Genomic DNA, 144,179 nt, shown 5'->3' on the forward strand with positions numbered 1-144,179 from the left:
TTTTATCTGTCTGCACTTGTAGCTTTCACATTCAAAGCAATTCTAAGTATATTGACCAATATCTTTTTTTAGCCCTTATTTCAAATTTTCAAAGAGAAAGAGAAAAAGTCATCAACATTCAGTTGGACATTATCTCTTCTTTCTTAAATTCCATCATTCATTACAAACAAATATAAGCATCTGAATGTATCATGATGCTTTCTAGCACACTTATGACCAAACATATGAACACTGAAATACATATTATTACAAATCCTTTCATTTATCCATTAAATTACAGTGAAAATGATATACTGATTTTTAAATTATGCAAATAAGTGTAATGTATTCTCTGTGACTTAATTTCAGGATGACAAAGGAGTCATTCAAAACATTTGAGTTACAAAGGGGCCTTTGGATCTGATTGGATTGAGAACAACTGGTGTGGTCTGACTTGTCCCCAGGAAGATCAGCTCCATGAAGCCAGGGCCTGGTCTGACTGAAGCCCCACTCTGGTCCCCATCACCCAGACCACTTGAGTAAAGGAATGATAGAGACATTTCCGGCATTGTAAAAAAAAAAAAAAAAAATTGAGTTGAGGAGAGATCTATGGGCAGAGTTCAGCCTTCAACAAGTTGATTAGGTAACATTTCTGAAATTCCTTTTCTCCAAGTACCACTAAAGTAGGAACACTGATTTGTCTGGATACTAAGAAGACTCAAAGATCTGAAGACTCCTGGCACAGTGCCGGGCACAGAGGAGGGCTGAGTAATTGACTGCTGTTACCGTTTTGGTTGTTGTTAAATTTCTCAGGCAGTAAACCATAACTCTCTATTTTCAGCTAGCCGGCCCCCTTCTCTGTTCAAATCTGGCAGCTGTTATTAATACATATCCTAAGAAGCTCCTATTCCCTTTTATTTCCTCCCACCTCCCCCACCCCAGGCCTGAGCTACCTTCAATAATCTCACTCTAATTGGAATTGGGACTGTCAGGACGACTTTCCTCTCCCCTCCCTAATTCTCACCTTGGTCCCGTCTCTGGCAGATGCAAATGTCCCCATGGCTCCAAGCAGAAGCCACGGACCAGGAGGGTGCTGGGCTGGCCAGACTCCCCGTGGGCACCATGCCAGGGCAGGTCCAACACCCCGGACTTCAGCTGCCACTCGGGCAGTGGGCCTGGCACCCCTGCCGATTCTCCGTGATGAAACGCCGCTGCCCCGGGGGAGCCATCTCCAGCCTTCCACGGTGGCTCGGCGGCAGGTTTATCACACTCGCTGAGAGAAGACATAATCAATTCCCCAGCTGGCACTTTGCGCTGAATACCCACTTTTTCAGCTTGATAGCAGGACTAAATTAGTTATTTAGCAACTAGGCCCTAATTTAGAGCGAGCGAGAGCCTTGACAAGGATCATTGTTCAAGGCCATCCCCCCTTTGCCTTCAGATAGGAGGCCCACACATCCCCAGAAGGTGATAAATAGACAATTAGAAAATAGATATATTTGGTTAGATCTACAAGCCTCCCCGGCGCTGTCAGGCTCACAATGAAGGGGGCCAGGGTAAATTGGTGGCCAATGAACGCCAGCTGCACGGCCATCCGTCCTGCAGACACTCGGCCATATGTGGCCATTTACAGGCCGTCCTGAAGAATAGATCGGACCAATAAGACCAGAGGGAACTAAAAATACTTGACAAAGTTGGCTGCTCTTCATTTAACAAGAATAAAATATCTAATGGGGTGTAATGGAGGCCATCAATCACCTACTGCCAGACCCGGCGTAATACCACACTTTTAACTATTAATGCAACTTTTTTTTTTTTCTCTAATAAGTGGGACAGGCACATCCGTGTTGTACACAGGGTGGATGTTTGGGGACTGGACATGAATGGGAGATGCTGGAGAGCCATGGCAGAAGATGAACTGTGGCTTAAAAATAAAAAAAAAAGATGATGGGAATGTAAAAATGGGGCAGCCACTGTGGAAACAGTATGGCGGTTCCTCAAAAAGTTAAATAGAATTACCACATGATCCAACAATTCCACTCCCAGACATATACCCTAAAGAACTGAAAGGGACTTGTACACATGTTCACAGCAGCATTTTTCACAAGAGCCGAAAGATAAAAGCAACCCAGTATCCATCAATGGATGAATGGATAAACAAAATGTGGTGTACACATACCATGGAATATTATTCAGCCTTAAAAAGGAAGATTATACTGATACATCCTACAACATGGATCAACCTTGAGAACATTATGCTGAGTGAAAAAAGCCAGAAACAAAAAGATAAATATTATATGATTCCTCTTATATGAGATATCAAGGATAGGCAAACTCATGGAGAAAGAAAGTAGAATGACAGTTGTCAGGGGCTGGGAGGAAGGGAGGTTGGGGAGTTAATGTTTAATGTACAGGGTTTCTGTGTGGGATGATGAAAAAGCTCTGGAATTAGAAGTGATGGATGTACAACATGGTGAATGTACTTAATGCTATTGAATCATATACTTAAAAGTGGTTAAGATGACAAATTTTGCTATGTATACTTCACCACAAGTTTTAAAAACATTAAATAGGAATGGGAAAGCTGGCAAAGCATTCCAATTTGCCTTAAGAACAGAAAAATACTGTAAATTCGGTTAATCTAGGAACATTTAAAAAAATAAGTCACCCCAGAAGATTGATCTTCTCTTGGGCAAGTCATGCTTTCTTGGGGTCTCAGTTCCCTCTCAATAGATGATAAGCAAACAACCCTTGACCCCTCTAACTCCCAGAGCATTTGTGAGGCCCAGATGAAATAAACGGGAGGGACATGAACATCCTTTGCAAACCGTTAAGCACTGCTGTCTAATTTGTCAGTCCATACCTGCTTCCAGCACAGCTAATAAACATTCCAGGAAACCTACTAAAGGAACCTCATCCATATGGACTGAGCCATCAATCTGAAAAACCCCACGGATAGGAAAGTCGGGTCTCCACAGATGGAGACCAGACCCTGTCCTCAACCCACCACCCACTTCGGGAGGCTCCCCCTTGGCCACTGCTGGTTTCATGCATTATTCAGTCACCAGAGTCACCCTACAGTGGCCCTGATGGCGTCCTTCACACAGTCTGAGTGTCTCCAGGTAGGGCAGACAAGGAATAAGAAGCAGAATGACTTTGAACACACTTGCAGAGTGCAGATGAGCCAGGTGCTGTGGCAGCGTGGGGCTGAGTGCTCTTTGCAAAGAAGGCAGGAGAGGTCTGGGCATTCAAGGGGATGATGACGGCTGCAGAATGATGGCCATCAGGTTTCACGGTAATGCCTGTGGTTGGGGCTCTTTGTAGTCTTTTACTTCCACCTGGCCTCGCCTGCGTATTCGGGGTTTATTGAAAAGATTCCTTCTACTTCAGTTGTTAAAGCACATTTACGCCTCTTAACTCAATTTATCCTCAAAACCACCTTGTACATAAATAGATCGAATGTTTCCTTATCCTGAATTTGGCATGCTCTGCTTGTGTCCTCGTTCAACAAGTTTGAATTCAACTCAGTCCCTCTGCTGACTGTTTTATATACGCTCATGAAGCCAAACGTCCTTTCTTTTTCAATCTCCCTTCTTTTTCCCCATGCTCAATATTTAATTCATTTGGCAAATCATACTCGTTAGGATTCCCAATAAGAGAAAAACCAACTCAAATAAGCTTAAGCAAAAAAGGGGAACAATTAAAGAAGATCTCATGAAACCCAAGAATGGGAATGCGGCAGGGTCCCAGGTGTAAAACCTAGCAGCTCAGTCTTGCTCAGCACTGTCTTCATCTCCCTTCTCTGGCTGTGTATCTATGACTTCTCTCTCTTTGTCCCTCTCACTGTACTATCTATCTATCTATCTATCTATCTATCTATCTATCTATCTATCCATCCATCCATCCATCCATCCATCCATCCATCCATCCATCCATCGATTATCTCTCTTGCTCTCTGTCTTCCCCAATCAGTCTTCTCCAGTTCTCTGGTTCAAACAGAAGGAAATACGGTGGTTAACAGTTCCTGAGTTTTACAACCTATGTTTTCAACCACTGGGAAGAAATAAATCTGGCCCTTCATCTATACCAAATTTTATAAGCCCTAAGAGAGGGCTTACTGGTCCAGGTGCCCACCTCCTGGGCCAATCACCAGTGGGAAAAACCATACGGATGGAGTGGAGTGGGAGGTGGCAATCCTAAAAGAGAATGGTTGGGCATCAGTGCTGGGAAACAAATATCTCCATAGTCCACCGTATGTGAAACATTCATTCGAAAATATATATTGAGGGGCACCTGGGGGCTGTCCGACTTCGGCTCAGGTCATGATCTCGCGGTTTGTGGGTTTGAGCCCTGCATTGGGTTCTGTGCTGGCAGCTCAGAGCCTGGAGCCTGTTTCAGATTCTATGTCTCCCTCTCTCTCTGCCCCTCCTCCACTCATGTCTGTCTCTCTCTGTCTCCAAAAATAAATAAACTATAAAAAAATTAAAACTTAAAAAAATATATTGAGCACCTATGTGATAGCCACTGCAGTAGGCAGTGGAGACAAGGCAGTAAACAATAGAGTACCCCTGCTCTCAGGGAGCTTACAGTTCGCTGGCAAGACAGATTGTATATAACCACAATAACAAATTTCCAGTTTTTGCAATTGAGGTGTCATAAAGGAGGAGGACAGGATATATTTATACAGGACACATGCCAGTATAGGTTAGGATATATACTAACTTAGTTTGGATGGATGAGTGGTCTTCCCTGAGGAAGTGAGGATAAAGCCTTGACTGAGAGATGAGCAGTATATCTGGAAACTGCTTAGTACTCTGGGACATTTAGAGATGAAGACCCTATCTTTAAGAAACTTCTGTCTAACAGGGCAGTGTTTCCTGAAGAGTTCCATATAATACTGGATGCACAAGTTCCTGGTTTATGTAAAAGGTTCTACGGTCAGGGGCGCCTGGGTGGCTCAGTTGGTTAAGCATCTGACTTCAGCTCAGGTCATGATCTCATGGTTCATGGGTTCAAACCCCACGTCAGGCTCTGTGCTGACAGCTCTAAGCTTGGAACTTGCTTCGAATTCTGTGTCTCCCTCTCTCTCTCTCTATGCCCCACCTCCCACTTGTACTCTGTCTCTCTCTGTCTCTCTCTCAAAAGTAAATAAGTAAAGATTAAAGAAAAAGGTTCTACAGTCAAATCGATTTTAGGAACACTGGGTTGGACAGTTAAACTGTTCTCTTTGCTGCAGAACTTGTTAGCAACTTTTATATGCTATGGTGTCCTGACAATCTCCAAAGAGATTCTCTTTCCCAATCAAGACAAACCTTTATAAGTAATGTCTTAAAATACAAGCAGAAGTGTTCTGTCAGAAAACCCTGTCAATTTATGGAGGGTAAGAGACCTGCCCAAGGACACACAGCTCATTAATGATAGAATTCAGACTCTATTGACCTTCCCACTGGCCTTTCCTCACCCCACCTTCCCCATGACAGAGGTTGTAGATGCAAGATAACCATATTCCCAGCCTCCTTTAGATCTATGGATGACCACATAATTCGTTTCTGCTAATGAGATGTTAGAATTCTGCTTCAAGGCTTGTGAGAAGGACTTTGCTCCTGATTTGGAGACAGACTGAATAATAAGATGAGTTCTCTCACTGCCCTCCCTTCCTACTCTGCTGACAGAAGGCATGGTATCTGGGCTGCGGCAGCCATCTTGTGACCTTGAGAGGAGACATCACCAACACCCTGAATTGAGTAAAGCATCAAGCAGGTGGGAGTAGCCATAGCTCTTGATTACAACATTAAGATGCTAGACTAACTCTGTGACCTTCCATCACTGGACTTCTTGCCATGATTCCCACTTTACTGAGGGAGGGTGTTATGTTACTTGCAGCCAAGAAAGATCCTTACTAATTCAATTCTCAACCCTGGTTAACCAGGTTGGACTTTTTACATACAGTTTTTTAATGTTTATTTATTTTTGAGAGAGAAAGAGAGTGGGGGAGGGGCAGAGAGGGAGGGAGATAGAGGATCTGAAGCAGGCTCTGTTCTGACAGCGGAGAACTTGTGGCGGAGCTCAAACTCACCACAAGATCATGACCCGAGTCAAAGCCAGGTGCTCAACTGACTGAATCACCCTGGTGCCCCTTAAATACATTTCTAATTAGAATTCTCCCTGTTTAGCATTTTCCTGGTAGAATGCCTCTTGGAATAGAAATGCCCAAATATCATAGAATACATATAACTTTCAATATAATATGTAAGCTAATATTCATAAAGGAAAAAAATTTTAACTCATTGAAAACTTTATCACAAAAACTCATTGTGACCTTATGCTTGAGAAAAGCCTCAAGTTTCTTCCAACTACAATCGGTAGACCATCAGAATTTCACAAAATTTCGCACGGCACATCAGGAAACAATAAAAAGGAGGTGTGTCTCAGATGGAGCTGGCCGGAAAAGCTTTATCACCATGCACAAATGTCACCCCAAAACCTTATTTATCATTTCACGACAGGATGGAATGTTGTAAGCCTCTTCATATCCTAATGTCATAATTTGTAACTCAAATTTATAAAGGCATTTGATTGTTTTAGTAAATTTAGTGGAGGGATTTCGGTTGCATAGAGCACATTGAATTTTTTTCCTCTTTAATAAAAATTGGCTCTTAGCTAGCATGTGTGTGCAAAATGTCTGGTTTTCAGGACTGGATTATTCAAAGTACAGATGCCTGTAATTTTATGTGTCAGGAAAACTAAATTTGAATTGTTTTAGAGGTGCCTTCACTGAACTACAAATCAATACTCCTCTTGTATTAAGAATCAATATGATAATTGGTTGTATTAAGAGTTTCTGCATCTTCTGCTGAACAGCAATTACTCATTTGTTCTCCATAAGGTTCTACACCACTAACCCACAAGCCTGGATGTGCATCAAACCCACCTGAGGCGCTTTAAAAAAAAATATTGATGCACATGTCCCATCCTAGACAAATTAAACAATCTCTAGAGGCCAGATAATTCTTCAGTGTACTCAAGTTTGAGAACCACTGCTCTAACCAACAGATTCCTCCAAGAACTTAGGAACAGGAAGACATTGATATGACGACAAGAGTTATGAAACCCATCAATTTCCTTTGTATTCCGGCTACCCGGAAGCTCAACCAAACTTAGTTATAGTAACTCTCTTGCACCTAGTTCTTACTTCTGTTAACTCTCTACATTATCCAGATGCCACTTCTTTCATGTATCATTCACTATATTGCAGTAATCCCAAATCTTCTGGGTCCTATCGCCAGACCTTCCACCCACCGTGACCAACCATTCTAGCACACATGAGCACACATGAGCACACATGAGCACACACACACACCCACAAATGCCAGGATTCAGCTTACTCCAGGAAGCCACATCTGCTTTTGACTTTAGTCTTTTTTTTTTTCCCCTCCAGAAGTTTTTGATTGCCTTAAACATGTTCTACAGTGGTTAAAACCTTGACTAATCCAATTTTCTAGGAATCAGGGCTATCAAATATTAATATCAACCTACTTTCTGTGGCTAAAAAAATATTTTACTCAGGGAACAAAATATATGGCCTCATTTATGCCTGAGTTCATCAACCAGTTAAAATTTTTTGTGTTGTTCTTTTCATCAGCTCTGACAAAGTGATATGGAATTAGACACCCTGTGAACTGTTTCTTTGCTCTAATGTGTGAGCTGCGCTTCACTAGAGGGAATAAAATAATCCACTGTCATTTCTGTTTTTATCATATTCATTTTTGGCAGAGAATTTATTCACTCTTCACTATATAGTTATTTATGTGCTACAATCTCACATTTTTGCATTCCCCAGAGAACGCACCATTAAAACTCTTAATATGACACCTCATATTTTTAGTAGACTAGAAAATAGTTACAATTTTAATTTAAATTGAAATGACTATGTAATAGCTGGACAAATCAGTTTGAGATCCCCAGAGCTCTTAATTGTAATTCTCCATTGTTTTCTATGCATAAATTTCTTTTCCAAAGTGCTCATTCTGAAATACTCACTCATTTTTTTTTCAGCTGTTCCATGCTCATTCCAAACTCACTTATTTAATAATTTTCTATGGTTAACAACTTCATGATTAAACTTTAATGTTAAATATAAATGGTTGAAATAATAAGCGTGTTAGAGTGTTTTATAAAGAAAGAAGACTGGACATTTAAGGAATGATGGATTTAAGTATCAAGTATAAGAGGAGGGGAGAGATTCAGTCTGGCCAAGAATGAAACAGAGACATAGATTTTGATAGATTAAATATACATATATTAGAGATATATGCGGTGGATACAAATGCCTAAGTCGGCTCCAAGCAATGGGCAGAGGAACCTTAACATGATGGAACTCAGGGCTAGACGCAGCTATTGGAGTATCTAGTCTAACCTACTCATTTACAAATAAGGAACACAAAGTGCAGAAAAGGAGATAATTTTTTCAAAATCAAGTTATATATTCACCAAGACCAGGCTAAGAGAAGAACTGGAGGCGAACTAAAAGAAGAGGGAAAGACTTCACTGAAGGTGGGCAGATAGCCTCTTTCCCAGAATCCCCACGTCCACCAACAAAGTGTCAGATTGACCAGTAAATGATATGATAGCCTCCCATTACTCGCCTTACTAGAATGTGTTTCACAGCATCTGATTCCGAGTTTAAAAACAAAAACAAAAGACACCACCTGAGCTACTGTCAGATCAGATTTTATTTTAACCTGGTCTGGCAATGTTGAGAAGGTGAAAATGTCTCCAGCAGAAACGCAGTGTAGCGCCTCTCAAATAAACTCTGACGGGTCTCCTCAGTTCCTTTGAACATTGTTGGAAGTAAGAATATCTATTCTCCCCCCAGCATGCCACATCTCTCAACCCTCAGGACACACACACACACACACACACACACACACACACACACACACACACAAAGGGTCTAATGAAGGCAGACTGCTGAACTGTCCCTCTACATAATGAAGAAGATTTAAGCCACCTAGAAAAGAACCTTAGATAGGTTCTGAAAGGCCTGGAGTCCAATACTGGCCCTGCCACTGACAGGTCATATGATTTTGGTCAAGTCCATTTGCCACACTACGCTTTAATTTCCTTACCTATAAAATGAGAAGACAGGCCTAACGGGCCCACTCTTTCTAGCTCTAACAATCTACGGCTTCTAATTCCATCTCTTACCTCCATCTTCATGTGCTTTACTTGACGTTTACTGAGCATCTTCTATAGGCCAGTTTCTGTGCCTGGCACTGGACTATCCAAGTCCATAAGACACTGTCCCCATTGTCCGGTGGACCCTGCCCAAAGTTTACTGGAATGAGACAAACTATATGCAGCATGGGAGTTGAGGACAAGGAGATTGAGGATAAGCATGAAATTTCCGGCCTGGGCATTTAAATGACTGGTCGTGCTGTCGTCCAAAATGGAAAAAGTGACCTTATAATGTATCATTCAAACCAGAACATTTCTGAGAGGAAAAGGGGAATTATTAATAATTATGCTGGGACAACAGGCTTCAGCTGAGACTATTTCAGCAACCTGAGATGTAATGGTCACCCTAAGGATGAGGGCTATGGGGAAAAATAGAGTCTGTGGGGTGTAATAAGTTTGGGACTAGAATTGTTGCCTTTTAAGTGTCCATGGAAGATTCAAATGGAGCTATGTGGTGAAGGTGGACTAAGGAGAAGAATGGAGCTGAGGGGAGAGGTCTGGGCCCAAGATGCAGATTTGGGAGCCATCATGAGCCACAGGGAAATGAGAAATGTGAAGAACAAGAAGAGAAGTGGGTCAAAGCCAGAAGCCTGGAATTAACATCTAAAGGACAGACCAAGGATGAGGCTGAGGAGTGACTGGAAAACCAGAAGGGAATAAAATCAAAAACAGAGAGTTCCAAATGGAGGAAATGGTCAACAGTGTCAGGGGCCAGGAACAGTCAGTGCAGTCACTGAGTTCAGCAACAAGCATGGCAATAGTGCCCTTGGACACTACCTCTGGGCAGTTCCCTCCACAGTGACACTCCAATATCCTCTTTATTTATTTTAAGTTTATTTATTTATTTTGAGGGGGCGAGGGGCAGAGAGAGAAGGAAGGGGAATCCTGAGCAGACTCCATGCTGTCAGCGCAGAGCCTGATGCAGGGCTTGAACTCACAAACCGTGAGATCATGACCTGAGCCAAAATCAAGAGTGGGATGCTTAACTGACTGAGCCACCCAGGTGCTCTTTCAATATTGTCTTTAGACCAAGGATTTTTAAAAAATATTTATTTATTTTGAGAGTGCAAGCAGGAGAGGGGCAGAGAGGGAGACACAGAATCTGAAGCAGGCTCCAGGCTCTGAGCTGTCAGCACAGAGCCTAATGTGGGACTCAAACCCATGAACCACAAGATCATGACCTGAGCTAAAGTCAGATACTCAGCCAACTAAGCCACCCAGATGCTCCTAGACCAAAGGATTTTTCACCTTCCCTTCATGGAGTCTATTTGTGGACCTGAGAAACAAAAATGATCTCTCACTCTCTCTCTATCCCTCTCCCTTACCCAACATCCCTTCTGCCTCCAACATCAGTGATTCTCTTCATTTTCATTCTCCTTCCCTTCTGCTTTCAGTCTTCATCTGCATAGGTCTTACCTGTCTAGCCTCCATCCAATCACTCTTGAAGCCAAATCCATGAACATGTGATCTGAACTTTTTGCCTCTACTTCTCAGCAATTCTCTTGTGTTCCTGAGGTCAAGCTTCTGTCCCAGGACACTCTTGAACCTACCCCTGGCTCCTGCTTGACAAATCCAAGGCCCGCTTCTCATTCCTTAGCCTCCTTGTCCTCTCAGCAGCCTCCGGGACTGCTGTCTATCCCTCCTTCAAAGGCCTCCTCTCTGAACTTGGATGACTTATGGTTTCCTCTCCTGTGTCTCTTCAATTCCTTCCACTTTCTTCAGACATATAGTTGACAATGGCTGCAGTTTGCCCGGGGCTTAGATCTACTCATATAACCCTGGGGCCCGGGGAGATGCTGGGCCATTGGAAAGGGCCATTTTCCCCTTCCTAAGGCCAGATCCCAGACTTGAACTTTCTACCAAGTAACCCTGGGGCCGCCTCTCCACAATGTAGAAATCAGATCCTGGATTCTCATAGCAAGAACCTCACAGAATTATTGCCCCTCAGAGTTAGAAGGGAACCTCTAGTGACTTATTTCAAACATCACCTAGTCCTTATAACCCTCAACAGTCCGGTTGGGAGGCTGCTGCTAGAGCAGGGATAGGGCACCGGCCACTTCCTGGGCAAGCATGCTTCCTTCTTAGACAACTAAGAAGAAAGGCCTACCTCGAATCAAACCAAATCCAGCTTATTATACCCATACCTTTGGTCTTCTTTATACCCAATTGGTCCACCCGGAAAGTCCAAATGCCTCTTCCACATATCTTCACATATCATCTTGAAGATGCCTGTCACATCTCCTCCTCAGTCTCGTCTCCGTAAAGTCTGGCTACCTCCATTCCTTCTACCATTCCTCATATCACACACCTTCAGATCTCCTCATGACCCTGACTCACTTATCTGAGTATAACCATTTCCAATAGTGAAGTGTGTGTGTGTGTGTGTGTGTGCGCACATGTGCGTGTGTGTGTGAACAAAGGGAATTTCTTCTGGTTTTCCTTTAAGTAGTTCATTTTTGCAAACATCAGGGAACAATTTCCGAGAGGCAGCATGACATATGATGACATAGGAACAAGGTTATCCAGAGCCCAGCACATCAGACAGTCTGGAAAACTCTTAAGTGAAGAATGCTTTGTCTCCATGAAACCTTGATAATTTAAAAGGGACAATGACTATCTGAAGCAGTCAAGGTCTCCGTTAAATCCAGCAAAGCTAGGAGACTGGAAAGGGGGGCTTCTCATGCAAGGGGACCCTTTGGTCTTTAGCGACATCATTATCTGCGGGTTATTATCATTACTACAAATACTAATACACTTTTATTAAGCACTGGCAATGACCCAGGGCAAGTGAGTTTAAGTTCATATTATATCCATTTTCATTATCGAGAGAAAAGAGGAGAATGAACAAAGGACTATAATGTGAAATTCTAAAGTAGGAAAAATGAAAAAAGGTTAATTAAAAAAAAAAAAACCACAGAGTAAAGAGAAAGGCTCCAACTGTTTGTGGTCAGGAGCCATGATGGATGGTGGATCTTGTCACCCTGGACTTGTCCCTTATGATTTCTTTCCATCTCTCTCTCTCTAAAAAAAAGATCCTCCTCTCAGCTAAGGACATGGCAGGGACAGGGTGGGGCGGGGAGAAGGGCAGGTGGCTTTTATTTCAAGGGCCCCTTTCAGCTCTGAAATTGAATAAATCAGTGTTTCTTCTTTCTAATATCTAGCCCAAAACAATACAATTTAACATTAAAAATACACTAAAATATAAAATTAAAAATATCAAATCCTGAGATATCCCCTTCCCCGAAGGCCTTTTTTGCACCTATGACACTAAAATATCAAACTGTATCATTCACCTCTGAGCATACCCTGAGTACATAAGCCTTCTGGATGATTTATGTCTTTTAGAACAAATGCAGAAAATCTCCCATCAACCACCAAACTTTGTGGAGTCTCCCTTGGAATTAAATCTTTCTGCTCTATAACTCTGTGCTTGGTAATTCTAAATATTTTTCCATGCAAGTTATTTCTCTCCATCAAGTGAATGCCTGAGGCTTCTCAGTGTATAAACCAGACTGGGAATTCAGAACACCAATCAGATGAGCAGAATGAACACCTAAATATAGAGGATGCGTGTTGTCTGGGCCAGAGTATCCTTTGTAAGGAGTGTTGTATTTTGAGTACACACTTATGTCACATGGTGGGGTGTTTGTAGCTGCTCTGTGGGAGCTACTAATTGTAGCTGAAACTTAAACATTTTTAAATGTTTATTTATTACTGAGAGACAGAGAGAGACAGAGCATGAGCATGGGAGGGGCAGAGAGAGAAGGAGACATAGAATCTGAAGTAAGCTCCAGGCTCTGAGCTATCAAGCACAGAGCCCAACATGGGGCTCAAACTCAGACAAACACAAGATCATGACCTGAGCCGAAGTCAGATGCTTAACCTACTGAGGCACCCAGGCGCCCCTCATAGCTGAAACTTTAAGCCATCACTCCTAATTATACATTAAGCGTCAATGTCAATTGTGGTACTAGCTAGGAGAGACCCTAAGAGATTTGTATGTGTTTGCGTGTGTGTCATGTTTATAAAAACAAACCTAGACGTGGCTAGTAACTTACCTAACGTCATAAGCAGAATCAGCTCTGGAGTCCACCTACCTGAGTCCCAGAATCTAGGGCTCTTCCTGCTAAAGTGCACAGTCTCACTGACTATGATACAAAAAGCCAGAGCTGGTCTTAGAGAAGCCTTCAAAATGCTTAAAGTAGGAATAAGAGGTCACACTCTAGACCCTTCTTATATGCTATGAGAAACAGGTGCCTCTTGGGAAGCTGGCTTAGAGGATCCCGTGGAAAGGAGACCCCAAAACCCCATGTGTGAACTCCAGTGCATCTTGATGCTGCCCAACAGGTTTCCCACGGACACCCTAAGCACCCTGATGACAATATAATACATGTATTCTTTCCCCTGTCTCACCTAGCACCAACTGTGGAGTTCAAATTCAACAAATGTCAACTGAATAACTGAACTAAATGAAGTTAAAAGTGAGTCAGGAATGAATACATATTCAACAAACGGCCTTGAGTCAACCGGCTAATCATTTGGAAAGCATTAAGATCAGCAGCGGAGGACAGGGAGTGGGCATACATATCAGATTTATGTCTTGACAAGACCACTCCCCATAGACTGCCATCAGATGCTGTGAAGCTCATCTTCTGCTCTTACTTTGGACAGACCCTGTATTACGAGTTACTGTGGGTGGGTTTTTTGTTTTTGTTTTTTTCTGTTTAACAGCTGAGAACCTGAAAGCTTCCTGATGCCAAGCAACAGCCCAAAGTCTCTCTGCTCAGACATAACCGAGCTTTCACAATAACTGTCATTTCCAAAATCTTACATTTTTAAAAACCTGCCAACAACTCCAAGTTCTCTCCGCATAATGACACATTCCCATTAAGGCGAGTGTTGCTGTTACCAGCACTTCCTTACTTTCTGGCACTATGTTTCAGACTCGGCTTGCAGATTTCCCGCCCCAGTCCTAGAATCAGCCATTTCTCCAAGGAGTCCTGGTACCTTTTACTGGAGAATGGTATTAGAAACCAAGATCTGGGCAGTAGGTACAGAGTGCCTTTCAGACCTTCACAGCTAACAGAACAAAGAAACACAGGTGCTAATACTAAGTTGTATACACACACACACACACACACACACACACACACACACACACGTATCTGTATTTCAAAATGTAACCATCTGTATCTATATTATGGTAAATGAGTTCTTACTGATGTCTCCTTGCCTAATCCATCACCACATGGACACTATTCATTCCAGCCTCCTTCCTTTGCTTATCCGTAAATTCCCAAACCAACAGTGAGAAATCTAGCTTCAACCATCTACCATCCATCTACTTCAATTCCAGTATACAAGTATCAGAATTGTTAACCCGTCTTCTCATGGGAAACGATTTTATCATCTCGAGTACAATGTTTACATGTGGCTTCTTTTGTCTTGAGTCTTACACACTCTCATTTCCAAAGCTACTCAGGTCCGTACCTTTCCCCACCCCTACCCCCACATCAGTGAAGTTATTTCATACATTTTTTTTTAATAGCTAGATTCTCTTGTCACAGTACACATTTCTTCCTGAGATAACTACCTTAAGTGATTTAATTCACATACAGTAATACTATAGACTGAATGTTTGTGTCTGCCCTCCTTTCCCAATTCATATATTGAAACTTAATCCCCAATGTGATGGTATCCGGAGGTAGGACTTTGGGAGGTGATTAGGTCATGAGGATGGAGCCCGTATGAATGGGATGTGTGCCCTTACAGAAGAGACCCCAGAGAGCTCCCTCATGTCCTCCAGCATGTTAAGTCACAGTGAGAAGATAACTGCCTGAACCAGGCAGCAGGCATCTGCCAGCACCTTGATCTTGGGGGAATTCTTGGTATCCAGAACTGTGAAAAATAAGTGCTGTTTAAGTCATCCAGTCTATGGTAGTTTGCCATAGACTTTACTCTTTGTGAGGTAAAGTTCCATAGGTTTCCACAAATGCGTAAGAGTACTTACCCACCATTACAGTATCATACAGATATCTGTTTATCCATTCGCATACTGAAGAATATTTTTGTGGCTTCCACTTTTTGACAATCATGAATGAATATTCCCATTCAAGTTTTTGTGGACCTAAGTTTTTAAATCCATTGGACAAAGACCTAGGAGCACAGTTACTGAATTATATAGTGAGGCGATGTTTAGCTTTATAAGACACTATCAAACTATCTTCCAAAGTGGATGTGCTACTTCACATTTCTATCAGCAACGAGTGAGAGATCCTGTTGCTCCACATCCTTCTCAGCATTTGGTATTGCCCATTTCTTGGATTTTAGCCATTGTTATAGGTATGTAGTGGTATCTTGTTTTAATTTGAAATTCTCTAAAGATCAATGATTTTGAGCATCTTGTCATACATTTACTCGCCATCTGCGTATCTTCTTTGGTGAAGTATGTGTTCAGATCTTTTGCCCATTTTCACTTATTTATTTTGAATTTATTTTTTTAATTTACATCCAAGTTAGTTAGCACATAGTACAACAATGATTTCAGGAGTAGATTCTTTTGCCCTTTAAAATTGTGCTGTTAAGGAGGCTGTCTTTTTTCCATTGGATACTCTTTCCTGCTTTGTCGAAGATTAGTTGGCTATACACTTTTGGGTCCAATTCTGAGTTCTCAATTCTATTCCATTGGTCTATGTGTCTGTTTTTGTGCCAATACCACACTGTCTTGATGATGACAGCTTTGTAGTAGAGGCTAACGTCTGGGACAGTGATGCCTCCCGTTTTGGTTTTCTTCTTCAATATTACTTTGGCTATATGGGGTCTTCTGTGGTTGCATACAAATTTTAGGATAGTTTGTTCTAATTGGGAGAACTGGACAGCAACATGCAGAAGAATGAAACTAGATCATTTTCTCACACCATACACAAAAATAAACTCAAAATGGATAAAGGACCTGAACATGAGACAGGAAACCATCAAAACCCTAGAGAAGAAAGCAGGAAATAACCTCCTTGACCTCAACCACAGCAATTTCTTACTTGACACATCTCCAAAGGCAAGGGAATCAAAAGCAAAAATGAACTATTGGGACCTCATCAAGATTAAAAGCTTCTGCACGGCAAAGGAAACAATCCATAAAATTAACAGGCAACCGACAGAATGGGAAAAGATAGTTGCAAATGACATATCAGATAAAAGGCTAGTATTCAAAATCTATAAGGAACTCACCAAACTCCACACCCGAAAAACAAACAATCCAGTGAAGAAATGGGCAGAAGATATGAACAGACACTTCTCCAAAAGGACATCCAGATGGCCAACAGACACATGAAACGATGCTCAGCATCCCTCATCAGGGAAATACAAATCAAAACCACACTGAGATACCACCTCATGCCAGTCAGAGGGGCTAAAATGAGCAAATCAGAGGACTCTAGATGCTGGCGAGGATGTGGAGAAACGGGCACCCTCCTACACTGTTGGTGGGAATGTAAACTGGTACAGCCCCTCTGGAAAACAGTGTGGAGGTTCCTCAAAAAATTAACAATAGAACTCCCTTATGACCCAGCAATAGCACTGCTAGGAATTTACCCAAGGGATACAGGAGTGCTGGTGCATAGGGGCGCATGTACCCCAATGTTCACAGCAGCACTCTCAACCATAGCCAAAACATGGAAAGAGCCTAACTGTCCATCAACTGACGAATGGATCTAGAAGATGTGGTTTATCTATACGATGGAATACTCCAAGGCAATGAGAAAGAATGAAATCTGGCCATGTGTAGCAACATGGATGGACCTTGAGGGTGTTATGCTGAGCGAAATAAGTCAGGCAGAGAAGGACAACTACCATATGTTTGCATGTATAGGAGGATTAGGAGGAACTTAACAGAGGACCATGGGAGAGAAAAGGAGGGGAAAATAGTGGGGGAGAGGGAGGGAGGCAAACCATGAGAGACTCCTGAATGCTGAGAACAAACTGAGGGCTGATGAGGATCGGGGGAGGGAAGGGGGGTGATGGGCATGGAGGAGGGTGCTTGTGGGGATGGGCACTGGGTGTTATGTGGAAACCAACTTGACAATAAACTATTTTCAAAAGTAAAATACTTAAAAAAACACAAAAAAATAAAATAAAATTGTGCTGTTCTCTTACAGTTGAGTTTTAAGATTTTTTTTTTTTTTTACTTTATTTATTTATTTTGGGGACGGGGGCATGTGGGAGGAGCATAGAGGAGAGAGATCCCTATGCAGGGCTCGAACTCACAAACTGTGAGATTATGACCTGAGCTGAAATCAAGAGTCTGACACTTAACCGACTGAGCTACCCAGACGCCCCAAGAATTCTTTTATATTTTGTACAAGTCATTTATCAGATGTATTTGGCAAATATTTTCTCCCATTCTGTAGGCTGTCTTTTCATTTTTTTGATGGTATCCTCTGAAGCACAAAAGTTTTTTATTTTGATGAAGTCCAACGTGTCTATTTTTCCACTTGTTGCTTCTGCTTTTCATATTTTATCTATATATCCATTGCCGAATCCAAGGTTGCATTTACTTCCACATTTTTTCATAGAATTTTCTCATTTTAGCTTTTACATTTAGGTTCTGATCTATTTAATATGGTGTGAGCGGTCCGTCCAACTTCATTTTTTGCATGTGGATATCCAATTACCTAAACACCATGTTGTTGTTGCTTTTTTAAGATTTTATTTTTAAGTAATCTCCACACCCACGAACTCAAAACCCTGAGTTCAAAAGTTGCATGTTCTACCAATTGAGCCAGCCAGGCATCCCATTTGTTGAAAAGACTGTTCTTTTCCCCACTGAATTGTCCTGGTATCTTTGTCAAAACTCGGCTGACCATTGTGATGGGCAGAAGAATGCCCCTGCATCATAGACAATGCATTCTAATTCTTGGGATCCAGGAATATGATGTTATGTGTCAAAGGAGAATTCAGCCTACAGATGGAATTAAGGTTGCCAAACAGCTAACCTTATGACAGAGGAATACTTCTGCATTACGTGAGTGGGCCCAATGTAATCATTATGGTCTTTGGAAGTAGAAGACGGAGGGAGAAGAGTTCACAGTCAGAGGGAAACATGACTGTGGATGTGATGTGATGTGAAAAGGACCCACCTTGCCTTTGTGTGAAGAGGGAGGAAGAGGGCCATGAGCTGAGAAATGTGGTCAGCCTCCAGAAATTAGAAAATGTAAGGAAATGGATACTCACTCAGAACCTACAAAACGGCTTTTAAATATATAATTCTATGGGCCTATATTACAGAATAATCATAATCATAAAAATAAGCTCCTTAAAAATGCATAAAATCCCTGTGGAACCAAGAAGCTGAAAGTCCCTCAGTTCTTATCTATCTTCTTACTTATTACTTTCATCAAAAAGAAGTAGCCTAACATACTCAGCTGTAGTAAGTTACACTGTAATAAGGTCTGAATTAGCAAAATTTTCCTACATCTACATCCTAACCAGTTTGTGTAAGATTGCTGCTATAAAAAAGCAATCTTTTGATAAGCATCATATATAATGCTTTCCTATATGGTACAAGTTCAGGAGAGAGGTATTACATCTATTTCTAGTATAGGAAAGAACATGGACGTTAGAGGCTGTCATGCCTGACTCAAATCCAATACACTTACAAGTCTTATGACTTTGAGGAAGTTATTACTTTGCCTCTCTAAGACTCAGCTTTCTCCTCTGTAAAAAGGGATACCACCAACCTTGCAGAGTTAGTGTAAAGACTAAATGAGTTTGTATGTTTAGATTTGAAAACATTTATCTAAATCAGGGGTCAACAAACATTTTCTGTAAATACTTTATGACAGCAAATACTTTATAATTGTAAATATGCTTTGCAGGACATACAGGCTGTCAAATTTACTCAACTCTGCCACTGTAGCACAGGAACAGTCATAGATAGGATGAGTTGCAATAAAACTATCAAAAAAGACTATAGGCGTGGCCCACAGGCCATAGTCTGCTAACGCCTGATATAAATCATCCAGGGCAGTGGTTGGCACATAGTGGGTGTTCAATACTAAGTAGGTATTATGATCATTACTCTCTTTTTCCCTATCACAGCCAATAAACACAATCTTTGATTGCTCATACAATGCATTCACCATCCTATCATTCCCAATTTGCAAAATATTCAATATTACCTAAACTGCTGCTGCCAAAATTTCCACGGTCACTGTACTCCCAATATGCAAACAAGTGATTCATTATTTTCCACACTGTTATCTGGATCACAGGTAGATGACAGATGGGAGGTTCAGGACTACTGGTTCAGTTCAATACTTAAATCCCTCCTATGTATGACCTGTCCTACGAATGGCTGTCCAACATGTCTGAACACCTCCGGTGACAGGGAAACCACCAAATTCCTAAGCGCCCTTTCTCTTGTCAGGTAGCTTGGACTTTTTCTGAAAGCTCTTTTATTGTGGACTTCAATATGGTTCAACTTCATCAGTATATACTGAGTCCCCGCTGTATTCCCTACTAAATGCTGGGAACACAAAGATGAATAAGATATTCATCCAACTTCTCACTAGACTTTACTTCTGTCACACAAACAAGTCTCGTGTACTCCCTTCATGACAGACCTTCAGGTATTCAGGGGTTAGTGCCCTAAGTTCTTCTCTAGGTTCCAAATTCCCAACTCCTTCAACCATTCCTCAAAGGCTCCCTCCCTACTACTTCACACAGCCTTCCTCTGGACATAAAATGCACACAAACCCTCCGAAGAAGTCCAGGTGTGGGTGGACAATGGAAAGTGAAGCAAACCTAAAACTATGCATTTAGCTTAGTGCCAAAAATCTAAACCATATTTGCCTCTTAGGAATGAAGCCAACCTCATTTCCTCAACTCACAACTATACTCCTTTAATTTTCCAAGTGGCTCTATAAAATTTGAGCTAAGTGATAGATTTTAGATGATATGGCAAACATTAACATTTCTTTTCCTTAAAGAAAAGCAAGACTTATGCTAAATAGCAGTCAGGGTATCTATTTTTACTTGATCCAGTCTGAAGGGTAGTAGGGCCAATAACAGCATTCCTAGGCTGAATTAACACCAAAAAAAGTTTTAATTTTAATTTTTAAAGCAAATGTACTAAAAGACTCCAATGTAAAGATTGCAAATGTCAGATAGATGTTTACAAAAGAAAAAAGAATAGAAAATAGTATCACACTTGTAGTAAGGCTAAACAGTGTTTTATAAATATATTTATGTGTAATGCATCCCAAAGTAAAACTTCTTACTGTGGTTCATGGTGAAAAGTATTTGAAAACCACTGTTCCAAAACATGCCATCTGTCACAGGGATAGAAGAGTGATTCTTCTCTTAGGTTTTATAAAAAAAATGGATTGGACTTTAGAAAATTTAAAACTTTTGTTTTTCAAAAGACATCAGTAAGAAATTAAAAAGACTACCTACAGAATGAGAGAAAAAATCTGCAAATCATATATTTGACAAGAGACTTAGAGCTGGAACTATAGAATTCTTGCAATGCAACAATAAAAAGACAACAACCCAATTAAAAATGGGCAAAGGATCTAAATATTTCTCCAAAAAGATGTATGACCAATAAACACATGAAAAGATGCTCAACATCATTAGTCATTAGGGAAAAGCAAATCAAAACCATAATGAGATATCACTTCACAGAGCTAAAATAAAATGAGCAGACAATAACAAATGTTACAGAGAATGGAGAAAAATTAGTAAGATCCTCAAAATGTTAAATGAATCAGCAATTCCACTCCTAGGTATATATACTCACAAGAGAACTGGAAACATGATCACACAAAAATCTGTACACAAATGTTCACAGCAATATTATTCATAGTAGCCAAGAAGTGTAAAAAACCCAAATGTCTACCAATTCATAAATGGATTAAAAAAAAACAACCATGATATATCCACACAATGGAATATTATTAAGCTGTAAAATGGAATGAAGTACTGATACGTGATACAACATAATGAATCTTGAAAAAGAAGCCAGACCCAACAGGCACATACTGTATGAGTCCATTCATGTGAAATGTCCAGAATACTCAAATGCAGAGATGGAAGTATATTAGAGGATGCCAGGGGCTGTGAGGTGAGGGAACTGGAAGTGACCACTACTGGATACAGAGTTCCTCTTTGAGGTGATGGAAATGTTCTAAAATTAGATCGTGGGAATAGCTGCACAAATGTGAATATAATTAAGCCCACTGAATTGTACGCTTTAAAGAGGTGAATTTCGGGGCGCCTGGATGGCTCAGTCAGTTGAGTGTCCCACTTCGGCCCAGGTCATGATCTCATAGTTCATGGGTTCGAGCCCCATGTCGGGCTCTGTGCTGACAGCTCAGAGCCTGGAGCCTGCTTTCAATTCTGTGTGTCCCTCTCTCTCTGCCCCTCCTCTGCTCATGATCTGTCTCTCAAAAATAAATAAATGTTAAAAAAAACTTTTTTAATTAAAAAATAAAGAGGTGAATTTCATAATATGTGAATTATATTTCAATAGAGCTGCTAGAAAACATGTAAAACCTCTGAACAGCTTCCCTTTGCCAAAACAGTTTATTGGAGCATTCAGGTTCCTTCAAGTTCTTTTGTCACGTATTTCCAAGTCAATGTTTAACCCTCATCTCCTATTTGTCCCTTGTACCACCTTCTGCCTCCACCCTCAACACGGCATGTGCCATTTTATAATTCCATGCCTTTGCACATACACTTCTTTCTGTCAAGAATGTTATATTCCCTCTTCCCTTTCTAATGAATGCCTATATATCCTCCAAGGCAAATACTGTTTCCTCCAATAAGTCACCCCTTAGTCCTCCAGACAAAGTTGGCCATCCCCTCTATGCTATAAATACTAGCTTATGCATCTGCCCCTAATAGACTCTGAACTCCCTGGGTTTAGTAAACAGGGAATGTTTAGACGACAGTATCATCTTCGGCCCCAGGACCTAAAGCACTTAGTAAATGCTTACTGAATAAATGAGTGACGGAATACTCCCTCACTACTGACTAGAAGTAGTGCTATTTTTTTTCTCCAACTAGTTTAATTGGTAAAATCCATACAAACATAACTCGAGTGCTAGCCTTTAGAGACCAATAAAATGAAATAAAAATACAAATTTGGGGCCAACATTGAGACTTAAGGAAAATTACCATAAAGTAACATTTCATGGGGGCTCATAGTTCAGATACTTATCATTGTTGACCGAACACACTTACTGAAGTCAATACCCTTTTATTCAACATATTAAATGTGTTGTTTAACTCTGGTAACCACAGCTGTGACTTAGTTAACGATCTCAATAAATCCTACTTAAATCAGAGACAGGAAAAAATTATGCAAATGAATTCTTATCTGTTTTTTCTGCCCAAGGCATATTTGATAACAGATAAAACATCTCCAAATAGTCTCTACTTAATAGTCAGGAAGCCATTTGAGGTTTTATTTGTATCAAAATCAAATACAAAGAAGAGGAGAAGCCTGATATATTCACAAATGATTTTATTCAGAAAGAAATTACACATTAAAAGGGGACATAGTTGAGAGCTTACTTTCACATATGGAAGTGAACTAGGAAAGTCAACAGTTATTAATATACAAAACCATATGATTAAAAAAGACAGTAATAGATAATGACAGATGGGCTTGCCTTACAGTCATCTGCAAAATATCTTTTGTTTAAAAACAAAAAGGTGTTTGTCTTTAAGACAGCTCTTTAGAAACAAGTCTAGAGTTCCAATGGACTTTAAAAATCAAACCAATGATACCATTCTCCACATAGGCTGTAACACACCCATATTCATCCAGCAGGGGTGAACCATCCAACAATTATACCTTGCAGCTAGACAGGATGTCTTCCACTAATCTCTTGTAAACCCAGGCATCACCCTTAAGCCGCTGCCTCTTGATACCCACCACGTCGGGTTTCTGAAGCTGGCACACTTCTAGTTCAAACTGCATTGTCACTTTACCAAAATCTGACTGTGTCTGACACTTCAGTGTATAGCTATGAAAACAAGATAAGAAGCCAGTTAGTAGCAGAACCATGAATATTCTGTACAAGAGATTTCTAAGCCTGTAGGAGGCCAGTGGAGAAAATGAACCATTATTTCATTAAGCAATATCTTACTGCTTACAGTTTCCAAATGACTTAGCTATACCTTAATCATGGAGCATGACAGGTGTTTTTGCAGACACTGAACTAGGATCTTAAGAAAGAATAAAGATGAAAGGCTTTACTAGAACTTTCCCTTATCCAAATAAAAGCCTTCCTTTCATAGCTACCTATGCCATTCATGCTCAAGAAATCTTCTGGCCTCCTTTATGCAACTCTTTCAACAGTATAATCCGGGGACAGTAGGCCATTTCCACAATGTTCACAACAAAAGAAAGTACAGGGAAGATTAAGAATATTTTTTTGTGTGCACCTCATCAGAAAATTGTTTTTCATATAAATAAAGCTGAAGCCACCAACCTGTCAGAAAGGTGTGTGTTTTTGAGGTTTTTCTAATAGTAGTAAGAGGTTATGATCGTTACACTTTATGGCAGAGTTGTAACAGAAAGCCCATGGAGATGGTCTATTCCCATGCTTGAAACACATGGTGTGTGTGTGTGTGTGTGTGTGTGTGTATGTGTGTCTGTGTGTCTGTGTATAATTAGAACTGTCGTATACCAACTCTGAAAATGGATAGCCCAGGCCAAATGAAGCCTTAAACACATCTTAAGAATCAGGCATGTTCCTGCAAAGTTACATAACTTGAATTCATGTAAAACAATTTCTTAATTCATGTGCAAGATATTTTTGTTCTATTTGTCTCACTAATCTCCAATAAATAATAGATAATACGATCAATTTTAAATTTCAGTTCCCTAAATATGGGGAACACATGATTAGGTACCATCCACAGAAGCATGGAAAAATTACTTGTATCTGTTATGTACTATGAGGTTTTACAAAATATCATCCTCTCTCTTATTTAGCTATGTGTTTGGGGTCTTCATCTCTTAAAAATGAGCAGTCACTATCAGAAATGTTGAAAGGAGTACTCTGTAGTTAAGGTTCCTGACGGGAAGATGAGCATAGAGCAATTCAGTCATATGGAAGAGAAAAGCCAATTCTTCATGAATGAAAAAAGATCATAATGGAATATACCTGAGATTAGCAACATCACATCCCTGAAAACCTTAGCTCTTGATATTCTGCTTTGTCACAAAGAAGTTAAAAACAAACAGAAGAGATAAAAAGGAAAAAAAAGGATCAAGGCAGAGACTTTGTGGTTGATGAGGAAGTTAGATGGATAAATTATTGGCTAACAGCCAGTTGGTGATCTGATAGAGAGACCACATGCTGAAGGAAAGATTATTGACAGTTTTCTGATATAGATTTGGCTAGAGGTTCTGGAACCACTGCTAAACCGCAAGCATGAAGACGGATCAGAGCGAGTTATATGTGTTCTGACGATGCCTAAAGAAGAAAGCCAGGGTTCAGGTAAGGAATGCTGGCCAACAATGTACAGATAATGAAAAGTAAAATTACTTTTGCAAAAGATTGTTTCCAAAAAATCTTACTCTATATCGAACATTCTAGTTAAATGTTTCTTATATCAATTAGTGGCTTTTTATCTGCTACAATAATGAAATGTGAAAGAGACATAACTGGAAATACTTAGAAATATGAACATCTTATTTCATGGTGGAGCCTCATAGAAGTAATTGGCTTAAGATGAAGAATCAGAGTTTTTCTTAAAAAAAAAAAAAAAAAAAAAGAAGAAGAAGAAAATATGAACATCTTAGATAAGGAGAAGAGGTCTGGCCATTCAGACCAGGAGATCACAGCCGCAGAGGCTTTGCCAGCAGCAGCTCACTCAACAGTGGGAAAGAGTTAAGGTGAAATAATTTCTTAAAGTGCAGAAACCTAGTCCTGCCCAACAGCAAGTCATACACAAAAGGATTCTATAAATCCCTGGTTTGAAGTTGTCTCATATATTTAGATTACAATTTAGAAACATTATTGAAAAGCAGAACATCAAAGGAAAATAGCGGATTGGGAAAAAAAAAAACTGGAAGAAGTTCAGATTTTTCCTAGTTTGAAAGTCTAACTTTGAAAGTGGTGACAATATGGCACTAGCTCAAAGAAAACCAAACAGGCTAAATTATGAACAATGACACTACCATAAAACTTTTTTTGATGAAAATGAGGTGGGGAAAATCTTTTTTAAAAAAAGAAGAATCATACATGTCTTCTTAAAGCTCAAAAGACATCAAGTAAAATGCAACAGCCTCTAAGCGTGCTTCTTACCCCTTTTGTACAAAGTCAACGTGCTTCTTTGGAAGAACAGACATTATTTCATTCAAGAGTTGATCTGGATTCACTAATTTGGTTGTAGTCACATTATAGTGGAGCTTAAAAAAGAAAAAGAAGGGGTAAGAAGTAAATCTTTACATCAACATAAACACCACCCTACCTAACTTAGAGATCCCAAACTCATTATAGTACAGGTTTAGACAGAAACATTTCCAGAAAAATACTGAAAGGATTTACAACCAATTCTTGGTAAGCTGGAGTAAAATGGCACTGGAGAGCTTGGAGAAATTATGTTCACTAGTAAGTACATCCAGATCATCCTTTTTAACTTTTCATCCTCTTCTCCTATCAATCTTTTTAGTGAAATACATAAATATTAATTCACATCTATCTGAGTTTTACTTGTTTCTCCATTCCTAGGGACACTGCATGTCTCCTATGTCAGAGACATTAACTGTCCTAAGATGTAAACTGTGAGAGATGAAACGAATACTCCAGGAAACAGGGTTTGAATATATAGCTGACCCTTGAATAATGCAGTGGCTAGGGGTACTGGGCCCTCATGCAGTCAAAAATCCACATATAACTTTGGACTCCCACAAAACTAGAGACATGAAAAGCAGCCTTCTGACTGAAAGCCTTAGAGATATCATACCAATCAATTAACACATATTCTGTATGTTATATGTATTATATTCTATATTCTTACAATAAAATAACATAGAGAAAAGAAAATGTTATTAAGAAAATAGAAAGGAAGGGAAAATACATTTACAGTACTGCACTGTATTTATCAATACTGTAAGTTTACATTATCTGTTTACAAGATGAATCCTCTATCTTCTATTAGTACCTACATCAATACTGTCTTACACGATACAAAACATGACAGATGTTACATGTATTACTAACACTAGATATAAAAATGAAAAGATAATGTGAAAAAGAAATTCATATTTATGTACAGGTATAATGATTCACTCATTGGTAACAAAAAGCCAGCAATATGACTGCTTCATGGTAGTCTAGTATAATCAATATGATTGTATCATAGTAGCTGAGCCTACACATTAATGAATAAATGGTTATAAAATTTTATGGGATGAAGTAATACAGTCATATTCATAATACAGTATTAGAAACACGTATATATATTTTTAAAAACACCTACTGATGATGATAGGCTGATAAGCGGTTTCTCCAAAGACAGGAGAAGCATACTGTAATATAATTCTTCGAAAGCAAAATTATAAAACAGTAAGAAAACTAACACATTATAATTTTATATTCAATACCACTCACCTTGTGTCTAAGTAATGATAGGCTATCCACTTCCATATGAGTCTTACACACAAGATTCTACATGAGGCACACTTAGGTAACAATGATGATGGCACAAAAACGTCTCTTAAGACTGTTTTCACACAGTTATTACATGTTCACATGAAGACACTCACACACATACACAACAGATAAGTTTATTAACTGTATGTTATGATGATTATTTACTGCTCATTAGAAGTGGATCATCATAAAGTCCTTCATGCTCTTCTTATTCATGTTGAGTAGGCTGAGGAGGAGGAGGAAAAGGAGAGGTTGTTCTTTCTTTCTCAGAGGTGGCAGAGGTGGAAGAGGTAGAAGGGGATGAGAAGGGGCAGACACACTCGGTGGAACTTTCTGGAAATATATTGCCAATTTCTGTCTGGCTTTATGCTTTTTCATGTCTCTAAAAAACGTTTCTGCCTGGTACCAATCCTCCTCCTCTCATTTGCTTTAGTTTCAGTGCCCATATCATAAAAGGATCCATGTCATAAACGAAGTCAAAAGTAGTCCTGAATAATCGAAACCCTTTTGCGAGATTGTCTAATGTCAATTTGTTTCCTAGCACTGCTTTTTCTACATGTTCTTCCTCATCACCTGTCACTGGTTCAGAGCACTTATCTCCATCAACTCATCTTCTGTTAATTCTTCCGGTGTGATGTCTATCAGCTCTTGAATTTCTACCCGTATCTTGAAACCCCCCCAAACATCTTTTTTGCCATATCCACAAACTCGTTCATAATTTCTCTGCTTGGCTCTGTTATAAATCCTATGAAGTTATGCACAACACGTGGACAGTTTTCTCCAGCAGAAATGTATTTCAGACTTAGGCTTTCATGACTTTTTTTTCTGCTATAACAATGGCATTTTCAATGATGTAATCCTTCTAGACTTCCATGACACTCTCTTCCATAATGCTGACAACCCTTTCCATAGTACTGCATGTAATCAGCCTGAAAGATCCTTATGACCCCCTTTTCTAGAGGATGAATTAGAAACACCATGCTTGGGGACAAGCAGACCACTTCAACACCTTCAGTGTTGAACTCACAGGGTTCTGGGTAGTCAGCGGCATTGTCCAACGTCAAAAGAACTTTAAAAGGCAGTCCCTGGGGAGCCTAGGTGGTTCAGTCAGTTAAGCATCTGGTTCTAATTCTTGATTTCAGCTTAGGTCATGATCTCACGGTGGTGAGATCGAGAGCCCCACGTTCAGCTCTGCACTGAGCATGGAGCGTACTTAAGATGCATCCATCTATCCTTTCTTCTATCCTTCCTTCCTTCTGTCTGTCTGTCCATTCTTCCTTCCTCTCTCTCTCTCCTTCTGCCCCTCTCCCCTGCTCTCTCTCTAAAAATAAATAAAATTTTTTAAAAATTTTATGGCAGTCCATTACTGGCAAGGTACTTCTTGATTTCACTGATGAAATCTATCCAGAAAAAGTATTCTCATTGTCTAGACCTTCTTGTACAACCAAAAGACTGGCAGTTGATGGTCATATTTTCCCTTCAAGACTCAGGGGTTAGCAGCTTTACAAATAAGGGCAGTGTTGATCATAAACCCAAGTGCATTTGCATAGAATAGTAGACCTAGCCTATCCCCTCCTGCCTTAAAGGCTGGTGCTCATTTTTCTTCCTTACTAGTGAATGCCTTTTGTGGCATTTCTTTTTCCAGAATAGGGTAATTTTGTCTGCATTAAAAACGTGTTCAGGAAGATATTCTTTCTCTTCAATGATTTTCTTAATGGCATCTGGGAACCAGTATCTACCGTCTCTTAGTCAGCGGAAGTTGCTTCTTTTGTTACCTTAACATTTTTTAAGCCAAATATCTTTCTAAAATTATCAAACCATCCCTTGCTGACATTAAATTCTCCAGCTTTAGATACCTCACCTTCCTTTTGCTTTAACTTGTCATAACATGACTTCACCTTTTTTCAAATCATATTAAAGCTTATAGGTATGCCTTCCTTACAGCAACCCTATACCTATATAAAAGCTGCATTCGCAATACGAGATTTAAAAAAAGTATTTTGCAAAAAATGCAAGGTTCTTTGCCTGTTAGCATAGCTGCCACAATGGCTTCATGAGTTTCCCTTTTAAAAAAAAAAAAAAAAAAAAAACAATGTTCCCTTCCACTGAATTCATTTATCTGGAAATGGTAGGCAACCACAGCCACAGACATCAATCTATGGTACATATCAAGCAATTCAAGTTTTTCTTGAAAAGTCATGACTTCTCCCTGCCTTTTTAAAAATGTTTTATTTATTTATTTGAGAGAGAGAGAGAGAGAGAGAGAGAGACAGTGTGAGCAGGGGAAGGCCAGAGAGAGGGGGGAAAACATACAGAATCCGAAGATAGGTTCCAGGCTCTGAGCTGTTAGCACAAAGCCAACATGGGGCTCGAACCCACAAACCATGAGATCATGATCTTAGCCAAAGTTGGACGCTTAACCGACTGAGCCACCCAGGAGTCCCGACTTCGAGTCTCTGCTTCTTGGGAGCACGTCCAGCATCGCTACTGGCACTTCATACAGGTCCGCTGGTGTTATTCAAGGTGTACGGCAAGGCGCTAAATGTGATTTATGTTTAAAATGTATTTAAATGTGAAAAATATGCAAGAACCACAAGAGATCATTTTTTACTGTGATATGCAATTTACTGAAGAGACGAATTTCTCACGTGGAGATGATTAGTGTCACACGGTGTTTTTAAGCAGACGCTCACTATACAAGCTCACCGCAAGAGCAAGAGAAGACAGCTACGGAATTATTACAGGAGTACGACATGGATTACAGTTGATTTTATGCAGTTATGATTTAATACTGCATCTTTAAGTGTGTTTACATTTCTCTCAACTGTGAATGGCACCACGTACAGTATGTGTTTGTGTGCATAAATTCTGATAAATTTTAACTTTTTATATTTGTTTATATCTTATGGTAGTAAATGATAAAATAGACTAATATCTACATACCTTTTTCTTAACTTTTTTGATATTTCTAGGCTATGCCTTTTTTGAGTTTTTTCCAAATTGTCACAAGTCTCCCCCAAAATTTTCCTAATATATTTGTTGAAAAAAATATACATGTAAGTGACCCACGCAGTTCAAACCCATGTCATTCAAGGGGCAACTGTATTCTTATTTTAGTATTTATATATTTGTTCCAATCTGACTTAGAAAAACATAATTAGCAAAAACTAATAACATACAGTTTCTTTAAAAATAAATTTCAGATCAGGGCACCTGGGTGGCTCAGTCAGTTAAGAGTCCGACTTTGGATGGGGCGCCTGGGTGGCTTAGTCGGTTAAGTGTCCGACTTTCACTTAGGTCATGATCTCGTGGTTTGTGGGTTCGAGCCCCGCGTCGGGCTCTGTGCTGACTGCCAGCTCAGAGCCTGCAACCTGTTTCAGAGTCTGTGACTCNCACTTAGGTCATGATCTCGTGGTTTGTGGGTTCGAGCCCCGCGTCGGGCTCTGTGCTGACTGCCAGCTCAGAGCCTGGAGCCTGTTTCAGAGTCTGTGACTCCCTCTCTCTCTGACCCTCCCCTGCTCACACTGTCTCTCTCTCTGCTAGAAATAAATAAAACATTAAAAAAAAAAAAAAAAAAAGAGTCCAACTTTGGTTCAGGTCATGACCTAACAGTCTGTGAGTTTGAACCATGCATTGGGCTCTCTGCTGTTAGCACAGAGCCCACTTCAGGTCCTCTGTTCCCGTCTCTCTCTGCCCCTCCCTTGCTTGCACTCACTCACTTGCTCTCTCTCAAAATAAACTTTTAAATAATAAATAAATTTAAGATTTTAAAAAGCTAGTCCTCCTGATTGTGATGATAGTTTCGCAGGTGTCTATATAATGTCAAAGCATACTAACCAAACATTTTTAAGTATAGTTTATTTAGGTCAATTATACCTCTATAAATCTTTTTTTTTTTTTTTTTTAAGAGTCAATATGGGAATGCAAACTGGTATAGCCACTCTGGAAAACAGTATGGAGGATCCTCAAAAAATTAAAAATAGAACTATCCTAGGCACTACTAGATATTTAACCAGGGGATACAGATGTGCTGTTTCAAAGGGGCACACGCACCCCAATGTTTATAGCAGCACTATCAACAATAGCCAAAGTATGGAAAGAGCCCAAATGTCCATCGATGGATGAATGGATAAAGAAGATGTGGTGAGTGTGTGTGTGTGTGTGTATATATATATATATATATATATATATATGAAAAAAAAATATATAAAAATATATATATAAAATGGTGTATTACTCAGCAAACAAAAAGGATGAAATCTTACCATTTGCAACTAGGTGGATGGAACTAGAAGGTATTATACCAAGCGAAATTAACCAGAGGAAGACAAATATATATGACTTCACTACTCATGTGAGGACTTTAAGTTACAAAACAGATGAACATAAAGGAAGGGAAGCAAAAATAATATAAAACAGGGAGAGGGACAAAACATAAGAGACTCTTAAATATAGAGAATAAACAGGGTTGCTGGAGGGGGTGTGGGAGGGGGGATGGGCTAAATGGGTGAGGGGCATTAGGGAATCTATTCCTGAAATCACTGCTGCACCATATGCTAACTAACTTGGATATAAATTAAAAAATAAACTATTAAAAAGAGTCAATATAAAGAAAATACCAGATAAATTCTAGTGCAGATGATACACCACCTGTAGATGAGTGTTCAACGACCAGAGTTTAGAGACCCAGCTTCAAGTTATAAAAGGAATAAGTGGCACAGCTATGGCAAGGACACTCTGTCTTCTGGGTCCCCATCCAGGGCTGTTTCACCAAACTAAATTGGCTTTGTCTAGATGATAAGCAGAATACTTCCAAATACAATTTAAGTGATTCCTTGTATAAAATAAAGAATTAACCTGGGGCACCTGGGTGGTTCAGTTAGTTAAGCAGCCAGCTCTTGATTTCCTCTCAGATCATGACCTCATGGTTTGTGAGATGGAGCCCTATTTCGGGCTCTGCGCTGATAGCACAGAGCCTGCTTGGGATTCTCTCTCTCCTCCTTTCTCTGCCCCTCCCTTGTTTGTGTACATGCTCTCTCTTAAAATAAATAAATACACATTAAAAAAATTAATCCTAATTTACCTGTTTAAACTTCAGATTTTTTACAGATTGTTTCCTACCAGAGGCTTAACTATGTATGATCTGCATCTTAACAAATTAAGGTGTTCTTTATGCCATCTTTTTTAAAGTTTTCTAAGTTTATAATTTTTTAATGTAAACAATAGGTAAAGGGGCACCTCGGTGGCTCAGTCAGTTAAGAGTTCAACTTTGGCTCAGGCCATTATCTCACAGTTTGTGGGTCGGAGGCCCGTGTTGGGCTCTGTGTTGACAGCTCAGAGCCTGGAGACTGCTTCAGATTCTGTATCTACTTCTCTCTCTGATCCTCTCCCACTTGTGTCTCCCCTTCTCTCAAAAATGAATAAATAAATATTAAAAAACAAAAAGAAGTAGGTAGAAGAAATGAAACTAATTTCCTAAAGTGAGCCCTGCAGTTCTGCAAAAGCTTAAAGAATTTAAAAGGGTTACAGATCCAAAGTTACATCAAGTTTCTGATGTTATGTGTGTGTTAATGAGGACTATAGTTCTGCTATATCAGGGTTAAAAATGTTCAACATGGATGATAATTTCACTCAATACTGGAACACCTTTGGGACGCCTGGGCAGCTCAATTGGTTGAGCATCCGACTCTTGATTTAGGTTTAGGTAATGATCCCAGGGATAGAGCCCCGTGTCAGACTCTGCACTGAGCATGAAGCCTACTTAAGATTCTCCCTCCCTTCCTCTCTCTCCCTGTGCCCCTCTTCCCCACTTGTGCGTGCGCCCTCTCTCTCAAAAGTACAGCATAGGGAATACAGTCAATAACATTCTTTTTTTTTTTTCAGTGACAGTATTTTATTTTTTTTTATTTTTTATTTTTTTACAAATAGTTTATTGTCAAATTAGTTTCCACATAACACTCAGTGCTCATCCCCACAAGTGTCCTCCTCCATGCCCATCCTTCCTCCCCCCGACATCCATCAGTCCTCAGTTTTTGTCAGCATTCACGAGTCTCTCATGGTTTGCCTCTCTCCCTTTCCCCCACCATTTCCACCCTTCTTCTCCCCCTTGTTCCTCCGTCAAGTTCCTCCTAATCCTCCTATACGTGCAAACATATGATATTTGTCCTTCTCTGCCCAGTCAGTAACATTCTAATGACACAGTATGGTGCTAGATGGTAACCACACTCACCATGGTGAGCACTGCATAATGTACAGAATCATGAAACTAATATAACATGGTATATCAATTACACTTCAGTAATAAAAATTTTTTAAAAACATTGGAAAATCTTATACAAGAGTTTCTTTTTTTTTCTAAATTTTTTAATGTTTTATTTATTTCTGAGAGAGACAGACAGACAGACAATGTGAGCAGGGGAGGGTCAGAGAGAGAGGGAGACACAGAATCTGAAGCAGGCTCCAGGCTCTGAGCTAGCTGTCGATGCGGGGCTCGAACCCACGAATTGTGAGATTATGACCTGAGCCAAAGCTGGATGTTTAACCGACTGAGCCACCCAGGCACCCCTATAAGACAGTGCTTCATGTACATTTCACAGAGGTAGCTTTGTTTAGGTATCTCAGCTCTATGAAGGTGCTGGGGTAGAAATTATCTCCAGTTTTTACAAATAAGGAAATTGAGGAGGCAGGGATAAAATGACTTATCCAAGCTACAAAGTACAAAGTCGAAGCTGGAACTTGGGTCTTCTCATTCCCAATCTATGGTTTTTCTCCTACATCCTGGAAGTAGTAGATAATCCTTGGAAACTGAACTAATATCATAGTAGTTTCTACTGGAAAATGCATTCAGTGTCCAAACAAGTTACACAGGTACACACTTTTAGGGTATTATCCATTAGTATTTGACAACTGCTTAGCTTCTCAATAATGTATATGATTGGACATGTTTCCTTAATTTTTTTTTTATCTAATATTTTTCAGGAAAATGGCACTATGGTTTTCTTAAAATTTTTTTAACATTTATTCATTTTGGAGAAAGAGACAGAGCACAATCAGGGGAGGGGCAGAGAGAGAGAGGGAGACATGGAATCTGAGCTGTCAGCACAGAGCCTAATGTGGGGCTCAAGCCCACAAACCACAAATCAAACAACTCATGAGATCATGACCTGAGCCAAAGTCTGATGCTTAACTGACTGAGCCACCCCGTTGCCCCAGCGCTATGAGTTTGATCCCAATGTCAGTGTTTGAAATATTTCATAACTGTCTCAATCTAGAGAAATCTTAGAACGAAAGGACAAAATATACCTAATAAACAGCCATATGCAAAACTTCTCAGTACATTAATTAAGTTCAACAGGGAACAAATATTAATGGATAAATTCTATCTTCTTCCACTTTAAAACAGGACACACCTGAATATTCTCCCCTGAAGCACACTTTTGTCCAACAGCTCATCATTTTCCTTCCCCAAACAAGCCCAAATTTGCCCCAAATGGGAGTCTCAGTGCAAAAACTAAACAGAGACCCAATCCCCAAATCACAGGGAACACTACCATCTTCTCTTCCCCCCTCTGGAACTTACACCTCTTGGAATATGTTTTTACTGCAGCACGAGCAACATCCCTGTCTTCACTGCTACTCTGAGATTCTCAATGCTGTGGGCTGTGTCATTTCCGAGTGGAGTCTTATTTATACCTTTACCTCTTACTTCCCTGAACAAAAATGTCATTAATTAGATGTTTAAAGGAATCCTCAGAGCGAATTCAAGAGAGTAAGAAGTATTTTATATCTACTAATAACTTCTTTTTTCCTTTCCTTTCCCCAACAAACATATTGCCCATACCACGGACACATTAAGCCTTTTTAAAGCATGATAGGACTATCAAAAGTCCAAACCTCTTAGGCCTGTGAGGCCCTGTCAGTCTACCTTCCCAGTGTGCTACTCACTATTTTCTTCACATACACCACAAAGTTCAAGTTCACTTCCCATGCATTCAAACATGTTGTGAGGGCCTACAAGGTATCCATGTGCCACAGATATGACAATTAAGCTCAAGTCTCCATCCTTAAGGCAGCTCTAAGTTCCTCCATACGCCCCACCTTTCCCCGCCTCCATGCTGTCTCTGTGATTAATCTACCTGAATATTTGAATTATAGTTATTTGCTCCTAGAAAGGATCAAGTATACATAATTTACCTCTGCATTCTCAAAACCCATTGCATTAAAATGCATAAAATAAAAAATAATCCAGTCATTCATTACTTCTCTTGGAAAAAAAATGATAAGTCCAGTTAGCAGCTAGCTCCTGAGATCCATACTAAAGAATCCCAGTGCACTTACCTTTAGTCTTCTTGGCCCATCTCTGGCAGAGCCCTTCCTTCTGCTCCTGGTAAGCACAGTGATAACCTTATCCAACCCCCTTTCAAGACTCCCAAACACTTTGGTTCCTTTTCTTTTTGGAGTATCCTCTACATGTGCTTGGTTGAGATCTAGTTCCACTGAGCGACATCTTAAAAAGAAAAAAATCCATGAGTAAAACTGGGCCTCCTGCCAGTCGGGGCCATCACAGACTGTTCGAGTATGCCAAGGCCAGACCAGCTCACTCCTCAAAGAGTACAAAAGCCATCTCCCACTGGAATGTAGCCATCACCCCTCCCCTCAGCCAACTGCCTCTTGGCAAAACTATTTTTTCCCTAGCTTCTTAAAATACATATATACAGAAAGCAAAACTAAAAGGCACCTGATGGAATGGGAGAAGATATTTGCAAACAATATATCAGATAAAGGGTTAGTATCCAAACTCTATAGAAAACTTATGTGTCTGTTAACCATCTGCATGTCTTCTTTGGAAAAGTGTCTACACATGAAAAAATGCTCAACATCACTCATCATCAGGGAAACACAAATCAAAACCACAATGAGATACCACCTCACACCTGTCAGAATAGCTAACATTAACAACTCAGGCAACAACAGATGTTGGCAAGGATGTGGAGAAAAAGGAACTCTTTTATACTGCTGGTGGGAATGCAAACTGGTGCAGCCACTCTGGAAAACTGTATGGAGGTTCTTAAAAAAATTAAAAATAGAACTACCCTATGACCCAGCAATTGCACTACTAGGTATTTATCCAAAGGATACAGGTATGCTGTTTTGAAGGGACACATGCCCCCCAATGTTTATAGCAGCACTTTCAACAATAGCCTAAGTATGGAAGGAGCCCAAATGTCCATTTACAGATGAATGGATAAAAAAATGTGGTATGTACATATATATGTATATAATGGAGTATTACTTGGCAATCAAAAAGAACGAAATTTTGCCATTTGCAACTACATGGATCCAACTACATGGATTTGTCAGAGAAAGACAAATATATGACTTCACTCATATGAGGACTTTAAGATACAAAACAGATGAAGCAAAAATAATATAAAAACAGGGAGGGGGGACAAAACACAAGAGATTCTTAAATGTAGAGAATAAATAGAGGGTTGCTGGAGGGGTTTAGGGAGGGGGGATGGGCTAAACAGGTAAGTGGCATTAAGGAATCTACTCCTGATATTGTTGCACCATATGCTAATTAACTTGGATATAAACTAACAAATAAACTATTAATAAAAAATCATATAGAATAGTTGAGTGAATAGTACAATGAATCCCATATACCCTTTTATATTCAACAGTTGTTAATATTTCACATTTGCTTTCTCTACATATATAGATAAATGAATACATTAAATATATGTACATCTTTGCTGAACCATCTGAAGGTAACCCGCCTGAAGATACCATGAGACTTCACTCTGAAACACTTCAGCACACATACCCAACAAATAAGGAGATTTTCTGTATAACCATAATACCAACATGATATCAAGAAAATTAATAATAATGCCACAGTACTGTCTAATATCTAGTTCATGGTCTAATTTCCCCAACTGTCTTCAAAATGGATCCTGCTTTTAAAAACAGCTATTTCAGGGGTGCCTGGGTGGCTCAGTTGGTTAAGTCTGATCATGCCCCACGTCGGGCTCTGTGCTGACAGAGTAGAACCTACTTGGGATTCTCTATCCCTCTCTCTCTTCCCCTCCCCTGTTCCCACCCACATACCTACTCTATCTTTCTCTCTTTCTCTCAAAATAAATAAATAAACTTTACAAAAATTAAAAAATAAAAATAAAAAATAGCTATTATAGACACTGAGGGCACCTGGTTGGCTCAGTCAGAGGAGCATGAAACTCCTGATTTCAGGGTCGTGAGTTTGAGCTCCAAACTGGACGTAGAGATTACTTAAAATAAATAAATAATTTAAAAAATAAAAATAAATAAAAAATAAAAAAAGACAATAAAGGGTCACCAATGCTGTAGAACTGCCCATGTCCATATAAGAAGAATGAGTTTTCTTTAACACACTGGTTGGTATTTTTACTATATGAACAACTGCTATCTGTTAGTGGACGTCTATACTCCACCGGAAGTGTAGGAAAAGATGGGCCTCAGAACGGGGACTATGTGGCTGAGGCCAGGGCCACTGTCTTCCCAGTGTGTTAAGGTGCCAGTCCTACTGCTGAAGAGTTTCAGATTTCTTGCCCATGAGGAAGGCAGCAACAACAGCTATAGTAATGGCCATAGACCATCCTCATTCAGCTAGACATTTCTACAGGCTAGACATTTCTACAGTCTCTGACATGATTTACACAATGGTTTGTTACCTTAATCAGGCTGATCATACATGAAAAAAGGAAATCTCATTCATACACTAAAGATCAAAGAATCTAAACAACAGAACACTTACCGCCTCTCAGGGCTAATGACACCTGTCATTAACTTCTCTGTTCCTGCTGCATTTATCGGCATTTTAATTGGAGTTTCTTTCAAGCACTGGTTTCTGGCTATTAGAAAAACAACAAACACAAACCATATGTAGCTGGCATATTATGGTTTCAAAATTTCTGTCAATAATGCATACACTACTTACTCATTGACTCAGAAATATTGTGATCGCTTGGCCAGTGGTGTTAAGGCTCTAATTATTTAAAGAATTATGTCCATGTGATTTATAATAAAAACAAAATCATTTTGGCTTTGCGTGTGTGGCTCTTCTTTTCCTTCACTGCAAAACTGAGGCCACGATTAAAATTTTACTATAAATATTATACGACAAATTTAAATAGATCATATAAATACAGATTTTTATGACTACTGATTCTCCTTTCTATAAACAGAAGTCAATCTGTATTTATACAAGGATCCAATTTATGCTTTTAATTGAAAATAGTACTGAGAGGTATTCAATTCCTTGCCCTACTCAAAGCCTGTTAGGCAAAGGGAACAGTCCCTGTGAAGGCTTGACAAAAGTTATTAAACAGTGTGAGCTTTTGTTACTTTTATATTTAGAATATAAATTCTATTCTAGAATTCTGTGTTTCATTCTAGTAGGCTATTTGTATCCAGATAATTTGTGACAAATTCAGAATAACAAATCTGGTTATCACTAGTCAACTTTTTGTTTATGATCTAAAGTTGCACACCCTTTAGAGGGAATAACACTTTATAATAAACATATGATAGCAAGTTTTTAAGAAGACATAAGAGGGGTTTTTTTTGTTTATGATTACTCAGGATCATTTTCACTGGTTCCACAAGAACAAGAAAACAATATCTCTGAAAGCAGTTTTCATCTTTGTATAAAGGAGTATCCACTATTATGCATAGTTACTTGTTGATGAATTTTCACTGACTGGATTGTACCAGATTAAGAAAAGTGATTAATGCTTATGTGAGAAATGACTCAGAGTGAAAGAAAGTGAAGTGCATACATTGCACTAATGGAAGCTATCAATCGGGGCTTTAGCCAGTAGCTTCTATAGGTGGATCTTATGTTTAAGAAAAATAGCCAATTAACAGCTTTAGACCAACACAATCTTTCTCACAAGAGAAAGTTTCTATGCAATATGATGATACTTTAAGATTATAAATTCCAGGGGCGCCTGGGTGGCTCAGTCAGTTAAGTGTCCGACTTTCGCTTAGGTCATGATTTCATGGTTCGTGGGTTCGAGCCCCGCGTCGGGCTCTGTGCTGACTGCCAGCTCAGAGCCTGGAGCCTGTTTCAGAATCTGGGACTCCCTCTCTCTCTAACCCTCCCCTGCTCACGCTGTCTCTCTCTCTCTTAGAAATAAATAAAACTTTAAAAAAAAAAGATAAATTCCAAACTTTCCATGTTTCAAAACTTTCAGAATTACGTGAAAAATTAAAACACACAGGGGCACATGTGGCTCAGTTGGTTAAGCATCAAACTTCAGCCCAGGTCATAATCTCATGGTTTGTGTCTTCGAGCCCTGCGTTGGGCTCTGTACTGCCAGCTCACAGCCTGGAGCCTGCTTCAGATTCTGTGTCTTCCTCTCTGTTCCTCCCCCGCTCATGCTCTGTCTCTCTCTCTCTCTCTTTCTCTCTCTCAAAAATTTAAAAAAAAACATTAAAAAATATTTTTTAAAGTTAAAATATACATACTCAGTAATAGAAAGGACTATAAGTATCAAAGTCTTAAAAAAAAAGCTCTCAATGAGTTAAAGTTCATCTTATCTCCTTACCCAACCTCCTGACTCACAAAAGATAATCTAGCTATATTAACATGTAACAGAAGAGAAATACTCCATTAGGAAAAAATATAATAGCAGCTACTACTACTAATGTCCGACCTTAGTATCCAGATATTTCCTCACTGAACCCTCATAACAGCCCCAGGCAGTCACACATGCTTATCACACCAAACTAGCTAGCATCACAATTCTAGGGAAGATGTCGCTTGAGTTGATGAACCAGAGAATGCCATTAACAGAATAACAAAACTTCCAGGAAATATTCTGACAAAGTTGATCCTAATATCTTTACAAGAAGCAGAGCTCTGAAACTGGCTATCAGCCCCATCAGCAAGCTGCAAGCACAATGGCAGGACGCAATTTAGCAGCAGTTCACATGGCAATGTCTTGGGGAGTTTGGGTTCATGAGGCTCTTAACATAAAACAAGAGTAGGTTACAATTGCTAGAAAAAAGGCCAAAAACAGTTTAGGAGTCATTTTAAAAAGTGACTTGCGGGCACTTAGGTGGCTCAGTCAGTTGAGCATCCGACTCTTGATTTGGGCTCAGGTCACAATCCCAAGGTCATGGGATCAAGCCCTGTGTCAGGCTCCATGCTGAGCGTGGAGTCTGTTTAAGATTCTCCCCCTCTCCCTCTCTTTCTTTCTTCTCTCTCTCCCTCTGCCCCTCTCCCCCACTTGTGCTCACTCTCTCTAAAAATAAAAACTTTTTAAAAAATGACATAGACCAGATCACAATAAATAAAACTCATTCAGGCTCTCTCTTAATTCATTCCTTCATTTAACAGATATGGCCCCACTATATACCAGGCATTGGGCACCTACTAAGTACCAGACAATAAAGATGGCCCCTACCATATACTATGCCATGCTGCTAACATGGCAGACAGAATCTCTACTCTCATGACACTTACTGTCTTATCCTAATGAGACCCAGTAGTAGAAAATTGGGTTCAGTTCTAGGCACTGACAAAATAGAATGTGCCCAAATGAGGCCAGCAAGAAAACAATGAGTTGTCATAAAGGAAATCGCTTAAATAATTGGTGATGACTGAGTTGATGAGGAAACCAAGGGCAATGAGAAAGTTGTAATATCCGGATGCAGATCTAGATCTCTAGAAGGACATCACAGGGCTATGAGTGCTTCTGAAATCTGAGCAAGAGCAGGATCAGATACCAGAACCGGAGATCCAAATGAGTGAGAAGGGCTCAGCAGAGACTTCAGTTTTAGTCATGATAAGTGGGGGCAAAGGAGAAAGCAAAAGTCTAACATGACCTGGGGCAAATCACTTGTCTGAGCCTTGTGTTCTTCAGCTGTGAAAAAAGCAGGTGGATGAAATGAGCTCTAACTTGCCTGCTGGCTTTTATATTCTATGATGCTATACTTCAACTTTATATATGTGAAAAAGAGAAAAAATATCACTTAAGAAAAATGCGAAGTTGACTAATATGATTTCATTTCGACCAATGCAAATAACACAGGGTAAAAAAAAAAAGCAGAAATTCCTGAAAGCAATGCTAACCATTTCTGACCTGTTATGTGTTTATTTAGATGAATAGAATTTGAAGGTATTGTACTACTGATTAGTCCATATAGCAAATACCTTTTGAGGGTGTAGTGTAACGATTTGGTGTAGAGAGTATTTCTCTCTTATGCTGGTTCTTATTAACTGGAGTCTTTGGCTCAGGAAATACAAAACACTCATCATTCTTTACAGCAGACTTAGGCGTATATACATTCTCTTTGTTCTTTAATTTATTGGCAGATGCTCTGCATAATACTGGAGTTAATGATTTAGATTCCAGACCATTTGATTCTGTCCAATGCTTGGCAAACTGGAAAAAAAAAAGTTACTGGATAAAGCACAATGAAGAAGAAAAGTCAATTTCTCTACAACATGCCTTAATCATTTGCAAATTACCATGCACCATTTTTATTAAAATGAAATACTCTCAAAAGGATATTATTGGCAATACCAGGAAATTTGAAAATGTATATTCAATTCTCTTTAGTACATGTAGATCACTTTAGTCTGTTCTATTGACAGATCATTTTCAACATGTTTTAGGCTGAGTGTTAAATCACACATATCCAGATCCCAGGCAATACTGAGAAGAGCCACAAATAAATCCCTGAGAATTGTTTTCCATGCCTAGATTCCCATGGTTTGTCTCTAATATGTACCAAAAAATAAAAGTTTAGTCAATGATGACAGTAGAAAAACCGTGTTAAAATACTCTAACAGAAATGTTGGATACAAAATACTTTTTAATCATTTTGAATTTATGGTTGAGCTTGCCAAAAAATAAGGAAAATCCTCAGAGGCTAAGAAGAGGAGCATGAATCCAGAGATATAATAAAGGCTGAAGCTGTCTACTGCTCTAAGGCCACCTACCTACCGTCTTGGACAGCCGGCAGCCTGGCTCTAACAGCCTGGAGGCCTTACGCCTATGCCAGGTGGTGAGTTAGAACTGAAGTGCTCATGAAAAGCCAGAGGAGGCTATAACTAAAATGAAAGGCAGGTACCTGGGTGGCTCAGTCAGTAAAGCATTCGACTTCAGTGCAGGTCTTGCTTGATCTCATGTTTGCCCCACAACCATGACGAGCCCTGTGTTAGGCTCCTCGCGGACAGTACAGAACCTGCTTGGGATTCTCTCTCTCTCCTTCTCTCTGCCCCTCCCCTACTCGTGCTCTCTTTCTCTCAAAAACAAAACACAAAAAAAACTAGGGGTACCTGGGTGGTTCAGTTGGTTAAGCATCAGACTTTGGCTCAGGTCATGATCTCATGGTTTGTGCTGACAGCTCAGAGCCTGGAGCCTGCTTTGTATTCTGTGTCGTCGCCCCGCCCCTCCCCCACTCCCTCTGTCTCTCTCTCTCTCTCTCAAAAATAAACATTAAAAAATTATTTAAAAAACTAAATGAAATGGTAAATTAAATATAAATCTGCCCTATAAAGAAGTCGGCACAAAAATGTGTCTGCCCTGGACTTGGCTCTGGAGAAGCCAAAGTCTCCTTTAATAATTTGTAATTTCACACAGGTTTGGGGGCCAAATTCATACTATTTGAATGCACTATGGTCCTATGTGCATTCAAGGAAAATATAATCCCTAGCTCTTAAAAAACACTCCAGAGAATAAAAGGAACACATCTCAATTCATTTTAGAAGACTACTATAATCACCATCAGGTAAGATTAATACAAAATGGGGTAGAATGCAAAGAAAGAAAAAGAAAGCATTATTTGACATTGTTCTACATTGTCTAAAGTTTTACAAAATGATTGTATCTGTGTATAAATTCTGTAATAATAAAACTAAAATTTTCAAAACAAAAAAGATTATATGAAACAGAAAATTATAGGACATTTTCATTTAAGAACAAAGAAGCAAAAATTCCAAACAAAACATTAGCAAACTAACCCCAGAAATGTATTAAAAAGATAGCAAACCAGGCTTATATAAAGAATACAAGACTGCTTTAACATCAAAAATATTGATATAACATATAACTACATTATTTAATGTAGCTAATTATATTAACTAGTGAAAGGAACAAAAATAGATGATTTTCTCAATAGGTAAATTTTATCTAATTTGTTTCCTGCAATACAGATTTGTGACTTTTACTACACTTGATCTTAGCCAAAAGGCCGAGAAGCGATAAGATTTGTGACTTTTAGAAATATCTTAGCAATGCGCGCCTGAGTGGCTCAGTCGGTTAAGCATCTGACTTCGGCTCAGGTCATGATCTCACGGTTCTTGGGTTCGAGCCCCACATCGGGCTCTCTGCTGACAGCCAGCTCAGAGCCTGTTTCGGATTCTGTGTCTCCCTCTCTCTCTGACCCTCCCCTGCTCCTGCTCTCTCTCTCAGAAATAAATAAAACATTTAAAATAAAAAAAAAGATCTTAGCAAAACAGGACTAAATGAAAAACAGGTCTTAACCTGAAAAATACATGGTGGGAGGTGCAGTGGGGAGAGAGGAAGAATGACAAGGAAAAGGAGAAAGAGAATGAGGGAGAGGGAAAGGAGAGGTTTAAAAGGGACAGAGAGAACAAACATCTTATTTAATGATAAAAGAAGTATTCTTTTTTACAATTGGGAAAAACAGTGTCTCCTATATTGCTAGGTCTACTAAGTGCAGTAATTTAAAAAAAAAGATATTAAAGGTTTAAGAATTAGAAAGGAAGAGGAGTGCCTGGGTGTCTCAGTTGATGAAGTGTCTGACTTCAGTTCAGGTCATGATCTCACGGTTCATGAGTTCGAGCCCAATGTTAGGCTCTGTGCTAACAGCTCAGAGCCTGGAGCCTGCTTGGATTCTTTGTCTCCCTCCCTCTCTGCCCTTCTCCTGCTCACACTCTCTCTCTCTTTCTCTCAAAAATAAAACATTTTTTAAAATGTTAAAAAAAACAATTAGAAAGGAAGAAACAAAATTGCCATCCATAAATGATATACTTTCGTACACAGAAAACTCAAAAAAATATGCAGACACATCATAAGAATTTACGAGTTTAGGAAAGTTGTTGACTGTAAGATCATTGCACAAAAATCAATTTCACATCTACACACCAGTAACAGGAAAATGTGATTTTAAAAAACCTACCATTCCCAACAGCAATAAAAAAAATAGGAGTACCTAGGAATAAATCTAGTAAAAAATATATAAGACCCCTTTGGGGAAATTTATAAAACTATTGAAAGCCATTAACTAAAGCCTAATAAATAAAGAGACATACTCTTTGGATAGGGGGATTTGAGGGTCTAGATTTCAACTTTTCCCAAGTTGAATCTTAAATTCAATGTTTTTTCAATTTTTGAGTGGACGTGAAATTTGTCAAAACAATTCTAAAACATATATGGAAATACAAAGGGGCAAGAATAGCCAAGACATTCCTAAAAAAGAAGATGGGAGGAAATTGGCCAACTATTATAAAATGAAAGTAATTAAGATGTGAGTAGTGGTGAAAATAAACCAATAAAATATAGCCCAGAAACAGATACACTCCTATGATAACTTGATATATGATCGAAGTACCATTGTAGATCTGGTGGTGAAAGAATGGACTTTCCAATGCTGGAGATATAACTTTATACTCACCAGATTAGAAAATGTTTAAATATTAAATATTAAAATATTAAATAGCTAAAAATATCAAGTATTAATAAATGTGTTGGCCAATGGGAACACTCTTCTACTGCTAGCTGAAGTATACTTAATACAACCACTTTGGGGAGAAAAACTGGCATTATCTGGTAAAGCTGAAGATAATTCGTTCCACTCCTAAGTATACATGTGGTAGGACTCTTACACATATGTAACAGGCGCCCTGCTGCACACAAGGGCTAGCACAGCAGGTCCTGGATGGAAGCTGGGAACTCGGCTTTTAGAAAGTTGCCAACACTGTTGGGATGAGTCTGCTGGTATGGGTGGAGCACCGAACCCTGCTGTACCAGGCTGTACAGACTAGAGGCAGTGTGATTTATGACAAACACCAGCTTTTCTTCTAGAAGTCTAGAATTTTTGTGATTGTGACCGACTCCACCAACAAAGAGAGCCCGTGTAACCAGCCCCCACTAAAAACTTGGGATTCTAAGTCTCTAGTGAGCTTCCCTAGGTAGAAACATGCACACTTGCCTCTGCATGCTGCTGCTGTTGAAAGGAGTGCACTCTGTGTGGCCCCTCAGAGAGAGTGGAAGAATAACATTCACTGTACATCCAGTAAGCTCAACAAACGCCAAATAAAATTAAAAAAAAAAAAAAAAGATTATCAAAAGGAGAAGAAAACAGATCAGTTGCTGCTCTGAGTTGGAGGGAATGGGGAGGTGGCTACAAGGAGGGACTCTAGGAGAGGGGGCAACAGAACTGTTCTTGATTTTTATGGTGGCGACAGGACCATGTGCATTTGTCAAAACACACAAAATGGCACACTAAAACAGTGAATAATTAACCACATGTAAGCTGCACTTCAGTTTTGGAAAGGTGGAGGGGAAAGGAGGGCAGGGGGAAAACGACAAGCAAAAAGAGGAACAGCAAAGTGCTCTAAAATGGAATCTTGGCTTTGTTCAACTGGGAAATAATTGGCTTCCCTTTTGTTCATATTCCAACAAATCTCTCATTAACGTCTTCAATGGCTTAAGAATTCATTAAATTTGCAAGCACATACAAAATATTGTATATTACACAGACCTACTATACATACATTAGAGTCTAGATGCTTTTATAATTAAGACAACATACACTTCTTTAAATAGTAATACAAATGACCAACCTGTGGTGTTTGTGGGGTGGCCACACCTGTTGATGAACTGTCTTCACACCAGTCATAGTCTATCAATCCAGCCACATAATTTTCATCACTTGTTGTCATATCTTCTAGACTCAGATTCTTTGGCTATTCAAAAATAGAAGAACTTAAAGACAATGCCATCATGATTCAATTTTTAAAAGAGTATGTTTGAGGCACAGGGCAAGGCCCTGGAAGCAGAAACAAATCAGAGATAGTATACTGAAGGAGCTCACCATCCAGGAGAGAAAACAGGAAGTCAAAAAATGCTAATACAAATTACAAGGAGACCCTCAGACTCTCAGATGTGTCCTGGAACATGTTTATATTCTATGGTATATTCTTTAGCCAAAGATAAATTGGCTTTATTATCAGATAATCACTCGAACACCAGACAAATAACTCCACTGCAAATCTACAAATAAAAAGCTCTAGGGCACCTGGGTGGCTCAGTCAGTTAAGCATCCAACTTCTGCTCAGGTCACTATCTCACAGTTCGTGAGTTTAATTAAGCCCCACATTGGACTCTGGGCTAAGAGCTCAGAGCCTGGAACCTGCTTTGGAATCTGTGAATCCCTCTCTCTCTCTGTGCCCCCCTCCCCCCACCTCTTGCTCACTCTCTGTCTGAGAAAATGTAGCAATTTCTCCTACAAATAAACTAGCTTTAAGACAGATCTCCCGGGGTGCCCGAGTGGCTCAGTCAGTTAAGTGTCTGACTTTGGCTCAGGTCATGATCTCACGGTTTGTGGGTTCAAGCCCCATGTCGGGCTCTGTGCTGACTGCCAGCTCAGAGTCTGAAGCCTGTTTCAGATTCTGTGTCTCCTTCTCTCTCTGACCCTCCCCTGCTCACGGTGTCTCTCTCTCTCTCTCAGAAATAAATTAAAAAAAAAAAATTAAAAAAAAAATTTAAAAACAAGATCTCCTGAGGACAGAGTATTTGAGGTCCTGCACTAACAATACGACCACAGTCATTTATCTCCCTCATTCTTCCCCCTCCATAAACCAAGGGTATACTAGACACATCCTAAATTCTAAGACTATGGAGTATCACTGGATCTTTTCTTTCTCCCTCTTCCCTTTCCGAAATTCAACATCTAGTTACGATGGCCTGACAATTTCATTTGAATTTCTCATGACACCATTTACTTTCCAGTCCCACTGCCACTGTTCTAATTCAAGGACACATCTTTGCAGACCTGAACTATTCAAACAGACAGTATGGTCTGTGCCACCAACATTTCTACCATTTCAGCCAGGGATGACAGAGTTCTCCAATTATCATCAACTAGAACGGGCTACATGGAGCACGAGGCAGAGAAAAATACTAAAGCTAAATCTAGGCTCCATGGGGAAAAGTATAGGGCTGTAGGAAAGACAGCTGTCCCGGGCACTGCCGTAGAGAGTAACAGCACACACACATCCCTAAGTGAACAAGTCTATATACCCCTGAATACATTTTGCAAAATTACAGTCATGTCAAGTGACCCATTCTATCTTGCTCAAAAATCAATGGTTCCCATTACCCAGAGCATAATGTCTAACCCTTCTGACATGGCATTTCAAGGTTCTCTACAATCTAGCTCCCGCCTACCCTCCCAGCCCACTCCCTCCTCCTTTTCCTCCTACTTTTCCCCTACTTGACCTCTCAGTCTTTTTTTTTTTTTTTTAATGTTTTATTTATTTCTAGGAGAGAGAGAGAGAGAGACAGCGTGAACAGGGGAGGGTCAGCGAGAGAGGGAGTCACAGACCGAAACAGGCTCCAGGCTCCGAGCTGGCAGTCAGCACAGAGCCCGACGCGGGGCTCGAACCCACAAACCGCGAGATCATGACCTAAGCGAAAGTCGGACGCTTAACCGACTAAGCCACCCAGGCGCCCCTTGACCTCTCAGTCTTTAGCCAAACTAAATCTTTAACCCATCTGATTCCTGGATCAGACTGTATCATTGTTCTGCTGAAAATGCCATCTATTGATTAGCAGTTCAGGATCACTTACTTTCTTATAAACAACACCCTGGAGAAAAAGGGTGATTCTATCAAGGGGGGAGAACAATACAAAGAAACTATGTTTCAAGTTTTAATGATTTGCATAAAAAGCAGAAAGTAACCCCAAATTTTATTTCTACACTATTTGTTATGAAAATATCTACCTACCATAAAAACGGATTCAATAACATAAATGCCCAAATAATTACATGATCAGTATCAATGCTCATTAGTTGAAAGAGAAGAGTATCTTCCCAGGTACTTGAATACCTCATAAATCTTATACCAGGTGAATTGAGATTGGGCCAATCCAGATGTAAGAAAATTCAGTGACTTAGGAAAACATCTCAGAACTGTTAAAAATGTAAAAATTTAGCTGAATTTATTCTAAGTACAGACTCATCTAATACTATTCTCAAATTACCTTGATCAGAAACAGCATTCATGGTTTTGTGTCCTCTTTGACCCAAAGACCTTCACTTCAATCTGAGAGTTTAAAGGGTCCGGTGACATGGGCAGGATGAGTGACAGGACAACGCATGGAGTCCAGAGGTAAAGGTATGTCTAGGGATGGCGTATCCACAAATCCAACAAAACTCTCTAAGAACAGACTAAGAAACCATCCCGGGAAGGACATAATCTGACTTCAGAGATCCCTTTAGAGAACAGTTACTGGCACTTTTAGTGCTTAGTTTGGTCAAAAGACCAACTAGGAAGGAAAGAGGGAGGCAGGGGCTGACAGGGTCTGGAAGAGACATAAGATCCCCTATACCTGCAGCACATGATTGACAAGTGACAATTTCCTACTGCTAGCATAATTTGAATTGCAACCTAAATTAATTGAAGAAAGACTGATTATATTCCAAAGTTCCACACCCATCCAGCAAAGGATTTGGAAGGCAGAGTTTTAAACCATGGGAGATAACAAAGAATCAGACAGAAGACAGAGACTGTGAGCTCTTAGGAATGACACAGAATGTAAAACAATGACACATTCCAAGAATGTAAAGCTTCTCCGCCATTCTAAACACTCATGACCAAAAAAAATGAGATAAAGACGACAAAAATAGAAAAAATATGGTCACAACAAACTCATACAAGGTATTTGAGTTACACGCACTGTAACTATTGCTCAAAACAAAAACCTAAGCCATCAACATATATTAGTAACAAAATATTCATTAAACTATTTCATGTCATACAAAATATAATACATCCTATATTCAGAAATCTTACTCCCAAAAATTTTTTAAATTTTTATCCACAACCCAATAATACAGTGTCCTATAAAAGCACTTGTATAAATTATATACCAAAAAGGAGTAGAAAGTCACAATCAAATAAAACTATATTATCTACAGGTAGATTTATACATATGTTCCGTTTTCCTTTCTGTGGCTCAAAATTTTTCTCCAACAATCAAAAATTCTTTTTGTGAAAAACAAAGGGGAGGAGAGGATTATCTCAATGCCATGCCAACTTTGAAATTTTTAGAGTTCAAGTTCAGAATTCCCCATCTCCCTCACCAAAAATATTTAAATCATAAAATGTCTTGCTTCTGGCTCCTTGACACCAGTGGTGGACCCACTCACGAATGGAGCAGCCATAAGGCCAGAGCTGTAGGAGTCCACACGAAAGGTTCTAACATTTACCTTGACATTTGTGAATGGGGTAACACTGGCTTGTCCACAGGAAAAAGGAAGCCTTAAACGAACTGGTTTTCCCCGAGCCTTCTTGGCTAGCAGCAGAAGATAGGTAGCTGTGAGGTGATCATACTGCCACTGGAAAAAAGAAAATCAAGTTGCTTAGAAGACTAAAGTTGTCTTCTGAAATCATGTTCTATTTTACATTAACTTTATTCATTCAGAAAAAATAACCATCCCTTCTCTCTCTCTCTCTCATACACATATAGACATAGACAGACACCCACACCCACACCCACTCACACACACGCAGTTTCCACTCCCCAGAGGAAACCACTTTTAGACACTTTATTTCTTCTATGTTTCTATGTTGCTTATAATTTTTTTAATTTAAATTGCTTTAAAATTTTTTTCAGCTTCAGATATTATCTATGAATTTCCTAGTATGGAAATGAAAACTCTCCTTCCTGCCCCATATATTCTTCATCCCTGTATCTTCCCACTATAATTTTATCACAATTTTTAGTTAAATCAATATTTATACTACTATGATTGTGTAAATAGTATTCACAATTAAGTAAGGGTAATGTTCGAAATATTTAATTGGTACCTTGACTCTAAGCAATTAGAACAGAGACTGAGAGTGAGTTGGGTCCTGGGAGACCCCTGCCATGACAATTATTAACCTTTTAATCACTGGGTTCCAGGGGAGACTGGAGGGAGGTGCCCAGGGGACCTGAGGGAGGTAATGGGCTACGGCGAGGGCACTTGTAGCAGTTCTTTACCAGTGAGTATATAAATATTCTAATACCTTAACAACCAATATGGAACCACACCTAAACCATGCAAGGTGCTATCTTTGCAATTTCCTTCTTTTATATCTTGGTTTTTCCTGAAGTTAAATAAAAAAGAGGCAGTTACTCATCTTACTACTTCAACTGCACGCTCTCCAGCACTCTTCACCTCCCCTCAACATGTCCACACACACCAGCTGATCCGGTCCCCGCTCTGCTGCCCTTCAGAGACATTCCACCCGAGGACTACATTCCATGCTCCACTCTGGCCTGGCTTCTTTCTCAACCTGCAACTCCACCATCAGTCTAGGGATTCTCTTCACCTCTATTCTACAATGTGTCCCCAGTTTCCTAGATCGTAAGGATTCCACTTTCTTGGTCACTTTCTTGTTTGGTTCACTATATCCTCCAGTAATTTGAGATCTTGCATGTCTGATAAATGACTGCATTCCATCCTCACACTTGAGTCTGGTTTGACTGAGTACAGAAATTAAGGGTGGTAATAATTTTCAGTTTTGAAAACACTGTTCCATGGTCTTCTAGCTTCTTATATAGCTACTGAAAAATCCAAAGTCTTTCTGATTCCAAGCGTTTGTTTATGATCTTTTGGGGATTGTTTTTGGCTCTAGAAACTTTCTGCATATTCTCTTTTACCGCAGTTTTCTGAAATTCCACTTTGTGTAGATTTATTTTCATCCACATTTCCAAACCCTGGCTAAGAGCCTTCATTCTTAAAAACTCAGTTCTACTACCTTAGAAACCTTCAGTTCTAGAATATTTCTTTTTGCATTATTTCTTTGATGCTTTCTTCCCTTCTGTTTTGTCTTCCTGCAACTTCTATTATTTGTATGTTGGACCTTTCTTACCCATTCTCTTCTATTTATGCAGCTGTTTTTGTTTTTGTTTTTTTTATGCATCTGTTTTTAGGCTCTACTTTTGAAAGATTTCCCTTTAATTTCATTTTCAATCATTTCTACTAAGCTTTTCATTTCTGTCATCATATCTTAAACTTTCAAGAGCTATCTCTTGAAATGTTCCCTTTTAGACATCTTATTCCTATTTCGAAAAAGAAATAGCTTCTCTTATCTCTGAGAATATTAATTATCATTTCTTAGCCATTTTCTTCCACTCCCTGCATTATCTTTTATTTCTAAGTATCTTTACTTTTCTTCCTCCTCCCCACCCCCAGCCCTCACCAGTTGTTTTGATCTCTGATTTTCACGTCTAGTAATCTTTGGCTGCCTGTCTCTACTTAAAGGTGGGGAATTATAAAGCACAGCTAATTAAAGGCTCTGTGTGTAATTTGAGGCTGCCTATCAGCTTGGGCGGGGGGGGGGGGGGACTTCCCTCTATGATGTACAGACAGGAATCTAAACTCCAACCATTAGGTATAGTAGGTCCTCTCTCTCAGCTTTTTTCTAGAAATGAATCTTCCAATATTTTCCCTACCCCCACTGCAAGCAGGATAAAATCCTGGTTCCAGCATTCTCAGAGCTGATCAGGGAAGGGGGTTAAAAGTAGTGGTTCACCGTTAAATAGGAGGACTGCATGCGTCCATTTCAAAATGCATAAGCTGTGTGTGGTTCAAGAGTGCCTCTCATTCAATGTCTCCCATCTTCTGTTTGGCTGAGGAAGACATGGCCGTCAGGGGGCACAAGGCAGAGAAAGGGACTTAGGGGTCCAATTGTTTCTAACACAGAGTTTCAACCAATCTTCCTGTTCCACTCTACTTACTTCCCTAACTGCAGAGGTTCCGAGTATCTCTGATTCCTAAGCCTTTCTGGAGCCTAAGGCTCTAATCAATTTGCTTATTTTCTTTTCCCAATGCAGACATTTAGCTTTCAGCTTTCTCTAAAATGCTATGTCAGCTGCCACTTACCTATTTTATAACTCCCAAAAATTTTATTGACATTACTTTTTGTCTCCTCTTTTATTCCAATCATCCTTGTGAAAAATTTTACCTTTCTGCCCCTTTATTATGATTTTAGTGAAGTTTTAGGAAGTGCTGGATGTAAACATATCTGTTCAATACATTATGTATAACTGAAAGCTTCTAAATAATGCGCTCATAAGACTAGGAGACTCTACCCTGTAAGAGTGTTAAATTTAAATAATATTGAATAAGAATGAATGTATCTCCTCAAAAGGCACATGATCCAAAGAGGTCTACTATGAAAAAGGTCTAAATAAAAGCCCTGTTTTAATTAATAAATTTTGTCAGTTAATATTTTAGATGGCCACAATCATCAAGTATGCTTTGAAATCTATAACAGACCTATCAGTCTAGTGGAAGAGGTATAAAATACCGTGATATTACTGCCTTTAATAAATGTTGCCTTTAATCCAGACAGGAATGGGGAAAGGTGAGAAAATGTTTCATGGAGAAGGTACTTGGAAACTGAGTAAAAACTATGTAGTTACTAACAACTACTCTCCACTTTCCAAAAACTATATTCAAGATTTTTTTTACCACCTGCCACATCTATGAACCCATGTACGATAGCCCTACCTTTTTGAAAGAGAGGCCATAAGCTGATTACAGACAAAGGCTCAGAAACAAGTTGCCATTTGCTTATCAGCAATGATATGGCACAATGCAGGCACTGTAAACAACACCTGGACAGTTTTACAGTTTTACAGTTTTACAGTTTTACATTTTCTACACCTGCCTCAGAGTTTTATAACGATCGCCTAACCCCTTTTTATACCTAAGAAAAAAGCATCCTTTTGATAACTTTTGCTACAGCCACTGCATACAACTCATTATAGTCAGATGCGCAGGGGAGTTCTGTTTTCAATAACAGATGAATCAGCACATTAGTTACTATCAGCTGATATCAAGCCACAAGTCTAACACAACCAACCTATCTTTTAGGCAGCTCCCAGGTTTACCTATCATAAAGAAGGTTGCTTTTCTTAAAAAAAAAAAAAAAAAAAAACACTAAAAACATTTTTGAAAAAAGAAAAAACATTTAAAAATCCCCAGTTGTTGGGGCGCCTGGGTGGCTTAGTCGGTTAAGCATCCGACTTTTGCTTGGGTCATGATCTCACGGTTCGTGGGTTCGAGCCCCGCGTCGGGCTCTGTGCTGACTGCTAGCTCAGAGCCTGGAGCCTGTTTCAGAGTCTGTGACTCCCTCTCTCTCTGACCCTCCCCTGCTCTCGCTGTCTCTCTCTCTCTCCTAGAAATAAATAAAAAACATTTAAAAAAAATTGTTTAAAAAAAATCCCCAGTTGTTGTTCACACAGGCTAAATGTTAAGAACTGCCCAGGCACCTGAGCTGAGGACAGGCAGTTACTAGTACAGTGTTCTGAGAAACTGAGGAGTAAACTATCATTCCCCTGACCTTGGTCTTTTGAGGCATTTAAACTTCTGCCACCAGAATATAGGGAGATTTGCATGAGGGGATGGGGGAAGGGAACTGTCATGGTCTGAATAGGTTCTTATATGTATGCACTTGTGACCTCAGTGAAGTCCCCCTATCAGATGACTGGCTGCCCAAACAAATCGTGGCCACTCACAGCTGGAAGAAGAGGGGGACAGTAAGGAAAGCAATCAGGTGGAAGTTAACACTGGCACCACTCCTGGGAGGTCACAGACAGGCCACGGTGAGATAGCCCGAAATCATGTCACAGTGAAATGCTAACTGCTGCATATAAAAAGCAGATTAAGAGTGCTCATGTATATAATATAAAAGCAGGAGTTCTAGGAGTCACATGTTTGAGAATAATAGTGTTTCCCTCTCTGCACAAAGATCAACATCACCATCCCAGCACGGATCACACTAAACTGCTCTCTGTCCTGTCTCACCAGACCCCAAAGTAAAGACAAAGCTCCCAAGGTGCAAAAAAAAAAAAGAAAAAGAAAAAAGGGTAACAGACCACAGCTGATCTCAAGCCTGCTGTTCCTGAGGCTTTTTAAACAGGAAAATTCCTAAGACCAATGTGAATTCCCTGAGACTACCTAAACCAAGAATTCTCCACCCCACACTACTGATGTTTGACCTGGATAATTCTTCTTGTGAGGGGCTGTTCTGTGCATTGTGGGATATTTAGCAGCATCCTGGCCTCTAACCACTAGATTCCATTATCATGCACACACACCCCAGTTGTGACAACCAAAAGTGTCTCCTGAGGGGCAAAATCACTCCCAGTTGAAAACCACTGACGCTGACCGATGCTTCTCAAGCTTTAATGTACATATGTATCACTTAGGGTTTTTATTAAGGTACGGATTCTGATTCAGTACATCCAAAGTAGGCTCTGAGAGTCTGCATTTCTAACAAGCACCACGTGATGTGAATGTTGCTGGTCAGACCACACTTTGAATAGCAAGAATTTAGAGACGTACTTCTCAACTCCTGGCTGAATACTGCAATCCTTGGAAAAGCTTTTAAAAATTCTGATGTTCAGGCCACACATGATTAAATCGTAACCTCTGGGGGTGGGACCTAGGCATCAGGATTAGTTTAGACTCCCAGGGGATTCAGACAAGGTTGAGAATCTCACAATTAGAATGAATAGCCTGTATTCTACTCATCCCAAGGACTGGAAAATAAGTATAAGCAGACATTTAAGAATGAGAGAAGAGTCCAAAGAAAGAAAAACTATTCCTTTTTTCACAGCATTCTTGATGTTGTTCATGCTTAGCTTTCAGAAACACTGAGATCTTTAGAGATGTAACACCAGAAAACAATCTCTATCCTGCTTCATCACCTACTTTTCCTATATTAGAAGTAAAGAAAATAATTCCTAATTCACTCTTAAGTTTGAAAATTATGTAAACATCAGGGATACTATTTTAAAGATTTTTTTTCAATAGTTCTTGAATTTCTAAGTATTATTACTTTTGGGAGTCAGAGTTTAAAAGTCTGTGATCTGCAGCACCTGGGTGGCTCAGTCGGTTAAGCATCCGACTCTTAATTTCAGTTCAGGTCATGATCTCACAGTTCATGCATTCGAGCCTCGCGTCGGGCTCTGTGCTGACCGCTCAGAGCCTGGAGCCTGCTTCAGATTCTGTGTCTCCCTCTCTCTCTGTCCTTCCCCTGCTCGTGCTCTCTCTCTCCCAAAAATAAACGTTTAAAAATAAATAAATAGATAAATAAATAAATATCTGTGATTGCATCAAATCTTTTCTCAGTAAAATGACAGGATGTCTGGCCCAAGCTTCAAAATATCCTAGTTAGAAAAGGCAAATGGGAGACGGGGCTTGGGATATAGATAAAACAAGCAAAATGTCATTAACTGTTGATCCTGGATGATGAAAACATGGAAAGTTATTGTGAAACTATTCTACTTTTGTAGACATTTACAAACTCTAAAATGAAATTTTTAAAAGAAATCTTATGTACCTGAAAGACAGTCTTCTATGAAAGATCATCCTAAAGAAAAAGTCATACTTTTAAGTTGCTTAAATGGAAACTTCAAATTTTCATTATAAAAGACTAAGGACCTTTCAGCAATTCCCAATCCTTGTCATTCCTTTAAAGGCACTTTCTATGCAAAACAAATTATCATTCTGTTTTGCATTCACATTCCAGAACCTTTGCTTATTATGTCATCCAAAAGAAATCTTTTATATCTCCTCCTCACCAAAAAGAATTGTGGCTTAGCAAAGCTTTGTTTAGTAAAAAAAATTTTGCTTTAGGCCTTTACCTTGCAAATTAGAAAAGAAAAAAAAAAAAGCAAAACACAAATCAGAGGCAATGAAAGACACAGTACTGAACCAGGAGCAAAGTTGGGCTCAAACCCTGCCTATCATGTTAGATTATAGTCAGAGTCAACTATGATTGGTTTTTCTCTAGGAAAAAAACATGTGTGATCTAGAGATTAAGCATCTGAAAGAACTAAAATGATCCAACACAGAAATCATGATAATGATTTCATGGTATTTGGATCATAAGCTTAGGGGTGATGCGATGCTATGGGGTTGCTTTCAGGTAAGAAGAAAACTGCTTTGGGGCGCTTGAGTGGCTCAGTCGGTTGGGCGTCCGACTTCGGCTCAGGTCGTGATCTCACGGTTTGTCGGTTCGAGCCCCGCATCAGGTTCTGTGCTGGCAGCTCAGAGCCTGGAGCCTGTTTCGGATTCTGTGTCTCCCTCTCTCTCTGCCCCTCCCCCGCTCATGTTCTGTTTCTGTCTCAAAAATAAATAAACTATAAAAAAAACAACTTGCTTTGTGTTAACCTATTCCTACAGCAGAATTCTAGTTCCACGTACAGAATTTCTAGTAGTAAAATCTGAACTCTGTCAATTCTCTGTGGACTAGTTTCTTCTATTTATTTTTTTCCCACTGTAATTCTTTTTAATCAATGTCCTATTTTTTTTATTTTACATTTTATTTGAGAGAGAGTGCATGGGGGAGCGGGGGGCAGAGGGAGAGGAGGAAAGGAGGGAGGGAGAGAAAAAGAGAAAGAGAGAGGGAGAGAGAGAATCCCAAGAAGGCTGCATGCTCAGCACAGAGCCTGATGTAGGGCTCAGTCCCACGACCCTGGGATGACAACCCAAGCCAAAATCAAGAGTCAGACGCCCAACCAAGTGAGCCACCCAGGCACCCAAATCAATGTCATTTTTAAAGAGGATATCCTGCAGACATGAGAAAAGAACTGAGTGGAAATCATACATAAATATAGTATTTACCTCCATGATAAAATCAAAGGTCTGAAAAATGCTATACTATTTTTCATGTACTTTATTAGCACATTTATTTTATCAATAAAAAGCACTAAAACAAGAGATATTACTCTCAAGTTCATGTCATATTTCTTACCAATGATATTAAATCCTCCATTGTTTGCCTGTTATTTCTGTGATGTACAGAAAGTTCTGTTATACAATCTTCATCAAGGTGAATAAGCTAAAAAAAAATTATAAATTTTATTAACAGGAAGTCATAAATATATTTGTCTTTCAATTTTCAAGTTTACATAATTGCCTTGTAAAATCAATGCCGATATGTAAAAAAAAACAGGAGTTCATCAAATTCTTCAGTAAGAATAAACAATCTCCAGAATTTTTCAAGATATCAGCAGATGACAATAAGCAGTCCAAGAAGAATAGTTCCTTCCCAGCCTTTCTTTCCCAGCCTTTCACATCCCATCATCATGTGATCGACTGTTAAAAGTATGTTATACGGGGGCGCCTGGGTGGCTTGGTCGGTTAAGAGTCCGACTTTCACTTAGGTCATGATCTCGCGGTTCGTGGGTTCGAGCCCCGCGTCGGGCTCTGTGCTGACTGCCAGCTCAGAGCCTGGAGCTGTTTTAGTCTGTGACTCCCTCTCTCTCTGACCGTCCCCTGTTCACACTGTCTCTCTCTCTCTCTCCTAGAAATAAATAAAACATTTAAAAAAAAAAAAAAAAGTATGTTATACGGCCGCGGCCCTACATGTTCCTTCCCCGCTGAGGCCAGCCTTGCCACCTCAGCAAAGAGCAGTCAGCTAGGCACTAAAGTCAGTGGCTACACATCACACTGGTCAGAGCGGCTCAGACTCGCAGCACAGCGACCCCCCAGCTGTGTGTGCTCGGGCTCCACACCAATCCTGGCGCCACAGGTGACGCACAATCACCATTACGTTGAAGGTACTAGCAAAGCTTGATTTTAAGAAGAGAGCCGAGGTACAAGCTTTATTTTGTTTCAGGATAGAAATTACCCAAGTATGCTGACCCATGTACGAGGGAACAGAAGTAGCTTCTGAGCACCAAATGAGAATCACTGAGAACCAAAAGGCCAAAGGGGCCTACCCTGGACCTGGAGCAAGAATTCAGAAGATCACAGTGGAAGAGATTCTAAGGAATAGAAAGTCATCTTCTCCATGTATGAATTCTCTGCACAACAGCCCCAATAAGGGATCTCTCACTTTCTGCCCTAGTCCTCCCCTCCAGGGAACAGGGGTGGCTAGCTTCTCACGCCTGTCCCCTAAGGTCTGTCTCCCTATCATCTGTATTCGCTGTGAGTCAGTACAATCTTACAGCTAACAGCCTTTGGAATCAGAAAGACCCTTGTCTGAACTGTGAAATCATTAAATAACTGTGTGGCCTTCAGCAGCTTACTATACGTCTCGGAGCATCAGTCCCATCTTCTATAAAATAGAAATGGAACCCTGCCTTGCAATACATATAACATACGCGGAGTGCCTAGTATAATATCTAAATGGAGGAGACTCTCAAAAATGGTTAACTAATTTTACTAACAATCATAATCTTACTTCCTCTTTGGTGTAAGAGCTTATCAGAAATTTGAATATTCCTATTACAGACAACATTTCCTTTCCAAGTTCTCTCTTTTCCATTTCCTTTAACTACCATTTCAATGATTAACACCCCTTACCATCCTGGCTCTTTCTTTAGATCACACACTCCAGGTTGTCACTGACCCTCAATGTGAAGTGCTAAGAACCAGACATAATATGCCAAGAGAGGTTCACCCAGCACAAAATGGAGCAATATCACAAACCTTCCCTTGTTCTGGATACCACACTTGTAATAACGGATTCAAGAGAAAGTCATGCTGCCATCACGAAAACAGAGGAACACTAGAAACAACAACTTGCATGACTGGCTTGTAGAAGCACAATGTCATCGGCAGAGGGTGTGGAGACACGGAGGCTTTTACTAATGCTACTATAAAAGTCCAAAATGCTAAGGTAAGTTTTCACTGTGTTGCTTTGACCTTAGCAGTTCCCCCTACTATAGAATCTCCCTTCAGGAAGGTCCCAACCTCAGAAGCCCGGGCACTTTACCACCAGTTGGGCATCTTCTTTGACACCAGCTGATGCCACCACTGCTCAAGTGAGAAGGAAAAGACTTCTGGGGTTCCTTCCGTAATCTTAAGTTACTGTCCTAAAAACAAACAAACAAGAAACCTTTCTCTCTCTCTCCCACAGCCTCCTACTTTGTGCCTTTACCACAGGTGTGTGTAGGAAAGGAGGAAAGGGTAGGAAGAAGGTGCTAGCTCCTTTGCCGGACTTTCGAACTAGAACAAATGAAGAGTGGGGTGGACAAGACACCAAAGTCTTAAAACTACGACTTATCTAGGGACACCTGGGTGGCTCCACCAGTTAACCATCTGACTGCAGCTCAGGTCATGATCTCATGGTTTGTGAGTTCAAGCCCCGTGTTCGGTTCTATGGAGCCTGGAGCCTGCTTCAAAGTCTATGTCTCCCCTTCTCTCTGCCCCTCCCCAGCTCGCACCCTCTCTCTCTCTCAAATATCAACAAACATTAAAATGTGTGTGTGTGTGTGTGTGTGTGTATTTATGGCTTAACTCCAGCTGGGTTTTCTAAAGAGGCTCAATACTTTCAGATGGTGTCAGACTTACAATGGTTCAACTTATAATTTCTCAACTTTACAGTGGTGCGAAAGTGATACACATTCAGTAAAAACCGTACTTCAAATTTTGAATATTGATGTCTGGCCAGGCTAATGATATACAGTATGATCCTCTCTGGTGATGCAGGGCAGCAACAAGCTGTAGCTCCCAGGCAGCCAGGCGCCACGCGGGTAAAAAGCCAACCATTCTGTACCCATACAATCATTCTGTTTTTCACTTTCAGTACAGTAATCAATAAATTACAAGAGATATTTAACTCTGTATTTAGGTTTTGTGTTGTATGATTTTGCCCGACTACAGGCTAATATAAGGGCTCTGAGCACAGTTAAGGTAGGCCAGGCTAAACTACGCTGCTCTGCAGGTTAGGTGTAGTAAATGCATTTTCAGCTTAAGATATTTTCAACTTATGATGGGTTTATCGGGGTGTAACCCCTTAAGTCAAGGAAGATCTGTACTCTAAATTCTCAGCCACACAGACTCAAGTTAAATTAAGTACAAAAATGAATACCAAAAGCTAGCCAATTATTTTGGATTATCCGTGCCTACTACATTTCCTGTTCAGTAGGGCAGAAAATGGAACTGAATATAACTTCTATTTGATACAATACTTGAGTACTAGAGTTATGTATGAAAATGACAGAAGGAGATCATGCATAGAGTTATAGAATAGCACCTATACATTAAATATCCAAGTAAATCTGAATTATTTTTTATGATTCACTCTTGACAAAACATAATAATGAGGAAGAAAAAGCAAATACTTTGAAAAGCAACAATAAACCCTTATAGTTCTTCTGTATATAACTCATTTGATCCCTGAAGCAATACTGTAAGGCAGGCAAGACAGATGAGTGACATAACATGTAAAGACACTCTATAAAGGGCAAAACATAACCCAAATATACACAAGAGACTGACGTTAGAATACCCATATTAGAGGTGAGAAAATACTCAGAAACATCCCTGTGACATGCGTTAAGACTGGCATTTTCATTCCTAGCCCAGAGTTTATTCTGACACACCACAGTGCTACCTCTCCATGACACTGCTCCAATAGCTATTTCAACAGAAACAAGAGGCATGGTCTGGTCCTCGTCACAAAGGCCACAGCTATGTGGGACGCAGGACTTAAATTTGAATTATCTGACGTACCAGATCCATTTCATTCTGGAGCCCTTATGTCTAGGTTCAAATCATGGTTCTACACTTACTAGTTGTCTGATTTTGGGGAAGTTACTTTATGATTCTATGTCTCAGTTGCTTCATCTGCAAAATGGGGACAATAATAGTATCTACATCGGAGGGTTGGTATGCGGATTAAATGAGTTAAGAGTTAAAAACACAAAGCCATAGAATATCACCTGACTCTTAAAAGGTAATACCCTAAGGGCTCTGTATTACACTGTGGTATAAAACACAGAGAGCTCTTACTATAATATAGCACACTATTTGATTACAGTAAGTATTCAGTAAATAACAATTATTATGCTAAGATATAATGAAATGTACATACTTTTTTTGAACACTCAAAACTATATATTTTACTTTATATGGCACCCAAATTTAAGAATAATTTTTGTGTTGGTGAAATCAGAGACCCTCTTCATTTAGGCATCTGTTCTACTGCAAGCATAGTAGATCATCTATTAGGATCATGGCTGAGAAGACATGCAAAGCCCTCCCACACACGGAGAAACAATGACCCCCAATGGCTGAACACAGGCATTTGCACCACCCACTCCCTCCACCTCGCAAGGGGCACATCCCAGCTTCCCGGCCGTGCCACTGCACTGTTCACACACCTACACACTTTGCCTTCCTTAGGCTCTCAGTGTTGATAGTTGTTAGAATAAAGTTCTTGCTCAACAACCTAACCTTACACCAAATGGGGCTAGAAAAAGATCAACAAATGAAGACTAAAGCCAGCAACAGGAAGGACATAATACATTTTAGAGCAGAAATAAATGATATAGAAATGAAAAAAACACTAGAACAGAGCAATGAAACCAGGAGTTGGTGCTCTGAAAAAAATTAATAAAATTGTTAAACCTCTAGCCATACTGATCAAAAAGAGAAAGAACCCAAATAAAATCACAAATGAGAGAGGAGAATAACAACACCACAGAAATACAAAAATTAACAAAGAATATTATGAAAAACTATATGCCAACAAATTGGACAGCCTAGAAGAAGTGGATAAATTCCTAGAAACCTATAAACTACCAAAACTGGAACAGGAAGAAATAGAAAACTTCAACAGACCAATAACCAGCAAAGAAACTGAATCAGTAATCAAAAACTCCCAACAAACAAAAAAGCTTGACCAGATAGCTTCACAGAATTCTACTAAACACTTAAAGAGTTAATACCAATACCTTTCAAACTATTCCAAAACATAGAAAAGGAAGGAAAACTTCCAAATTCATTCCATGAGGCCAGCATTACCCTGATACCAAAACCAGATAAAGACACCACTGAAAAAGATAACTATAGGCCAATATCCCTGATGAACACAGATGTAAATATTCTCAATAAAATGCTAGCAAACGAAATCCAACAATACATTAAAGAAATCATTTACCACAATCAAATGGGATTTATTCGTCGGTTGCAAGGCTGGCCCAATATTCAAAAATCAATCAACATGACACAATACATCAATAAGAGAAAGGATAAAAACCATATGATCATTTCAATAGACACAGAAAAAGCATTTGACAAGGTACAACGTCCATTCATGATAAAAACCCTCAACAAAGTAGGTTTAGAGGGACTATACCTCAATATAATATAAGGCCATATATGAAAAACCCACAGCTACTACCATCCGAAAGAGGGAAAAATTGAGAACTTTTTCTCTACCGTCACGGAAAAGACAAGGATGTTCACTCTCATCACTTTTATTCAACATGCTACTAGAAGTCCTACCCACAGCAATCAGACAACAAGAAAAGAAAAGGCATCCAAATTGACAAGGATGCCTTTTTACTATCTGCAAATGACATGATATTCTATAATGGAAAATCCAAAAGACTCCCCCAAAAAACTGCTGGAATTAATCCATGAATTCAGTAAAGTCACAGGATACAAAACCAATGTACAGAAATATGCTGCATTTTCATATACCAGTAATGAAGCAGCAGAAAAAGAAATTAAGACTCAATCCCATTTACAATTGCACCAAAAAACAATAAGATACCTAAGACTAAACCTAACCAAAGTAGTGAAAGATTTGTACTCTGAAAACTATAAAACACTGATGATTAAATATGACACAAAGAAATGGAAAGACATTCCGTGGTCATGGATTGGATGAACAAATATTGTTAAAATGTCTATATTACCCAAAGCAATCTACACATTAATGCAATCTCTATCAAAATACCAAAGTATTTTTCACAGAGCTAGAGCCAACAATCCCAAAATATGTACAGAACCACAAAAGACCCTGAATAGCCAAAACAACTTTGAAAAGGAAAAACAAAGCTGGAGGCATCACAATTCCAGACTTCAAGCAATATTACAAATCTATAGTAACAAAAACAGACACATAGATTAACAGAACAGAACAGAAAACCCAGAAATGAATCCACAATTATATTTTCAACAAAGGAGTTGGGAAAAAGAATGTCTCTTCAACAAATGATATTGAGAAAGCTGGATGGCGACATGCAAAAGGATGCAAAAGTCCTAAATATAAGACCTAAAACCATAAAAACCTTAAAAGAGATCACAGACAGTAACTTCTTTGACATGAGCCGTAGCAACTTCTTTCTAGATAGGTCTCCTAAGGCAAGGGAAACAAAATCAAAAATAAACTATGGGAACTACATCAAAATAAAAAGCTTCTGCACAGCAAAAGAAACCGTCAACAGAACTAAAAGACAACCTATGGAATGGGAGAAGATATTTACAAATGATGTATCTGATAAAGGGTTAGTATCCAAATTATATAAAGAACTTATCAAACTCAACACCCAAAAAATGAATAATCCAATTAAAAAATGGGCAAAAGACATGAAAAGACATTTTTACAAGGAAGACATACAGAGGGCCAACAGACACACGAAAAGACGCTGAACACTGTGCACCATCAAGGAAATGCAAATCAAAACTACAATGAGCTATCACCTCACACCTTTCAGAATGGCTAAAATCAACAACACAAGAAACAACAGGTGTTGTTAAGGATGTGGAGAAAGGCGAACACTGGTGCACTGTTGGCAGAAATGCAAACTGGTGCAGCCACTGTGGAAAATATGGAGGTTCCTCAAAAAGTTAAAAATAGAACTACTCTATGATCCAGCAATCACCCAAAGAATACAAAAGGACTAATTCAAAGGGATACATGCACCTCAATATGTTTATAGCAGCATATAGCCAAATTACGGAAAGAGCCCAAGTATCCATCAGTTGAAGATGTGGTGTACACACACATGCACATAAACATACATATATATGTGTGTGTATATATATATATATATATAATAGAATATTACTCAACTATAAAAAAGAATGAAATCTTGCCATTTGCAACAACATAGTAAGTCAGAGAAAGACAAATACCACAAGATTTCGCTCATATGTGGAATCTAAAAAACAAAACAAATGAGCAAAGGGTGGGGGGAGAGAGAGAGAAAGAGGCAAACCAAGAAACAGACTCTTAACCATGAAGAACAAACTACTGGTGACCAGAAGGGAGGTGGGTGGGGGGATGGGTAAAATAGTGATGGGGATTAAGTGCAATTGTTGTGATGAGCACCGGGTGATGTATGGAAGTCTTGAATCACTATGTTGTACACCTGAAACTAATATTGCACTGTATGTTAACTAACTGGAATGTGACTACAAACTTAAAAGAAAAAAAAAAGTTAACTTGCCTCTCTAACTGCATTTGCTCAATAAATACTAAAGATATCCTGGAGGACTGAAGGGAATATGGAGAAGAAAAATGTTAGGAACTGACAGTCATAGGAGAATCAAAAGGGATTTCATAACAGTGGGCAAACTAGTAAGAAGGAGCTAAAAACAAGCTCGCTTATCTTTCCAAGACCAGGTGGCCACTGGGAAGAGTATCTGTATGTATTACTGTGATTACTCCAGAAAGCAAATGCCTCACAGCTATACCAAGTGAATACTGTGGCATGTCTGAGAAACCTCCATGCTATTCTCTTGACCAATGCACACACCCCACTACAGGGCATTAAGTTTTAGTTGATTATCAGAGAACATGCCAAATTACCTGAAAAGGCCGTTAAAATATTTCTCCTTTAAAGTATTAAAATACTTTTGCAACCACATATCTATGTGAGGCTACATTTTCTTCATATGCTTCAATCAAAACAACAGGATGCAAAACAGACTGAATGCAAAAGCAGATATGAATCCAAGTGTCTTCTGTTAAGTTAGACTTAAGGTAATCTGCAAAGATGTAAAACAATGCCACTCTTTCAAATTTATTTTTTAAGTCGTTATGTTTCATTTATTGATTTCCTTATCTATATATAGGGGATAAGAATTGTTTTGACTTAGAAGGGTACACCTTTCATATTGGCTCCGGGCTTTGCCATGTGGCTCACTTTGATAACTGAGATATTAGTAAACATGATGCAAGCAGAGACTGGAAAAATGCTTGAAAAATTAAGTATTAAAGCTTTCCCACTTTCTTGCCTCTTTTGGAATCCAGCCACTATTTCAAGAAGTCCCAACTAGCCTGCTGCACACAATGTGGCCCCACAAACAGCCAGCACAAACAGCTGATCTTCTGAGTACGGCTTGGACCATACAGCCACAATTAAGTCATAGGTGACTGCAGTCACGAGTGGCCTCAGGTAAAATGGGCACGAGAACTGCCCCGTTGAGCCAACCCAAATTGCTGATCCACAGAATTGTAAGTTATTATTGTTTTAAGTCACTAAATTTTGAGATTTTATTTTACAAAGTAATAGTTAACTAACATCAAAGCACATATCCTTTTGTAACAGTCTCATTTTTGCCAAGTTCAAGTTGCTGTTGGTTTAAAAAGATTGAAACATTAATATAAGAGTAATTATTTAAATAATTCGCATAGCACTCTGTGTTAAAGTCCTTTCATATATATATATATTAGACCAGTTCTCAGGGTGTAGTCCACAGGCCCCTTAGGATCTCCAAGGTCAAAACTATGTTTTAAAAAATTTTTTAATGTTTTTTATTTATTTCTGAGAGAGGGAGAAAGACAGTGTAAGCATGGGAGGGTCAGAGAGAGAGGGAGATACAGACTCTGAAACAGGCTCCAGGCTCTGAACTAGCTGTCAGCACAGAGCCCGATGCAGGGCTCAAACTCCCAAGTTGTAAGATCATGACCTGAGCCGAAGTCAGACGCTTAACCCACTGAGCCACCCAGGCGCCCCAAAACTATTTTTTATAATAACACTGTTTTTCATTTGTCACCATGTTACCATTTGCAGTGATGGTGCAAAAGCAATGATAAGTAACACTGCTGGTGCCTTAGTATGAATCAATGCAGCGGCACCAAAATATACTAAGACACCATATTCTTTGTCATGCACTTACAGTTCAAAAAAAAATTTAAGTTAGTTTCAATCAAGAAGATTGTTAATGTGGGACGTCTGAGTGGCTCAGTCAGTGACGCATTCAACTATCGGTTTCGGCTCAGGTCATGATCTCACAATTCGTGGGATCAAGCCCCGCTATGGACTCTGCACTGCCAGCTCAGAGCCTGCTTGGGATTCTCTTTCTCTTAGCTTCTCCCCAGCTTATGCACATTCTCTCTCAAAATGAATAAACAATCAAAAAAAAAAAAAAACCATCATTGATGAAGCAGTAAAAAGTATTAATTTTATTAAATCTTGGGCACTGAGTACACGTGTTTTTGATATTCTGTGTGACAAAATGGGGAGTGTGCATAAAGCGCTTATGTATACCAAAATAAGATGGCTGCTTAGAGGAAAAAAGTGTCTGTGCACCTGAGTTAGGAGTTGAATTACTTGTTTTCTTCATAGAACACCATTTTTACTTGAAAGAACACTGGCAAACTATAATTATTTAGACTTGGGTATTTGGCATTTTCTCAAAAATGAACAAACTTGTCACTCCATGGAAAACAAACTGATAGCTATTTGTTGCCAATGATTTAATTTGACCTTTCAAGCAAAAATTAAGATTTTGGAAAATTTATACCTGCCACCATTAGTTTAACAACTTTCCAATTCTTAAAGACTTTTCTGATGAGATCAACAGTGATTTTAAGGAATGTGATTCTGGGGTGCCTGGGTAACTCAATCGGTTAAGCATCTGACTCTTGATCTCAGCTCAGATCATGATCTCACAGTTTGTGTCATCGAGCCCTGTGTCCAGGCTCTGCACTGACAGCACAGAACCTGCTTGGGATTCTCTCTCTCCCCTCTCTCTGCCCCTCCCCCACTAGCACTCACACACTCGCATGCTCGCTCTCTCTCACTCTCTCAAAATACTTAAAAAAAGGAATGTGATTTTTTTTCTAGTATACAATTGAAAGTTGTTAACATTTGGAAGATCTGCATAACTCAGCGAACCAACAGTTTCCAAATGACCAATGCATAATATTACATGAAGAAGGGACCCAATGGACAGACTGATGGATTTGAATGGAACAGAGTACAATAGCGTCATTGATGTGCTTTCATTTTCCACAATCAACTAACCTTTCAGAAACTACCAGTTGTCAAGTTTTAACGGATTATCACAGAATATAACTAATTATCTGAAAAAGCTTTTAAAGTGTTTATCTCTTTTCCTAGTACATATCTGTGTGAGGCTGCTTCTTCTTCATATGCTTCAATCAAAACAACATATCAAAAAAGACTGAATACAGATGATGAGATCCAAATGTCTTCTATCAAGCTAGACTTCAAAGAAATTTGCAAAGATGTTACTCTTTTCACTAAACTGATTTTTTAAAGTTATTTTTCAGAAAATATTAATTTGAGATAAAATATAATAGGTTTACTACTGTTACATTTAAATGAGTCAATCAATAAATATTAAGAGTATAAAGGAGTCCTCCAACTTAAAAGTTTGAGAACTGCTATAACCTCATAACTACTCTGGGAAACAGACAGAACTGGTTTAATCTACTTTTTATAGACAAATAAATAGATTTGGCAGAGTTAAGTAACTTGCCTTGGTTTCCGGAGCACTGTTCACAATCCTGACTATAGGTTAAGAAACACCTGGACGCTTTTAAGAATATCCACTAATTGTTGTGGGATGGGGCACAGGAATTTTTTTTTTTTTATATTTATTTTTTTGAGAGAGACAGGGAGACAGTACAAACTGGAGAGGGGCAGAGAGAGGGGAGACACAGAATCCAAAGCAGGCTCCAGGCTCTCCAAGCTGTCAGCACAGCCCAATGCGGGGCTCGAACCCACAAATCGTGAGATCATGACCTGAGTTGAAGTTGGACACCCAAACAACTGAGCCACCCAGGCGCCCTGCTTTTTTTTTTTTTTTAATAAGGTCCCAATGATTCTCATGTGCAGCCCGAGTTAAGAGCCACTGTCCTAGAGATTAACAGGCAAATACATAACTAGGTTACAAGCCTCACAAACACAAATCTGATGAACAAGTCTACAAATACATTTTCTTTTCTATTTAAACCACATCAACGTAAGTCCTGAATCCACAGAAAGATCAAAGTTTTTTGCAAAATGCTACTCGACTTCATTTTACTTACAGAATTCTTGCTTTGCCACTCAACAGGACAGTTGTAATCATGCATGATCCAGGGATGGCTCAAGAGATTTTTCACAGAAATCCGTTTCTTTGGGTCCACCTAGTGGCCATTGAGAAGAAGCTAGAGATTAACATTTCAAATAGGGAACACGGAACTCCTTTACTCCTGAGAACTCAAAATTCATCAGAACAGATGTAAACTTTATCATCACAAAAATGCTGTCAAAGACCTTAAAATGGCCTTGGAATAAATTCTTTAAAAAAGGCAATAGAGGCAAGAAAACTATAGCAACCAACACAGGCTTAGAAGATAAATGTTTAACAAACATGAACTTCATTGGTATGGACATTATTCATGAAGTTCAGTCAATCTATTGTATGATGTAATAGTCTTTGCTGGAAAACCTATTCACAGGAAATATTCACCAATTTAATATTCAAGCAGCCACAATGCAGGGCATTCATAGTGAATATGCAATCTCTACCTCTGATGAGCTTACAATCACATAGAACAAGTTGAAAAGCACACCTTTCTTTTCCATTTGTAATTTTCAAATGTGAGGAGAGGAAAATTAATCAACAAAGATTAAGTTTTTTGGAGTCCAGAAGAAAGATGAGGCGTTTCCAATCTCATTATGGAGATTTGGTGGTCTGGCCCTACTTAATCAAGGTGGGTGAGCCTGAGGTAAATTTTGAATAAATAGTGGAGATGGCTTAATATATGGAAAAACTGGATATTCTGAATACATAATAATGAAAAAAATACTGCATTAATAAGTGCAATACTCATATTCATATTTTCAAAGTGTTTCCTATTTATCTCATTTTACCCTCATAACACTACATAGCAAGAAGGCCAGTGTCAGAATCCCCATTTGACAGATCAGAACCAGGTTAGTAGCATGCCTATTGATTGCCAGGGTAGATCCCTAGACTTCAGCACTCCTATCTAGCCCTCAGAAGCCATTCCCCTAAATCGGTGGTTCTCAAAGTATAGTCCCAAGACCACCAGCATCAGCAGCATCTAGAAGCTTGTTGGAAAGGCTAATTCCTAGTCCTACCCCAGATCTACTTAATCAGACACTCTTAGGGTGGCACCTAGCAGTCTATGTTTTAACAAGCCCATTTGGCAATTCTGATACGTGCTAAAGTTTGAGAACCATCCCACTAGGTCACAGGGTCCACCTCGATTATATATCAGCTCATTCAAGCATTTCTTCCCTATCTACTATATACTTAATGTGCAAGACTGGGAGCAAGAAAATGGATCATGGTAGAGCACGAGTTGGTCAGAGAAAACAGACAATGTTCAAGAAAAAGGAAGGAAAACCACTTCGGCAAAGACATGTGGTAGAGGTCTAAAAGAAAATGCATTTCGCAACATAATTAAGAAAACATCTAACTTAAAAAATAATAACAAAAATACATTTTCAAAAAGAGGCACCTGGCTGTCTCAGATGGAAGAGCGTATGACTAGATCTCAGGTCATGAGAGTTCGAGCCCCATGCTGGGTATAGAGATTACTTAAATAAATAAAACTTTAAAATAAATGAAAAGAAAGCATCTAGTGGAGGGCAGTAGATATCCTGAATGGAATTTTTTAAGCTAATAGGAAAATGGTATTGTTCTCCAAATACAGCAGTGCCACAGACGTCTTAAAGTTGGATCAAACAACTACAGTAGACTTCTATTATTTAAATATAAATAACAAAGTTTACCTGTAGCATCTGTTGAAGAAGCAGAACACTACTAGAAGAGAGCCACTTAGGAACCTCGTATTTCCCTCGCTACAAAAAAAACAAAGAAAGAGTTAAGAGATTTAGGTTCAATCAGCCTTGAAATAAATATCTAAGGAAACAAAATGCTGGAGGTGTACTTCCAAGCTTGAAGACCTAACCCAACTATAATATTTGGTAAACATTATCAGTAACAGAGGAAATATTTCTTGCTCTAAATAAGAAAATCCGGTAAATTAAATATCATCCCCTTTAAATTATCCACATATCAGAGAAGGACTGGAGCAGAGAGAATGTAACTGGAATACATAAATGTGGAGGGCTTTGGGATCTGTAGTGTGATTAAATGGACAAGTATACATTGTAGTCAACATCTGTATTGCGAAAGCAAATTTTAGTTTATAATCTCAGAACAATTAACAGTTGACAAAAAATGAAGTAGTAGAAAAGCATATTTGGTGGCAAGTCGTAGGCTGTAGTTAAAAACAGGTTATATTTCATCCACAGGACAGAATTCACAATCACTGAGGGAAACTGATAAAAGCCATTTTCTAAGTCAAGTACCTTCTCTGGGGATCAAAGAGACTCAGGAGACAAATGTTTACGATGTAGGATAATCAGAAATTATAGTCACCAAGTTATCAAAGACAAGGGGCTTGCCAAACACTAATATGTAATAGAATATCTTTTTACACAACTTGCCACATACCCCTCTTTCCCAATTGGGAGGAAATGATACAATTATTTCTCTTAGCAAAGAACAAATTGTTTAATGATGCTAGGATAAAAAGGTAATTATTTGAAAAAAATTAAGATTTTAATTAAGTTTATACCAAAATTAACTCCATCCAGATTAAAGAGTGAACGCAAATACAAAACCATAGAGGACTGAAGTCAAGAATGGGTGATTATTTTTAGAATCTTTCTAAACATGACAGCAAAACCAAAAACTGTAAAGACCAACAGCTGACATTTCTGAAAAGCAAAATAGCACTAACAAAGTTAACTAACAACAAATAGAGAAAACTTTTTCTACCCAAATGATTAAATATTATTAATAAACTTCATCAGATGAATAGCTCTTACAAATCACTAAGATTTTACCACCAGCCAACCTGTTCTGCCCACATTTCCCCCCATCTCCTAAAAAGGCCAAAAACCAGAGTCATCTTTAGGTCTTCTTTCTCTCACGCTTCACAGCTGATCCATCAGCAAAATCCATTGGTTCTATGTTGAAAAACCAATGGTCACTTCTTCCAGCAGGCCACTAGTGTCCCCCGTCTGGCATACTGCAAGAGGCTCCTGATCTTCCAGATTCCACTACTGCCCACCTCCTAGTCTAGTCTCTACTTAGCACCACTGATGTTCTCTTAAAACATCAGGTCAAGTCATGCCACTTCACCACTCGAAACTCTCCAATGCTTCCCCAGATCACTCAGGATAAAATCCAGCACCTTACTCTGGTTCCAAGGCCCTGCATGCGTGCCCTGTAACCCCCACATCTACCCAGCCCCTTGCTACCTCTCACACTCACCTCCTACCTCTCCCCTTCATTCACCAAGCTATGGTCACATGTCAAACACAGTCCAGCCTCAGGGCCTTTGCACTGTTTGTCTCCTCTGCCTTATAATGCTTTCCCCAAAAATCAGCAGAGCTTTCTCCTTAATCTTCAGGTCTCCACTTACAGACTAGTGGTATTAGTGAGGCCTCCCATGACCCTTTTCATAACACAACATTCCCCACAACCATTCTCTACCTCTCTTTCATGCTGACTTTTCCTTCAGTCCTTACCCCACTCGTCATACTACATGTTTGTTTATTTTCTGTCTCACTACAACAGAATATAAGTTCCTTGATCACAGGGATCTTGTGAGTACTGCTCACAAAGAACAGTAGTACCTGGCCCTAGTATAGAAAAGGTACTCATTCATCTTTGTTTACTAAATGAAGGAATGGGATGAAAAGCACACACTCCAAAGGAAAATGAGCAAAGAATATTCACAGGTAATTTCTAAAACAAGAACTTTTAAATGGCCAATAAACATGAAAGTATGTCCAAATAATCTAATAATTAAAAAGTAATTAATTTAAACAAGAATATGATACCATCTGTTGTCCCTCAAACTGACAAGCTTAAGAAAAACATCTAGTGTTAAGAAGAGTTTAGAGACAAGAATGTTTATACATACAACTAGAGAATATAAACTTTTCCAGAGAATAATTTAGAAATACATATAAAAAAAATTCAAAATTGCATATCCTTTCCAGCAATTTCACTTCTAGCAATTTACCCTAAGCAAATAATTTGGTATATAAAATATATGAACAGTAACATTCATCACAGAATTGTTTATGGTAACTTTGGGAAATAAGGAATATAGACTGCTGGCAAATTCCAGAGGGTCACCAAAACTAACAACAGAAGACAAAGTACCGAATAAGGATCCTGAGTTAGAGGGGGCCTGGATGGCCCAGTCAGTTGAGCAACCAACTTCAGCTCAGGTCATGATCTTATGGTTCATGTGTTCGAGCCCCACATCAGGCTCTGTGCTGACAGCTCGGAGCCTGGAGCCTGCTTTGGATTCTGTGTTTCCCTCTCTTTCTGCCCCACCCCCACCCCCACTCACGCTCTCTCTCTCTCTCTCAAAAAATAAACGTTAAAAAAAATTTTTAATAAAAAAAAGGATCCTGAGTTAGAAATATAATATACAGGGGCACCTGGGTGGCACAGTCATTAAGCATCGGACTTTGACTCAGATCATGACCTCATGGTTCGCAAACTCAAGTCCCACATTCGGTGAGCTTGAGCCCCAGTTTGGGTGAATACAAGCCTCCCTTAAGATGAACCCCACTTCTTCTCCCTCTCTTTCTCTCTCTCTGCCCCTCACTCACTTGCACCCTCTCTCTCTCTCAAAATTAAAACAAAATAAATATAATATACAACCAGGGAGACAAAGGCAAGCACATAAGAACACGCGCGTGTGTGCATAAAGCCTACAGCAATTAAATAAGGCTAGAAGGCAAGAGGCAGGTGGACGGAGAAGCCAGCGACTAGCACAAGCACTGGGGCTCTCTGTTCTTATAAGCTGTCTAGGACACAATCCTCACAGAAATCAGCCAAGCTCCAAGGTGAGGGGAGAAACAGACACGTATGAGTGTCTGTTCTAGCTCAGAGTCCTAGAGCTACATGGCAAGTTGGATTTTAATTATATTAAAGAAATAATCAAAGTTCCAAAGAAGCATTATCAAGCAATAAATTTTAAAAGAAAAGGTGTCGATGGGGCACCTGAGTGGCTCAGCCAGTTAGGCATCCAACATCGGTTCAGGTCATGATCTCACAGTTCATGAGTTTGAGCCCCACGCAGGGATCTGTGCTGACAGCTCAGAGCCTGGAGCCTGCTTCAAATTCTGTGTCTCCCTCTCTCTCTGTTCCTCCCCCGCTCTCACGCTGTATCCCTCTCTCTCAAAAATAAAGATTAAGAAAAATTAAAAATTAAATAAGATAAAAAATTTTTTAAGTTTTTTTTTAAAAATGTTTTTTATTTATTTTTAGGAGAGAGAGAGAGACAGTGTGAGCAGGGGAGGGTCAGAGAGAGAGGGAGTCACAGACTGAAACAGGCTCCAGGCTCTGAGCTGGCAGTCAGCACAGAGCCCGACGCGGGGCTCGAACCCACGAACCGCGAGATCATGACCCAAGCGAAAGTCGGACGCTTAACCGACTAAGCCACCCAGGCACCCCTAAATAAGATAAAAATTTAACAGAAAGAAAAGAAAAGGTGTCAATGTCAAAACAACTCAATCTCTGACTCAGCCTCTCTGATGAGAGCAGAAAGGCTAACCTTACAAAGTGTTTCCCAGGAAGGACAAGAGCTTTCTTTCATTTTACAAATGACATTTAATAGTATTAAAATTTTCAAGCTCCTTTACCCAGCACACTCAGTATCATCCAGAGAGCCCACTGTTACTCACACCTTACCAGGGCACCTTAACACTAGCCAGTGTTGAAAACTGACAATCTGTTTCCGAATTACATTGATAAAGCCTTTCTCCATGCCTGGGCTCCAGGCCTATCCCTAGGAAGTGGAGATTTTTACACGCTTCAGCCAACTCTCTAGGACTGAGCAGTAAGTCAGTTCCTGTGGGACTGGCCCTGACCTAGTTGGCCCCACTGTCATATCTGAGCTTTTCCTTATTCCTGAGACCAAGGCCCCTCATGATTCGAATCCTGGGTGTCTTAACTTGTTCTCTTTCTTAACAACCTGCTCATTTGCCCGCTCTCTCAAACAGCTGGGCTTCCTCTTGCCATTGTCCCAAAGAAACTAGAGACGGGCCTAGGGCGAAGACTCGCCTACCTGTTTACACCGATCAAATGGTTATGACCTCGCTGATCTCTGACCACAGCTGTTCCTAGAATGTATTCTGGTAGGTCTCCCCTCAAGCTGATTGTGGCACCTTTTCCTCCTTATTCCCTGGACACCAATTGCACTTGGTTAAATGGTGATTCTCAAAACACATGTCCATTCAGATTCCGTGGCTGCATTTTCATTTGAAAGTAGAGTCTTTTGCAGATGTAATCAAGTTAATATGAGGTCATACTGGGTAGGAGTAGGCCCTAAATTCAGTACGACTGGTGTCTTTATAAAGAGGAAAATCTGGACACAGAGACCCAAACATACAGGGAAGTAGGCCATGTGAAGACAGAGGCAGAGACTAGAGTGATGTGCCTACAATTCAAGGACTTCCAAGGATTGCCAACAAACACCAGAAGCTAGAAAGAGGCCAAGAAGGATTCTCCCCGGAGCCTTCAAAGAGAACATGGCCCTACCGACACCTTGATTTGGACTTCTAGCCTCCAGAACTGTGAGAGAATAAATTTTTGTTGTTTTAAGGCAATGCCTTGCAGTGGTTTGTTACAACAACCCTAGGAAACGAATACGCCATCTATAAGGGTTTAACTCCTCATATACCTCTCTCCCACCAGCACCTCCCCAACCCAAGGATAAGTCTGGTTCTAGGTTCTAGCCCTTTCTGGTCTACTCCAATACAGGTAATAGGCCCATCACCAGATGTATTAAAATAAAAGAAATGTTATGCCTTTAAATTCAGAAAGCACCTTCCAAAGCAAAAGTAGTCTTCGCTAAAAGCAGCAGTGCTCTACAGAAACCAGATGTAAAAAGGAATATTCAGATCAAAGTACTGAATAAGAAAAGCTCCGCCAGGCTGACTCCAAGTGTCTCTATGCCTCTTTTTATCACCCTTTTATCATCCCATCTTGAATTCATGATCTATCTTCTAATAGATCCCCTTATTGTGCTATAAGTTAGGACCACAGAAGCTATCCTACTCAGAAAGAGGCAAGAACAGGTGAGGAAGAAGTGTGGTGCTTGGCACACTGGAAACAGCAATGGACTGGAGTCAACATGTGAATCCCAGCCTACTTCGTAGTAGCTCCATGAACTTGTACAAGTTACTTAATCTCTCTTACACTGTTTCCTAAGAAAGTAGGCTCTGGAGACAAACTGCCTAGATTCAAATCCAAAATCTACCTCTTACGAGCCGTGTGGATGAACCTTTGAATCTCACTGTGCCTCGGTTTTCTCACCTGTAAAAAGAAGCAAAATAATAGTCCCTACCCAAGAAAATGTTGCTAAGATTCAGTGATGTAATTAATACATGTAAAGCACTGAGCACAGTGCCAGGCATACAGTGAGAACTCCATATATGTTAGTTTCTACTACTGCTGCGTCTATTACTAATGCTACTATTACTAGTACTGTTGTTACTACCTGTGAAACAAGTAATTCCACCTGTAGGATTTTAGAAGGAGTAAAAGAAAATACGTGAAAGCACTCAACACCATGCCTTGCACGTAAGACAATACATGTTTGTTGAATGTGAAATAAATAGGAAGGAGATGCGGATGGCCAAAATAGTAATGGACCAGAGATGACTATGCTGGTCAAAAACCATGCACGCCAGAGTGCTAAATACTCAGTATCGTAAGAAAGGCTGCAGTCATGCTGAGGAATGCCACGTGTCCTCCCAACGGAGCCCTGCCCCACTGCAGCTGCCGCCAGACTACCTGGGAAGGAACACGTCATCCGGTCAAGCCCTGCTCCTTTTACTTCCCGAATGCACCCACCCACCTTCCCTGTGTGGACAGAAAAGCTCTGCAGAGTACCATCTGCAGGCAGTCATGAGGTCTGTGACCTGTCACCAAGACCTGGCACTCACAGCTTCATTCTCTGCCCTGGGATACTGACAGAAACAGAATGTGGAGCCGAGTTCTGCTGCCAGGCGTACCCCAACCTCTGATTTGTACCTTAAAATACATTTTTATTGTATTTTAACCTGTGCAGTAAGCAAGGCTTATAAACCACATTGCGCAGATGAGGAATCTAAGTCTCAGCCAGGGAATTCAAGCACTTGTTCAATGTTATAAGGCACTGGGTCTCAGCTGGGGCTGATGTGTTCCCCACCGCTAGGAGACGTCTAGCACCGTGTGGAGACTTTTTGTGTGTGCAACATAATGATTTGATACATGTATATATTATGAAATGATTACCACAATAAGTTCACGCACGGTTACAAATTGTGTTTGCTTGGTGTTTTTATGATGAAAACGTTTAAGATCTACTCTCTTAGCACTTGGCAACATTTCTCCCATGACTTGGGAGCTACTCCTGGCATCTAGTGGGTAAAGGACAGGGGTCCTGACAAACATCCTGCAATGCATATGACAGCCCCCACAGCAAAGAATCATCTAGTCCAAAATTCAATAGTGCCAAAGTTGAAAACATAACTGTAGAGCAAAAAAGGGGTGGAGATGGGGTTGGAAGAGACATACAGTGCTTTTTCTATTGTACTGTGCTGGAAAGTCTAAGGAAGCCTAGAGGTAAACAGGGAGAAAAGGCTCCTTATTTAAATACTGGAAGTACACGCAAAGATCAAGTAGAAAAGACCTTGAGACAAGCAATTCTGTTGGGGAAGAACATTTCCACAAAAGGCCCTGTCAGCCAGGGCTGTGCAGCTTAACCCTGGTTTCTGCTTAGTCTTTAGAGAATTCTTGTTTATTTAAGGGACGATTACCTTGCAAATGAGAGCAAGAAATGGGTAATAGAGAGAGAAACCAAGAAGGGGGGGAAACCCTGTGGGCCAAGCAACATAATCCTGGGAATTCTAGACAGCTTGAAATTGTTCATTTTTCACATGGTTCTATGAAAGAAAGGCCATCTCTCCAACACATAATTACAGTATAGAGTCAACTCAATAATTATAAAATATAATCTCATAAAAAGATAATGTGCCCATTTTCTTTAAAATTATAAATTATACTTCCTAGAAAGCAATTTTACTTGCAAGCTATTCAACTTTCATTTACTAAATTATTTATTCTTCTGTAATATTTGTGTACCCCAAACTGGAGTACGGTCATGTTTGTCTTTGAACGCAGTGATGGTAAATGAATTTAGGTGACATTAATAAGATTAATACCAAACCTGTCGGTAATCATGCTAGAGACTGCAACTGAGCATTTTGGCTAAAATAATCAACAAATGCAAAAGATAAAGTCTGCCTCTTAAACAACAGTTACATACAGTGTATCAAATATTGCTGGGTTTTTCAATCAGACCAAGAACTGAAAAAGTGTTATTCCCAAGTGAGGAATTTTAGAACATTCTAGGCAAAGATACATACTGCATGCAAGTGATACGACACCTTAATTAGATTCAACCAGCAGACTGTATTACACTGCGCCTCGGAACAATAGTTCTGAGCCAAGATTACAATAAATTTCAAAATCTATAATGTGTGAAATTAAATTCCACAATAATGCATAAAAGTCCTAATTTGAATCAATTTTCAACTTGCAAATACATGAAAAACCAAAAGATGAAATTCAGAGTAGGAGAAACAAAGAATATACAGTATTAGTAAATAATATTAATTAGGAAGGTTAAATCTCTACTGAACAAGAATTAGACATTTTCTATCATATTCATTCCACCGCAGAAATATTTGATTTACCAAAAACATCAAAATACCACCCCCAAAGGATTAAAACAAACAAACAAATAAAATAAATGTAGAGAACACTGAGGATTATATGTTGACACATTCATCTTGTAGTGGTGGAACAATCTATTAATAACCAAAGGTACTGATTCTATGACTGCCAAATAAATGTGAAGTTGAAAGAAGAGCAAGTGAAGGCAAACAAACAGTATGGAAACTTAGGTCCAGACAGTTTTTTAAAAAAGCAAAGTTTAGAGTTAATTCAGTAAACGAGGAACATCATAATAATAAGTTCAATTTCAGTAAGGCTTTAACAGTCAGTTTATCATTGTGGATAAGACCATAAAACCTTGGTTAAGTGTACCTTATACAAACCAAAACCCAATTCTCAAAACACTTATTCTATTCAGGTTTTTAATCGACAACTTGGATTAGAGATATTTAAGAAACATGCAAAGTAGCACAAACAGTACACCAAGGAAAAATAATCATAGCAGAATGTTCTAGAGAAAAAATAGAATAAGAAAAAGTTAGTTCTACCAGACATTAAAGAAATGATATTATAAAGATACAGCAACTAAAACAATTATGTATCAGACAATAATAGACAAAAAGATAAATGGAGTAAAATAAAAAGCCACCCAAAATATGTAAATGTGGAAATTCAATATATAATAAAACTATCCTTTCAAAGCAATAGGAAAGTGATGGATTACTGAGTAAGTAGTCCTAGGACAACCAATTACTTATTTTAAAATAAATAAGTAGTTAGTTACTTAAAAATAAAAGGTCCCTAGAAACTATCACAGATCAGAAAGGGCTAAGAAGATATGACAACTAAATATAATACAATATCCTAAAAGAATCCTAGAATAGAGAAAGGACAGAGAGGAAGACTAGTAAAACAGGATATTGTAAACAGTTTAGTTAATAGTCATGTACCAGCATTGGTTCCTTACTTGTAACAAAGTACCACAGTAAAGTAAGATGTTAATAATAGGAAAACCTGGGTGAGGAATATATGGGAACTCTGTTCAAATGCTCTAATTATTAAAGACCTGAATAAAACATCAGATGCCATAAATTTTTAAAAAATCATATCCCATTTTCAGATGCCATTTTCACCCTTTCAATTGACCAAGATCCAAAAGTCCTATAAATATCCAAAATTTTTATAAATAATAATGTTAAAAACAGCATGGGGAAACATTAACTCTCATCCACTGCTGGTGGGAGTAAAATGTGGGGGGGAAAAACGCTGGAGTACACTTTGACAGTATCTGTTCACTTTTAAAATGTCATATTCTAAGACCCAGGAATTCTACTACTCAGTACATATGTCCAAGAAGATATGCAGAGGGATGCTCACTGAGCATCACTTATATTAGAGAAAAAATTGGAAAATAACCTAAAATGCTCAACAAGAAAATGGCTAGATAAACTATTTGTAAAAATGAGTTAGTATTATATGTACAATGGCACATACAATGTTGAGTAAAGAAAGATATAGAATAATATCAGTATGATACAATTTATTTTAAGAAAAAAGTATAAATGACTACAAATACATATAAAAGATCTGGAAGAAGCAAAGTGATAATTGTAATTTACCTATGTGAGAAGTCAAGACAACTTCAGTTATCTGTAATGTTTTAATTCTTTATACGGAGAATGTGTTCAGGCACTACTTGTGTAATTAAAAATTAATTTTTAAAAATTATGTACACAAACTTAGAATAAAGGAAATTTCACAATAAATACTATGTAGCCATTTAAAAAATAATGAAACCTACACATGCGCTAAGTACCAATATGAGACAATCTTCAAATAATATATCCTTGCCTCAACCCTCGGTCTACCTACCTCTTCTATTTAACTTGCCCCTAATGGCTGGATATTACCTGGAAGAGCTGAATGCATGCCCTCCTGCCAAGTAGTGTCCTTATATGTGGATTACATCATTTCAACACTGCAAATCAAAGATGACAGCCTGTATAATCATCATTATAAAGAAGAGAAAATTATTCTAAAATCAAAGTTTATAGATGGTAAATCCATACAGTACCTCATTTGGTTTTACTAAGTGTATTTCTACAGGGTATACAGAAATAAGAATTTTCAAAGTCAGATATCTTTATTGAGACTTTGTATGGCCACGGTGAGAATTCAAAACTTTTCCTGGATAAAATCATTGTAGTGATCCTTTATGGCATAATGTCTCACTGAAATTTCCAAACAGCCATTATCAAGAAGTATCCTTAGAAGACTCCCTGTCCACAAAAGACTGTCAATCCTAGCCCCAGTTATACTGACAGTCACTTTTGCCCTTAGCATAGCCGTAACTTCAGGAAATTTCCAGGGACAATCATCCCCAATTTCCTGACACTCAATAACTTGCCTAAGAGGGATTACCTTAATTGAGGGCCTACCTAAAGAATAGATAGGGTCAGGGTGCCTGGGTTGCTTAGTTGATTAAGCGTCCAACTCTTGATTTCAGCTCAGGCCATGATCTCATGGTTCGTGAATTCAAGCTCTGCATCAGACTCTGGGCAGACAGTGCAGAACCTGCTTAGGATTCTCTGTCTCTCCCCGTCTCTTTGCCTCTCTCTCTCTCTCTCTCTAACTTAAAAAAAATAGAGAGAGTCAACCATCCATTCTCCTTGAATGGTGGTCTTCAAAGGTGGGGCAGGTGCACCCCAGAAGGAATGTAAGAAGATACACTAGGTAAAGAGGTCAATCCCGGTAAGAGGATATAAGAATTGAACTATTTATGCATCTAACACAGAAGCACCTAAATATATAAAGCAAATATTAATGGACATGAAGGGATAAATGGACAGAAATACGGGGCGCCTGGGTGGCTTAGTCGGTTAAGCGTCTGACTTTCGCTTAGGTCATGATCTCGCGGTTCGTGGGTTCGAGCCCCACGTCGGGCTCTGTGCTGACTGCCAGCTCAGAGCCTGTAGCCTGCTTCAGTCTGTGACTCTCTCTCTCTCTGACCCTCCCATGCTCACGCGGTCTCTCTCTCTCTCTCTCTCCTAGAAATAAATAAAACATTAAAAAAAAATTTATAAAAAAAATTTAAAAAAATGGAGAGAAATACAATAGTAGTGGATTTTAATATCCCAAATCTCATCAATGGGTAGATCAATAAGGAAACTGTAGATCTGAACAACAGACATTTGTTGTTAGGTACATTTGAATATACCTAACACACAAACATAGAACATTCTATCCAACAACAGCAGAATACACACCCATCTCGAATCACATGAACCATAATGAAATATCACCTCATACCTGTCAAAATGGCTATTATCTAAAAGGCAAGAAATTACACTTTTTGGTAAGGATGTAGAGAAAACTGCAGTGTTGGTGGGAATGTAAATTGGTGCAACCACCATAGTAAACAATAGGGAGGCTCCTCAAAACATGAAAAACAGAACTACTACATGATCCAATAATTCCACTTCTGGGTGTCTAGCCAAAGAAAACAAAAACACTAATTACAAAAGATATATGTACCCCTAAGTTCACTGCAGCATTATTTGCAATAGCAGGGATATGGAAACAACTTAAGTAACCGTGAACAGATGAATAAAGAATGAGTACACACATGCATGTGCAATGGAATATTACTCAGCAATAAAAGAGCATGAAATCCGGCCATTTGTGACAGCATTAACCTTGAGGTTATTACATTAAGCGAAATAAGTCAGACAGAGAAAGACATCACATGATTTCACTTAAATATGTAATCTAAAAAACAAAACAAACACAACAAAACCCCAACTCATCATACAATGAATAGATGGACGGTTGCCTGAGGGGAGAGGGGCTTTGGGGGGAGTGCAAAATGGGTGAAGGAGATCAAGAAGTAAAAACTTGCAATTTTAAAATAAGTCATGTAATTGTACATGTAACAAGTACTTGTAAGGTACAAAATGGGCAATATAGTCAATAATACTGTATTAACTTTGTATGTCATGGATGATAAGAATTATTGATGTGATCATTTTGCAATGTATACAAAGGTCAAATCATGTTGTACACCTGAAACTAATAATATTGTACAACAATTATAACTCAACAAAAATAACTAAATAAATAATGGTATGGGAAAAAGTCAAGACAAAATACTATTTGTAAGCAATGAAAATAAAAATTAAAATTAAAAAAATAAAAGATACATGGGACGTCTAGGTGACTCAGTTGGGAGTCCAACTTCAGCTCAGGTCATGATCTCACGGTTCGTGAGTTAGAGCCCCGCGTTAGACTCTGTGCGGACAGCTCAGAGCCTGGAGCCTGCCTCGGGTTCTGTGTCTTCCTCTCTCTCTCTGTCCCTCCCTCACTCATGCTCGCTCGCGCTCTCTCTCTCTCTCTTTCTCTGTCTCTCTTTTCTCTCTCAAGAATAAACATTAAAAAAATTTTTTTTAAGATAAAGATATGGGAAGAGTATATTAGAACTTCTATTTATGTTCATATTCTACCTAAAAACAAAAATTACTCTTTATTAATATTTAGTATATCGATTGGCACTGGCACCCTCATTAGTCCCTATATAACCTATAGTACATGATAATTCTTCCTTGACTGTGACAGTGACATCAGACAAAGTGGCTCCACCTTGCACCACTCTCTACATACTGCAAAGTACTGTGCTTTACCTGAGCCCAGTTAATTTACAGATCATAGTACTTAATTTAAACTAAATCCTCACAAAATAGCCAGGTAGCTTAAAAAGAATCTTGTAAAAAAAAAACAAAACCCACAGATTAAAGACTAGGAATATAAGCACATGTGAACAATAAGAGTTAACACCTCAATGGTTACTGTGAACCCATTAGCCAAAACACAAAGTTAAAAAAAAGACCTAATCAGATCTAACAAGTTGTCTCAAACCTCAAAATTACCAAGAGTATTTGAAATACAGACTTATACACATTATTGTTAAAAATGAACCTCAGTGGCACTTGGGTGGTTCACTCGGTTAAGCATCTGACTCTGGCTCAGGTCATGATCTCAGCTCATAGCTCATGGTTCGAGCCCTGCATCGGGCTCTGTGCTGACAGCTCAGAGCCTGGAGTCTGCTTCAGATTCTGTCTCCCCCTCTCTCTGCACCTCCCCTACTCACACTCTGTCTCTCTCAAAAATAAACATTTAAAAAAATTTTTAATAATAAAAATATTAATTAAAAAAATAAAAACAAAAATGAACCTCAAATCTAAGTATATATGGCTTGGCTGCCATCACAATTAGAAGCCTTTCGAAAACCAGAATCCAGAATATGAAATCAAACCTGAACAATTTTTTTTAGTAATACGAAATTCATGAAACCACATCAAAGCCAATTCCAGATGAATCAAACATTCAAACATAAAAAATGAAACCATAAAAATACTAGAAGATAAGTATCTAGATGGCTCAATCAGTTGAGCATCCGACTTTGGCTCAGGTCATTATCTCACAGTTCATAGGTCTGAGCCCCATGTCAGGCTTTGCACTGACAGCATGGAGCCTGCCTCAGAGTCTGTCTTTCTCTCTCTGCCCCTCCTACTCACTCTTTCAAAAATAAACATTTAAACAAAATAGTAGAAGAGGGATGCCTGGGTGGTTCAGTGTGTTAAGCGTCCGACTTAGGCTCAGGTCATGATCTCGTGGTATGTAAGTTCAAGACCCACATTAGGCTTTGTATCACATCTCAGAGCCTGGAGGCTCTTTGGATTCTCTCTCTCTCTCTCTCTCTTTCTCTCTCTCTCTCTGTCTGCCCCTCCCTTGCTTGCCCTCTGTCTCTCTCATGTGCAGTCGCTCTCAAAAATAAATAAAATGTTAAAAAAAATTTTTAACAGAAGAAAACATGGGAATTTTTAAAAACAATCTGAATAGGAAAGCCTTTCCAAATACAACAATCAGGGGTGCCCAGGTGGCTCAGTCAGTTAAGTGTCCAACTTCAGCTCAGGTCATGATCTCATGGTTCATGGGTTCGAACCCTGCATCGGGCTCTGTGCTCATTTGCTCGGAGCCTGGAGCCTGCTTCAGATTCTGTGTCTCCTTCTCTCTCTGCCCCTCCTCCACTTGCACTGTCTCACTCTGTCTCTCAAAAATAAATAAATGTAAAAACAAATTAATAGAAAACATTAAAAAAACAAATACGACAAAGACTGGTGTGATTAAATAAAAACTACAAATTCCAGCATAGCAAAAACAACTTAAACAAAAAGACTGAAAAAAAAAAAAAAACAGGTACATTTGGGGCACCTGGTGGCTCAGTCAGTTAAGCACTCGACTCTTGGTTTTGGCTCAGGTCATGATCTCACAGCTGTGAGACTGAGCCCTGTGTTGGGCTCTACACTGACAGCACAGAGCCGACTTGGTATTCTCTCTCTCCCTCTCTCTGCCCCTCCCCCACTTGTGAATGTGCTCACTCTCCCCCTCTCTCAAAATAAAGAAACTTTAGAAGAAAAAAAAAGGTATACTTTATTGATGTGGATATAGAGAAACATGCACTTTCATGCTATTGCTGAAACTGATAGAACTTCATCAGGAAGCAATTTAGAAAGATCTATCAAAATTACTAACCCAGAAATTCTTCAAGGGATTTTCTTACAGATCTATTCACAATGTACAAAAAGACTACTTGGAAATTACTTAAATGTCCATTAACCTAGGATGGTTAAAAAAACTGAGGTACATGTATATACCTCGATTCTATTCTGGGCTGCTCTGAAGGGGTGTGGTTTCCGAGACCCACTGTGAAGGGAAGAAAACAAGATGTGGAGCAGTGTTTGTGATAAGCTCCCACCTGTGTGAGAAACCTGGAAAAGGAAAAGCACCAAGAGAGAAAATACAAAATTCCGTACACATGTATAATCTGAAAAAAGTACATAAAAATCTGATACTTTGTCACAGGTAAATAATTTTATATCAATAACTTTGAGAAATTAGACAAATTGGGCACATTTTTTGGCGTCCAAAACTGAACTCCTGATTGTCCCTGCTCCACCAAGGGTCTTCCCCATCTCAGTTCATAGCGGTGCCAACTTTCTAATTGCTCATGCTATTCCCCCATCCCGTCCATCAACAAATCACATTAGCTATACCTTCAAAAGACTATGGACTAGTCTAAACATGTATCATGACTGTGGTGGTGGTTACATGAAGTGAGATACGTGTTAAAATTTGTAGACCTGTACTCATACACAAAAATTTTACTCTGTTAATTTAAAAATAATTTTTGGGGGGCGCCTGGGTGGCTTAGCCGGTTAAGCGTCCGACTTTTGCTTAGGTCATGATCTTGCGGTTCGTGGGTTCGAGCCCCGCGTCGGGCTCTGTGCTGACGCTCAGAGCCTGGAGCCTGTTTCAGTCTGTGACTCCCTCTCTCTCTGACCCTCCCCTGCTCACGCTGTCTCTCTCTCTCCTAGAAATAAATAAAAATATTAAAATAAATAAATAAATAAAAATAATTTTTGGTTGCACCTGGGTGGCTCAGTGCTTGATTTTGGCTCAGGTCATGATCTCACAGTCGTGGGATTGAGTCCGTGTTGTGCTCTGTGCTGAGCATGGAGCCTGTTTGGGATTCTCTCTCCTTCAAAGTAAATAAACTCAAAAAAAATTTTTTTAATTGAATTTTAAGTTTAAAAAAATTTTTAGGGGCGCCTGGGTGGCTCAGTTGGTTGGGCGGCCAACTTCAGCTCAGGTCATGATCTCATGGTTCGTGAGTCCGAGCCCCGCATCAGACTCTGTGCTAACAGCTAGCTCAGAGCCTGGAGCTTGTTTCAGATTCTGTGTCTCCCTCTCTCTCTGACCCTCCCCTGCTCACACTGTCTCTCTCTCTCAGAAATATTAAAATATTTTTTTTTAAATTAATGAAATCCAGAATCTAACCACTTCTCACCACCTCAACGGCCACCATCTCTTATCTGTAGGATATTACTACAATACCCTAACTGGTTTCCCCAGTTCTCTTTTGTTCCTTATAGTAGCCAGGATGATCCTGTTAAAACCTATACCAGGTAATGACACCCTTCTGCTCAAAATCCTCCAACGGGTCCCTATTTCACTTCGAGAAAAAGCTGAAGCCCTTACGACAGCCCAGAAAGCCCAATGACAACTGGATCTCCTATTTCCTGAGACTTCATTTCCTACGACTCTCCTGATTTTCTCAGTCCACTGCACCAGCCCTCTCGCTCTCCCCAGACTACAGTAGGTGTTTCTAGCTTCTAGCTAGTGGTCTTTGCCATTTCCTCTGCCTGAAACATTCTCCTCCTTGATATCCACTAACACTCTCACCTCCTTCAAGTCTTGCTCAAATCTCACTTCTGTGAAGTTTATTCTGACCAGCAACTTGCCCCCCTCTTCCTCCCAAATCTGATTCTGATTACTCTTTACCCTGCTCAATTTTTTTTCCCAAAGCAAGTATCATCTTTTAATATAACTTAATATCTAGTCTGTTTATTACCTTTTTCTATATCCCTACCACCAGAATATAAATTCCATGAGGACAGGGTTGTCCATCTGTTTTACTCACTGATATATCCCAAGTCTCTAGAAAAATGCCTGCACATATTAGGTTTTCAACAAGTATTTAACTATTTCAAAAGCTGAAAGAATGCTGAATGAATAAAAAAAAATAAACTAACAAAAGTACAAACACACAAGGCAACATAAATGGTCGCCTCTCTATTTTATTTATTTATTTATTTATTTAAATTCAAGTTAGTTAACATACAGTGTAGGGTTGCCTTTCTAATTCAGAGACCTGAAGGAAAGGAGAGCACAAAGCAGCTATATGGGAGAAAACCATTTCAGGTGAAAGAAAGAGCAAGTGCAAATGCCCCAAGGCAGATGCATGCTCTGCACATTGAAGTACCCAATGAGGGAAGAAAAGAAATAAGGAGTACAGGTGCATGGAGCACGTGAGGAGGGGAACAGTAGGTGATGATGGCACCAAAGTTAATATAGGCCAGTTCACAAGGGATGAAGCCTACTGCCCACAGCGCAAACTGTGGCTTATACTTGAGTGAGATGAAAAAGCAGCCACTGGAGAGTTTCTGATTAGACTTACACGCTATTTCAAAATCTTCCCATAAAGAAGACCCTGGTGGAGATGGCCTTACAAGCATATTCCATAAGACACCCAAAGAACTAAAAGTTCTAATCTTAAACTCTCCTCCAGAAAACAAAAACAGTAAAAGGGAGAAAAAGCCTCAATTAACTTTATGTGGCTAGTGAAATCTTGAAACCAAAAACAAGTACAATAGTTTAAGAAAGAAAAGTACATCTTAATCTCTGAACAAATTTTAAGTCCTGAACAAAATACTGGCAAACCAAATTTACACAGATATGTTAATAATACTAACGTTTACTGAGCATTACTCTAAATATTGTGCATGGCTTAACTCATTTAATCCTAACAACCCTACTGTCAAAACTATCATTCCACCCATTTTATGGAAGAAGAAACTAAGACTCGAAAGGCAAAGTAATTTGCCAAATTCTGGCCACAGACAGAAAGTAAAGATCCTGGATTTTAATAATACCAATGAGATTCTGATTTCATTGCTCTGGAGACTGGACCCAATATATTTCAAAGCACCCCAAGTGAGGCTAATATGCAGCCAGGGTTGTGAACCACTGTTCCACAGCTTCCCCCACCCTGAGAAAAATTACACGGACATAGCTAAGGCAGATGTTCTAGTCAAGATTTAAATACGAACCAAGAAGGAGAGGTGAGAAAACATAATTTGTAAGATCTTTTCCAATGGTGAAATTCTATGATTATGTGTCCCCACACTGTCTTCTAGAATTCTCAAAGGTGTAAGATTTCATGCTAACAGATCCAATTCCAGTTCATCTTTGGAGAAATTTGTCTGTCAGTTTATTTCGCTGCCATGGAATTCCCCAAAAAAGAGCGTGGTAAAATATACTAGTAGCTTATAATACTAAAATTATTTTCAGAACGAGAAACACAGCTCTACTTTACAGAAAAGAGTAGCAAAGAGTAGCAAAAAGAATGAACGCTTGAAGAGGCCAACCTAGTATCTTTTTTAAAAAAGCCTAACTGGAAAACTTGCTGAGCTGCCCAAAGACCTGCCTCCTTCCCATCTACTCCTGTTAAAGTAGGCTGAGGCTACACCGCGATCCTGACACTCCCCTCTCCTGCAGCCTGCTGTTGACACGGTAGGGTTTGCCTGTGTAGTCAGAACCACGGCCACAGTGAACAAGCACGGCCAAAGCAACAACTGCCACCCTGAGAAGCTTAGGGGAGGCTCCTTGAGAAGGGCTGGGAGGAAATACAGGCTGCCTTGGCTACCCCAGCCAGCCCCAGGAAGCTGGCCTCCAGCCTCCTGCCCCATCCAGCTCTCCTTCCCAAGGAGAGGCATATGCACACACAGTTCCCCAAAGCAACGGTAACGGCTGTGCTGACCTACTTCCATTTGACTCTGCAGAATCAGAACTCCTTAGCCTTCAAGGAGTTGGGACTACTACAATTCCATCTCGAATTCTGGCATAGATTTTAAAGGTTTTTCCGGGGGGTGGGGGGATATAGGAAATAACTGTTAAGTCAAGTAAATTTAAAAATTGAAGATTGAAAAAAAAATTGAAGACTGAACTCAGTGTCTTTAAACTTGTTCTATAGGGCAAGCAATGAGCCAACGGGATTATCACTTTCAGTTCAGTGTACTATGTCCCCAAAATGCGAGTTGATTTAGGTAGTCTCCCTACCTAAAGGGTGCTAGAGACCCAGTGGTCCAGCCACATAAAACATCTGACCATCTTCCCCCATGCTCCTCCTGTCTTGTCTTTGCTCACAGTGTCTACTCTACCAAACATGCGCTCTCCCATACCCCTTTCTGAAGCACTTCTACCCCTTATGAAAGCCCTGCTCAAGCCTCACTTCCTCTAACGTGTTCTCCCAAACCCCTCACCCACTCCTGTATTAACTTCATTTATATCTCTGTTATAATATGGCATCCCTGACCCTTTCCCCTTTTTAGACAGCCTTTTATCTGTCTCCAACAAGAAATCAGGCCCTGGTAGACAATGATCAAGTTCATAGACTCTTGTTCAGGCCTTCCAGTATCTGATACAAAGAAGACCTCCAGGAAATACTTGTTCCAACAGAACCAAATTCAAGCCACGCGCAGAGAAGTTGCTCTGTTGGTCTGACCCTGGTTTGCTAAGGACATAAAATGGTGTTCTTTCCTCCTCCTTACATATCTTCTTGTGTTCACTTGCTTTGAATATTAAAATGAATTTTAAAATGAATTTTATGGTTTCCTTAGTATATACGATTGAAGGTTTTTTAAATTGAATTTAAGTCACATAACATAAAATGCACCCCTTTAAAGTATACAATTCGGTGGTTTTTAGTGTATTCATAAAGTTGTACAATCATTACCACTATATAATTCCAGGATGTGCCCATCACCCCCAAAATAAAACCTGTATTCATTAACAGTCACTCCCCACTGTCACTCCATCCCCAACCCCCTCAACCACGTATCTTTCTCTCTCTGATAAGTATGATTTTAACAAAGCCTACAGTACTCTTAACCATGGCTTTATTATACCTTAAAGCCAAATGTTACCTTCAAAAAGAAGCAGTTTCTCTTCTTTTATCAGAACCCAACTGAAAAATGTGATTTAAGACAGTAACTTACTAAGGTATCATTTCAGGATAAAGTAAAATCTGTTACCAGAAAAATCATCTTCCATGTTTGTTTTCTCATTTGTTTTTGTTCTGTTAAGCATTTTACCGAAGAAGTATAATACACATACAGAACAGTATACGTATTGAGGGTCCCCCTTGATAAGTTTTCAAAAACTGAATACATAAGCATAACCAACACCCAGATCAAGAAAGAGCACAGAATCCCCCCACACCCTTCTTCCAGTCACTCCCCTCCTCCAAAGTGTAACCACCATCTTGACTTCTAACAGCATACGTTACTTCTGCCTGTTTTTGCTTTATAAATAGAAGCAAATTGTATGCAGTATAGAACTCTTACAATGAATTCTATGTATGCCTTGTAATACTCACCGTAATCTTCTTGTACAAAGCCATGACATTATCATCATCAAACGGTAGAAAGCCACACATAAGTACATATAAGAGTATGCCCATACTCCAAACATCTGCCTGAGAGGGGGAAAGAAAGAATTTTTTTAATAATTGAGAACATATTACAGAATGACAGTATACTTAATGGAATCTTCACAGAGCTGAAAAAGGGTGCAGAGATCATTTAGTTCAAACTGCTCATTCTATAGACAAGGAACCTAAAGCCCAGAAAGGAAGTCTTGTTCAAAGTCACCCGGGCAATGGCAGGCCACCCAGGTAGGTCTACCTACTTTTTGTTCAGTGCACTCTCTCCCAATGTTGGATCCTAATGCTCAAAAGAAAATAATTCCTAGTTGGCTGGGCTGGATTGGGTATGATAAGGAAGGAGATGAGGCCAGGTCTCTAATTCTGAAAGACAGTTCTATAGTGCTTTTGAGGGTTATAATTTTTTTTTTTTTACTTTTTTTTATTTATTTTTGAGACAGAGAGAGACAGAGCACGAGCTGGGGAGGGGCAGAGAGAGAGAGAGACAGACAGAATCTGAAACAGGCTCCAGGCTCTGAGCTGTCAGTACAGAGCCCGATGCAGGACTTGAACCCACAGACCACAAGATCATGATCTGAGCTGAAGTCGGACGCTTAACTAACTGAGCCACCCAGGCGTCCCATTAATTTTTTTTTTTTTTTTCTGAGAGAGAGAGAGAGAGAGAAAGACAGCGTGAGCAGGGGAGGGTCAGAGAGAGAGGGAGATACAGAATCTGAAACAGGCTCTAGGCTCTGAGCTAGCTGTCAGCGCAGAGACGGACACAGGGCTTGAACCCATGAACCGTGAGATCATGACCTGAGCTGAAGTCGGACGCTTAACCGACTGAGCCACCCAGGAGCCCCTATTGAGGTTATATAAACATGCATGAGGATGTCAAGACAAGTCTTAAAATTTACTGCTGATATTCTGCAAATGTGACTAAGCTGTGCTGTAAAGTCCTCTCTATGTAAAGAAACCTTAATAAAGTTCAACGATTGACTTCTCAAATACAGAGGCTAGAAATTAGCCTGCCAACACAAACACCCCTACAAATCTCAAAATCCCAGAAAGGAGTTTAACCTTTGTATAAGATATCCATTTGTCCCATGAGTCTTAAGCACTAACTACTAATTCAGGCGGTATTTGGCCTTAGTCAACAATGACGCCACTGTTGACTGAGGAACAGTCACAGCTTTCACTCTCACATGAGCCTTAGCAAAATTTTAAGAGGTAAAAAGGGCAGCTGTTTTTTTAAGGCAGGAGGGGTGGGAAGAGGAGAGAAAGAGTTAAAATAACTCAAGGAGCATCATAGCTAAGGAGTACCTATATTAAGTAACCCAAATCTAACACCTAGTCCTGTCTACCAAATCACATCAAATTCTTAATATGCCCCAAATGAATGAGCTACTTCCAGGCAAACACCTCCTTTTTTCTTCCAAGTTGCAAGAGGTCAGAAAATAACTATTTATGCCTCAGAAATGTCAAATAACTGATCTAAAAATTCAGCCTGGATAGCACGGCACGCCTGATCAGAGTGTTCAATTCAAAGCAAAGAGGCTGCAGAGGGAACAGAGGGCTAGCACAGCCTCATCAAATGCCGTAAAAAGAGGTCAACAGAGAGATTATGTCTGAGGTTAAATAAAAAGATAAGGTAAGGGGCACCTGCGTGGCTCCAGTGGCTAAGCATCTGACTCTTGGTTTCAGCTCAGGTCATGATCTCATGAGATCATGAGATCAAGCCTGCATAGGGGGTGGGCTGTGCTGACAGTGCGAAGCCTGCTTGGGAGTCTCTGTCTCCCCCTCTATCTCTCTGTCCCTCCATCTTTCTCTTTCTCTCAAAATAAATACATTAATCAAAAAGATAATAAAATAAAAGCTGTTAAAAATGTTTTTAAAAGTCTTTTAAAAAATTGTGGGCTGCCTGGCTGGCTCAGTTGGTAGAGCATGTGACTCTTGATCTCAGGGTCATGGGTTTAAGCACCACATTGGGCATGGAGCCTACTTTTAAAAAAATTACCACATAATTTAAAAGAGGCGGTTGGGGGGCACCTGGGTGGCTCAGTCGGTTAAGTGTCCAACTTCGGCTCAGGCCATGATCTCACAGTTCATGGGTTCAAGTCCCACATCGGGCTGTGTGCTGACAGCTAGCTCACAGCCTGGAGCCTGCTTCGATTCTGTATCTCCCTCTCTCTCTCATCCTCCCCTGCTCAAGCTGCCTCTCTCTCTCTCTCAGAAATAAATAAAACATTAAAAGAGAGAGAGACAGAGACAGAGAGAATGTTCAGGTATGCAGTAAAGCCTCCCTCAGTTCAAATCTTGACCAGTAACTACCAGTTGTGTGACCTTGCAAAGGCGCTTAATTTCTGAGCCTCAGTTTCTTCAACTTCTTACCTTAATGAAATGAGTAACAGTAGTCCCTCCAAAGGATTTTTGTGCGGTTTAAATGAAAATTATAAAAAGTATCTAGCATTGGGATGCCTGGGCGACTCAGTCAGTTAAGTGTCCGACTCTTAACTTCAGCACAAGTCATGATCTCAGTTTGTGGATTCAAGCCCCGTGTCAGGCTCTGCACTGACAGCATGGAACCTGCTTGGGACTCTCTCACCCTCTCTCCCTGCCCCTCTCCTGTGCACGTGCATGTTCTCTCTGAAAATAAACATTTAAAAAAAACGAAAACAATTCTAACACATGCTACAACATGGATGAGTCTTAAGGATATTATGCAAAGTGAAATAAGCCAGTCACAAAAAGACAAATATTGTAGGACCCACCATATAAGGTACCTAGACTGGTCAAATTCATATAGACAGAAAGTAGACTGGTAGCTGCCAGCAGTGGGAGGAAGGAAGAATAGAAAAATTATTTAGTGGGTATAGAGTTGCATTTTGCAAAATGAAAAGAGCTCTGAAGACATAAGGACATTAATGGTACAATTAACAGCACATGAATATGAATTATGGATTAAATAAGTTGTATCAATGTTAAATTCCCAATTTTGAGAACTAATGTGTGGGTATAAAAGAGAAGCCCCTTGCTTTTAGGAAATATATGCATAATATTTAACAATAAAGGGAAATAATGCCTAAAACTTATTAATTGGTTAAGAAAAGAATATGCATATATACAAATAGAGAACGAGAATGGAAAAGCAAATAGAATGAAAAAATGTAGGGGCACCTGGGTGGCTCAGCCAGTTGAGTGTCCGACTTCGGCTCAGGTCATGATCTCATGATTCGTGGGTTCAAGCCCCACGTCGGGCTCTGTGCTGACAGCCAGCTCAGAGCCTGGAGCCTGTTTCAGATTCTGTGTCTCCCTCTCTCTCTGACCCTCCCCTGCTCATGCTGTCTCTCTCTCTCAGAAATAAATAAAATATTTTTTAAAAATGAAAACAACTGTGAATAGGACTAAATGTATACAGAAGTTCCTCATTCCATATTTGCAACTATTCTATAAGCTTGAGATTATATCCAAATCAAAAGTCACCAAAAGAAGTCAGTTCCCATCTTCTCTTGTTATGAATTCAGTAAATGGGCATATCTCAAGGTTTCTCCAACATAACACTAGTTCCAAAAGGGGCAGCACATAAAAAGCGGACTCTAGGCGAGTAAAATCATGACGAGCTACTCTCAGTGATGCTCCCCTCCCAGAGGATCACACTGGACGAGAATATATTAAAGATCTGGAGATGTCCTCAACTAAAAACATGATTCAATCCAGCATTTCCTGAGCTTTTGATAACTCAACTTTGTCTTATAATACTAATATTAACAATATTAGTACTTCAAAAAACAGAAAGGACTGACTAACCTACAGTAGCTAATGGTAAGTAAAACAGGCAGTGCCCAGGCCTTCTGAGCCTGGGCCCCCTACAAAAGACTGCTGGCCTCAGATAAGTATCTTGCCATGAACAAAGTCCAAGTTTTCTCAGAGCTAACCAGCAAGCATCTCTGAAAACTGAGGCTGCAACCCTGGCCTTGTGCTCTACCTGGCTGGACTAACTAGTCTATGATACTGATAAAACTATGATACTGTTTTAACACGAAAGTAGACACAACAAGGACACCTTGCTTCATAAGTATACTATGTATTGTTAGATTTATTGCAAGCTATTCATTTCATGTGTTACTTTAAATCTTACTCTCTGAATAAACTGAACTCTTTGATTAACAAGATTATTTCTGACCTTATTGTAATATCCCCAAAGCACAATGTCTGACTCACTCCAGGTCACCAATAAATGTACACTGATTATATACTGAATTAATCAATGAATAATTACCTCCGATCCCAGGTATGATTTGCCCTGTATTAATTCAGGTGCTGCATAAGCAAGACTCCCACAGCATGTCTGAAGATGGTAATCCCTGTTACCCTGCCAACAAGAAAAAATGAAATACTCCTTAATCACGGCCCTAAAGAAATTAAAACCTTGATAAACATTCTTTTGGCACAAGCAAGGAGAAACTAGATGAAGAATTATCTCAAAGAATGAGAGACTCCATGCAGCCAACTCAATACTCTGCTACATGCATGTGAGCACGTGCAGTTTACTCTTCTCTGCATTTTCTATACCACTACAACCTGGCGTGAACAAAACCTCCTTCTTAGCTCAGTCAAGTCAGGGTCATACTTTCCTAGACATCCATTCACATAATAATCAGCTTAGCATACAGCCAAGCACCCATGTCTTCCCATCCTCAAGAACTCACAGAAAAAGAACTATTTCTTTCCTGGATCCTATCTCCAGTATCAAATCTTCACAAATACAGAAAAGTTTCTCTTTCCTTAGAGGGAAGAGAGGAATCTGCTGCACCAAACAGTGCCTTAGGAATCTGTTTTCTAGACCCAGTCATAACACATATACACACAAAAAACACCCGAGCTTCCAGATCTGTGAAAATGAGGAGTCTGCTCGACATCCTCTGCTCTCGCACAGAAACATCAAGACATAAAGAACATGATACGACTACCCAACACTTGTGTAGTCCTACAACTGGCAAACGGCTTGCGAAACTGTGAAATTTCATTTACAACGGCAACAACGTGCCCAGAAGTGAACTTCTCAGCAGAAAGCGGAGGCAATCCTCTCCCAGCCAAGGCTGCTTTTTCAGATGGTGTCTGTGTGGGTTGAATCTGTGGCAGCCATAAATAAAAGCTAATGGAGTCTGTCACAAACCTCCACTGCCTCCTGTGGAGAACATGACTCAAACCAGTTTATCTGCTCCAAGTATGTTTTATCTTTATATGCCTGCCGATCAAAAAAAAAAAAAAAAATGCCATAGAGCATTTGGCTCCCAGACATAGGCTCCACTGACAATCTCTGAAGAGCCAAGGGAAGGAGAGGAAAATCAGAAAGAATCAGACATTCAGCCAAAGGGGCAAAATCTGCTTCCCTCTGCATTTAGCTAATTCTGATTGGGGCAGGAAATAATCACGGGACTACAAAGAGCTAAGACAGGTCTGCAATTTCAACATTCTTAATGAGTGTAGACAGCTCATTTTAGAGACTGTGAGTACCATCATTAGAGAACTCAGGAGGAAGCCTCCAACAGGCAGCCACACAGGAGCTCTGCAGACAGCACAGCTAGAAAGTTCAAAGTCACCTCAAAGAGAAGGTATGCTGGAGAACACCAGTACTTAACTGCGGAGTGCAAATTGAGGAAATACATAACTGTATACATTTAGAAGTGCACACGGACTTTTTCCTTCCTCTTTTATAAGGAAAGAGGATTGCTTCTCAAAATGTAACTATTAGTTATATAACCATGTGGATAGCAAAGACTAGATCTGCACTAAATTCCCAAAACTGCTATCTAAATGAACAAAAGCTTCATCTAGTTGCAATACTCAAATTGCAAACATATGATCAATTCAGAATTCGTGTTGTAATGACCTCATGTCACCTCAGCATTGCAAATTCTCTCACATCACACCCATGGGGGCTTCAGCAGGGCCAACCCTGGACCTAGAACAGTGGTTCTCAATCGTGGCTACCTATTTGAATCGTCTAGAGAACTTCTAAAGGGGATGAAATTTAACATTCTTCTCAATGGATGCAACCACACTCAATAAAGGCTAAGTGGAATTCAGTGAAAGATAACACCCTAACAGGTACATTTACAAAGGAAATAAATACATTTTTACTTCTGCACTTACCTTGGGTTTTGCACAGAGACCAAAGTCAATCAGTTTTAATTTATGATATTCATCAAACAACAAATTTTCCTGGGGAAACAAAGATATTTTCTTAACTGTATATTGACTTCCTTATATCACATCCTACCTCTAGCCATTTCTAAAAACAATTTCTAAATGAAGATTTTTTTTTTCACATATAAGACATTTATTTCCAGAGTATTTCCCATAGTAAGTTTTTAAAAACAGAAAGTAAACTTGAGTATCCTGTGGGACTGTATTCAAGGACTGACACCTTTTTGGGGGAAAAATACTTTCTGTACTATACAATATACATATTTAGGACAAAAGCAAACATAAAAAGTATAAAAACAAACAAAAAGATACAAACACAATACATTTTGGTTTGAATTTCAGAGATTTTTTTTTTTCCTCTCTTCCCCTTTACCTTCTAAAGTAGCATATATTGCTGCACTTTCGATATTTGGTTGTACAGTTAATGAACTTGAGTCTGGATGACTGGGGATCATCTATTCGGCTTTCCCATTCTATTGTTTCTTCTTTGATGAATAAAGGTTTTCCTAGAGTTTGGCCAAAAAGTCACAGACGTCTTGAGCTTTGTACCACACGCTGGCAGTAAGACAGGCCTGCCATCTTAGACACTAAACAGAAGCTGGAGGATGACAGAACTGGAGCTGGCTGATGACAACGGAGCTACCTAGCTCTTCACTGACAAAGTTACAAATATTTTATATTTTTCCAAATTCAGTAAATGTAACGCAGACCTCTGCTTCCATGAAATAAGCGTTTCACTCTTCTAAAACCCTTTGTCACAGTCACTTTTTCTGCCTGCAGCCCCTGCCATTGGAGGCTCTGTGTGATGTGGTCCAGGAAGCAGCAAAACCAAGAGAAAAGATTTAAGATCGTTTATGCTAAGCAGTCTGGGAACAACAGAATGAAAATCACTAAAAAAGAATGAAATGACAAGAAGTAAGGACAGGGAAAGAAGGGGAATGTTGATAACTATCCTGCTTTCCCTCAAGACACTTCCACATAAGCCATCCCCTCCATGGTGCTCTAAGGTTCAACTACAAGCAAACACAATGTGTGTCAAAACAAAAGAAAGAGCTCAAATCAAAGGGCTGGGTAAACAGAGGGAAAAGGAAAGTGACGTTGCCATATTTTGTCAACCAATTCTAGATTCCTGATGCTAATACCAAGTAACATAAAATCCATGTTCACCACCATCCATATTAGTGGTGAACATGCCTACAGACTTAAGAGTATTCACATTTTTATTCTGTCCTTGAAAAATTAGTCTGTTCATTCCATTGAACTATTCCTTTCTGAGGTATAATGGAATTAAATTAAAGGAAGATGAGTTTAGGAAAAAAGTACTGAAGGGAAAATACTCAATGACAATATTCTCAAAGAAAATACTCAAAATTCTTCTTTCCTAGAGATAAAATCCGAAGTTTATAGTCCCCAGCTGATTACAAAGACATTCATAATGTCACTCACAACTGACAAATATATAGAATAACGACAATAAGGTACATCCAAAAAAGTCTACCGGCAACCAAAAAGAAAGAAAAGTGATACAATTATGAGTGGTACAAAAAATGAAGCAAAGCCAAGATAGACTCTAAATAGAAAGAACCCGTGGAACACTAGTAAAACTGGTACATGACGTTGAACTCTCGGGTAAGCATCTGTGACAGTCACTTACCGGTTTGAGGTCCCTGTGAGCATAACCCTGGCTATGCACATAAGCAACTGCAGATACTATCTGACGGAAGACGACTCGGGTCTCCTCCTCGGAGAGGCGATCCTGGGAAATTATGTAGTCAAACAGCTCTCCTCCAGGGCAATACTTCAATAACAACAGAGGCACATAGATATGATTACTACTGACAAAAATCACTTCAGAGGAATTAAAACAAAAAATTATACTTAACTTAGAGATATCTTTAATTCAACTTACAGGTAAGGAAACCAAGTGAGGTACAGTCAAAAATACATTCTCACAATCAGACAGGTCAACAATTACTTCAGGACACAGAAGAGCTCTTCGTCTCAAGCAATTTTATGGCCAGTAAGTAGAAGTAGAATCAACTAACACTGTGATCTTTTTTTTATGTCTATTTCATTTTTGAGAGAGAGAGAACATGTGCGCACGCAAGCAAGGGAGGGGCAGAGAGAAGAAGATCCCAAGCAGGCTCTGCACAGGCAGCAGAGAGCCCAATATGGGGCTCAAATTCACGAAATGTGAGATCATGACCTGAACCGAAGTCGGACACTTAACCAACTGAGCCACCCAGGCACCCCCTGACACTGTGATTTTTAAGTTCATTCAAGGTTTTATATTTTTATAGCAAAGTACTAAAACCCTTTCTCATCTTAATGCACTCATATTTAATGTAGTTACCTAAAACAAACACCAAAAAAAGCATACAATTTTTAAAATATTTTTTAAAGATTTTATTTTTAAGTAATCTCTATACCCAGTGTAGGCCTCAAATTCACAACCCCAAGATTAAGAGTCACCTCTTAATCTTAAGAGTCACCCACCTGAGCCAGCCAGGTGTTTCTCCCCCCATCACCAGCAGCAATTATTGCTTTTCCATCCTGAAGACCAGAGATTTTTAGTCTGTACCAGAAGCCCAGCTCTACACAGGTTCATAAGAAGCTACAGGAGAATAGGTACCAAAATATAAAGTTCTTAGCTTTCCATCCCTTCTTTTTTTGTAAACTGGGGTTTCCTTTCAAGATTTCATTTCACCTTAGTAGTTATCAAATAAAATCACAAATATCTATAGCTTTTGACCTCATAGCTCCACATTTAGAAAATGTTCCTACAGATTAACACCAAAAACACACTTTAGGGACACCTGGGTGGCTCAGTCAGTTGAACATCAGACTCTTGACTTCAGCTTAGGTCATGATCCCATGGTCATGGGATCAAATCCTGTTTCAGGCTCCATGCTGTGCGTGGAAACTGCCTGGGATTCTCTCTCCCTTTCCCTCTCTCTCTCCCTCCTCTGCCCCTCTCCCCTGTTCCTGCCCTCTAAAAATAAAATCAAACTTAAAAAAAAATTACACATTTTCAAGATTATCCACCACAGCAGTACTGTTTCAGAACAACAAAGCCTGGAAACAATCCAAATACACTCACACTATTTAAATGTAAATTCCATTATAAAATGGAATTCTATGCGGCCAGTAAAAAATAAATAAATAAAAGGGAGACTCTTTACAAATTGATATGAAACAATTTCCAGCATTTAGAGAAAAGATATAAAGAGTATACACTGATACAGTGACTTCCAAAAAGCATTATGCTGAACAAAAGAAACCAAACACAAAAGAGTACAGACTGTATGATTCTACTTATATTAAGTTCTACAACAGGTAACACTAACCTATGGTGACAAAAATCAAATCACTGGTCACTGAGAAGTACAGTGGGCAGATGGGCTTACAGGGATTAATGTCACAGGGTCAGGAGAAAACTTTCTGGTATAATGGATACGTTTCATTCCTAGGCTGGGATGAGAAGTACATAGGTGTTTAGCTTTTTCAAAATGTATAGCTAATGTATGCTAAATTTTAGCATATAAAAATTACAGCTCAATTTTTTTATATGTTATCCAATAAGATTTATATAAACAGCCTACTTTATAAAGAAATGCAAAACGAAGTGAAACAAAAACATTAAAAACCTCTACAAATATACATAGATGGTCTCCAAGCTAAAATGTTAAGTGCAGGAAGAAAAAAAACAAGGTACAAAATATTATAGTATGCAACCATTTGTATGACAGAAACTAATAAGCCACCTACATATGTATATATATTTACATATACATGAAAACATATATGTCTTCACACACATAAAATATACGAAGGGATTTATAAGTACAGTTGACCTTTGAACAACACAGGGGTTAGGAGGTTAGGGGTAGTGACCATCCTCAGAGTTGAACATCTGCATGTAACTTTTTTAATTTTAATTCCAGTATAGTTAACATGTGTTATATTAGTTTCAGGTGTACAATGGTTCAATAATTCCATACATTACTCAGTACTCATCAGGACACAGTACTCTTAATCCCTTTTACCTATTTCACCGATCCCCTGCCACCCGCCTCCCTTCTGATAACCATCAGTTAGTTCTCTGTAGTTAAGAGTGTTTTTTGGGGTGCCTGGGTGGCTCAATCGGTTAAGCATCTGACTTCGGCTCAGGTCATGATCTCATGGTTTGTGGGTTCAAGCCCCGCATTGGGCTCAGTGCTGACAGCTAGCTCAGAGCCTGGAGCCTGCTTCAGATTCTGTGTCTCCCCCTCTCTCTCTGACCCTCCCCTGCTCATGCTGTCTCTCTCTCAGAAATAAATAAAACATTTAAAAAAAAATTTTTTTTAAAGAGTGTTTTTTGAGGGGCACCTGGGTGGCTCAGTTGGCTAAGTGTCTGACTCTTGATTTCTGCCCCGGCCATGATCTCACAATTTATGAGCTCAAGCCCCACATCAGGCTCCATGCTGATAGTGCAGAGCCTGCTAGGGATTCTCTCTCCTCTCTTTCTGCCACTCCCCCGCTTATTTCTTTCTCTCTCTCAAAATAAATTTTTTTTAAAAAGCATTTTTTGGTTTGTCTTTTTTTTTGTTTGTGTCTTAAATTCCATATGAGTGAAATCATATGGTATTTGTCTTTCTCTGACGGACTTATTTCACTTAGCATTACACTCTCTAAATGCATCCAAGTTGTAGCAAATAAGATTTTATTCTTTTTTATGGCAGAATAATGTTCTATAGTGTGGGTGTGCGCATGTGTGCGTGTGCGCACAGGTGTGTGTGTCTGTGTATGTACATACACATACCACATCTTCTTTATCCTTTCATCTATCAATGGACACGGGCTGCTTCCATAGTTTGGCTACTGTAAATAATGCTACAAACATAGAGGTACATATATCTTTTCAAATTAGTGTTTTCATATTCTCAGAGTAAAGACCCAGTAGTGGAATTACTGGATCATACAGTAGTTCTATTTTTAATTTTTTGATATATGCATTTAACTTTTGATTCCCAAAAATCTAACTATGAAAAGCCTACTGTTGACAGGAAGCCTTACCAATAACATAAACAATTAACACATATTTTACATGCTACGTGTATTATATACTATATTCTTACAATAAAGCTGGAAAAAAGAAATTCATATGGAAGACGAAATATATTTATAGCACTACACTGAAAAAAATCTGTGTGTAAGTCGACCTGTGCAGCTCAAACCCATGTTGTTCCAGGGTCAAATGTACATGGAAAATCTGTAAGAAACACAAGAAAAGTGACTGAATTAGAGGAAAGGGCACTGGAGGACTGTGATAAGGGAGAGAGAGAATTCTACTTTTTAATATATACTCTTGTACCTTTCGGTTTTGCCCTAGGTTTAGAGGCTTTTTGCTGGTTTTGTTGTTTTTTTTTTTAAGTGTTTAATTTGGACAAAGGAATCAGCTTAAAATAAAGGCTTTAAAAGCATCACTGTGGACCATGCGGGCGGATCTACAGCGTAATAAAGAGAAAATAGTTTTAGGTCCAAAACTTTCAACATTATAAATTTTAAATATGCTTTTAAATGTACTGTGAAAATCATGTGCAGTTACAAATTATTTGGCTGAGATAAAGCGGGCACCTGGGTGGCTCAGTTAGTGAAGCTTCAAACTCTTGATTTTAGCTCAGGTCATGATCTCATGGTTCATGAGATCAAGGCAAGGCCTATGTCAGGCTCTGCACTAAAAGTGAGGAGACTGCTTGGGATTCTCTCTCTCTCCCACTCTCTCTCTGCCCCCTCCTTCTTCAAAATAAATTTTAAAACTAAAAAAAAACAAAAAACAAAAAAACAAAAAAAAAAAACCTTTAGAGCCTTGGCTGAGACTAAAGCAAAGCAAATGGAATAAAAGATGGATAATACACTAAAGACTTCACATTTCAGGCTAAAAGGGCAGTTACAGCTTGAAAGAGTCTGATTCATATAACACATGTATTGAAGGCTACCCATAGGCTGTGGGTTGAATTGTGCCCACAAAAAGATATGTGCAAGTCCTAACATCTGCTGCCAATGAACATGACCTTATTGTAGATGTGATCGAGTCCACATGAAGTCATACTGTATCAGGGTGAACCCTAATCCAATGGCTGTGTTGTTACATGAAGAGGGAAATGTGGACAAAGACACAGACACGCAGATAAGAAAACGCCATTTAGAGACAGAGGTGAGTACATCTACAAGCTAAGGAACACCAGAGATTGACAGTAACCATCAGAAACTAGGAAAGTAGCACAGAACAGATTCTCCGGAAGAAACCAACCTTGCCCTCATCTTGATTTCAGACTTCTAGCTTCCAGAGCTGTGAGACAATAAATTTCTGTTGTTTTAAACTACCAAGGCTGTGGGTACCTCAGTCAGTTAAGCGTCCAACTTCGGCTCAGGTTACGATCTCACAGTTCGTGGGCCTGAGTCCCATGTTGAGTCCCACGTCGAGTCCACATCGAGCTCCGTGTCGGGCTCTGTGCTGACAGCTCAGAGCCTGGAGCCTGCTTCAGATTCTGTGTCTCCCTCTTTCTCTGACCCTCCCCTGCTCACACTGTGTGTGTCTCTCTCTCTCAGAAATAATTAAAACATTAAAAATATTTTTTAAACTGCCAAGTTTGTGGTACTTTGTTATGGCAGCCCTAGACTAATATGCCATACAAAGCTAAAATGGATTCTTCCCTTTAGGAATAAATTTTAACATATTCTATTCACGAATCCTAACCCCATTAGGAGTGTATTAGAAAGTATGCATTTACAATGAATCTCCAACTTATTATACACATCCACTTAATCTAAATTATTATAGAGAGAATTCAAACAGGTAAGCTCATTAACATTTACTTAATCTTTCAGAAGGCAAAACACCCTTTTCCCTTAACTATTGATAAAGTGACTGGAAATGGTCTAAATATCTGATTTCTCCCCAAAATTGTTATGTTGAAAGATGATGGTACTGAGGCGGATCCTTTGGAAAGTGATTAGGACACAAGGTGGAGCCCTCATGAAGGGAATTAGTACTCTTATAAATGAGGTTCCAGAGAGATACCTTGGTCCCTCTACCATTAAGGACACAGCTGGAAGGTGCCAACTATGAATCAGGAAGAGGGCCCTCACCTGACCATACCAGTCCCTTGATCTTGGAATTACCAGCCTCCAGAACGATGAGAAATAAATTTCCATTGTTCATAAGCTACCTAGTCTATATTTGTTATAGCAGCCCAAACGGACTAAGACAGAAACCAAATACCTTTCAGGCTCCAGACCATACTACTAACCTCAAGAACCAGGAATATTTTGTTGGCTGTCTCCAGCACATGGTAGAGTTGACAAATATGCTGATGTCTTAGGTTCTTCAAGGCCTCAATCTCCGTTTTGACCCGGGGCAAATCACTCTGTGACAAACACACATTACATGAGCAATAAACCGATTTTGGAAGTGCTCCAAATATCAACAGCAAAAGCTTTAATGAGTAGCAAAAGCAACCAATAGCCAAAGTGTTCAATAGCACAGGAAAATATAACAAAAATTATCTGTGTGTACATAAAAAAGGTGAGGGTTTTACGAAAGATTAAGTTTGATGTGTCCAGAAAAATCAAAACAATCTCAGACTCCCTTAGGTTAGCATTCCAGGGGCGCCTGGGTGGCTCAGTTGGTTAAGTGTCCAACTTCAGCTGAGGTCATGATCTCACGGTTCGTGGGTTCAAGCCCCACGTCGGGCTCTGTGCTGACAGCCAGCTCAGAGCCTGGAGCCTGTTTCAGAGTCTGTGTCTCCCTCTCTCTCTGACCCTCCCCTGCTCACGTGCTCTCTCTCTCCTAGAAATAAATAAAAACATTAAAAAAAAAAACCTTTACTTAATTAAAAATGTTACTTTTTATGTTTTTTTATCAACATTTGTAAAATGTTTGTGTTGTTTTACTCAGTGGTACACTACTAATAGTTATAATGCTAAGTCAATCCACGAAAAAAAATTTTTAACATTCAGATTTTTGGTTAGAGACAAAAATGATTTTTTTTACTGTTTTCTAATTTATCTCCAAAAACAAAAGAAACAGGGGTGCCTGGGGGGCTCAGTAGGTTAAGCGTCCAACTTCGGCTCAGGTCATGATCTTGCTGTTTGTGGGTTCAAGCCCTCCACTGGCCTCTGTGCTGACAATTTGGAGCTTGGAGCCTGCTTCATATTCTGTCTCCTTCTCTCTCTGCCCCTCCCCTGACTGTGCTGTCTCTAAGATAAATAACATTAAAAAAATTTTTTTAACAAAAAAAAAAAAAGGCAGCCACAGATACACACACACACACACACACACACACACACACACACACACACACACACACACATACTAAGAGACCAGTGAATTCTCAGGAGGAGACCAGAACAAAGAAAACCAAAGAGACCAAATGATATAAGGGATGATGAAAGAATTAGAAACAAAAGATCACTCAGGGTGACTTCAAACACTAAAAAGGTTTAACATGCCCAAAAACGACCATCAAAAGAGACCCATCTTCCCTTAATATAAAAACAATAAACTTTATGTACATTAAAACCAAAACCACATATTGAATGGGCTGTTTGAGGAGGTAATACTCCGCTCAGTTCTGGACACACCCCTGTATATGAGAAACAGGCTGATTACAAAAAGGACCTCATGATATAACTTCAAAGGTCAGTTTGAATAAAACTGTAGAACTCACATCTATCAAAAAAGAGATCAGCATTTAGTAAAGGGATCATGAGAAGGTACAGGAGATATTAATCTTCAGAAGCACCTGTAAGACTTTGAAACATTTGCAGGAAAATGGACCCTACAGACTTCAGATTTGTGCCATTGCCTGGCATTAAAATTAAGGACAAAGTAACCCCTTCCCCAGATTTACTTTTTAAAACCAAAGATTTATACATAACCTGCAATCTAAAAAACAAGCAAACAAACAAGCTATAGAAATACTATTCTAATGAAAGTAGTAACTAGAACATTAGAACAAATTCAGGTTTTTAATTTACAAAACTGATCTATAGATTTTTTTTTAATAATTTTAACTTACCCCTAGTGCATTTTTATCCATGATTTTTATAGCTACCATTTCTCCAGTGAGGATATGGCAGGCGAGTTTGACCTTTGCAAAGCCACCTAAGCACAGGAAAACATATTATGAAGAGATAAGCAAGGGTAACCTAAAGTCATCATAAAGCAGCCTCAGGTCTCAGGCACAAATACCTCCCACATGCTTTTTTTTTTTTTTAGGATTTTATTTTAAGCAATTTCTACACCCAGCGTGGGACTCAAACTCACAACCCCAAGATCAAAAGACGCATGCTCTGAGCCAGCAAGTGCCCCTCCATATGCTTCTAAAAGGCTCTATCAATCCATATTTTCCTAGAAGTTTGTGGCTCTCTCTTCCTGTTGCTTCCAAAGCACTAGCCATGACTTTAACCTCTCCTCATCCGATGTTCACCTGAAGATTTGTTTCACCATGATAGTATCTTTAACATTATAATGAAGAAGTAGGAAAACAGAATTCACTATTTAGAAATTTGCTTTACAAATAACACTGCAAATAAATTTGCTTTATAATTAAAACTGCTAGAACACAATATAAAGTTGCTGAAACAAAAGACAATGGGAAACATCCACTCATTTTTAAAACTAGAACAAAGCAGGATATGATATTTCAAAACTGGATCGAATGATGGATAAAAGTCTACACTTTAGTATCTAAAACAAACTGCCAACTTAATAATCTAAAAAAGAAACTCCTGGGGAACCTGGTTGGCTCAGTCAGTTAAGCATCCAACTTTGGCTCAGGTCATGATCTCACGGTTCAGGAGTTCGAGCCTATGTTGGGCTCTCTTCTGTCAGCACAGAAAATCTGTGCTGTCAGACTAGAAATCTGTCTTGATCTGAGCATATAGGTGGATGTGTTTGTAAAATTCCATGAAGTGACGCCTGGGTGGCTCCGTTGGTTAAACATCCAATTCCTGATTTTGGCTCAGGTCATGATCTCATAATTTGTGAGATTGAGCCCCCAGCACAGAGTCTACATGGGATTCTCTCTCTCCCTCTTTCTGCCCCTCTCCTGTGCACATGCACATGGTCTCTCACACTCTCTCTCTCAAAATAAATAAACATTAAAAAAAAAAACCTCCATCAAGACTAATTTACTTTGCATACTTTACTGTTACACCTCAATATATTAAAACACACACACGTACAGAACCCCATCCCTTTCACTACCTTCACTGCCATCACCCTCATCCAAGTCACCATGTTCTCTAGCATCACTCGCCTGAATTACTACAATAACCTCTTAACATCTCTCTGCTTCTGCCCCTGCCTCTCCCAGCCCAGTCTTTTCACAACCAAGCAGCTAGAGCGACCCTTAAAACAAAGGTCAAGGGCACCTGGGTGGCTCAGTTGGTTAAGCGTCTGACTGTGGCTCATGTCATGATCTCTCAGTCTGTGAGTTCAAGCCTCACATCAGGCTCTGTGCTGACAGCTCAGAGCCTAGAGTCTCCTTCAGATTCTGTGTCTCCCTCTCTCTCTGCCCCTCCCCCACTCACACTCTGTCTCTCTCAAAAATAAAAGCATAGGAAAATTATTTTTTAAAAAAAGGTCAGATAGATCACTCCTTGGCTCAAAACTCTCTAGTGACTTTTATTCTAAATAAAATGACCTACAAGGCCTCTCCTATTCTCCTTTCTCTTGCTCCACTTTTTCTTTCTAAAGTAGGTGAAGAATTTTCAAACTACACGGGATAAACGGAAAAGCTCATGACTGCCCAAATGCACTATATTCTCAAATAATTGATCTGTCCACTGCCTCCAGGAAAATGATTACCTGTCCCAATAGTTTCATATAATTCATAGTATTTGAGAAGTTCATCATAATCTTTCATAGTCCTCCTGGAAGTTTCTACAAAATTGTAAAAGGAACCTGTAAGACAGAAATAGTACATGATCAAAAATAAACTACTATGAGACTATCTTATAAGTGAACATATAAATAAGTCTTAGGCATATAAATGATACCAAAAAAACTGATTCACTATATGGCTAAAAAGAAATTTGGATTCCTATCTCATGCCATACATGAAAATAAAATTCCAGATCAAGCAAAGACTTATATATGAAAGATAAACCTTGAAAAATTTTTAAAGAATATTGTCATGATTTTAGGACAGAAGAGAATCTTCTAAAAAGATAAAGTGCTAATCATAAAAAAATTAAATGTTAAAATTAAGAACTTTTGTCCATCTAAAGACATCCTTAAAAAAGAGAAAATCATAAATGTGAGAAAATATTTGTAACACTTATAAACAATGAGGTTTTATCCCAAATATACTATATACAATATAGAAGACAACCCAAAAGAAAAAAAAAGCAAATGAAATGAAAAGGCATTTCATAAAGAAACACAAAGGACCAATAAAAACATGAAAAAAAAGTTCAATTTTATTAGTTATCAGGGAAATGCAAATTAAGATTCCAATGATATACAATTTTTAAAAACATATAAGATACATATTTTATTGCTATGCTTCACAACTTACGTGTGTAACATACACAGTTGATCCTCAAACAATGCAGGAGTTAAGGGCACCAACTCCCTTGCACGGTTGAAAATCCACACATAACTTTTGACTACCCTGAAACTTAGCTACGAACAGCCTACTGTTGACAGGAAGCCTTATCAATAACATAAAGAGTTAATTAGCACATATTTTGTATTTCATATGTATTATATACTATATTCTTACAATAAAGTAGACTAGAAAAAAGAAAATGTTATTAAGAAAATCATAAGGAAGGAGCACCTGGGTGGCTCGGTCGGTTAGGTGTCCAACTGTTGATTTTGGCTCAGGTCATGATCTCAAGGTTCATGGGATCAAGCCCCACGTGGAGCTCTGTGTTCTGCGTGGAGCACAGAGCCTGCTTGGGACTTCCTCTCTCTCTCTGCCCCTCTCCTGCTCGCATGCACTCTCTCAAAATAAATAAATAAACTTTAAAAAGAAAAAAAATCATATGGAAAAGAAAATACATTTACAGTACTGTATCGTATTTATCAAAAAAAAATCCACGTATAAATGGATTCGCACACTTCAAACTCATGTTCAAGGGTCAACTACGCTTTCAAGTACGTAACAAAAAATATATAAAAATTAGTTGTAAAAAAGTCTTTGGTTGATTTTGTCTGAGTTTTAAAATTAGGTAGAATTAAAAAAAAAAAAAAAAAACAGGGATGAGTTGGCCCCTATTGTGTACATGAGTACATAAAGTCACACTCATATCAGCTTTGTCTTCTTTGTGGAGGATATGCTTAGTTGACTTTAACTAGAGATTAGCAGTGTATCTGGCAGAAGTGCTACTGCAATCAGACTGTCAACCCTGAATTTTCCTTTATTCATTTATCATAGAGATGTGTTTACTGAGCACTAAGCCTTATAATGAAGAAGGAAAGAAAAGTAGTTCCTGCCCTCATGAATCTCACACTCTAGCAGGGAAGACAAAAAGCAAATAAATAATTAAAATTGGTCATAAATACTGGAAAAGAAATAAGCAACAGTGGTCAGAATGAGTTGCTGAGAAGGCAATATTTAAGTCAAGATCCGATTCAAAGGAGAAAAAGGGAGAAAAAGAAAATCAGCCCTCAGGCAATCAAATTAGAGAGGCAGTTAAAATAATGACTCTTTCTTAAGCTGACTGCTGTTTCCTCACCAATGACATCCTCCCACCTCCTGATTCCTAAGATACCCACGTGCTGAAATGCCCCAGCTCTGACAGCATCCATTCTAAAACAGGTCCTTGCTTCCCTAATCCTTTCTTAAAATCAGCAGCAGAAGTTCAGATCCTAAAAGGCCCTTCTCAGTTCCTGGTAAGTATGGTTTCTCTTGCTGCAGCAAGCTTACTACACCTAATATTTTTTACTACAGATATGTTCTTAGTGGGTTGTGGTCGGTAGACCTTAACAGGAGTCATTACCCCAAAAAGAATGAGAAGACAAGCACTAGGAAAAGAGGGAATTTTAAGTGCAAAGATTCCAGAAAAAAAAAAAAAGTTGACATGTACTGAACTGAAATTGCTTTTAGAGGAACCAGCAAATGGAAATGCAGATTTGGAGCAGGAACAATGGGTTAGCCACATGAAGGGGGAAAAAAAAAAAAAAGAATATTGGATCTCTCACAACACACAAAATCAATTAGAGTTAGCGTAAAGACTTACAAGTGAAAGACAAATCTTTAAAATGAAGACAGCTAAGGTCTTGCCCACACCAGACCTGTAGCTAGGAGTGGGAAAAGGCAGAAAGAAAGAGAAGTAAGAGTTAAAAGAATAGTCTCATGGAAGCCAAGAAGGAAGAGAAAAATGAAACAGTAAAAGAAAGTTTCTAGGAAGTAGACTTCCAAAATTTTCTAAATGTGCTCATTTATAGGTCAAGTCCTAGGACATGAGTTCCGGTGCTGCAAAGCAGAGCTTTCATTATGGGTAGACAGGGAGTGAAGATCTCTGAACCTATACAGAAATGGTTTCTTTAAGGGACTCTCCTTCCCAGAGGCTGGTATGGAAGGACAGCAACTTGAGAGGAGTCGCCCCAACACTCCTTAGAGAGCCAAGCAGGAATCAAGAGGCCCAGGAAACTGGAGGTCACTGAGTCAGGCACAAAGAATGCCCCACATAGGCCAGCACCGGCACACCAGGACTCTCAAGTTCATAAAGGGGTTTGAGGCCAATACCCAGCTAGAGATGAAATCCTCCCTTTGCCTGGCCTGACCCCTGTGGGCAAATCTCCCTTGGTGACCTAACCGTGGAATAGCTTTGACAGAACAGCGTTCAGGATCCTCAAACCCATTCTTGCTAACATTAAATGAGTACATGCATATCCAGCTGGGACTTGGGAAGCGAGTTACACCTGGAAACTTGATTACTGCTTCTCAGTAGTGGACACCTGGTGTTAGTGCTCATTTCTAGAGCCAGATAGTCTCCCTTCGCCAATAGGCAGAGCTCTAGCAAGCTCACCGAAGGCTCACATTGATGGGTGGCCAGCACCATGTTCACTACCTTCACGTTCTCTGTTCTTCATTCTGTCTCACCCAGAGCTGAGTGGCCAGAATGTTATTAAGCCTTAAAAATGGTCATGACTTTGGAAGATCTAGAATACAAATCCAACCTCAGAAATGTGGCAAGTTTGTAAAAGAAAAGGAGAGGGTGACTGGGTGGCTCAGTCAGTTGAGCATCCGACTTCGGCTCGTGGTTGACGAGCTCAAGGCCCACATTCCGTGTTGGGCTCTGTGCTGACAGCTCAGAGCCTGGAGCCTGCTTCGGATTCTGTTTGTGTGTGTCTCTCTCTCTGCCCCTCCCCTGCTCATGTTCTCTCTCTGTCTCAAAAATAAACATTAAAAAATTTTTTATAAAATAAAAGGAGGAACTTAAGACAGTGAGGATGGGGCATCTTCTTAAATCAAGGTACAGAAAAAACTGAATGTAATCCAAAAAAGCCCAAGAGCCGCAAAGGATATTTTTTCAAACATCCTTTTAAATCTCCTTTTAAAATGCATAAGGCACTCTGATTTCATGAATCATTTTACTTAGAGATAAAAGATAAATTATGGTCAGCTGCTAAAAAGCCTTCGAAATGTTGGTCAATGAACAGAACACTACAGCAGAAGCTTTGGAATGAAAATTAAAACTCGAGGAAAAACATCAGCCTTAAAAAAAAGTTTTAATTTCAATGTCAAAGCTATTATAGCAAGAAAGATAAAGATGATGAGCAAAAGACATTCTGATCCAATAAATAGTAGCCATTTCCTAGGAAGAGATGGCATTGGACCAACTTAATAAGCAGACTGAACTTCTTATCTAGCTAAACCTGCATGAATGGGGTAGGACAATAGAAGAAGCAAAGTCAGGCCACAGAAAATTGGGGATATAAAATGGAACTTTAAAAAATTTTTTTTAGTTTATTCATTTTGAGAGAGAGAGAGAGTGTACAAGCAGGGGAGGGGCAGAGAGAAAGAGAGGCAGAATCCCAAGCAGGCTCTGCACTATTAGCAGAGAGACCGATGTTGGGCTCAAACTCACAAACCACAAGATCATGACCTGAGCTGAGATCAAGAGTCAGAGCCGCCACCCAGGCACCCTAAAATGGAACATTTCTGCTTCCACTGGAGTGGCAAGTTACTTCAGGCAAGAACTATCATAGCGGTCATATTTATTCTCACTGGCACCTGAGGCACAGGATAAAATATATCCTTAACAGCAGTACTAATTCAGAAATCTTTTGAAGAGTATTTGTCAGTGGGGCAAAGGTGGGAATGAAGTGGAACCACCCCCAAAAAGGCAGGAATCATAGGAAATAAGAAATTTCAAAACAGGCAACAACAGCAGTAAAGGTCTAGTCAACACAATAAAATCTTTGGGCTCCTGGGGCACCTGGCTGGCTGTCAGTGGAGCATGCGACTCCTGATCTCACAGTTCTGAGTCTGAGCCTCATGCTGGGTGTAGAGATTACTTAAAAATAAAATCTTGGAAAAAAAAAAAAGAAAAAAAATTTGGGGATCCTGATAAGGGAGGAAAGAGCAGGAGATTAGAAATGGGGTAATGTCAGGCGATAAATCTGTTTGGAAAGTTGCCTGCTATCAGGTTCATTAGAGAGCAAAGTCCAACTAAGGCAGTACTGGGGTATTGAGAACACAGGGGCTAAAGAGGGGACACAAAGAGACATTTCAAAGCCTAAAAACCATGAGATGGAAATGGACAAAAGCCTCACAAAATGTAAGAATCCTACTTGCCCGCATTGCACATACCTAAATTCCATACAAAGGTCTGGGCAATTCCAACGACCACACTCCAAAGGAGAAAATCATTTGTATGATGTTGGAAGTCACATCCCCAGATGAGGAATATAAGCATTCACAATAAACTTTTCTTGACTGATTTCTCCCAAGTGAATTTTGAACTTCCAGGTCATGGCCTCGAGTCAACTAGCAGAGATCAACTTGTGCCGATTTAAGTTGGAACCATGCACCTCCTCTTTTCTCTTTCTTCCTTTGTCATTATCTCCTCCCCTCCCCCCACAGTACACCATGTTTTTGGAGGTGTAAAACAAACGTGGGCCTACATTACACCTACTGAATCCAGGGCCCATCACTTTCGCTACTTTTAGAAGAAAACTGGTGCTTGCACTGCAAACTGCTTTAAGGACAACAGGTTTGACTCGGTTTTTAAATTTTGTGTATGTGGAGCTGGCTGCAAATATTCTTAAGTGCCTGTTTGTCCTCAAAAGTTTGGAAATATAGGGGCGCCTGGGTGGCTTAGTCGGTTAAGCGTCCGACTTTCGCTTAGGTCATGATCTCGCGGTTTGTGGGTTCGCGCCCCGCGTCGGGCTCTGTGCTGACTGCCAGCTCAGAGCCTGGAGCCTATTTCGGAGTCTGTATCTCCCTCTCTCTCTGACCCTCCCCTGTTCACGCTGTCTCTCTCTCTCCTAGAAATAAATAAAAATATTTTTAAAAAAAGCTTGGAAATATTGAACACAGGAAGGACAGGGCTGGAGGAACCCAACTTTGTAGCTGTTTAAAGGAGGTGGATGATCAATGAGGAAGGCAGCCTCTCAACTGTGGATAATGAAGATAATGAAGAATACTACACTCCAATCAGTTACCTGAATGTTCCCTGATCCTCTGAATGTGACTACATAGAACTGGGGACATAAACGACTGGGATGCTGCACTTCCCTGAAGAAACAAGAACTGCTTAGATAGTAGGTTTATCACGAAGTTTTACAGAAGAGCAACAAATTGGGGGCAATTTCTTACTAACAGTATTATTTGGGCTATGCTATTACTTGCTGGGTAATACATTTACCTCATCTATGAGCTTGGTAAGATCCCGATGCTGAGTATCTTTCAAATGAGAAACAGAATATCAAATAGCTTATAATGTAGCCGTGTAATTGATACATTTAATTAACATCCTGTCCTGCTCCCTTGCATAGGCTTCTGGGAGGGCCAGCGAAGAGGCATTCATTCCTAAAGACGTTCGGGGACTCATATGCCCATCTGGTTGGTCCACAGTAGACACACAAGAAAAACAGATCCACTAGAGAAACAAGCCCGTGAGGGTGCAGTAAAGGAGTTTCTGATTTCTCCCAAACAACATAATAAACAGAAACCAAACTATGAACAAAAAAGTTAGGGAATACTGACTTCTAAGCAACACTCCAGGTACCTCTGAAACCCACCGCCTCTTTACACCCGTTCCACTACCAAAGAGAAATACCAAAGGTTAGTAAAGCTCAAGTTTTCATACAAGGTGCTTTCTTGGGACGCTCGCCTCTGGGAGTTTGCCTTTTTCCCCACCGGTTTCTTGGTGGTGCTGCTCCTTTTACTGCTTTGGCAGTCAGGGCATATCCCTATTCGTGTGAGCCTCTTAAGCCACTACTTTGGGACGGTGAAGGAAGGGAAAGGATTTGGACTCTGAAAAGGGAGTGGTAACACACAACACATTCCGTTTGAACCGCACTGCCCCAGTAAACTGGATTGTACGAACAGAAATAACTTGGAACCCTTCCTTCAACTCGTTTTCGCGGAGACAGGGTCACGGAAACGTGGCACGGAAATTCACAACTCTCGCAGCCTCCTCCGCGGCAAACGCTCGGCCCGCCCCTCAATAACTGAGGTAGGTACGATCATTATCCCCACTCAAAAAGAGAAAACTGGGGGGTCGGAAAGGCTGATTGCATCGACCGGGAAGTGGGTTCGTAAGGTGAGGTCCACGTCCCCGAGGGGTTTGGGGAAATTCTCCAGTCTCAGGTGAGCCAGGGACAAGCTGACTCGCGCCGCCACTCCCCCACGCCGCGCACAGCTTCGACCCCGGCCCTGACTACGGCGGGAGACACTGACCTGCGGGGCGAAGGGGCGGAGGGCCGGGCGGGGTGGGGCCGGGTAGAAGCACACAGGAGGCGGCCAGCCGTCCCGGGCGAAGAAGCTAGTGCCCAGAGCCCCTAGTAAGCTTTGGATCGTCGGGTTCCGGCCGCTTCCGCCCGCCAAGGAAATCAAACCTCCCGGGCCGGAAGGGGCGGGGCGCGGCGCCGGGGGCGGGTGAGGCGGGGGCGCGCGAGCGCTCTGACCCGACCGGAAGGGCTGGGCAGGGAACCGGGCGGCCAGTGTTTGTCGCGGTGGGAGAGGCCTTGTGACGTGACACAGTGGTCTTTAGGCTGGGTCCGCCTTCACCGGAGGGTGTGTGAATATTCTCCAGGGGGCGTGGACGAATAAAGTTTCCACGGAATTCTCCCATTTTATGCCCGGCTTCCTAACATTGATCTGCAGAGAAGTCGCTGGTCTTAACGGTTCTCATTTCGTCCTCCCCTTGCCTAGTGGCCCTTCTCTCACCCATCAAATACAAGTATACTCTCGCCTCTCCAAATCTCACTAAAACGTGTTGGCACCAGGAATAAAACCCCCAGGGGCCAAACTGTCCATTAGGTAGGTCAAGGTACCAAAATCACTAGCCGAGCATCACAACGGAAATCTTTAGTATACAGTTCACTACCTGGTTATTATGTGATTTTAATCGCTGAATGAATTACAATTGTAATGGCAACGCTATCTGGGAGAAAAAATTAAAAATTACAGCCACAGGAAAGAACATTATAAATTTGCATATGTATTTTTAAAATAGACGTGACTGTTCTAGATCGGTGTTAGTTTCACAGGAAGTTTGAGGGAAAGGTACAGATCGCTCCTGAACACTGTGCTCCCACGCATTCATAGCCATCGCATTATTAATATCTCTCATCAAATCACCGAAGTGGTACATTTGTTCCAGCTGCTCAACCTACATTGACACCCAACGACCATGTGTGTACATTTTATGAGTTTAGACAAACGTATAATGACATGTATCCACCATTATTGTATCATAGTTTCATTGCCCTAAAAATTCTCTGCTCTATTCATATATATATATTATAAATATACGATTTGTATTATATATGCTTATATATAATATATAGTATAATCAAATATATAATATGTATTATATATTATGTATAATTTTTTACTGCAATGAAGTACAATAAGGTGCTGGATAAAAGGTTTTCAAGCAGAAAAAAATTACATTAAGATAGTATTCTATGGAATAGAAATATAAGTCAGGAAGGGGGGAAAAAAAGAAATAAGGAAATGTCAAAAAGAAGCTGTGGGGGCACCTGGGTGGCTCAGCCAGTTGAGTGCCAGACTTTTTATTTCAGCCCAGGTCATGATCTCACAGTTGGTAAAATCAAGCCTGGGTAGGGCTCTGTGCTGTCATCACAGAGCCGCTTGGAATTCTGTCTCCTTCTCTCTCTGCCTCTCGTGTGCTCAGTTGCTCTCTCTTTCTCTCTCAAAATAATAAACATTAAAAAAAGAAGGAAAAAAAGAAGCTGTGTATTTTTATTTGTGTAACTTTTTCATGGATGATGGTGGGTATCAAGTCACTCAGTATTTCCAGTCCAGTGGATTTCCTTAAAGGATTAATGTTATAGCTTTATTCTAAGACATACATAATAATCCAGCTTTTTAAATAAATATTTCTAATAATCCAAAAATTACATCCTTTGACCATTCAAAATTATAAGAAAATTTAGATGTCTACTTTTTCAAAATTATTTTGAGTATACATATTTTAAAGAGTTTGGGGGAAAAAAAGAGTTTGGATATTACTGAATTAAGGAGGGTAAAACAGTTCAGTACAAAGAGGCAGAGCTCTGAGTTGTGAGGCCTGAAAGAAGTGCCTGATCCTCTACAGGCCTATTTCCTCATATGCATAATAAGGAGGTTGGATTATGATAGGGCCGCTCCCTGTTTCTGGGTGGGTCTGGCCATTTGGGATGTAACGTCTCTACCAATAATTACACCATTAGCAGCGATAATAAAATCCACTATGATTTTTTTGAGAAGGTAATGTGCACTTACATGCATCATCTCTAATGCCAAATGTCTGCCCCTCTCATGCAGGGTAATATGTGCTATTTATTCTTCCATCAGTCACCAGTGCCTACCCTATGCCAACCCTCTACTCAGGGCAATGCCAGAAAAAGGAATAAAAGAGACATGGCTTCTGCCAAAGCTCATAGACAGAAGAGCCGGATTCAAATTCATAGACAAACAACTCTAATAAAGGGCCAAACAAAAGTACTAAACATCAGTGCATACAGCCAGACTGATGAGAGCTCAAGGAAGAAAGCAATAATTTCCGCCGAGGAGATTGAAATATTTTGTACTAGAGTTAGGCCTTGAGAAAAAAAAAATCTGACAAGGGAAGAATATTCCCCAGACAGGGCAAGGTATGTATGCAGAAGCACAGAGGCAAGAAAATACAAGTCTCTTCAGAGAAAGGCATGTTGGGTAGAACACAGGGAAATGGGGGTGTGGCAAGAAAGGAAGAGTAGGTAAGCAGAGACCCACTTTGAAGGGCTTGTGTGCCAGGCTAGAGCTGGGTGGGGTGCTGACCAAGAGAGGGAGACGAACAGATATGCATTTCAGAGAGAGAGCAAGCAGCTGGTCTGCCAGCACAGGAGAATCCAAGCTTAGCAAAGCAGGGTAGGAACTGTGCTTCTCCGGTGGCAGAATGGATGCCCGGATGTCAGCACTACATGCGGCTAAGTCATCAATGGGGATGGGAAGCAAAGGGTTCAGTCCATTCATAGCAGTGCTGCTTCCCTGACTAAGCCCAAGTTAGACGACCTCAGGCTACAAACCATGTCTTGGTTCCTATATCCCATCCAAGAGAAATTGGGAAGCCACCCAAAATTAAGTTTTGGCCCCCTAGTCTTGCTAGAAAAGGAGATAGCTCTAAAAAAAACCTATTAAACATACTTCAGAAATTTGATTTTGAAAACTACTTTGGGAATTTGTTAAATCTGCTAATTTTGATCATGAAACTGTTATATAGGAGAATGTCCTTGTTGGGGCGCCTGGGTGGCTTAGTCGGTTAAGCGTCCAACTTTCGCTTGGGTCATGATCTCGCGGTTCGTGGGTTCGAGCCCCGCGTCGGGCTCTGTGCTGACTGCCAGCTCAGAGCCTGGAGCCTGTTTCAGTCTGTGACTCCCTCTCTCTCTGACCCTCCCCTGCTCACGCTGTCTCTCTGTCTCTCTCTCCTAGAAATAAATAAAAATAGTAAAAAAAAAAAAAAAAAAGGAGAATGTCCTTGTTCTTGGAAAAACACAGAGAGATCTAGAGAGAAGGAGGAGGAGGAGGAGGAGGAGGAGGGGCAAAATGTGGAATTAGTGAATCTGGGTAAAAGGTGTATGGAAGTTCCTTGTTCAGTTCTACTCTTGTAACTTTCCTATAAGTTTGAAATTGTATCAAAATACAAAGTAAGCAAAAAATATCAGGAATATGTTTTTAATTGTTTACCCCTTAGCCCCTTAGCACCTACCACAGAATCTTAACATTACTATAAACAATGGTTTATCTCTTAAGTTTCCATTCTCTGTAGACACTGTCCTGCAGGTTGTATATACATTATTTCTAATTCTGCAGAGTAGTTATACCTATTCCCATTTTACAGATGAGGAAACTAAGGTTTAAGTTTAGTTATCTGGTAAGAAGCAGGGCCAGGGATCCAAAGCCCAGGCTTTTTCTGCTATAGTTGTGCTAATGCTTGCTGAATTGAATATGAGGGAAGTTTGAACAACTAAAGTTTAAGGTACATAGAAATTTAAGAGACTTTGTGAATTAATAAGAATGATGATGAACACCTTGACCAAAACCGCACCCTCATCAATAGGCAAAGGCTAAAGATTACACTTTGGAAGATTATGCAACCAATTTTTCAAAAGAATTAGGTAAATATACTACCATTGGGGTTTCCAGGTAAAAGGCAACATAGTAGGGACATACTTGTATTAAAAAAATTATCCACTATTTATCCAAAATTCAATTTTCACGGGGCATCATATATTTTTAACTGCTGTATCTGGCAACCCTAAATGCCATGGAAGAACGTCTGCTTTTTTGGTGAAATAAATAAGCCACTTATATAGCTAACTCGCACAGCCCCATTTTTGTTTAGAAAAATGTGTAAGTGGGGCGCCTGGGTGGCGTCCAACTTTGACTCAGGTCATGATCTCACGGTTCGTGGGTTGGAGTCCTGCGTCATGCTCTATGCTGACAGCTAGCTCAGAGCCTGGAGCCTGCTTCAGATTCTCTCTGTCTCTCTGTCCCTCCCCCACTCATGCTCTCTCTCTCGCTCTCTCTCTCAAAAATAAACATTTAAAAATTTTAATATTTAAAAAAAATTTTAACTATGTAAATATAGGTAAATGTCTGGAAAGGATATTCGTTGCAGCATTAACATTCCCTCTAGAAAATGGAATTAGGGTATAACAGAGAAGACTCTATAGTTTTTACTTTTCTATACTACTATATTGCATGTATTTTTAATTTAAATCATTACTGAGATAATTATAGATTCACATGCGGTAGTAGTAAGAAAGAATGCAGAAACATCCCTTATATGCGTTGCTCTGGTTCCCTCTAAATAAGAAAAACAAAAAACCAAACTTTTTTTTTCTGTATTACTACTCACACTAAACACTCTGACACCAGCGGAATGTCTACAATTCAAATCAATTCTGACACTAACTACTTGGAGTTAGCGTCAGACAACACAGGTTAAGGACTCAGTCCCACCAAACCTCACCAACTTCAGACGCCAATCTGGAGTCCGGGCGTCCTGTACTCCAGACCAAGCAGGTATAAATCAGGAGTTTCCATGCCCCCCTCCTCGGGTTTGATAATTTGCTGGAGCAGCTCATAGAACTCAGGAAAACAGCTGACTTACTACATTACTGGTTTATTCTAAAAGGACACTACTGAAGAGATGCCTAGGGCAAGGTAACTGGGAAGGGGCTCAGCAGGTCCAAGCCCTCACTGGGCAAATCAACCACCTAGCACTTCCATGCCTTCAGCTCCCAGAAGCTCTCTGAATGCTTTGCTTAGAGTTTTCTACAAGGGCTTCACCATGAAGGTATGGTTGATTAAATCATCAGCCGCTCAACCCCCACTCCCATGACCACCCACCCCCCCAGCCTCCAGGTTGGCGAATAGGGCTGAAATTCCCAATTCTCTAACACAAGGTTGGTACCTCTGGCAAAAACCAGCCCCTCCATCATTAGGAGCTTTCTGGGAGGCTCCAGCCACTAGTCATCTCATTAGCATGGAGAAATACACTCACCGCTTCAGAGATTCCAAGGGTTTTAGGAGCTGTGTGCCAGGAAGGGGGTGGGGGGAAGGCAGAGAGCAAATATAGATTTCTTATTATGTCATATCACCCATGGTAACATTTTGCAAAACAAATTCAACAAAGGTGTCGCACGTATCAATAGTGCATTCCTTTTTATGCTGAGTAGCCTTCCATGGTGTGTGCACATGTATGCATGTGTGCGTGAGTGTGTGTATACGCTCATGTGCTGAAGGACAGCTGGGATGATTCCAGTTTGGAGCGATTACAAATAAAGCTGTTATGAACATTTGTGTGAGGGTTATTGCATGCATTTTTAAACTGATTTTTAGGTCTAAAAATAATAGTCCATATAAAAAGGTTAAAACATCAACATGACCAAAAAAACACAAATAAATTGAAAAGCAAGCAATAAACTGGGAAGTATTTACAACTTACGCTTAGACAAAATTGGTAGCTGAGATTGCCTGTGGAGGGGGAGGGAAGTCACTGGCTAGAGAAAGGGAGAGGAAAGAAGACTTTTTCACCACGTTGGCTTTGTCCTGATAAAGTTCATTGGTGCGTCAGGACCCACAATTTGAAGGACGCCTCCGTGGCCAGGTCACGGATCTAAGGCTAAATCAGCCTGCGCTTACAAGAAACACCTGTCACGAAAACCTAACACCTGTTAGGGACCTGTTAGCCTTAGAAAGAAATTCCAGCCTCCTAGTCAATCATGCCCTGTTTCAGTATTGCTGCTTCTAATGCTCTATAAAACTCACTCTTGCCTAAGTCCCACGGGAAGAGTGCTTCGCTGCTTGTGAGGCACCATACTCCCCCAATCCACAGATTGTTGTCCTTTGCACAAAGGACGTCAAGCTCGTTACTAAATTGTTTTAGTTTTGTCATTTGACGGTACCTTTTGAATTTTATGCCAATGGCCAGTTCCCAAAGGTTTGTTGTCCATGTGTGAATTAATCCACAAGCTCTGGCTTTCCCTACTGGTCTTCTGAGACTTTAGTGACTGCTGTGAGCACCCCGAAACTGGCGTCTTCTGAGTGTGTGAAGCCTGAGCTATAATTCCCGGGAGAATGCACACTTACCTCTGTGGTCATGCAGCCTTATGCACACTTTTCCAATACTCCACTAACACAAGGCTCATGCTTAGCTGCTCAAATGCTCCTCCCCTAGAGAGACTCTAATACAGAGGCCGGAGACCACGTCTGGGTACCTGCTCCCAGCCTGGTACATAGCAGGAGCTCAACAAACTTTCTTTTTGAAATGTGATGTGGCTGTGCGCGCGTGCATGCACGAGAAAGCTCAGCTTACTTTTGAGTCTGAATTCCCGTTCTGCCAAAGAAGCAGAAACGTAACCTCAGGCTTTCGGAGGCCGCCCCACAATTTCTCTTCCACTTCATTGGGATGATGGAGGTGAGCATCTGACCATCCGTCTTCAGCCCACGCCAGTGACTGTCACTGTGTCTCTCATTCCTGACAGCCAAGACCCTTCCAGTCTAAAAACCCTCTTCCCTTCTGTGCCATATGAGTGTGGAAATCAGGCGCCTCCTTTTCTTGGAGCAAAAGAATCCCCAGCTTTCAACTTTGTCCCGTGAGGCTCTGTCCGGAAGACAGGGCTTGTCCCTCCCTACACCACCAGGGTCTCTATCTTCATTACTTCCCCTCTGTCCTGTCTTTCTCCCAGCCTCAGGGAAACCTCTTCTTCGTGTGAGGGTAGGGTTTGGGAAGCCCTGCTCTCTCTCGTAGAGATTTTGTCTATTCTTAGAGTCTTCTCTATTTATGGAAAGCCATATTTTTTGGACACCAAAGCAAAAAAGACTCCTTTGATTTTTTTTAAATTAATTTTTTAAAAAATTTTTTTTAATGTTTTATTTATTTCTAGGAGAGAGAGAGAGAGAGAGAGAGAGCAGGGGAGGGTCAGAGAGAGGGAGTCACAGACTCCGAAACAGGCTCCAGGCTCTGAGCTGGCAGTCAGCACAGAGCCCGACGCGGGGCTCGAACCCACGAACCGCAAGATCATGACCTAAGCGAAAGTCGGACGCTTAACCGACTAAGCCACCCAGGCGCCCCTTTTCTTTTTTTTAATTTCTATTACATCCCTTTCCTAGGGACATAAAGAACAAAAAAGGAGAAGGTGGGTAGGGGAATAAGTTGAGAGGAGGGTGATAAAACACATGGAGAAAGGAATATTGTTAAACACCTCAAATAAATTATATTCCAGCACACATAACAACTCACTACATTTTTAATGACATGTGAGTGAATGAGCATTGACACCTGCCAAGGAAAAACGTTTCCCTACATTGTCTCCCAGCTCCAAGCCGGCTGCCATACTGTGTGTGTCTGGAGAGCCATGGCCATCAGAAGATGTCATCCGGAGGGTCATCTATGGTAACTGAGCCCACAGATCATCCTACTTGGGTACCAATAAATCTTGAAGCAGATTTCACTATCAGTTCAGAAGCTATCCATGCCAGCCAGGACTCCCAGAATCCCTGAAGCTGGGTTGGAAGAAGAAAAGCCCGACCTGTTCACCCTGAGGAGTGTTTCCAAGTCAAGGTGAGCCAGCAGGTCCAAGATCAGAAAGTTTTAGGCTGGAATATTGGGAACAGATGGGCTGCTGATCAGGCATCTTTGGACCTGGCTGTTCCACCTCTGTTGTGCACTGAGTCCCCTTGCCTCCTGTGACAGCTGTTAGAGACCCCACATTGCCATGAATTCCTCGCAGCAAAGCTTTCTTGGCTCTCCCTCCCCATAGCAGGGCCAGCAGAGGACTCTGGGTAGAACTGAACTGAGGGACAAACAGAAGGGTTAAGCTAAGAAAGGGCCATGTCCACAGTAAGAAGGCTCACAGGCAGGTCTCTAAAACCCCCAACCCCATGACCAAGAAATCACGTTGTCCTTGAGAAGGGCATGGAGAGCCCTCAGGGGATCCCAGCGAGTTCAAACACCTCTAACCCCCAAGGCGGGGAGGGGTCTGCAACAGGCCTGGAGCCTTCCAAATCGGGGCTCTCCACTGAGCAAACATGTACCAAGCACTTGCTGTCTGTGGAGACAGAGATGAAACTGGTGCCACTCATTCATGAGCCCACCCAACAGTTATTGAGCTCCTGCAAGTCCTTGCTCGAGGAGAGTCAGAGAACAATACATACACATAGAAGTGATTTTCATTTCAGAACGTGACCCTCGCTGGCTTAGAAAACTAAGCAGGAACAGGCGATGGAAAGTGAAGTCAAGGGAGAGTTGCTGTTTTAGATAAGTTGGTGAGAAGGCCCCTCTGAGGAGATGACAGGGGAGCAAAGGTCTGCAGGCTGAAAAATAGCCGTGAGAAGATAGAGGGAGAAAATCATTGCACACACAGAAAGCAACAGAGACAGGTTCTGAGCAGGACCAAGGTTGGCACGTTCAGGGAAGGCCTGTGCGGCTGGCGCCGCGGGAGCAAGACAGAAGGCCGGTGGTTAGGGCGAGAGGGGGGAGCAAGCAGGTGGCGTGGCACCCTGCAGCCCGTGGAGGCACTTCCGAGTTCCCTCCAGGAGTGAGGCAAGGCCAAGATGAACCGAGGAGTGACCTGATTTACATTTTTAGAAGACCAGAAGGCAGCTGTGTGGAGAACTGCCTGGAAGGGAGAAGAGCTTAAGCAGTAAGACCCATCAAGAAAGCAATTGCTGTCCTAGCAGATGATGGTGGCTTGGGTATGGGTGGCAGTAATGAATGGTGAAGAGTTGTCGAGATCTTGGATACATGCTGAAGGCAGGTCCCACGGGACTTGCTGATGGCATAGATCTTGGGGAGTGAGGCGAGGAGAGGAGTCGAGGATGACTCAGGGGTTTCAAACTGAGTATCCGGTAAAGGGTGATGCCATCAGCTAAGCAGGAGGTATAGTATATGGGAGTGGGGGGAGCGTCTAGAATCAAGAATTAATTTTGCAGGGCGCCTGGGTGGCTCAGTCGGTTAAGGGTCTGACTTGGCTCAGGTCATGTTCTCGTGGTCCATGAGCTCGAGTCCCACATCCGGCTCTGTGCTGACAGCTCAGGGTTTGGAGCCTGCTTTGAAGTCTGTGTCTCCCTCTCTCTTCTTTGCTCGCCCCTGCCCACGCTCTGTCTCTCTCTCAAAAAGAAATAAACATTAAAAAATTAAGAATTGATTTTGTAATGGCGAGCAGGCAATTAGATACGTGATTCTGAAGCTCTGGGGTGGGTCAGGACTAGACACAGACTGGGGAGTGATACGTGCAGAGGTGTCATTTAAGCTCCAGGACTAGCTGAGATGAATATGAAGAGAGTAGGGATGGAGAAGAGGTTCGTGAATTGAACGCCTGAACATGCCACCGAGATGTGGTCAGGAAGAGGAGTGGCCGAGAAGGTACAAAGGTCAACCATGCGGCAATGGGAAGACTGCGAAGGAAGCGCTTCAAGCAGGGTGTCAGAAGCAGCTCCTGCACAATCAGACCTATAAAGACCAAGAACAAACTGATGGATGGCCAGAGGGGAGCGAGCTGGGGGATGGGCAAAAATGGTGAAGGGGAGTGAGAGATATAGGCTGCCACTTGTGAAATGAATGAGTCACAGAATAAAAAGCACAAAACAAGGAATATTATCAATGATACTATAATTGTGTCGTATGGCCAGAGATGGCAGCTAAGCTTGTGGGGCACATAGCATAATGTGTAAACTTGTCAGATCACTATGCTGTACACCCAAAACGAATGTGACATTGTGTGTATACTATATTCAAATTAAATTTTTTTTTTCTTTAAAGCTCCTAGTGGGTGAAAAGTAAGATGAGAACTGAGAATTAACCACTGGCTAGGAAAAGTGGAAACCATAGTAACTTCTCAGTGAAACGCCAGGGTGCTTGCCTCACTGAAACAGGCTGAGGAGAGGAGGAGAGGGGAGGAGGTGAATGAAGAGAATCCCTGCGGTAAACAGCCAGCACCCTCAGCTGGGATTTTGAGGGGATATGTTGATAAACGCAATACTGACTAACGTAGGTGGAGAAAGGGCACTAAAGGGAAAGCTGAGGCTCCCAGGGAACAGAAGAGGGGAAGTTGCTAAAACCCTGAGGTCTGCGGGGCAAGAGGAGCAAACTGTATTAACTGAAGCTGGGCGAGAAACCATGGAGGAGGACCAGCTGCAGCAGGAATTGTAGTTGTTGAGGGTAGTAGCCATTCAGAAACACTGCAAAGTAGGGAAGAAGCAGAAAGAAAAAACTGGACTGAACTCAGTTGGAAGCCATTGGAAGGCAGTGGACAGGCAGCCTGGTGATACAATCCACAAAAGCCAGTTTCCCAGAGCAAAGATGGATGGAGTGTGCATTGGAAGGTGGAGGGGAGCAGGACAAACAAACAAAAATCAGGACAGCCGTAAGCTGGCGGCGGGGGGGGGGGGGGGGGGACACAGCAAGTACAGGCGACTCCAAAATAGACCAGAAGGGATGGCAGCAAGGCACAGAAATGGTTAGGAGAACAAATGTAGACCTCAAATCTCAGCCTCACCACTGTTTTACCATGCACACAATGACCTAATATTCTTGGGTATCATGAGAATTAAAGGAGATCACAGATATAAGTTTCTTGGACTAAATAAATTGTAAGTATTCTTACAAAGACACAGCCTTCGTTTATTTTAAAAGTAGCTTTTAAGTATCATGTTTAAGAACTGTGGTAATTTAATAAAGTTTCAATGAAGAAGACAAGTCCAGCCTTCTAGCACCTTAGAACCAAAGTGCTTCTCAGGTTTTACTGCTTCTACCTGTGACTATGCGTGCTGTTACCACCCGGTGGCAGCATACCCCAATCATGGATTCCATTGTTTAGAGGGAACTTCATCTAAAAGATTACAGATGGAAAGACACAGATATTCTCTACCTCCTGAGGAAATGCACAGCACCACGGATAAAGTAGCCTTGCAAAAAAAAAAAATCCAAGCTGATTCTCATTAAGGTTCTGGATCCAACTACCAATTTGCAGAAAAGACAGGAAAGAGACTTATTAAACAAATTCAGGAGGGCAGCAAGTGAAAATCTCTCATCTTAGCTTTTTAAAAAAAATTTTTGTAATGTTTATTTGTTTTTGAGAGAGACAAAGACAAAGCATGAGCGGGGGAGGGGCAGAGAGAGAGGGAGACAAATTTGAAGCAGGCTCCAAGCTCTGAGCTGTCAGCGTAGAGCCTGACACGGGGCCAAACTCATGAACAGGAGATGGTGACCTGAGCTGAAGTCGGACGCTCAACCAACTGAGATGCCCAGGCACCCATCATCTTAGCTTCTTTAAAAAAAAAAAAAAAAAAAAAAAAAAGCTGGACTAGGAATCTTTAGACTAAATGAGACTGAAGAGACGAATTAACATATTACAATAAAAAAGCATTGATGGGACAATCAGGGACATATGAACGCTATCTGGATAGGGATGCTATTAAAGAATCACTGTCAAATTTTTTAAGGGAGCAGTGTTAGTGTTGCAATTATATTTTTCAAAGACGTGGGCACACCTTGTCTTACCATGCTTTGCTTTACTGGGCTTTGCAGACACCGGGTTTTTTACAAAATGGACATGTGTAGCTACCCTGGGCCAAACAAGTCTCTTGGCACTATTTTCCAACAGCATATGCTCACTTTGTGTCTCTGTGTCACATTTTGGTAATCCTCACAATAGTTTGATCTTTTTCATTATTATTGTATTGTATTTGTTCTGGTGATCTGTGATCAGTGATTATGATTTGCTGAAAGCTCGAGTAATGGTTAGCAATTTTAGCAATATTTTCTTTTTTCAATAGTTTTTTTTAAGTTTATTTATTTATTTTGAGAGAGAGAGAGTCATGCTTACAAGCAGGGAAGGAACACAGAGAGAGGGAATCCCAAGCACGCTCGGCATTGTCAGCACAGAGCCTGACGCAGGGCCTGAACCCATGAAACCATGAGATCATGACCTGAGCTAAAACCAAGAGCCAGACATTTAACCAAATGAACCACCAGGTGCCCCAGCAATATTTCCTAACTAAAGTATGCACATTGGTTTTTTTTTTTAAGTCACAATGTTACTGCACACTTAATAGACTATAGTATAGTATAAACATGACTATTATAGGCACTAGGAAACCAAAAAGTTCATTTGACTCACTTTTTGCGAGATTTGCTTTATTGTAGTGATATGGGCTGAATCTTCAATATCTCCGACGTATGACTATATCTATTTTTAAAGAGATACATACTGAAATATAGGTGTTGTGACAGGAATCTGAGACTTACTTCAAAATAACGGGGGTGGGGATAAATAAAGAGAAGGCAGAAACAAAATTGGCCAGGGATTAATCACTGTTGAAGTCGAATAATTGTGCTTAGAAGTACATTTTACCCTTGTGTTATGAACTGTATGCTTGTGCCTCTCTAAAACTCTTGGGGTTCCTGGGTGGCTCAGTCAGTTAAGCGTCTGATTTCGGCTCAGGCCATGAGTTCAGGGTTTATGGGTTCTAGCCCCGTGTTGGGCTCTATGCTGACAGCTCAGAGCCTGGAGCCTGCTTCAGATTCTCTGTCTCCCTCTCTCTCTGCCCCTCCCCCACGCATGCTCTGTCTCCATCTCTCAAAAAATGAATATTTCTGTTAAAAATTCTTTTAATTAAAAAATATAAAATAAAATTCTTATGCTAAAACTATAACTCCCAAGGCCATAGTATCAGGAGGTGGGGCCTGTGAGAGTTAATTAGGGTCAGAGGAAATCACGAGGGTAGAGCCCCCATGATGGAATTTGTGCCCTTAGGCACACAGGAAGAGACAGAAGAGCTCCTTCTCTCTGCCATATGAAGACGCAGTGAAAAGAACAGTCTGCCAGCCAGTAAGAGGGTTCTCACCAGAACTAGACCATTCTGGCATCCTGGTCTCAGACTCACCAGCTTCCAGACCTGCGAGGATTCAATCTCTGTTGTTTAAGCCGCCCAGACTAAGGGCTGTTGTGATTGCAACACATTTGTATGGTATTTGTGGTCAGCAGACCTGAGTGTCACAGGGAATCTTTTAGAAATTCAGAGTCTCAGGCCCCACTCCAGATCTATTGAGTCAAAACCTGCACTTTAACAAGTTCCCCAGGTGAATCATAGAAACACTAAACCTTGAGAAGCACTGAATTATATGATTCTTTCTGGGGTATGTTTGAGATTTCTGCTATAAAAACAAATAGTGAAAATAAAATTGATATGTATAGCAATATTATAGCAAAGATGCTCATTAAATACAAGTTGGAGTGAGTTGGATGCTGCCCAGATAACAAATATTTCTAATTTTTTAATCAATGCTAATGATAACATAATTGCTCAGTTACGATTAAAAGCATAGAATGTATTCACATATTTAATCTTTGCAAAAAGCCACTAAAGTAACCATTGTTACCGTGATTTCAGGGATGAAGAAACCAAAGTTCAGAGAGGCCAAATGACTCATCGAAAACCCCAGAGCTCCTAAGTGACAAACTCAGAACCCTAATCGTGGACCCATAACTCCAAAACTACCCGCTCACCACCAGTACACTACCACTGTAGGAATTCAAATGTGGCCCGTGCATCTGTGGTTTGTTTTTATATCATTCGGTTTGGGTTTTGGTCTTTTATATGTCTATAAAAAAAAGTTCTTCTTATAACGAGGCTTGTTAGTCCATGTTCACTTTGACTTCCCACTTTGAGGTCTACGGATGTTCTGCTGGAAAAATAATGCAGCTCTGGTTTTTAAATCTTACTTTATTCAAAAGAAAATGATCTCAACCCTTGACTTTATCTCATTCACAGGATCTTGAAACTTTAGTCTGAAAATGACTGAGTCATGAGAATGCTATCAGTGGGTCATGAATTTGTTTGTACATCGAAATCGCTTAGGGAACTTGTAACACTCCTGATGGCCAGTCACATCCCAGACCAAACAAACTTGAATCTCTGAGGGAGGCACCCAGGCATGGGTCCCCTAGGCAATCTCAATATGGAGTCTAGTTTGAGAACCAATGATCTAGGCGTACAGAGCAAGATTCTTACTTTACGGGACTAACTTTCCAACACGAGTATAAAAACTTAAATTTCAAATTTCTGTCATATATTCTGCACCACCCCCAAAACTCTGGCAAGAAGCCTGCAAAGCAAGGACTGAGTAAACTTTGCAACAAGACAACCTTCGATAGCAGAGCCATTTCCAATTATGATATACATGCAAACTGCAATGTACAAGACCATGGGCCTCAGCAGGCTTCCAGGCCAAGACTGGATTCCTTTACCAGCACATCCATTCCAGCTGGGAGAACTGGATGTTTTGTAGAAAAGGAATTCTAGAGAAAGATCTGCCAAGCCTATTTATTCAGCCTTATGAAATTCTTTAGACTCCTCCCATGGCTGTACTTTGTACCAGACCACCCAGGTGGATAACACAGCTCATTGCAAGCCTGCCTGGAGACTGGAAACAAGCCACAGCCACATCAGGAGCACTAAAAACTAAATACACTCCTGAGCCCCCTGCAAATCACAGGTACCATTTAGGACCGTGATAGTCTGAAGGAGAGCCCCTACGTTTTCACCGCTCTGTGGTGGCTTTAGCCTGGAAAGAGAAGTGGCAGCCATAACTAGGAGAGGCCCACAGCGAAGTATTCTTGGAGAACTATGTGGATGTGCAGGATAAATGATGCGAACTGGGAAACCACAGAGCAAATCCCGCTTATAGGATTCCTTGTAGTGTTTACCTTGCTTGCAACGATAGTTTGCTGCTGCCTAATAGGAAGGTCTTCCTTCTTCCCCGTCCCCCTTCTTCATCATACAAGCATGAACAAGCAAGAATCCCTAGAAAGGCATGTTCATGGCCCCACAAATACATAGATATGAATATGTGGATCTATCTATCCTGAGAAGGAAGAACACAACGAGGAAAGCAGCCTCTCCATGATAAAATACTACAAAATGCCATCTAGGCAAATCTCAGTCATGAAAAGTATCTGTAGTATTTTACTCACCCACAAAATAATGAAATGTTTTTATAAAAATTCTAAATATTTTATTGGACAAATAACCATGACCTCTTTCAAATAAATGTTCATGATTTCTTTCAAATAAATGTTATTACTCTTTCTAAAAGGCTTTTGAGGGGCTTCTGGGCAGCTCAATCGGTTGAGCATCTGACTCTTAATTTTGGCTCATGTCATGACCCCAGGGTCATGAGATGGAGCCCCACATCAGGCTCCATGCTGAGTGTGAAGCTTGCTTAAGATCCTGTCTCTCTCTCACTCCCTCAGCCCTCTCTCTCTCTCAAATAAAAAGAAAGAAAGAAAGAAAGAAAGAAAGAAAGAAAGAAAGAAAGAAAGAAAGAAAGAAAGAAAGAGAAAGGCTTTAAAACACAAGACTTTTTATGTTGGAAAAGTTGAAACACATACAAGATTGGACAGATAGCATAATGAAGTGTATGGGTTCATACACCACCGTGAAGTGACAACACTTACTGACTTATAGCCAGTCTGGTTCCATCTATACCTCTGCTACTTCCTTCCTCCTTCATGCTATTTAGGACAGCCCAGGGGGGCCTGTTAGCTCAGTCAGAAGAGCATGCAACTCTTAACCTTGGGGTCATGAGTTTGAGGCCTTTCTAGCCCCACATTGGGTGTAGAGATTATAAATAATTTTTTAAAGACAGTCAGGATATTATATCTTTCCATATGAACATTTTATTTTTTTATGTTACCTAAAATTGTTTTTCTTAAATAGTTTATTGTCAAGTTGGTTTCCATATAACACATAGTGCTCATCCCAACAAGTCCCCTCCTCCATGCTCATCACCCCCCTTCCCCTCTCCCTTACCCCCATCAACCCTCAGTTTGTTCTCAGCACTCAAAGTCTCTCATGGTTTGCCTCCCTCCCTCTCCCCAACTATTTTTCCCCTTCTTCTCCACCATGGTCCTCCGTTAAGCTCCTCCTAATCTATCTATACGTGCAAACATCCATATGAACATTTTAGAATGCATCTCTAAAACATAAGAATTAGTTAAAAACATAATCATGATTCCATTCTCACATGTGAAAAGAATTAATAAAATGTCCTTAATATCATCAAATATCCAGAGTGTACATTTCCTCAATTGTCTCATTTTTTCTCAGTTTGTTCAAATCAGGATCTAGATAAGATCTGTACTTTGCAATTGGTTGAAACGTTTCATATGTTTCTTTAGATTTATAGGATTTTTCTTATCTTATTTTCCTTGTGATTTTTAAAATAAATGGATTATTTACCTATAAAGTTTTATAATCAAATAGTCTTCGTGAAATCAGCTAACTTTTGACTACAAGATGCATGCACTACAGAGTGCCAAAATGTCTCATCTTCCCTTCCTCCATTGCTGATCACATGGTGATTTTTGGTGGGGAATCTGAGATTTTATTCATGGATAATAGGAAGTCTCTATTTTGATAGCTTAAGGAATTGGAGCTTAATGGTCCCAGCCTCTTTCTGGTGAGCATTCCCTTGTCTCCTTCCTTGCTGCAATGCAGATGTTACAAATAGCAAGGTCTCATTTTTTAAAAAATATTTTTAAATGTGTATTTATTTATTTTGAGAGAGAGAGAGCGGGAGAGGGGAGAGGAAGGGAGAGAGAGAATCCCAAGCAGGCACCATGCTCAGCGCTCAGTCCAGAGCCCCATGCGAGGCTCGATCTCACCAATGTGAGATCACGACCCAAGCCAAAATCAAGAGTTGGACACTAAAATGATGAGTCACCCAGGTGCCCCAGCAAAGCCTCATTTTTATTTTTTAAAATCTGTTTTTTTTAATGCCTTATTTCTGAGAGAGAGAGACAGCGTGAGCAGGGGAGGGTCAGAGAGAGAGGGAGACACAGAATCCGAAGCAGGCTCTAGGCTCTGAGCCAGCCGTCAGCACAGAGCCCGATGCAGACTCGAACCTACGAACCAGGAGACCGTGACCTGAGCCAAAGTCGGACGCCCAACTGACTGAGCCACCTAGGCGCCCCTCAAGGCCTCATTTTTAAATTTAGACTCTGAGATTATAGGTTCCACAACAATTTACTACTGGCTAGCTGCATAGGATCTTGAACTTTCCACTAGAGTCGTCCTTATAGCCCCACATTTTCCCTAAAACAATGAGGGAATATTTATTAAGGATATAGCAAGTACAAATCTCAAATCACAAATTTATATTTGAAGAAATAAAACTTTATTCCAAAGAAGACATACAAATGGCTAGTGCAAGTCAAAACTACAATGAGCTATCACTTCACACCTGTTAGGATGGCTATTCTCAAAAAGTCAAGAAGTAACAAGCATTGGCCAGGATGTGAACAAAAGAGAAAACTTACTTACTTTTATTAGGAATGTAAATTAGTATAGCCATTATAGAAAACAGTATGAAATTCCTTTAAAAATTAATAACAGAACTACCATATGATCCAATAATCCCACTTCTAGGTATATAGCTGAATCATTGAAATCAGGATCTTGCAGACACTATCTGCACTACTGTGGCATTATTCACAATAAGCAAGATATGGAAATAACTGAAGTTTCTGTCACCAGATGCATGGATAAAGAAAATGTGATAAATAGGTATATATATGTATGTATATGGTTTATATATACACACACACATATATATAATGGAATATTATTCTGCCACAAAAAGAAGGAAATCCTTCCATTTTCAGTTACATGAATAAACCTGGCAGACTTTGTGCTAAGTGAAATAAGACAAACACAGAAAGACAAACACTGTATGATCTGATTCATGTGTGAATCTAAAAAGTGGAATTCACAGAAGCACAGAGTATATTGGTGATTTCCAGGGGTTATGGGGATAGGGAATGGGAAGATGTTGGTCAAAGTGTACAGACTTTAAATTATAAGATTAATAAATTCTGGGGGGTTAATGTACAGCATGGCAACTATAGTTAATAACACTATATTGCATACTTAAAATTTTCTAAGAGTAAATTTTAACTGTTCTCACCAAAATAATAATGATGGTGATGATGATGATGATGATGATGATGATGATGTACCTATGTGAGGTAAGATAGTCATTAGCTTATTGTAGTAATCGTTTCGCAATGTATACGTGTATCATATCATCGCTTTGCACACTTGAAATATATACAATTTTTCTTTGTCAATTATATCTCAATAAAGCTTGAGGGGGAGAAAGAAATTAAGCTTATTTTTCCCATACCTTAACTTCTGTTATTTCTGTAGTATGGCAAAAACCAATCTCACTCGTTTGGAAATCCCGCCTCTTGCATCAGTGTGGCTTTTAAGTGTTAGAATCACTGAAACTTGCTTCTCCCCAGATGGTCTTCAGGCCCGGTTCCATGCTTTGCTCTATCACATCTTCCTTTGATCCCAAACATGTAAGTCTGAGCCCAGCTCTCTTCCAGCTACTTCAGTGCCCCTCTCAGGTGCATGGGGATCATTCAGCACCTGCAATGCCATGCAGAGTCACAGGGGCTTCAAGCTGCTGTCTGAAAGCCTGCCTAGCTCTCAAACCTCTCTGTGCTTTAGCACTACCAGAAGAGTCTGTTAAAACACCAAGGGCTGGGGCACCTACCTGGGTGGCTCAGTCGGTTAAGCATCTGACTCTCTTTGTTGTTGTTCATCTGTTTTGAGAGAGAGGAGGGGGCAGAGAGAAAGGAAGAGAGAGAATCCCAAGCAGGCTCCACACTGTCAGCACAGAGCCTGATGCAGGGCTCGAACTCACAAACTGCAAGACCACGACCTGAGCTAAAGGCAGATGCTTACCTGAGCCACCCAAGCTCCCCAAGTGTCAGATTCTTGATTTTGGCTGAGGTCATGATCTCACAGTTTGTGAGTTCAAGCCCTGTATCTGGCTCCACACTGACAGCTCAGAGCCTGCTGAGATTCTCTCTCTCTTTCCCAGACTATGCCCCTCCGCCCCCCATTGTTCTCAAAATAAATAAACTTAAAAAAAAAGCACACACACCAAGTGCTGGGCCCCACTCCCAAACCATCTGACAGAGTGGATCTGGGCTAAGGTTGGAGAATTTACATTTCAAACAAGTTCCCAGGTGGTGCTGCCACTATAGTTCTGAGGACCAGGCTTTGAGAACCTGGCACATAGACTTACCATGCATCCCCTCCTGGGGGCCCTAGTCAGGAAGGTCAACCTTCCTACATTCAGATTGCCCAAACAAATCATAAGTTCTATTATGTACTACTATTCTGGACCTGAGTCAGCTAATCTTTTCTGTAAAAGTCCAGATAGTAAATATTTTAGCCTTTATAGGTCTTATGGTTTCTGTTGCAACTACTCAATTTTGATACTGGAGTACAAAGGCAGCTACAAGCAATATGCAAATGAATGGAACAATATGTAAATGAATATGCAAACGAATGAATGATTGTTCCAATAAAACTTAATTTTTTTTAAAATGTTTTATTTATTTCTAGGAGACAGAGAGAGAGAGAGAGAGAGAGCGTGAGCAGGGGAGGGTCAGAGAGAGAGGGAGTCACAGACTGAAACAGGCTCCAGGCTCTGAGCTGGCAGTCAGCACAGAGCCCGACGCGGGGCTTGAACCCACGAACCGCGAGATCATGACCTAAGCGAAAGTCGGACGCTTAACCAACTAAGCCACCCAGGCACCCCTAAATAAATAAATTTTAAAAATGTAAAAAATGGGGCACCTGGGTGGTTCAGTTGGTTAGGTGTCTGACATTGGCTCAAGTCATGATCTCACAGCTTGTAAGTTTGAGCCCTGCATCGGCGTCTGTGCTGACAGCTCAGAGCCCAGAGCCCCTTCAGATTCTGTCTTCCTGTCTTCCTCTCTTTCTTCCCCTCCCCCACTCATGCACACACACACACACACACACACACACACACACGCACACACACACACACACTCTCTCTCTCTCTCTCTCTCTCCCCTTCAAAAATAAATATTAAAAAAATGTAAAAACCATTTCTAGTTCACAGTTTTACATCATTTACAAAACAATTAGTAGATTGCGTTTAGCCTGTGGGAAGGATTTAGCTACTGGCCACAGTTTGCTGACCCTTACCCTAGATTACAGCTTTTGCATAAACTTCTCCAAATTTGAAATCTGGCTTCTGGAGGGATGGAACTTGGTAATTAGTTACAAATATGTGGGATGTCTCCACATCAGATTAAGACAAGACATAAAGATGATTCTTACATCTCTCCTGTTAACTGCTGTGTGAATGTGTCTAGAAGTGTTAAGATGAAGTCCTCATTTCAAACAGGATTACTATAAATGAGATGAAGAAAATTACAAAGCCAGGGAAAAGAAGTAACTGATCACATTCCATTTCCTGCAGTTTGATACTTGATACTGATAAATAAGTTAAAATCTCTAGCTTCTCCAAACCACTTACCTTTGTGAAAAAGAGGCTTAAAATCGTGTGTAAATTAGCTTGACAGCTTAGCAAAAAATAGCATAGCAGATGCCCAGTAATGAGTGAATGCTTTTCCTTTTAGACAAGTGATTCTCAACCTCGGCTGCATGTTAGAATCATCTGGAAAGCTTTTAAAACTCTAAATGCCCAGACTGCACCTTTTCCAGTTAAATCAGAATCGCTGGGAAATGAGAGCTCCCTAGGTGATTAGAATGTGTACCCATGGTTGAGAACCACCACTGTAATATAATATTCAGAATTTCTGCTCTCCGTCCAGGTGTCATGTCCAATGCCAAATGACACAGTTTGTAACACTTGCTTAATCCTGTTTAGCCTGACTCCTAAGTAGATTCAAGATGCTTTAATTATAAACACCTGGCCTTGAACCTGTGTGCCAGGGCCTGGTGAATTCCAGGTGGGCTTCTGGATTCTGTGTCTGTAACCCTGGCAACAAAGAATGTTGCAGGTACAAATCAATTCAAAAAATAGCAAAAGACTTGAATAGACACTTCACATAAGATAATATGTGAATAAGCACTGAAAGGTTCTCAGTATCTTTAGTCATCAGGGAAATGCATATTAAAACCATAATGAGATATAATTTCACACCCACTGACAACTCCAAAAGACTAACGATACCAAATATTGGCAAGGATAGAGCAACTGGAACTCCCATACGCTGCTGGTGAGAGCATGAAATGGCACAATTACTTAGAATAACCATCTAGTGGGGTGCCTGGGCGGCTCAGCCGGTTAAGCATCCGACTTCAGCTCGGGTCATGATCTCACGGTTCCATGAGTTCAAGCCCCGCGTCAGGCTCTGTGCCGACAGCTCAGAGCCTGGAGCCTGCTTCAGATTGTGTGTGTATGTGTCTCTCTCTGCCCCTGTTCCTCTCTCAAAAATCAAATAAAAACAGGGGCGCCTGGGTGGTTCAGTTGGTTAAGTGTCCAACTTCGGCTCAGGTCATGATCTCATGGTTTGTGGGTTCAAGTCCCGCATCGGGCTCTGTGCTGACAGCTAGCTCAGAGCCTGGAGCCTGCTTCGGATCCTGTATTTCCCTCTCTCTCTGGCCCTCCCCTGCTCACTCTCTCTCTCTCTCTCTCTCAGAAATAAATAAAACATTAAAAAAATAAATATAAATAAATAAATAAAATTAAAACATAAAAAATAAAAAAGAATAACCATCTAGCATTTTCTTATAAAGTCAAATATTCCCTCATCCAATGACCCAGCAATTCCCCTCCTAGGAAATGAAAACCAATGTCCACTAGAAATGTTCTAGAGTGTTCATAGTATCTTTATTCATAATAGTTAAAAACTGCAAACAGGGGTGCCTGGGTGGCTTAGTCGGTTAAGCATCCGATTTTTGCTTAGGTCATGGTCTCGCGGTTCATGGGTTCGAGCCCCGCGTCGGGCTCTGTGCTGACTGCCAGCTCAGAGCCTGGAGCCTGTTTCAGAGTCTGTGACTCCCTCTGTCTCTGACCCTCCCTGCTCACACTGTCTCTTTCTCTCTCCCCTGGAAATAAGTAAAACATCAAAAAAAATTTTTGAAAAAAACTGGAAACAATTCCAATTGTCCATCGACAAGGAAATGAATAAACCAATTTTGCTACATTCACACAACGGAATGCTACTCAGCAAGAAAAAGGAACAAATGATTGGGTGCACACAAAAACACAGGTGAATCTCAGAATCATTATGTTGAGTGAAAGAAGCATGACACAGAATGCATATGACATGATTCCATTTATATGAGGTTCAAAGAGAGGCAAAACTAGGAGCACCTGGACAGCTTAGTCGGTATAGTTAACTTTTTTTTTTTTTTTTGAGATTTACTTACTTATTTTGAGAGAGAGAGCACAGAAGGAGGCAGAGAGGGAATCCCAAGCAGGCCCCACACTGTCAGTGTGACAGGCTGACAGTTCCAGGCTCGAACCCACAAACCATGAGACCATGACCTGAGCTGTAACCAAGAGTTGGATGTTTAACCAACTGAGCCACCCAGGTGTGCAACTCTTGATCTTGGAGTTGTGAGTTTGAGCCCCACATTGGGTGTACAGATTACTTAAAATTTTTAAAAATGTTTTAAAAAACCAAAGGAAGTCAAAACTAATCCCTGGTAACAGAAATCCGAGTAGTTGGGGCAGCTGGATGGCTCAGTCAGTTAAGCATCTGACTTTGGCTCTAGAGAATGACATCACGGTTCATGAGTTTGAGACCCGGGTTGGGCTCTGTGCTGACGGCTCGGAGCCTGGAGCCTGCTTCAGATTCCGTGTCTCCTTCTGTCTCTACCCCTCCCCCACAGTAACCCTGTCTCTCTCTCTCTCTCTCTCCCTCTCTTTCTCTCTCTCTCAAAACTAAATAAACATTTAAAAAAAGAAATTAGAGTAGATGTTTTCTGGGAGTGGGGAGGGGAGCTACGCAAGGGTTGACTGGACAGGGACAGGAGACTGAGGGAATTTTGGGGAGTGATAGAAATATTCTAATATTCTGTTCACCTGGGTGATTACTACTGTCAAAACTCAAAGAATTGTACACTTAAGATCTATGTATCTTATTCTGTGTAAATCATACTCCCATAAATAAGGTACTTAAAAATCATATGAGAAGAAGAATGAAGGCCCCATGACCACACATAGTTGGTTCCTCTTTCTAGGAGACTTGATCTTTATTGTAGGCAGTGGAGTCTGCTAAAGGGTTTGAATAGAGAATGCTTCTCAAACAAATGCCTTCTTCTTGAGGGTCTCCCTCATCCACCTGTGACTCTTTCTTAACGCCTTGTGGCATCCAGGGGAATGCACAAAACCTGTTAGCTGAAGATCCTCCTCCTGGATTCTTTCAAACTCATAGCCTTGGCCCCCTGATGATGAGCAGAAGTATGAAGGTTGCTGTTGGCTTTTGGATTCCTTTCCTAATACCATGGACATTTTCCGGGATAGCTTTCTTTCTAGATCTTGTTCTTCATCTTCAACTCATTCCTCACACTCTGCAATCTGATTTCTCGTTCCACTATTTAAAAAATTTTTTTCTCATGCCACTATTCTTCTTAACCACTCTCACATAGAATGTGGTGAATTCTATTAGAACTCTGTATATGTTTAACTACTGCTGGGGAACAAATTATCCTAAAACGTAGTTTGTAGGAAACCAATGATAATCATTAATTATCTTTCACATTTTTTGTGGGTCAGGACATCAAAGAGGGCACCACAGGGCACACCAGAATGGCTTGTCTCTCTGCTCTGCGATGTCTCAGGTCTCAGCTGGAAGACTTAAAGATTGGAGGCTGGAATCATCTGAAGGCTCATTCACCCACATCTAGTGATAGATTATGGCTCTCAGCTGAGACCTTATCTGAGATTGTGGGTTACAGCTACACGTGCCTTCTATACGTGGATTAGGTTTCCTCACAAGATAACTGGTGGGTTACAAAGGCCAGCGTCGGAAGAGAGAGACAGAGACAGAGACAGAGAGAGAGAGAGAAAGAAAGAGAGAGAGATGGGATTTGTACCTTTTTAAGTCTTAGCTTCAGAAGTCACATAGCATCACTGTGCCATCCTCTACTGGTCAAGGCAGTCACCATCCCCACCCAGACTCAAGGGACAGGAACACAGACCCCACCTTGGTGGGAAAGGTATCAGTCATTGCAAGAAGAGCACGTGTGGTGGGATAAATATATTGATGCAACAATCATTGGAAAATATAATCATTTTCAATTTCTTTTACAGAAACCCCAAGACTAACTGGCTTAAACTAAGAGGAAATTTGTTGACTCACATATGTGAAAACTCCAGGGGTAGGGATGACCCCACATAAGGCTTGAATAAATCTCAAGCTATGTCATCAGAACACAGTTTCTCTTTTCTTTGTCTCTGGGCTTGGCTTCTTCCACACTAGCTTGAGTCAGACAGATTCTTCCTTCATGGTGGCAAGATGCTGCCACAGCTCCACCTACACATCATCTCTTGCTCAATTACTGCAGGAAAAGAGAAGTATGCTTCTCTGACAGTTTATACAAACATTCTAGAAACTGAGTTTCTTTGGCTCTAATTGTCCTGACTTTGCTTGGGTGCCTATCCCTGAGCAATTTGCTGTCATCAAGAAAATGTAGTGCATGAACTGACTTGCGCCTGAGTCACATAGCCACCTCTGGAACCAGAGGCAAGGTCAGCATCACCGTAAGTCACAGGTCTTCGGCAACAGAGATTAATTCAGCTACGAGGACAGAATTTACATCAGGGGTTTATATTTCTCACATCACAGAAAGTCTGAGATCACACAGCTACTGGTGTCATCCCATGCTTCCATGATTTTGGACAGGTAGAGCTGTGATTCTTTCGACCCTTCCACTTTTTTCAAAAATGCTCCCGTTCTAGTGATCATGTCTGTCAGTATGTCACGTCTCTTCTGTGCCTTATATCACATTGCCGTTGCTCACCGGAAGGTGGTTGGGAAAGTGAGTACAGGTGAGGCAGGCAAGGGAGAAGAGGGTTCAAAACAGCATTAAGATAGCCAGCCCCTAGTCTGCCAGATCAACCCCTGGGCATAGAGATGTGTCTGCTTCACCCAAACCCCAAGGCTGACAAGAGAAGGAATGTCCCTTTCACAGGAAAATTGGAGCACACTTACCATAAGAAGGCTGATGAGATGCTGAATGGCAAGCACAAGAACCGGCCACAGCCTCAATGACCTTTCTTTGAATTCTGCAAAAGTCTTCTTTCCATGGGAAGTACGCAAGAAAACCAGTAACCTCTTACTAGTAATTACCAAATTCTGTAGTAATTTAAGTAATTTTCTTATTGGATCTCTTGTTTGCATGGGATACTATTGTTCATTCCCTTTTTTCTGTAACTCAATACTTCTTTTTTAAAACAAAGATTTTCTTTTTAAGTGATCGATACTCCCAACATGGGGCTCAAACTCACAACCGCAGATCAAGAGTCACAAGCTCCACCTGAGCCAGGCTGGCACCCTTGTAACTCATTACTTCTTCATTAAAACTGTTTCCCTTGCTTCTGTGACACTGAGCTCTTTGGGTTGTCCTTGAACCTCTCTGACCATACGATCTGTGGATTTGAGAGGCCCTTCTTCCCCACCCCCGCCCCCCCAATTCCACACCCATGGACCTGCCCGCAGCCAAACACTTTTCTCTTTCTGTCTATTCTCTTTTCTTTGTCATGTTTCTCAATCTGACTGCTCAGTTTAGGTATTTTCATTCTTATTCCTATAATAAAGAAATTTAGGGTTGTTGGCCCATTCGTGTGAACTTTGTTATGTAGTGCTCTCCCTTTTGTAAATATCTAAATAGAGTTTGCTTTCCTTGAGTTTATTTTGTAATATGAATAATGCATATTCTGCTTTTTCTTGTTTGCACTTGGCTGTTGTCTTTTCCTAAAGGTTGTGTTTAATGTTCCTGCTCATTCATATGTTCCACACATTCGACTTAAATACACACACTTGACTTCCATCTAGAGCACACATGAACCCTCTTAACTTCCTCTTTTTATTACTTTAAATGCCATGGCCACACACCCAGAGATTTCTGAACTTTGGCCCACTACTGAAAGGACTTTGGACGTCCCTGATATACTGCAGGGTAGAGATATTGAGGAGACTGAATCAGGCAAGGTTCTTTGATTGTAAGCAACAGAAACCAGCTTCGGCTAACTTTAAAAAAAATATATGGGCTAGTTCACAGAAGAAAAGGAAAGGCTGAAGAATCAAACTCCCCATCATCCACAGGGAGACATTCAAATTCGTTAAACATAATAGAAATTGTTCTTTATTTTTTCCCCCTGAGTGAGACATTGTTCTAAGCACCAGGAAATCAGTGGAGACCCCTACCTGCAATACACATATGTCTAATGTGGATCTAGACCCAGGGCTATAGCTCAACAGCCTCTTATCCTGCCACTTTACAACATGTACCTTAAATACCACAGTTATGCATTTCCCCCAGGTTCTTTTCTCACTGTTTGCATATCTTCTATTATTCTACTTTTTCTGATTGTAATGCCCTCTCCTACATTTTTACCTGATGACCTTCTATCCAATCTTCAAAATTCAAGCAAATTTGTTTTTACAGAGAGAGCATGAGCATGGGGGGAGCAGAGAGAGAGAGAGAGAGAGAATCCTTAGCAGGCTCCAGGTTAGACCCTGACACAGGGTGTGATCCCACGAACCAAAATGTGAGATCATGACCTGAGCCAGAAACAAAGAGCCAGAAGCTCAACTGAATGAGCCACCCAGGAGGCCCCACTGTGAACTATTTCATATGTAGACAGAGGAATCGGCTTATTGAGACAAAAATGTCATCTTTATCATTGATAAAGTCTAAGTTGGAGAACACAGCTTATGTTTGAGACCAAAAGACTTTGTTAATATTTGGCCCTACAGTTAGGCAGACACTTAAAAAAATATTTAAAGTTTTATTTTATCTATTACATACATTTTTTTCTAACATTATTTTTAAATTATTTTTATTTTATCTATTTAGTTATAGAAAAAACATTTTTTTAAAAATTTTTTTTTAATGTTTTATTTATTTCTAGGAGAGAGAGAGAGACAGCGTGAGCAGGGGAGGGTCAGAGAGAGAGGGAGTCACAGACTGAAACAGGCTCCAGGCTCCGAGCTGGCAGTCAGCACAGGGCCCGATGCGGGGCTCAAACCCACGAACCGCGAGATCATGACCTAAGCGAAAGTCGGACGCTCAATCGACTAAGCCACCCAGGCGCCCCTAGAAAAAACATTTTTGTTAGCAATGAGCAATAATCACATACCATGTGATTATATGAATTTCATTATTTAATTTTTTTAAAAAAAATAGGACACCTGGGGGCACCTGGGTGGCTCAGTTGGTTAAGCCTCCAACTTCAGCCCAGGTTATAATCTCACAGTTAGTGGGTTCAAGCCCCGTGTCAGGCTCTGTGCTGTCAGCTAGCTTAGAGCCTGAAGTCTGCTTCTGATTCTGTGTCTCTGTCTGTCTCTGGCTCATTCTGTCTCTCTCTCTTTCTCTCAGAAATAAATAAAACATTTAAAAAATGTTTTTAAAATAGGGACATGCGGGTGGCTCAGTCAGTTAACCATCTGACTCTTGATTTTGACTCAGGTCATGACCTCATGGGTTCGTAGGTTTGAGCCCCACATGGAGCTCTACACTGACAGCGTGCGGAGCCTACTTGGGATTCTTTCCCTGCCTCTCCTGCTCTCTCTCTCTCAAAATAAATAAACTTTAAAAATTAAATACTAATTTTTACATAGAAATTTAAATGTCTGTTCTCATTTCAACTTCTTTGGATGCTTTGTTTTGAGGCTGTCATAGCTAAAAAAGATGCTTCACAGTGATATGTAGATCCAAGACTATATCAAAACTTGATTTCCTCTTTCAACTGTATACTCCCATTCCTTTTTGTTGAACTTCAGGTAATGAATATCCATCTTTCATAATATGAATCAATTTTTCTTGAAAGCTATTTGGAAGATGTGGAATTACAATAATATTAACAAATGAGTTTAAAAAAATGATGTTCTTTATCTGAAAGATTTTTAAATTGGTTAACAATTTTTCCCATTTTCTATGTACACGTATGTACATTTTATAGGTGATTCCCATTGTTTTTTTATAACAAAATCCTATAATTAAATAAAATGGTTTTTCACAGTTATAAAATTCTTTTCATAATTCTCTCTACATTTATCCATTTAGTTTTTCCCACCTTTATTGATGTATGATTGACATAAAACAAACTGTACATATTTAAAGTGTACAATTTGGTGAGTTTTGACAGTGCTATATACCTGTAAAACCATCAACATACCTTGGGTATCCTATATCCTTCCCTAATATGTCTGTGACTCTCTCCTCACTCAGTTCCAGGCAATTGCCAACCTCTTATAATACTTGAGTTATCAAAGTATGGATCAAAATATCTGTCAGGTTCATCTGGGCTTGTGCCAAAGGAAGAAAGAGAGAGATAAATGCTGAGCCTTGTATATCTTATTCCTTCTTCCAAACTACCAGTCACATAAGCCACTACTCCTCCCTTTAAAGAACTCCCACCATAGAAATGCATGAGACCAGGGATAAGGAATTTCCTTCTTCAACAATGCTTTTCCCTCATCCTCATACAGAGTCATTAACTGCTCTGGGCTCCCACTTTATAAACACTTCTGTAATAATGTGGAGAAAACATCACTTAGCAGAATTCATGGAGGACTGTGAAAAGATATGTTGAGAATGTTCTCTATCAGAGAAGCAGGTAGGAATAAGGTATCAGGAAAGTGGGCTTTAGAAGGTGGTGGAGGGTCAGAGATGGAGTCAGAAGCAGCTGAAAGTTAAATTTTGTTTGATATCAACTCACCTCCATTTACTCTATGTTAATGAGGGTGAATTTTTATACACATGTGAAAATGGTGATGGGCCAGAGATTTAAGATCACATTTGATGAGGGGCAGAATAGAGACAGTGTACCAGTACTGATAGAGTTTCCATGAAAAGACCAAGAGAACCCAAATATTTAGTTATTCAAAGATTTTTCCAAGGGGCATGTGGTAGCCAGCCTCCAAGATGGCCCCTAGTGATTCTCCTCTCCTCTCCTCTCCTCTCTTCTCCACTTCTTACTACAATGAATTGGGTGGTCTGTGTAACCTATAGCATATTATGGTAATGATGGAGGGTGATTTCCAAGGAGACTTTATAAAAGACAGCCTTTTATGCCTTGCTCTTTCTTTGACCACTAGTTCTAGAGGAAGCCTGTAGCCAAGCTGTAAGGACACCCAAGCAGCACCACGGAGAGGTCCACATGGCAAGAAATTAAAGCCTCCTGAATAGCTATGTGAGTAAGTCTATCTTGGGAATGAATCCACCAGTCTCAGGACAACATCTTAACTGCAAGCTCATAGAGACCCATTATCTTATGCTTTGCAAACTGTCTGGTTACTCAGCTGCCTACATGAAAGACTCTGAGCTCCTAGAACCCTGCACCTTGAACTTGCTCATTTAAATCTGTCTCCATCACAGCGGGCACAGAGGCTAAAAGAAAGTGTGTTGGATAGACAATGGCTGCCCTCTAGTAAATAAATGAATAAATGAGTGAAGGAAGGAGATATGCCCAGGGTCCTTTGAGTCAAAAGGCACAGACTTCATCTCTAGGTCTTTCTGAAAAACTAGACCTAGATCTCACAATAGCAACATCCAAGGGAGAGACTATGACTACTTTCACATAGACTAGGAAAGACTGCCAAACCTTCAAAACAATGGGAAGGAATCTTCAAGTATCACGGAAAGAGGAGA

General features: G+C 40.1%; 1 protein-coding gene and 2 pseudogenes across 6 annotated transcripts; all 3 read right to left on the reverse strand.

Moving 5' to 3' along the window:
* Positions 1-22,724: 22,724 nt before the first annotated feature.
* MELK (maternal embryonic leucine zipper kinase) lies at positions 22,725-114,318 on the reverse strand. 6 transcript variants are annotated; one of them, XM_039234849.1, is made up of 19 exons: positions 114,183-114,318; positions 107,129-107,224; positions 105,336-105,421; positions 103,566-103,682; positions 97,928-98,071; positions 96,220-96,288; positions 94,343-94,435; positions 90,019-90,117; positions 69,941-70,009; positions 68,224-68,322; positions 56,950-57,036; positions 49,401-49,529; positions 45,751-45,873; positions 45,117-45,161; positions 41,089-41,320; positions 37,684-37,780; positions 35,226-35,394; positions 25,539-25,642; positions 22,725-23,246 (listed from the first exon to the last, which is right to left on the reverse strand). In XM_039234849.1, exons 2-19 carry the CDS (start codon positions 107,184-107,186, stop codon positions 23,069-23,071), a joined length of 1,998 nt encoding a protein of 665 aa, XP_039090780.1. In that variant the 5' UTR covers positions 107,187-107,224; positions 114,183-114,318; the 3' UTR covers positions 22,725-23,068. The 6 variants fall into 6 exon arrangements, with proteins under 6 accessions (XP_039090780.1, XP_039090781.1, XP_039090783.1 ...); XM_039234850.1 differs by lacking the exon at positions 114,183-114,318 and adding an exon at positions 107,841-107,861; XM_039234852.1 differs by lacking the exon at positions 96,220-96,288.
* LOC120233545 lies at positions 43,004-43,145 on the reverse strand (annotated as a pseudogene).
* On the reverse strand, positions 96,612-97,098 carry LOC120233498 (annotated as a pseudogene).
* Positions 114,319-144,179: the final 29,861 nt, after the last annotated feature.

Source organism: Hyaena hyaena, unplaced genomic scaffold (genome assembly GCF_003009895.1).
Source record: "Hyaena hyaena isolate Hyena2069 unplaced genomic scaffold, ASM300989v1 scaffold_93, whole genome shotgun sequence".
In the NCBI taxonomy this organism is placed as follows: Eukaryota; Metazoa; Chordata; class Mammalia; order Carnivora; family Hyaenidae; genus Hyaena; species Hyaena hyaena.

Bases quoted from the DNA above. Each gene is read 5' to 3' on its own strand.
- MELK (XM_039234849.1), bottom strand. From the start codon at position 107,186: ATGAAAGATTATGATGAACTTCTCAAATACTATGAATTATATGAAACT. The intron at 98,072-103,565 runs GTTAGTAGTATG...TTGTTATTGAAG, and splicing joins AAATATTCCTGGTTCTTGAG to TATTGCCCTGGAGGAGAGCT. The intron at 37,781-41,088 runs GTATTTGCTATA...TTTTTCTAATAG, and splicing joins TTACACTACACCCTCAAAAG to CCAGAAACCAGTGCTTGAAA.